At 32.4% G+C, this 144,179-nt stretch overlaps 1 protein-coding gene across 1 annotated transcript; it reads right to left on the minus strand.

The window, feature by feature from the left end:
• Positions 1-19,447: 19,447 nt before the first annotated feature.
• Positions 19,448-21,184, minus strand: LOC129218888 (uncharacterized). The gene has a single exon (XM_054853209.1). The coding sequence runs from the start codon at positions 21,182-21,184 to the stop codon at positions 19,448-19,450; it is 1,737 nt and encodes a 578-aa protein (XP_054709184.1).
• Positions 21,185-144,179: the final 122,995 nt, after the last annotated feature.

Here is a 144,179-nt window from a genome sequence, read left to right on the forward strand (position 1 = left end):
AATTAATAAAAATTAAAATTGACTCATTTTGATTTTGATATCTGGCAGTGGTAGGGGAAGCAAAGGGATGTAAGTTGACTTTTTGAGTTTCGAGAAAAACGCATTTGAAGTTCAGATCCTAGGTAGGCTTTTATTGAATTTTTTTTTTCTAAATCATGCGGTACATCAGAATCTATCAGTACTATCCCTAGCACCAACACAGAGAGATTATCCTACCATTTGTATTTTTTTTCTCGAAATATTTATTTTGGCACTTACATCTCTTGAAAAATCTCAGTGCCTCATGCGATAACTCTGATGATAATATATGTATCTGATAATTTGAGTTATGATTTCATTCTACTTTTTGCTTTCAAAGAAGAAAAAACAGCCCCCTCATTTCCTCTAGATATCCAAACATTTGACTGTAAGTTGTTAATAAAAGAGATACATAAAAGAAAAATGTCTGCATGAAGTGTTAAAATAAATACATATTTTATTCCTTGAATTTGTTTGTTTGATAAATAATAAAATTCAAAGAATGCGTGGGAAAAAAAGGCGAAATATTTTTTTTTTCATTGAATAGAATTCAATAGGGCAGCACTGAATGTCTGAAGAGAGGAATTTCTTGCTCTTTTGAAACAGGTAGTAAAAAATGAGAGGGATCAAGTGAAGTATATTGTGCAATGCGGAATGTTACAGGTTTTGAACTTTCGATGGTGATTTTCCTTAATGCTAGAAATATGGACGATTCACCTTTCGGCTCTTCATTAATTAATAGTTTGATATGAGAAAAATAAAACACATAGTTTTGTTTATTCATTTTTCAAGCATTTAAGGCAAACATGATATCCATGTGTATAACAGATAATAAATATCTCAAGAATAACCATTCATAACAATATTAACATATTAAAACTCCAAATTTCTTTTTTGTTTCATTTTCTAGGGTTTGTTTCGCAAACAAGTTAACTATTTTTATAAAGAGATGGCTTTTTTAAAGTTGGAAATGATGGACAACAAGAGGTATCACTGCATACTTTAATACAAATGCTAACACAAAAGTAAATGAATGTTCCAATTAACACTTCACTATTTAGAAGCAAAACTGTTGCGGAAAAAATTTGACTATAATTAATCAAGTCTATTTTCTCGTTTTCTAACATCCAATTTAATAGATATTCTTATACAGCTTCGGCTAGGTTTGTCAATATATTATTTTTCACCGCTTTAAAAATAGTAATATAAGAACAACACATCGTATATGGACGTTGATCTCTTTGATTCTCTTACTGCTTCATGAAACCAATTGTACAGGGATTGTAATTGTAATGGGGGTATGAGAGCATATTTCGTCGCATCTTAGCTTTTAGCTTAGGGATGCAACGAATAGTAATTTGGCCGAATACCGAATACCGAATATTCGGCCACAGTCAAGAACGAATATTCGGCTATTCGGCCGCCGAATAGTTAACTTTTTTTTGTTAAAAAACAAAACACAGCTTGCATTTAAATTTCCGTGCATTAAACAGCTTAAAATACTATATCACAATATAAAAAATGTTTCTGAGCAAAATAATTATTTTTTGAAAGCATTAGCATTAACTTAAAAAATATTCGGCCCTATTCGGCCGAATAATTACTAAGAGAAGGGGAAAAACATTTCTTGGAGCACTTTCTAAAGATAGAGCTTTATTTCTTAGCTCTTGAAAAAGCAATATCTTTCTACTAGAAACATCATTTCACTATGAATGCCTTTCTGATTAAAATAATGATGCATTTTGAGGTTTCGTAAAGTTCGACTGTTCTTTTCAATTGTATGACACTGAATATTTTAGTGCAGTATTTTTTAATTTTTATTCTCTTTTGTTCTAAAACATCTCTAGAGAAAAAAGTTCCACTTTTGCGATCATGAATTTTTCTATTTAGCTGTGTCCTTGTTGTAGCAATTTGAAATTTAATTTTTCATATGGTGTTTCTGAATCAGTGTACTTCTCTGTTTTTGTATTGATATTTTTTCCCAAAATATATCTTCCAAAATTTCTGAACCCTTTAGTTAATTATATTTTAAAACTTGAAAAGTCTTATTTCCTTTATTTTGTAAATATCACATTCACAATTGACCATTACACTTATTTTTGGTCCCTTGATTAAAATTTTTGTTTTATTTTAAATATCATGATTTTGTGCCTCTATAATACAATGCAAGGTCTGAAAAGCTGAAATGCTTCTTTTTCCTTTGTGAAGGCTTTGTAAAAATGTTCATCATTTGGTTAAACCAATTTAAACTAATTTTTAAACAATCAAATCCTATTTTAACATGAAACATTATTCATTATCTTTGAAAACAAAAACTTCATGAAGATTTATTGCGGTGTATGGATTATGAATATGCAATATTTACTGTGTACAATTGAAAAAATTGCTCTATGTTATTCAAAATAGCAATTTATTATTTACAATTTCTTTTTTTTTTCTTATTCATAATTTATTACTTAAAAATAGCATTGGCACACTGTTTATATATTTTTAATGTTTTAGTTGAATTATCATATAAATGTAGTGTAAAAGCCTTTTTTAATTTTTATGTATGAAGTATTAAGTGTAGCTATAACATAAAGTACTAGTAAATTTAGACTTCAGGTTCCTTTTTTCCCTCGCGGCAAATTAAAAATCTGATTGGATCCTGGTACATATCATATAACTGTTGAAAAAATGTTGTAAAAGGAATCCCAATAGTTATGTCTGGACAAAATTTTATATTTTAAAGTATAAGAAAAATAAAAGTTTTTTTGAGTCTTTTGATTTAAGTTATTCTTAAAGTATGATTTATGAGTGTATTATAATTACTTTAATAAGATAAAGTAAGCATCAACCCTTCTTAATATGTCAGGGGAAAACTCTTTTGTATGGTTTTTTCGGGGGTATAGATATCTCTTAGTAACCATTCTTTAATGTACACCATTAAAAATGACAATGCACTGCATAATGAACCTGCCAATGTGTTATAAGCTGACTTCATTAAAAATATTCAATAAACATGATGAATAGAAATTTAAAGATGTAAAACTTTCAACGCAAAGTGACAAACAAGCTTTTTTTTTCAAGTAATAGGCCAAATATTCGTTGCATCACTAATATATATATTTATATATATATATATATATATATATATATATATATATATATATATATATATATATATATATATATATATATATATATATATATATATATATATATATATATATATATATATATATATATATATATATATATATAACATGAGATATATTTTAAATATAAATTCAAAGACATTGAAAAAATGAAAGAATAAATACTAAAGTGTGCTTACTGTAATGCCAGCGCAAAACTGCTAGAAACAAAAACAGTACAAACATATTCATGAATAAACAATCTAGATAAAATTGAAGACGCAAAAAGCAGGAAAACCAAAATAAAAAAAGTGAATTAGGGACACACACTTTCTCAAGGGGAGGACCGGTCCCTAAGTTAACAAGGCCCTTTCTGTTTAGCAAGAGGGAAGGTCCCAATAACTTGCTACCCTCCCAGAGAGCCTTAGAGGAAAATTGAACAAGAATGCACTGCATGTTTGCCTGGCACGTGCATATCATTTTTTTTTTCAAGGTCTACTTTCTGATTGTTTCTTCCTTTTGATGGTCCACCTGAAAACGCTTTCGTTCATTATTTTTCAGGTATGTTTTCTTGTTCGATTTTCCTCCAAGGCTCTCGGGAAGGGTAGCAAGTTATTGGGACCTTCCCTCTTGCTAAACAGAAAGGGCCTTGTGAACTTAGGGACCGGTCCTCCCCTTGAGAAACTGTCGGTCCCTGGTTCACCTTTTTCATTTTGGTGTTCTTACTTTTTGCATCTTCAGTATGTTTTAGATAGTTTATTCATGAATATATATGAATATATATATATATATATATATATATATATATATATATATATATATATATATATATATATATATATATATATTCTTTGCCTTTGTTTTGGTTGGGAAATATACAAAAGCTTTCAACGTAAATATATATATTTCCAGTAATGAAATCGTGCGTTGAAGTAGCAACCAGAATATATATATATATTTTTTTTTAAATTTCTAAATCGTATCAAACACGTTTAAGATATTTAGGAAGAAACAATCACTGAGAATTCGAAAATTTCTGTATATTTTTTAAATAAGGAGTTTAGGCAGTAGCTAGCAGTATAATGTATGTGCAACATTTATCTGATCTTCCTCTTTCAGAGGTGAGACAAGGTGAAGCGACGTTTACAATGGTGAAAAAGTATTGGACATGGGTTTAGCAATGTTGAAGGTTGAATAGTGAAAACTAGATATTATTCTTTCTTTGCAGTCATATTTTAATTGAAATGAATATCAATACATTAGTAAATGTTTAAAAATTGCTCAATCTTTGCTTCTATTGGACTCTGATTTTCGGTTTCTGCCATCCGTTAATTAAAAGTAGAAAAGGGGGAAAAAAAACACTCTAAAGTAAATATTTGAAGCAAAATTTAATACGGTTTTTGCTACTGTGTTCTCTGATTTTCTCAAATTAATAAAAAAACTTACTCATCATGAAAAAAATATGAGAAACTATAGTTTGAAGATTACTCTAATTGGCTACATTTTGTGAAAGCAAATCTAAGATTGATATTTTTCATAGTGAATCTTGAGGTAGAATAGCAGAAAGATTATTTTACTGTATTATTTAAACATCAAAATTAAATATAATTAATTTCATAATGATATCATAGAACATTGATGTGCACAATGGTACTTTAATCTTTAAAATTTTAAACTGAATAAAACATATAAGTAGAGAGAAGCGAATGTTTTATCGCAACGAAACTTATTTAAGTACAACGTTCTCATTTTTGTTACCTTAGTATCAAGAAACTCAAAAAAAAGAAAAATTCTACATTCCAAAATTTTGAATAAGATTCATTTTCGTTCTCCGTATCTTTTATAATACATTTTCCTGATTTTATCCTTGGCAGTAATGGATGGTATTTCTCCAAAAATAAATAAATGAATAAATAAATAGTCACAATAAAACGAAATAAAAGTCCCACAAACCGGCCGAGCCCAGCAAAAAGCAGGCCATACGCCCCACATGCGTTTATTTTATTTCCTATGTGCACATGTGAGATTGAATTGCTGCAATCGGCTCTAATAGAGAAAAGGCTGACCCTAGGCCGCCTCGTCCACTCCGCAATAGCGGAGATGGAATGGTTCAATTCCGAACTTCCCGGAATGATGCAGAGAAGAAAAAAACAAAAACATGCTTTCCCAACGATTACATCGTATCCTCTTCGATCTCTGTCTTTTCCAGCCTCTCTGAGTCTCCTTTCTTGGCTCCCTCCCCCTCCCAGTGAACAATGCCTTAAGCCCTGTTATTTTCGTCTCTCTTTCTGGAGATCTGGAAGAAATTCCTGAATAACAATATAAACAGGGGAGTGTGGATGGCTTGGTCAGGGGCGCAAAAAGTTGGATTGAGAGGATTTTCTTTGCCTTTGTTTTGGTTCGGAAATATACAAAAGCTTTTTACGTACATTATCAAATTATATGCATCATTACTTAGCTATGGGAATATTTTTGCCTAAAACGTTCATAGATTCCTAATTAATATTTTTTCTTTTAATTTCTCCTGAAATTACAATAACAATGATAGCAATTTAAACGCTAATTAGAGAGGGGGAAAACATTCCAAGGAAGAAATGAAAATTCCATGTACTTATTCGATATTCATAATATTAAAATAGAAATAACTAGTGGGTTAAAACCGAGATATCAGACAAAAATAACCGATTAAATATGTTCAACTTGAATTTTTTTACATTAAACATTTAGTTTCACTTCTTCAAAATCAACGAGCGGTTTCAAGTTTCGAAAGATACGCATGAAAGCAGTTTTTGATGCAAATTTTTATGTTAAAACCATTATACTGATTTCTTAGAAGGACATAAATCTTTCAGCTTTAACTGAACTTTATGCATGTACTTTCAGTCAGAGAAAATCATCCACAAAATAGATTTTCTGACAAGATATTAAATTTCAAGTTGTTTTTATAAAGTACAAAATTTGCATAAATATTTGTTATATTCATTTTGCAGCAAAGAACTTTATAAAATAGTTTTTTCTTTCGTTTATCTGTAACTTCATTTATAACAACACAAGGCGCCTGTGGAAATCTTCAGTAGCTATGAAAAGTCTGAACGTCTTTCAGGTTTTGAACTGTACATATAAGTGAAAAAGTGCTTATCGGTTAACTGCGCACAACTCTGCTCCCGTAACTTCTTTGTATAAAATCCTGCTTCAGCCTTTGAGTCAAACACAATCTTCATGAATAGTCTTAATATTAAAGTATACACAAGGTGTCCAAAAAGTCCTTGATACATTTTTAAAATTCATAGAAAAGCAACAATTGTCGTATGAATGTGTGGTTTGCGTCATATTACTTTACAGGTTAAAGGAAGGGAAACTAGAAAAAGAAAAAAAGAGTAATTTTAAGTACTTTACATTGATGGCTGTATCGTCACAGTAAGAAATACAGACGTTATGTGTATTTTTGATCATTTTATTAAACAGAAAGCAATACCTTTCATTACCAGAGTTTCATACGTGCACCGTATGTTGCTCGAACCACATCCAAACATGACTCAAGTTCATCCCATGTCCATAAATGATGCACACATTGAACTCTGGTCATAAAAGGTATTGGTTTCTGTTTAATAAAATGATTAAACACGTCACGTTTATTTTTCTTACTGTGACGATACAATGCAAAATAACTTATAGTTGCACTTTTTTTTTCTTATTTACGGTTTCAAAAAAGAAAAAAAAATCTTAAATTTGTGAAGTTTTATAGCGCAAACCGTTTATTCATACGACATTTTCTCCCCTTTTCTATCAATTTTTAAAATGTGTCAATGACTTTCCGGACACCCTGTATTTTAAAATTAAAGGCTAGTCGGTTTTCTTTTCCTTTTATTTTTACTAAGAATGCACATGTCTTGAGGGATATGATCTTGATCCGATTTCAGTATTAAACTTCTTTTTTCTTAATTATATATTCTAATGCATAGGCAGAGTAAGTAAATTAAAGTGAGAAACCTTCTTTAACCCTTATCAAAGCACTTTGAAAGACAACTTTGTCCTGATTATGCTATTTCTTACATTTCATTTTTTAAATTGTATTAGAGTATATCAAATTAGCAAAAGAGAAAAGTGGTTAGCGAAGAGTAGTGATAGAGTAATATTTACAAATACTTCCGCTAAAATGTTAATCTTTGTTCAGTATTTTTGCTATATTTTTTCACACCATTCAATTGACAACAATCAAATATGTACAAAATGTCTCTGAAATTCAAGAAAAAGCTTACTTTTTTGCTAAGTATAGTACTATACTTCATGGTACGTAGCAATAATGCTTAATTGGAGCTATACTCTTATGAGACATGCTGTTAAATAAAGTGCATTGAAAGAAACTGAAATCCAAATGTCAAGAAGAAATTGTATAAAAAAATGATGAAACATGTGTGTTAATATGTTAAGAAATTTCATAATAAAATAAAATGAAGATCAAACTGTCAAATGTTCAGAGCAAGCAGCTGTTTCTAAGTAACAGTGAAATATCTTCTTCAGTGAAAAGGCTTTGAAACTTGCATCAACAGTTTTGAACATAAACGTGACCGTATCTGAAAAGATAATAACAGGTGCAATCGCTATTTGGAATTCATCAGTTAAATCAGCAACAGCGCTTGTCTTGTGAAAATGTCCTTTCAATGAAAGAAAAATCTCATGATTTCACTGGTAATTCAGAACAGTAATCAAGAATGAAAATAAAGGATTTTATCTACAAGACTGACGTACCAATTCTGTCAAGGTGCTTGGAATAATAACGAGAGAGCTCCTGTTGGCATGAGAAATTTTTCCCATAAAAGAAATTCTCGGTGTAGATCAAGTATACAGTGGTGGTCAGAAATATAAGGACAGCAAAAAAATTCAAAACAAAAACAAAAAATATTTCTGAAATAATTCAGTGAATTTATACACAAAATGCCTTTTTATGCTAGAAATCATTGGAATATAAAACAATTGAAAGTACGAAAGATAAATGTTTTGCCGTGATCAATAAAAAAAAATGTCGATGTTAAAACTAGACAAAATTATAAGGACAACGAGCATCTTAGTCTGAAAAACATTATTAATTCATAATATCCCCCTTTTCTTCAATCGCTTTTATCAGCCTTGGATGTCTTGGAAGTTGAAGATCGTTCTTGGAAACTTTTTTCTTGGGTTTTTCGACAGAGAAAATGATTTCTTGCTTATTTTAATATTGACTACCATTTTTTCATATTTTACGTTACAGAATGCCTCAAAAAGTTTGTCCTTTTGTCCGGCCAGTAGAGTAATTTCACGAAATAATCATCAAACAATGGTTTTGAGCAATTGGTCATTATTCTGCTGGAACAAACAGTTTAAACTCATAATGAACGATGATTATAGTTAAAAAAATATTGCTCAGTACATCAACATTGCTCTCAGAGTTAATACTGCCCTGCACAAAAAGTATTGGTATAGTTTCCGTCAGTTGCGAAACTTCCTCAGACCACCGCCTCCAAATGTACGCTTTGAGTTTTTTTTCCCTTCACAGAGATCGTACCAGAAGTAGCAAAAACTATCTAGTCCATCCTAGTAAAACTTTTACTCATCTGAAAACATTACATTTTCCCACTTTAGCCCTTTTTTTACCCATAACAACCAATTTTTGGTAAGCTCAATCCCTGGTCTCTAATGAACTTTTTTAAGAAACTGTCATGACATTAGTTTCACATAATGAAACTATTTCTCTTTTTGTAAAAGATGTTGAATATTTCGAGAACTGCATCGTAACTCGAACAGTTCGAAACCTGCATCGTAACTTGAATAGTTCGAGAACTGCATCGTAACTTGAATTCCCATCTACTATCTCTTGATGTTGGTTTTTTGGAGCAAGCTTGTCTTATCATCATTAGTTTCACACACACAGTTGCCGGAATTTTTGAGAAAGCTCTAAATGACCGATTTCTATCTATTCAAATGTGTTGCAAATTGACATTCAATATGCCGTGAAATTTTTCTAGCAACAACTTTCCTTTTCTAAAATTCTTTAAGCTTTGTACCTAACAAGATGACTAAAAATAGAATGTGACTTCCCAATCGCTTACAAGCATTTATATCACTATGTAGGGCAGTTTGCAGAACAAGAAACACGCAGATTTTGCTTTTTATAGCACACAATTCTAACCGTACTTATAATTTTGTCCATATCACACGGATGTCTGAACTCAAATTTCCTTCTACGAATAAAAAATTCCTTTGTATTTCCAATAAAAGTTACAAAAAAAAGTTTCATTTACTATTAGTTACTAGTCACAAAATTTGCATAACTTTCCGACTAAATACAGTGAATATTTGGTGTTTTTTCTTTTTGTCCTTATAATTTTGACCACCATTGTAGACGTTTTAGGCCTCTGGTTCTGACGCTCTCCAAGCCTCCATCTAATTTTAGTACACAGAGAAAAAAGATTCTCAACTATTGCAAAGAGAACATTACAAAACACGTAGAAGAAGTAATATACAGGCTTTCGCCAAACACAACACAAAGGGAAAAGCATCGTAAAAGAGTAGAAAACTCTTTTGAGAAAGAATATGGGAAATCTACAGATAAATGAAAATAAGATTAAAACCAATCTTTAAAAGGGTTGATTCTTCTTGTTCCTTGCTCTAAAGCATAAAAGCAAAGACGTACAAAAAATGTGTAATGTGGGAACAAAGAGATTGACTATCAGTACTAAACATTGTACAAGATAAATTAAAAAATGAGAGTAACTGTTGTTGAAAGCTAAATTATAGCCATGAAGTGGTTTACATCTACTGTGATTTGTTCTGAACTAACTTTTGCTCCAGGCGCTGCGCTAGTTTTAAATGCAGCATTTTATTAAGAAGAGAAAAAATAATTAAGATCTAAATTCTAAACATCCATATCCAAATTTCATTTCCTGGCACCATTCGCACATTGTATTATTTCACGCGGGCAGTCACATGAAAACAAGCAAAGTTTGATGCGCTCCGAAAGAAAACTGTTTCTTTATAATTTAGGTAAAATCGTTTAGTAAACAATACTGCTGTGCTAAGCATAAAAGTCGTATCTACACTAGGGTGGTTCAAAATACATGTTGAAAAAAAAAAGTTTCTCCTACATAACGGGACACTGCTCATTTTTTAGACTTGTGGATAGCAATATACTGACAGAATTTTAGCTTCCTATTTCAACTGAAAGAGGATGCTCAACCCCTTCCCCCAAATATGGGGAAGGGGGTTAAAAAATAAATTATTTACAAAAAAAGCTGGGGAAATTAAATGTTTCTAAATTTGTGACATTTTCTATGCTACGGTCTATGCAAAATTAAGGGGTTATTGAGCACCCTCTTAAAATTTGAGTAAGAAGCTAAAACTTTTACAGCCTAATACTGTTAGTAAATCTAAAAAAGTAGGGGGTGTCCTGGACTCTAGCTGAAAAAAAATGTTTTTTTGAACCACCCCAATATACACTTTTTGTCAAAATTGAGATTTTGTACCGATCAGGTTCTTTATAACATGTTTTACCTATATACAATGTTTAATTGTCATTCGTAAATAGGAAATGTTTTTCCAAAATTCTTTTAAAAAAATGGAATCTAAGTCAAATATATGGAGGCATAAAACTTTAAATAGCAGTTTCACATTTTGAGATTAGTTGCGATTAGGTACGACTTTTGCATTTAGCACGGCAGAATCCTTTTTATCGGCCAATAGAATGCGCAATTGCTTGCGATAATTGGAAATTTGCTTTTTTAATGTACATCTGTAGGAAATTGCGACACATATCACAACAGTTTAAATTCTTTGTCTGTCTTTACTAACCATGACAGATACACCCACAATGGCATGGCTGGACGGTTGATATGAGGCTCGTCGAACTCGCAGCACTTAAAAGTTATTTTCTTGTTCACTTTCGACCTCATGAACTTGAAAACGTATTCAGCATTAGATGATCTGCATTACATCGTATCCGTTACCGTAAACGCGAGTTACATTGGCCCACATTTTGGAACTCTTCTCATCCTTTCTCAATAATTTTGTAACTATTCATATTTCCTCGGTGTGGAAACCTTTTTTACACATTTAAAGTACACTTAATTTTATTTTTGAATACTGATCACTTTGTTTGAAAGTATTATTACCCTTTTTAAATGTTTTTTATTTGGGCCAATGTTACCTCTACGTTTGGGTTACTTTAGCAAAAAGTGGTTTTCCCTATTTAAAACCATTGTAGAACTAACGAGAACCATAGGAAAAACTATTTATTTGAAAGCAAAATATATTTTATAAGAAGTTTGATTCACACACATTTGTTTTGAGGAAAATTATTATTATTATTTTTTTTTAATTGTGTTTGCATACCTAGATCTCGTGTCAGAAATTACCGACGGAGAACAGTCATCTTTTCCTTAGTTTTGGAGTTTGAATAATTTCATTAAGATAACATCTATCGCAAAACAAAGGATCCTTAATTTTTGGTCACTTCCAAAACTGTTTGGTGCGTTCGATACTCTCAAAAGATTAGCTATTTCTTCTCTTATCCAGGGATAGCATGAACATCTATCCCTGGAAACCTAAGCTCATTCCTTTCTACAGTAAAGTGTGTCCCAAAAGTTTAGAGACAACAAGTTTTTCACGTTTTACAAGTTAAAAAGAGAAGTAACGAATTCAAAGCAATTTAGAATCATAAAAAATATCAGTAGAATATTAATACTTGCTAAAAAAAAAATACACAATCACTGACTTTGTGATAAAAATTTAAACTAAAATTTTACTGTCCCAAAAGTTTATAAACAAATCATTATTTACCTTTAATGTTCAAAATTTTATTTTTTCTAATAACTTCAAAAACTCGATCAGGCATACTTCAAACAAGAGATTGAAGAACTTCCGGCTTTAACAAAAACCAACTGCGCTCAATTTGCAGTCTAAGATCTTGAACTGTTGCAAACTGCCTCCCATCACGGGACGCAGGAGCGTCCCGGCCTCCAAGAAAACCAAATGCCTACCGCCAAGGAAACCAAACGTCAGCAGCCAACAAAAGCAAATCCGCCGCCAAGAAAGACGAAAGAAAATAAGCGCGACTAAGTACAATTTACACGACAGAACAAGCTGGGGTTTTCTGGGTTTTTCACCTCTCTGTGTCTCAGCCCCATGAAAACCCCTGGAGTTGATTTTTGGTATACTCAATCTTTAGTGGCCCCCTGACGACGTAAACCAAAGTACGATCCCCTGGACCATCGCGAGGAGGAGGAATTTAAGTTAGAAAATCGCTGTTCAAAAAAGTTTTCGCTTTCTTTGACAGGGCTACAGCCTAGACAAAAAAAGGAATCAAGTTGAAATTTCGCACATACATTCCTTGTGTCCTACTGATGTGCCTTTTGTGCCATTTGACTCCCCTTTCCCCCCCCCCTCGTTTTTACCCCCCAAATTGTACCTTCCCGGGGTTCTGACACCCCCCGGGGGGATATGGTAATGATTTTTTTGTATACATATTCTTGGGGGGGGGGGGGGACGGGCATTGAGTACATATACAAAAATTCAGCCCGCAGGGACACAATGGGCCGGAGTAATGAAAGTTTGAAAATCACTTATTTCCCCTAAATTTTTATGTACTTACTCTCAGCTCACAGGGATTGTTAATCTCTAACTGCAATTGCAAGGTTAGAACAGATCTAACAGTTATTCAAAAGTTGTCTTAGGAAAGGAAATTCAATCAAGACTAAAACAGATCCAACAGTGGCAACTAGACGTTAAATCGCGGATATCACAAATTTGCCACAGCGATTGCGCATGCGCGCGGACTTGCTCATTGGGCTTTCTGTTTTAAGATTACGTGTTGTTTGGGTTGAAAGTAGGGTTAAACCATTGGAATATTTTGCGTGACATATTATATGAAACTATACGCATATGAATATGATACATCTAACTTTATAATTGAAAACGGAAAATAGCCCTTTTATTATTGGTTTGCTTATTTTCTAAATTAATGCATTTTTCACAAACACAACACATTATGAATTGAAAATATATGAAATACGTGTGTGGATATCCGTGTTTTGCAGTAATTTGTTAACAGACAAAAGTTTTGCAATTAATTTAAGCAAGACTTTTAATGAGCTAAGTCCGTGTGCATCATGCGCAATCGCTGTGGCAAATTTGGGATATCGGCCATTTGACGTCGAGTACAGTGGTATCGATCTTCTGACACATTCAAATTTAAAATATTTAATGGCTAATTTTTTTTTTTTTTTTTTTTGCTTTTTAATAACATGCGTTATTTTGTCTTTTTAATGAACTTTTAAACAAAACTAGGCATTAAACAAGACTAAGACTTCCATCAAAAGAAAGATAAATCTCCAAACAATTAAAATTATCCTATAAAACGTAAAATAATCCACTATTTAAGAAAAAAACTCATTAAATAAAATGTGAAAAGCTAGATTAAAATAGCCCGCAAGCTGTAAAACATTAAAAAAAAAAAAAAAAACTTCATGAAAATGTTGAATAATCCATCGAATAAAGAAACTAATAGAATTTATTGCGAAGTTGTAAAATATTCGAAAAACGATTAATTTAAAATATAGTATTTTATTATCTAAGAAGTTTTCGTTGCAACAGAGAGGATACAAGAATTGCAATAAAGTTTAAACGGTCCAATTCTCGCAAGACGAACATAGAATCTAAATGGTCAGAAAATAACTTGACGTAAAATTAGACTTGCCATTATTGTTCCTTAAAAACACAAAACAGCGTAGTTTCAACTGAACATTTTCTGACTTGAAGTTCTCAATTCTAAAAATACAGACAAAGTAATAATATTAATGCAAAAAGATGTGATATCTCATCAAAAACAACCCTGTTGTAAATATTTCTCCGCCAAGAATCCTTTAACTTTTCCGCGCAAAAAAGGGCCTTCATCCCGAACTCAGAAACCCTCAGCCTTAAAAAGTTATGATAGCTAGTTTGCCAGACAAGTATCTGCCAAACTATCATCCTCCCTGTTCTCCTCTTTCATCAGACCTACTTCCGTTAGAACCTCCTCCCACCTTCAACTCCTCAGAAATATGGATAGATCCTTTAAATTGTTTATCCTGTTTGGCATGAAGCTTCTTGCTCACCAAGCACATTTTTGGCACATTTTTGCTTACCAAATGATAGTTGCTAATTAGGATCCGACTTCGTAGTGCTTCACAGTAGCTGTACGAAATTAAGAAGACTATTAATTATAGTAATAAAAGCCGTCCTTTCTATAAAGCACTAATTTTTCTATTTGACATAAAAATTTAATTTTTAGAAGAATGGGGGGAGGAGTCAATCCCTCGGGATTGGCTTCTTACAGTCCCAAAATCCCGCGGAACTGAATTCGGCGCGGGATTGGAAACCCTAGAACGACTACCATTTTGCTATGATCTTAGGGCAAACTATTTCTTTCCTCCCTCCAAAATTGAAGATTGGTGATGGGGTACGAGATGGAATGAATCATAACTTTCCTTATCAGATATTGAATTAATCAAGTACCCTTTTTGAAGTTAGGATCGAAAAACTTGGTTGGGAAAAAAACATATGGGGTTAAAAAAATCTTCAATTTAATTCCCAGGTGAGATGTGATACTAGTATAGTGTTAATCGTACGTTTGGGTGGGTGAGAGGGGGGATGTAGTTAGTATTGATTTAAAAAGAATATTTACCAACTTTTAATAAGTTGACTATTCATTTTGTTTTATTTTATTTGTTACATTTTGAAAACAGTTTTGAAAAAAATAAAATAAAATAAAAATGGCAGTGCGGGGGTGGGGGAGCAGGCTACCAATCTACAGGTTCATTCCAGCTCATTTCAAGCATAGCCATGTTTACTTGCAACTAACTAGAACATCACCAGTAAGGAAAACACCATATTTAACTTACTAGTAGAATCTGAAAAATATCATTATTTCTTAAGTCAAATTTTATTCAAAAATTCATAAAAATATGATCCCATTGAGATTCTAACTTGAAATTTTGCACAGACAAAGATGAATACACAAAAATTTTTGAGATGTTTTTAAAAAAATCAGTATACGTTTTCTGAGAAATTTAAATTTTAAATTTAATTTCAAAAAAATTAAACTTCTTATGATATTAGTCATGTTGTAAATCATAATTAACAGCAACCAACGTACTTTAAAAGGCGTTTTACGAAATCTTTCTACCTATATTTGGTGCTGAGTTATCGTTCATTTTATGTTCAAGCATCCATGAAAAAAAAAGAGGGTTTTTCTAAAATTGAAAGTCTCATAAATAAAAAAAAAATAAATAAAGGAGATAAAAATCTGAAAATTTGGACTTTTTATCACCTCGAAGGATGCAAGCGATGAGCCAAATTTCAAAGAAGTTCAAAAAGGTGAGGGAAAAAATTTCTCAAATTTTGGATCACACACACACTTGACCCATATGACGTTCTCACAAGGAGGAATTGTTCAGACTTGAACATGTTTTTAAAAAGTTTAACTTGAAATGTTTCATGAAATAACATAACGAGATCAGAATTGAAAATTATAGTTAAATTTCCTTTTTAAAAATCCTAACAGCTAGCATGATCATCTGGGAAAAGTTCTACCTTTATAACATACTAATTAACTATCTTAAAAAAAGTGATGGAGAAGAACGAGCATATAAAAAAAAAATAATTTCACTTACACACGAGATAAGTCCCTATACTCTAACCTAGCCCCCCCAGTGCATAAATACTGGATTCATACAGAGATCGCAGACTGCGGTCTGGTCGCAATACTAAGGTCACCAAGTAAGCTCGGACTCGCAGTAAGAATAAAATCCGATAAAAGAAAATAGGAATTGCAGAAGATAAAATACAGTTCTTAGAAATTTAACATTGGACCTCCAAATCGTAAGAAGAACAAACTTAGTTCTCGTCGAATAAAAATGAATCGCTTACTTTTTAGAACTTTTCAATAGCTTATCACAGGTGCAGTACCTTTGCATTGTTTAATTTGCGTGCAATTTCATCAGAACTAAGTGTACAGAAACAATAGACTTTTTATCAACTGCAAAAATATTTCAACTTCCTCATTTTTTCAATCTTTTTATAACTCTTTATGATAAAAAATAGATTGACTGTCCAAAATCGTGAGCCATCACACTGTAAAAAAATTCCGAAATGTTACTGGTTATTTTCGTGGAACATTTCGGGATTCCATAGGTTTTCACCCATTTCCCCGTAAAATCAAGTATCTTCGCAAAATGTTTCCTGAATTGCTAAACCATGCACGAATGCTGACTTCTCACTGGTGTGAAAGACATTTTTAGCTACCAGTTTAAAGATTGACTGAGTGTGTTTATTAAGTGCATCGGCTTTAATCTGATAACGGCCCGTCCAGAGTGACTAAACTCCCAATGGGAGGAAATATGTCACTGGATAGCTGCAGCTTTGCGAGGCAAGAATATAATTGGTTCTTGCCTGCATTTTTCGTGTAGCTTTGGCCGTGGTTGCTCTAATGCTTCCGTAGCTTTCTTAATAAATTATTAAGGTTCTAATCAAATACACATTAAATCTATTTAGTTTTTTTAGAAGATTCACCACTGGTTTTAACAGGGGAGATTTCCCAATACTTCAGAAAAGTTACTGACTTTTATCGGAAAACGTTTCTGGTTTTTGTAAGATATGTTACTTGATGAAATTGGGCACATCAGCTGCCTATTATTTTCCAGGAACGTTTCTGAATCGTTTTTACAGTGCAATTTTGTTTTGTTGGAAAACATTATTCTAAGTGTTCCAGGAGCCATACAGAGCTCAGACAAACTTCAACTGATGTCTTTTTCATGTGATTTCTAATGGATCTGGGGTTAAATTGATGTGGTATTTCCTCCGTATAAAAAATAAAAAACATTTTATTTTTCAATTTCCTGGTACAAGAATTAAAATTCAAACGGTTTGAAACATTTGAAACCTTTCTCTGACCATGTCTAAACACCAAAGTACTTCTTCACCAAATGTGATGAGGATTTAACGTGTATTGTGAATTTGTGCAAAGAATCCACAAACACACTTACGCACACTTTTGTTTATTTATAGATAACTTTCTTTCTCTGTCTCTTTTTCTCTCTCATATATACGAGGGTCGATCCAGAAAAAAGGTTCCCATCAATTTTACAAATAGAGAAAAAATTTTATTCTCATAGAAATTTACATCGTTGGAAAGATGATACTTTACTCTATTTTTCTACATAATCACCATCTTTTTCTACACATTTTTGTAGACGGTGCTCCAATTTCTGTATCCCAATATCATAGAACTCTGCCACCAAACCGTTGAGAAAACGTTTAACCTCTTCTTTCACTTCATCGTCGCTACGGAAGCGTTGCCCATTCAAGTGTTCTTTTAGCTTGAGGAACAAGTGATAGTCAGGGTGCCATTTCGAAAAGCTTGTTCCGAGGTATGAATAAAATGTTTTGACTGTTTTTGATAGCTTATGTTATGTGCATTTCAGATCCGATTGATGCCACTTTACCAGAGTTGAGCATTTTGAGTAATTCAAGATGGCGCCCAAAACATTGCAAATTTTGTTATGAAGCAACATTAACTTTTAATGTATTATTATGCGGTCGAACCCGCTATAGTGGACCGTCTGCGTACCCAAGGTTGTCCAAAAAAATGATTGTAAATGGGCGAATATTCTTCGACCCCCCCTCCCCCCGCCGAACACTTTTTTTACATTTTTACTGAGTTAGATGAACATTTAAAGGTCTTCTTTTTAAACCCCGAAAATCACGTCAACAAGCTGTTTAGGGGTAATCGTGTGATAGAAAAGTACCGAACGTTATCATAATTTAATTTTTAAACATAGTTGAGCAAATAATCTTAAATGTATGTGTATCTTACGAAAGCAAATCTAATGTTTGAGCAATTAAAAATTATTTTTTAATAAAAAAAATAATAATAATATTTTAGAAACTAAATTACAATGCATCAAAAATTTAGTTTACGACCTCTTCTCATATTTTAGTGCCCGGGGGCATCGCCCATCTCTTCCGACGGCCGTGTGTGCACCCTGACGGCCGTAAGTCCACTAAAAAACAGATGGTTTACCATAACCAAATCAGTATTTCCTTGCACAGTTTCCGACTGACTGCTGCCATCGTCAATATTTGATAATTCTAACCTTATCCTCAATGGAAAATGTTTTGCGTTTTACAGAATTCAAAATTTATACACATATTGTCTGAAATCGATTCTAAGATAATGAAAAGAGTTACTGTAAAAACGGGGAAATTCATAGACTGTTTTACTTTCCGATTTTCAAGGGTTGATTTGAGCGACAAAAGGGTTCTGATGAATTGCCTTTACACAAAGAAGAAAGTAACAGAAGAAGAGAAAACTGGAATTGTGTGTACATCCTCAAGGATTGGTAAGCATTATATCTGGAAAAATTGTAGCAGCTAAATCAGTTAAAGTGGACAAAGCTTATGAAATGGCTATAATAGCAGTACATAATTTTCAAGAAAGTCTCCGAAGTAGATTTCATGTCAGTCAAAAAAATATTTGTTGTACCCATGGATGAGGATAAAGAGAGTGGCAAAATTTTAACCCTGTTACAGATGGAAGCTTCTCTTTTATATTCCAAAATCATTGCTCTCCAAGCAAACATAGATATAAAATTACTGATGTTTTAAAATACGAACTTTCTTCTGTGCCTGCATCTATGTTTAAAGACGATGGAAACATGAGAGAGGTTGTTGGTATGTCTACTTTAATGAACATAATGAGTGTGTCGCAATCTAAAAGAAGAAGTAAGTCACAGGCACCAATAATCGTTGATGGTTGTGCTTTACTGTGGGTTGTTCATTGGCCTGTATGAGGGTCTGTGTATGTTTTAATGAAAAATTTCCTTGAAAAAATCACTGTCATGTTGAAAGATGCTCATGTCCACCTGGTATTTGACAGATACTATGACTACAGCATCAAAAGTGCAACAAGAACCAGTTATGGGAAGAAAGTATCAAGGAAATTTGTGCTAACTGAAACGCTGTCCAATTAAGACAACAAGCGCCAATTGATATAGGGTAAACCTACCCAATTTCGTGATACTAAGGATTCAAACAGTATAATCGATAATTTTTTCTGAATTTATTGACTTGATATTTTTTCCATAGACATAGTAAACTTTATTCTTAATTATTAAACCATCAAACAGAATTAATACATGATAATATAATGTAATTTAATTATTTTCCAAAAAAGTATCACATATACCTAAATTCGTGATAGTCTACCTTATTCCGTGAGTCAGTTTACCTAACTTCGTGGTAATGACTTAATCACTGTCACTGTCATTTTCTTCATTACGTGCACATACACTACACATGAACACTGTTGGTGGATTTTTTGAGTCAACTGCCTGGCAACTTTCATGATACCAATTTAAACAAAAACAACATTGGATCCATGGGCTCTTGTTATGTCCTTTGTAGTAACTTTCATTACAGTTGGGGCAGAACCATTCATCTTCAGCTTCACCTTTGCTCTTATTGGTGTTCTTTTTGGCTTTAACCAAACTGCTGGTACTGGCATTGACACAGGATTTGGTAGTGTCACTAGTACTGGAACTGGTACTGGCGGTGGAAGTATTACCACATGATTTCTCCCCTGGAAGATGAACTGCAGCTGATGGATCACGCCTCTTCCTTGCAGGTTTTGGAGCACGTGCTGTAAAATCAGGTAGTTTTAACACATCATCGATGCCTTCCTTTGTAGCAGGTGCATTGCTGACTGACAGGGAATTTTCATCCATACACCTGTTATCCACGTTTGTTGTCAGGGTTTCATCAGGAATTTTCATCTTGTTTAGTGGGAAAACACCAGCCTTGCAGAATGCAGAAATGATATTTTCTCTGCTGAATGCTTCCAGAAAAGCGGGACTGAACATCCCATGGAAATCGAATCTTCCTGGTCTTCTCAGCGGATTCCCTTCTTGAAACTGCCTCAGGTGTTTCTGCCAAGCCAATTTCAAAGGCCGGTATACTGCTACATCCAAAGGCTGTAGCAAATGACTTGTGTGGCTTGGAAATGTTACAATTATGATATCATTCTCTGAAGCCATTGCAATGACTTCAGGAGTTATGTGACTCGCATGTGAATCCATTAATAGCACCACAGGCCTTGCTGAGGAAATCCCCTGGACAAATTTTTGAAACCACATCAGAAATAACTCTGAGTTTATCCAGCCACTCTGAGACACTGCAACTGTTACATTTGAAAGCGCCCCAATTTTCAAACCATCAATCATTCTAGCGCCTTTGAAGATCAGTAGAGTAGGTCCAAATTCACCTGCGGCATTGATGCAAGGTAAAACGGTGTGAGTTTCAGCCTTGTCAGCAATTACTCGATTATAGACGAACCTCTTGCCTATTCTTGTAACAACTCGTCCAGACTTCACAACGTAGCACAGCCCCGTTTCGTCGCAGTTCCAAATTTGTTGAGGTTTGATGCCTTCTGGAAACTTTCCATAAACCTCAGAGAGTTTGTCGTAGAAATCATTGAGTAACACCCTATTAGAATTGTTTGCCCGATATTGGGACAAATTTTCGGGTGTTCTTAGGCCTAAATTGTATCTGCGACGAAACTCACGCCACCACTTCCAACTGGCACATTTTTTCTTGTCGCTGAATGGAAACGGTTTGTTGTTTGAAGCACACTCCTTCTCAGCAAGGGAGTATGCTATGTGCCTGATTCGACTGACCGTCAAACCAAACCCAAGCTCCTGCATATTAATGACAAATTTCACTAACGAAGTTTCAGTTGCTGGGCCTAGAGCAAACGGTCTCCCCACTTTTCTCACATCCACACTGTCACTGTCACCTTCACAGCGTGTTATGTAGTCTTTCAAGGTGCTCCATGGGATGAAAAAATTTTTTGCAGACTTGTACACTGACCAATTTTCATCCACTACCTTCCTCACTGCGAGTTGAAGTGTTTCCTTTGAGTATTTCTTCCGTTTGTTCCCACCTTTCTCTTTTTTCCCACCGGCTAGCTTGCTGTAAATAGGCGCCATCTGTCTGAATGTAGCAAAATTTCATAAGAAATAACTGTGTTTTTGTAAGCCTCCGTTACGATTATTACACACAAAAACAAGAAACTAATATAAATACCACATTCATTATAGTATTAATTTAAATATTAGTGTAAGAAATATTAATTTTCTTAAGAGATTACATATAAAAACTTACATTAATTATTGCAAGGAGTCACACCACGTGCACACTGTTCTCTTCTAACTGACAAAATGGCTACACAATAAACCAGTTGCCGGAGACCTCCAAAGCTTTGCCTGGGTTTGGACAACATCCTGCCATCTATAAGGAACATGTCAAATTAAGTGTACACAACCTACCTAACTCCGTGGTAAAATAAATGTTTCGTATCACAGAGTAAGGTATGTCACGAAATAAGGTAGGTTCACCTTACAGCTTTTATGTAACTTCATTTCTACAAATGTTTGTAATTTCCCATTTGAGAACCGTTTGGTTGTTACTGGACGAAATACTACGCCATTTCAAGTACATAAGGGCAACCTCAGTCAGAGAACCGATTTTAAAACAAAACACGAAGAAGCAGACTGCTATAATGATCCAGCAGCTAGCATCTGAAACTAAAATGAAAGAAAATCAAACTGTTCATCTTATATGTGACGACACTGATGTATTCGTGTTACTGTTATACTTCTACCATCGACTAGGTATGAAAAATGAAGTCTGTATGGCATTGTTAAAACCAGGAAGGGCATTAGTAGACATCAAAGAAACAGTTTCAAAATACAAGGATATAATTTCAAGTTTGCCGGCTATTCATGCCCTGCCTGACTGTGATTATGTTGCTCCATTCTATGGGATGGGAGAGAAAATAGTTCTAAAGTGTCTTCAGGCTGGTAAACAGTTATGAAAATTGGGCCATAAAGAGAGTTGTATGACAGAGGTAATTAAAGAATGCACAGCATTTATTTCTTCTTGTTATGGTGTTGAAGGTGCTACTGATATGACAGAAGTAAAAATTTCTCTTTGGGCAAAAAAAAAAAAAAAAAAAGGTCAAGCACAGCTACGAGCTCCTTCATTTGCTTCATTACCATCCACTAGGGACTGCTTTGCCGAAAATGTAAAACGGGCTCACTTTCAAACTATTTTGTGGCTATCTGCAAACAGTCCATTATTTCTTCACCCAGATCCAACATTATTTCGTTGGCAAAAAGATGAAACCAACAAAGAGTTTTTTCCCACTGCCATTCCGCAAAATACAGTCGGACCTCCATATATCGAAGTAGCAAATTGCCGGAAGAAAATTCGATATATAGAAATTTCGATATATAGAAACGATCTTATTCTATGATAAAAATCTCCTAAATCATTAAAATTAAAGCTAATTTTCGTGCATGAAACCCAGTTTCTAATTTATACGAGCATCGGGTTAAACGAAAGTTAATAACTGAAAAATTAACAGAAATTACATTTTTGTGCCTTCGTACATCTTCATTCTTCGGCAGTTCAACTTGATTCGCAACATGAGGGGATTTTCGCTTTGACAGTGTAATCCAGAGAAAGGTAAAAGAGCAACCTACTTAACTTGAATGATTTTTACTGAAGCTAAAAAGACTAGGAATGATAATCAACAGACAAAAAGGATAACGTGAAACTGATTTTACAGTGTTACTGGTTACCACTAAGATTTGAAATAAACCTGAGGGAATCTAAGAACTCCAGAATGGAACAACGACCTATCTACACACCCCTCAAATCCAGATTTCTTATGAGTTTCTTAGCAACCTTTAGTAAACATAATTTTCTCCCCTAACCTTTATTTTTCATGAGACAAACAGTCTAAAGTGGAAAAAAAAAATCTACGAATGTCGCAAAAAAATTTCGATATATAGAGATTTTTTCGATGTATAGAAACAATTTCTCTATGTAATTAACATTGAAATTTGCTGGAATTTCGATATATAGAAAATTTCGATATGTGGAAGTTCGATATATGGAGGCTCGACTGTACTTCAATTGCTTCAGACTACATTATAGTATGCCGATCTGAACAATCCTGCATAACTATGAGATGTAGCTGTAGGACAAATAATATTTCCTGCAGTATATTGTGTCAATGCTTACATGAAGGGGAAAGGTGCTGCAATCCAAATACCAATATAGCTCGCATTGTGAATAAAAGTGACTCTGAAGAAGAATTTTAGTTTGATTTGTACTTTACAACTATGTAACCTTGAGCTTAGGTAACAATATCATATATATCTTTTTCACATCAACTTCAGTACTATCTTTTAAACTGCAACTTTAAAAACTAATCCTTAATGTTAACATTTGAAACATAGTTTCTTGATTTCTTATTCAAAGCATTACAATATATTTTTGTCAACTTGATTCAATAAAGCTTTAAGTAAACACGCTTACATACATTTTTGACCAAAAATGACGTTGTATTCTGATTCTTCGACCTAAAAAACATATAAAAAGATATATCATATGATAAAATCGCTCCAAAACTAAATTTTCACCTTTTTGAGCGCCATATTGGATGCCATCTTGAATTACTCAAATTGCTCAAATCTGGCAGAGTGGCATCAACCGGATTTAGTATCTGCACAACATAAGTATTCAAAAACAGTGAAAAAATTTTATTCATACCTCAAAACAAGGTTACCCTATTTTTGGGCATTTGGCGCCCAGACTATGATACTCACTAGGCACAAGGACCTGTAAGGTGGGTGGGGCATGACAGTCCACCCTAAGTCTGTCAAAAGTTCCTGAGTTTCATGCGTTGTCGTGAAGCAGCGTTACAGCGGCTGTCAGTCGTCCTCGCCGGCGGTTCTGGATAGGTCGCCTCAGTTTTCTTAGTATTACACAATAATTGTTTGTGTTGATTGTTGGGGAAGTTCAGAAATATAATAATTTCACAAATTACTGGATACAAAAAAAACTGCAATAATAAAACAAATCTAAAGACAGCGATTCAAAATTTAACTGCCACCTTAACTGAAAACCAATATCCGGAGCATCTTACGGAAAATTTCATTTGCAAGCTTATGGAAGAGAAGCGGCAGGTCATTTTGTTTGTTCCACAGATTTGCTTGTTACATGTTTTTTCTCTTTCTATTGAGTTCAATTGTGATTTTTTCTCTTGTTTTTTTTTCTCTTGCAGTTCAAATTAGTTATGAAAGTGTTCTAATTTAATTTCTGTAACGCTTGTATTTTGGATTGTAAATGTTCAAATTAATTACTTTTTGTCATGCTTATATATTTTGAACTTTCGGTAACCCCTTGCTTGATTTGTGGGATATCGGGGTACTAGTGCTGCTTTTTTAGGCAATTTCGTCGAGCATTCACGAAGCATCTCATGGTTTTTCCCTACCCTTGGGGAGTAACCACATGATGAGGCCCGAGGGTATTTTCGGAATTTTTCAAATTTTCGTTTTTTCTTGTTCAATTTTATCTTGCTAATAAATTTATCGTCTACCAGTATCAAAGAGCACCCTATGGCGTCTATTGAACTGAGTTGTGATGTTCAATTTAATTGAATTGACCAGGTTACAAAAAGATGTTTATGATAATGTGTGTGTGTGTGTTTTGTGGGGAAGGGGGATTTCTGGTCAATATATTCAACTAGAATCCAATCTCTGACTGAATGCACTACAATAGAACAAGATTTTAGACGAGGTTGCTATTTTAAATAGATTTTCTTTCTTACTTTCCTTCTTTTATTCAGTTCTTTAAAGCAAAATTTGACTTAGGATTTGACTTTCGCTTTTATTTATTTATTTATTTATTTATTTATTTATTATTATTATTATCATTATTTTGCATCTTCAGATTTCACACAAGTTACCTCTGTAGATAAATACCTTGAAATCAGAAGACCTGAGTCTTGACATGTTAAAAATTTACCCGCTATAAATCCTCCTTTTTCTCTTCGTTTTTTAAGTTTACCATAGTATTCTGAGTTGAAAGCTTTAGGGAAAAACCATAGTTATGACTAAATGGTTCTATTCTTTATATGACCTAAACCAGAATTTTTTTCAGGCTAAAAATTGCTTGCAATGGCATTACAGTGATCTTTAAACAATGCTACTTATCTTAAAGCGCTCTGAATCATTTATCAGTGGCATCGAATTAGTAACACTGATAAAATAACCTAACCAATTTTCGCTTTGAAAACATACCTAAATCGAAACTGAACAATGTTACCCTTATAGAAATTAATAATATTCAGCAGTAGTTTCTCCAATGAATCTTTGAAATTTTTTGTATGTCTTAATATGTATCATTAACATCATGAAAGTAGTTCATTAGCTATCATTTCAAAAGTCACCATGAACGCAAATTTTGTATGTTTTTTTTTTGTAGTAATACTGTCATGAGAGGAATTTCTTCTTTAGGGGCCATACTTAGTCTGAAATCTTTTTATTTTCTTAACAAATGTGAAAAATCATTCGCTAACTACCTCCGCATCTTTAACCCTTCCAGGTCGTCTCTTGAGAAGGCATCAATCATCTCCAGAAATTATGCTTTGCAAATGACACAAAAGAACTTCCCAAGAATAAAAAAGAACATTATAAATATTCGTGAAACGCTCGAGAAAAGAGCTTCTTAATGAGCAAGAGTGTGAGGCAATTGTCGGTGGGTCGAAATCCTGTGGGATGATACAGCGACAGCAGAAATAGGAAGAGCTATGCTTGAAGAAAAGGTGACTGATGCTTGGTGGGAGGGACTTTAATGAATTAATGGAACCTAGATTTTCGTAATGATAGATTGCTGTGATAGAATTGAGAACAGAGACAGGAAGGGATGCAAGAAGTGATAAGATAGAATCATGAGAATAGAGCTTCTGCCTGACAACATGGTTGAAGAGGAACCACGAGATATACCCATTAGAGACACTTTCTTCCGTCTCTTATTCTCTTCAGGGCTCCCGTAATCTTTTGCTTTCTGAACATTAGAAATAATTGCAGAGGTTTAAGCTCCCTTCCATCGTGCTACGCATAAGCAGGCACTATTTTATTTGCTTTTGTCTTATAAAACTCTTTTCTGTAATGTGGCATCGGGATGGGAATGCAATTTCTTGATCGTGTCGTTTATTTATTTATGAACTTACAAGAAAGATGCCTTCGTGTTCTATTTTTTTTTTTTTTAGTTATTAACTTTGGAATGCACGAGAAAATTGTAGGTTTTGTTTACAAGTACAATGTTATCCAATTCATACCTTTGCATCAAGTCATCAAATAAACATAAAACTTTATTAGTAGTGTTGGCCTCATTCCCCCGCAGTCATTTGGTGCAAAAAAGAAAAAGCAAAGTATTGCGACAACGAAGAAACCTATCCAATTGGGACAAAATTTTTATCAAGCCCATCTAAAAACATAATAAACAAAAATGCCCTTGTAGAAAAAACAAATCCACAAGAAGGGTCCTACTAATTGCTTTTCATACTATCTAACGTTCATATTTATATATCTAAATAAAATATTGTATTTTTCACAATTGATTTTATTTAAGAGAACCTGAAATTGATTCAAAAAGTATTAAAAAATTTATAAACAGGAATAAGTAAGTACATTTTTTTTTTTTACATTTTTGCAATGTACGGGATTGGGACAGAACGATGTATGCATTGTAACTTTAGACCGGAGCGGTTTAGCCGTGAATATCAAGGAAAATATGAGGTGGTCTAAAGTTGTCACCACCATGTGCAAACTTTATACCACTAGACGAAAAATTTCCCCTCCCTTTGTGTGTAATTTAGAATTTTTTTCGAAGCGTCACTCTACAGCTGAGATGTATGGTAGTGTACGGTTAAATTCTTAACCTTTTTTGACAAAGAATAATGAAAATATGAAGAAAAATATACATAAAGTGGTTTAAAGTTGTACGGTTTTACGATAGTACTAAAAATTTGGATTTTTTCAACTTTAGGTTCAATTTTTCATTTTAAATGTATTATTTTTACTTCCTTTTACAAAAAAGGAAGTATTGTATTCGCGAAAAAAATTTCACTCAAAAATCGGCCTTAATTTCCATTTTTCTCACCCCCGAATGAATGTTGAGTTTTTTTTTCGACCCGACCACACGTGGATATGTGCCTAGGAACCTACAGACATTCGAAATATCCATTTTGACAACCCCCGACTTAATTACAACGAATTTTCTCGTGACGTCTGTATGTACGTATGTATGTGCGTATGTGCGTATGTGTGTATGTGTGTATGTATCTCGCATAACTCAAAAACGGTATGTTTAAGAAAGTTGAAATTTGGTACGTAGACTTCTAGTGGGACCTAGTTAGCACCTTCAATTTTGGTTGCATTCGGATGTTCCTAAGGGGGTCTTTTGCCCCTTTTTGGGAGGAAATCATTATTAATTTCGATGTAAACTCAAGTGGTGTTATAATTTGTCGAACACTTGGCGATACATCGCCAATCTTTTGGTCGCCAAGTTTTGTCGCCAACTTGGCGACAAATTTTGCGATTTCTTTTTATTTTTAATTTGGTTTCAATATGGCCACTGTTGGTGATATCTAGAGAGTAAACAACTGAATCACATTAAAAATGCCAATAATGAGGAAATGACATTAAATTGGAGTAAAAGGAAGTCATGTGATGCACACATCAGCTCGTTTTTATTATTCATTTGTGCAAATGCTGTTTCGAAGATGTGTTTGCTGATAATTTTTGAACTTAATATATTTTTTTAATGCAGATGTTATTTTTACTTCCTTTTACAAAAATGAAAGTATTGTATTCGCGAAAACATTTTCACTCAAAAATCGGCCTTAATATCCTTTTTGTTCATCCCCGAATAAATGTTGAGTTTTATTTCGATCCGACCACACGTGGATATATGCCTAGGAACGTACAGACACCCGAAATATCCATTTTGACGATCCCCGAACTAATTTCAACGAGTTTTCTCGTGATGTCCGTATGTACGTATGTATGTGCGTATGTGCGTGTGTATATGTGTAGGTACGTATGTGCGTATGTATCTCGCATAACTCAAAAACGGTATGTCCTAGAAAGTTGAAATTTGGTACATAGATTCCTAGTGGGATCCAGTTGTGCACCTTCCCTTTTGGTTGCATTCGGATGTTCCTAAAGGGGTCTTTTACATCTTTTTGCGGGGAAATCATTGTTAATTTCAATGCTAACTCATGTGGTGTTATAGTTTGTCAAACACTTGGCGATATATCGCCAAGCTTTTGGCCGCCAAGTTTTGTCACCAAAAATTTGGCGATTTATTTTTAATTTTTAAATCTGGTTTTAATTTGGCCAATGTTGGTGACATTTAAAGAGTTAACCACTGAATCACATTAAAATTGCCAATAATGGAGAAATAAATCTGTGTAAAACGTTTTTTTTGCTTCGGTTCGCAAGAAACTAGGGGTAAACATATTTAGTGTTTCCTTGTTTTTTAAAAGATAAAAATTTATTTTTTAATAGAAAAAAAAATTTCCCTTGAACATATATATATATATATATATATATATATATATATATATATATATATATATATATATATATATATATATATATATATATATATATATATTGGGCCTCCTGCTGGACACCTAAATATTTTTTAATATGGATAAATATTTTTGTGTTACTTGTGGGGCAACGTTTTATCAACATGAACTTTCGAACTTCCAAAAAAATTTTTTTTTTTGATTCAGCCTATTCCATAGGGCTGGTTCACACTTTCGGGCGCAATTCGGCACAGGTTGCCGTTGTTCAAATTATATGAATTTTATTTTACAATTGTTTTGACCTAAAAGTTAAAATATAAGAGGGTGTGCTACTTGAAAAATCGACTTTCGTTTTTTCGGGGACCCCTAATATACACAGTGTTTTGAAACTCGATAAGTCATTCAGGCTAATTCTGTATTATAAATTGAACTTCGGACACATCAATAAGTCATCTACAGCAGTTTTCCCTAACCGAAGTTCATTTGTTCGAGTAGTATGTGGAACGGACATATTTCTTTTATTTTACACGCAAAATAAAAGATTTAGTGAAAAGGAAAGAAGAGCTACTCCCTCGTAGACCAGGGAAGAGGGAAGAAATAAAAATCTTAGAAACGAATAGTAAAAACAAAAATGCTTCTGGCTCAGCTTTTTTACCAGATCTTCTGTGATCTTCACGGCAAAGCCCAGTTCCCAGGATTTTTACTCAAACATTACTATTCGAACGCTATTTAATGCAAATGCGCATTAAAAATTGCACATCTGGGCTTCAAGAATTATAAAGGTAGCGTCAGTTTTTTTGCATTTAACGTAAACATAAATGCTATTTCAAGTATTTCTTACTATTCCCGACATTTACACCTGTTCAGGAAATAGTACTTAAAGCGTAGTGCAGGAAATAGTTTTTGAATTATTACTATTTATTTCATATTTAAGACTGACATAAAATTCAAAGCAGATTCGCGAGTTGGCGATATGATCGTTGCTATTGGCGTCAATTGAATAACAGTAATATGATTAATTAGAAAAAATAACTCTAAATATATTGAGTTTTCACACGGATCACATTGTATAAGAACACTCAATCGGAAATCAATTTATAGATCCGAATATACAAAACATACAAATGTAAAAAGCATATTGCACAATTTATCGGGGGATGATGCCAAAATAGAAAGTATTTTACACAATCTATTTGAGAATGTTGCTCAAATCAAAAGTTCAAGAAAACTTTGATCTGAGCAAATGTTACATAATGATTTGCATTTTGAATGGCTACAAGCTTTTGGTTTACAGGATTTATAAGAAAAAATACACAAGAGTTGTATCCTGACGATTTTAGGTTATTGATAACTCAGTTATTTAAAGGAAAAATGGAGCTCTTTCATTTTCTCATAAAGTAATGGAACATTTATATCTTTGAAACCTTTTCCTCAATTCCATTTGGAGCAAAAAGGGACATGCACCCGATTCGACCCTCCCCCAACTTTAACTGTTTCGGTTTCATGCGGGGCTTTATTTTTTTTATTTTCCTTTTTTTCCCAATTCCCCCTCCTAATCTTTAGTTTGTTCTTTATTTATTTTGTTCCGCTTTGAAACTTTCTCTTCGTCTTTGTGTAGATGACATTATTTGGAGAGGAAATATATTGACGAAAATAAAAAAGGGCGAAAAAATGCATCAAAAGTAAAGATAGCGGCGACAGCAAGATGCTCCTTAGCCTTAGGCATCCTGTCCAAGGAAATCAAGCGGATCATCATTTTTCCACGCCATAGATTCCTTTCTCCGCTCGCCAAGAAAAATGTCTCCCTTTATATAATTCATTCTTCAGAGATCTTCCTTCGTTTCACAAATTTCTTACATCTCCCCTTTTTTTTGTTCAATTTTCCAATCTCAATTAAGCTCATTTAATTAATATTTTCTTCCCTCTCTGGACAAGAATTTTTTCCTTGGAATTTAAATAAGTTATCTTAGGAGCATAAAACAATTTTTATTTGTTTTTTTTTTATTATCTTTCAAAAAACTGAATAGAAAGTTGGAAGTTAATGTTTTAAGCTAGAAAATCTATGTATGCATATTTATAAATATTATTCCATCACAAACGAAAGTGCACAACATAAAGAGAGGCTGCATGAAGCAGAGATGTTAATTGGAACATTTCTTTATCTTAATGAAATGCTTTTGTCTAAGTTTTTGTTTTATCTAATTTTCGTCTTCCTCTTTTTTATCACACACATTCTATCTTACATAAAAATGAGCTATACTTAAGCGTAGGTTATATTTTTCTTCTCGTTTTTCAGAAAGATTTTTTTTTAACTTTAAAATACAAGGTTTGAAAAATCAGAAATGGTGTAGATGTGAAAAAATTGTCTATAAAATAAAAAATGAGGAATGTGAGTGCGGGCGACTTAAAATTAGCTGACAATGTATTAAATGGGAAAAAAGGTAAAACCATCTCATTGCTTTGTATCATTGGGAGTGATATCTTCACATAACCAGGGGCGTGAACAGAAATTTTGAGGCCCGTCACAAATGACTTTTCCGGGCTCCCCTCCATATTGTTTACCCCTATATTTCCCACTAGTTTTTAAAATATTTGGCTCCCTTCAGGCTCGGGTCCGGGCCAACAGGTTTTCCTTCTCCCCCACCCCAGTGCACGCCCCTGCACATAACCATCCATACGAATTACAAGTCCGAAGATTATTTGGTCACTACAAACAAGATTAACCGAAGACATCTGCAGTATTAATGGTAGTCTCTCAAAGTTTAAAATTGATGAAATGAAGTTTAAAACTCTCCACTCCCATGGTGAGTCTCGATTAGTTTGTATAAACATGAACCTGCTGAATGCATTTCGTAAGGAATATGTCATCATGTTGGACCATGTTTGATGGTGAAGACATGAAGGGGTAATGTATTCTTCCAGAAAAAGTTTCGTTCAATCGTCTATGTAGAAAACAAGCTCAGTTTCAACAACGCAGAATTTGGGGCTAAAAATATTTCTACTATTGAGGAAAGAAGTTTCTGAATTATACAGAGTGCAGTGTTTATGAGATGGTATCTTCATTATAGTTGCAACCACACCCAAACCTGATTTTATACGGTCTTTTTTTTATGCGATTTTTTTTGCGACTTTTTTGTGCGAATTATTTTTGTGCGGATTATTAAAATTTCAATCAGAATGGGATTCAATTGACGAAATTATTTTTATAACGAGTACGAGGTAGTATCTTCAAGTGACGACACAGGCACAATGATGGTAAGTCACTGTGACCTTCAAAAATTTCCTTATTCGGGAAATTTTGTCTGAGTACTCGGTAAAAATCATCCACTTGGTTTATTTTGATATCCTTTAAATATTACAATTTTGTAAGTTTTTGGGTCATTTTCTATGTGAGAATCTTTTTATGCGGCTGCTATCCATAACATAAAAGAAATATTTTTGAACTATGTTGCGAAAACAACATTTAAAGCTACTCGTGAAGTCTCAAACATTTTTTTTTTTTGCGCGATTTTTTTATGCGGTCCCTATCCACCGCATAAAAACAGTTTTGGGTGTACCTCTACGTCATTATAAACTGAGCTCTGACGGCACCAGTTAAGACGGAGAGATCGAGTTAGGTCAACGAGTGCCGAGACATAGCGACAAGATTTTACGCATTTTGTAGTCCCTTCTACTACAACTACCGAAGATAGTTACGCTAAACCGTAAAACTTCTTTACGATGAATAATAAATGACATGAATCGTGTTGTCAGAAGGCTCTCCTGAGTTTAACTTATTTTGAAACATATGAGGTCATATTTATCAGACTGCTTGCGCCCCCTCCCCTCTTCAACAAAAGCGCATTTTTACCTAGAAAGTGATCTACTGAATGTGTGGGACAAGGTACCACAGTCCCTCATAGATATCCTGACAGCCCCATGCCAAACAGATGATGAATATGCTTTTCTGGGAAAAACAAACCCCAATAAAAATAAATTTACATCAAGAAATAGAGCATATTTTAGAAATCTTTCATAGAAAATAGTCAATTTTTGGTGACATTTTCAGTCACATTCATCCTACTGACATAAAGATTAGAATTTGCTTTTTCTATCTATTTTTTGTAACAACGGTTTATTTTCTCTTCTTTTTTTTTCAAACTGAAAACACTTAAAAAAACGTTATTAAATTTAAAAGACTGGGATTCTTGTCAAACAGCAAATTTAAACTTCATTCAAAAACAAACCAATTCACCTCAACTAGATCTATCTCTGGGTAGTTAGAAATCATCATTGGGGTCCTCAGTGGCTCTGGGGTAGCTTCGCTTCGAATGCCGGAGGCAGAGGGTTCGATTTCCACCTTAGCCCCAGGTGTTTTTTCTTGTAGTTGTGCTGTAAATCCTTCTTGTGTTGTCTTATACGTTAATAAAAAAAGGTCAAAATTTAGTAGCAGTGCCCCTCCCCCTATCTTCATAGTGATTATTAATTATTTTAACAAGACAACAGCAACAACAAAAGTCATTGTTCCACTTTTAAATCGTTTAAGCGGCAGGTTCATTCCAATCGAGATTATAGCTTTCCTCCTCACTGAACTATCAAAAGCAATTAATACTAAGATAATAAATATTAAAAGCAATTATTGTAATTATCAAGAGAGAAATAAACCATGAATTTTACAAAAATTCAGTAAATACTGTTTCTCTTTTGTGAGTTTGAAATTCATAAACTAAGCGAATAAAATGAATCTTTCGATGAAACTCCTTTTCATTCATATTTCATAAAATTAAAACGCATTCATAAAACTTCCTCAATGTCCAGACAGATTTAATTAAAATTGAGAACGATTAATATTCTAAATAAAATTATATCTATTCTAACAACTGTAATCAGATTTGACAATTCGTCTCTGAATGTAGCAACTAAAGAAAAAAAAATGAGTAACGATGACCAATTATCGTTCTGATCCAATGAAGGAAGGTTTTCGATTTCGGAAGAATCAAATTTTTCTAAAAACCATCATTAATATTATTTTCAAGATGAAGATTTGTGTTTTGTTATGTGTGTGTTTTCAGTTTTGTGTGTTTAAGTTATTTATTTTTCTCACTGCATCTTTGAGCAATTATCCACAGTGTTAGCTCACTAAAACAAGCCTGTAAAATGCGTTATTTTAAATTCTAAGATAATTTCATTGAATGTTTTTAAACTCACATTAAAGTCGACTTTATTTTCAGATTCGGCTATTTTTCAGGAAGAAAAAACATAATTGCACATTTCACTCAAAACTTAAATTAAAATCTTTATTGAGCGCTAAAAATTGTGATAAGACTTTCTTTACTTGAAAGAGTGCTGTGCTTCATAAGTAAGTAAATACTTTTCTGACAAATCAGCTGTCAAAAGTGAAATAAAAATTTGCACATTTTTATGTTTTCGAGCTGATGAAACTTCTTGAAAACCGCATTGAAAAAAAGCGCCCTACAACATGTGCTGCTGTTTCACGTTTTACTCTTGACATTACATGACTGTTTGTCAGTTATCTTTCTTACTTTGCCAAGGCACGGTTTTTCTTTCTTTTTTTTTTTAACTGAAGGTACTTTCTACAAACTCTGAAGACCAATTAGTAGAACGTATATGTTTTTAAACGTTTTAAGACTAAATTTTCTTTCTTCCAAAGAACATCATAACCGAATTGTTTGTTTCTTTTTTTTTCTTTTTTTTATTTTAGAGGAGATTTGCTCTCACGTGAAAGTATATCATTAACGTTTTTCGAAAAATGTCAACAACTTAGTCGGACGTGGGACGCGAAAAAGATGCATTAATGTGAAAAAGTAATCTTCAAAAAGAGAACATTTGTTATGCTATTCGGAAATTTTTTATAGTGTAGACCGATCAATTAATGAACGCAATGCAATCAATTAACAACTGTTTTTTTTTCCTTATTATTTTCATTTTTTATTGACAAGGTTTCAAAAGTTTTTTCTTTGATGAATTGGCAACAGTAATTGCTTTTTGTACGATTCCAAGAAGTAAGCAACTACTATGTGTTATAAGTACTTATTTACAGTGTTGTACCTTTTCGCACCTACCTTCTCCCCCTCCCTCCAAAGAAAACCTAACACGGAATTGTAAAATGTGTCCCAATTTTTAAAAAAAAGATAATTACATATGTTAATTTAAAAAGTTTTAACTGCCATGTTCGAAATACTAATTTTTAACGATGTTACAAAATTCTGAAAATGTGTTGATTTACTGGTCAGTCAACCTCAATATACATTCATAAGTTTTAAGGCAAAATGTTGTATACTTGCCAAACTAGATAGTTGATGGTTACAGTTTTGATAGTTACTATTCTATCCGTCCGCAAGTTAGTTAACTTTCATACATTACGATCGTAAAGGCAGTTTTCAATAATTTCTCAATGAAGGGTAAAGAAGTTACATAATGTTTAATTAAAAAAAAAACAAATTAAAGGGGACAGGGGTACTTTATGATCCCAGATACGAAATAACCATTTTAGATGGTTACGTTTCGAATCAACTTAGATAATTCTTAAAGTATTTTTTCTTGAAGTCAGGCAGACGGAAATGTTTTCTTCAAGAATAAAATCTACAAAAAAAGAAAGAAAAGGGATGGGTCAATAGTGTTTAAAATGCGTAACCAGCAATAATCAACTTATCAATAATATCCACAGCATGTGAAAAATGTTTAAAAATTCATTGTTTCATTGCAAATAAATTGAATAATCAATGTGAGATAAAGAGAGAGAGAGATTTGATTGAACCTGCCCATTAACGGAATACACACACACACATTTTATATATAATGCATCCGCATGATGAAGATCTCGCGTATAAATCGAAAAATCATATGAAAGAAAACAATAAGAATTTAAAGTAGAACATTATAAGTCCTGAATAGGAGTCTCAAGCTTTGGGAACGATTATAAAGTCTTCAACGTTTCCTTCACTTTATGTCAACTTTTGTTTGTTGCCACTCGTGATGACCAAAAGCATTTAGCAAAAAGCTACTTTGAAAGAAACATATGAGGTAGTGAGAAGCAAAGGGATGCAAGTGGCAAAATTAAAAATTTGGAGATAACCGGTATAAATGGTAGGTGAACCTCTCCTCAGTCTTGGAGCAAGAGATTGTACTAGTAGCTCTGGTAGGTGCTGCTGTATAGCATGATTTAGAAAAAAAATTCAATGAAAACCTACCTAGGATCTGATTTTTAAACGCGTTTTACTCGAAACTTAAAATAGTCCACTTGCATCCCTTTGCTTCTCACTGCCTCATATGTTAATCAGGAGGGAAATAATTCATCTTTTTAAAACAGAAATTTGAACGAAAGGCAAAAGATACATGCATTCGTATGAAGCAACACAATTAAGCAAAATGTATATTTACAGAATAATTTATCGAACATGCTATTGTTGGATGTCTTTTCATCTATAAGCTCATTTCTTTTGCATTGAAAAAGGCATTCCTTGTAAGGCCGAAAAACGTGTCTGCAGTAATATGCAATTTGTGAGTTTTTGACGTTGTTATTTGTTACTTTACTTTTTATACCCAAAGTTAATTATAACTTATTGTCTCTACATTTTGTTCCGAAATAAAATTTGTATGATTTAAGTAAATAATTAATAATTCAACCGCGATTAAAAATAGAAAAAAAACATGGAATACTTGCTACGCAGATTACTAAATATGTCTAAGCACAATAAGAATTTTTATATTGCTCTAATACAATTCAATGCGATACCTCAAAATTTCCTCCGATGAAAAGTTTAAAATAAACTATGCCACTTAATAGTTTAATGATAATTATTCATAATAAAGGAATGCATCTTTACTAGTGAAGAATCTTACAATCTAATTATATATACTGTGATTGTATAAATGGATTCAAAAGAAAATTATTACATAAAATTTCTATAATACAGGGTTAGCATATAAGAATAATATAAGAATATCCCGGTTTTAAATATTTATATTTCATAAACCCTTATACTTACCACCATAAATGATACATAAAAAAAGAGCTGATGTGTGCATCACATGACTTCCTTTTACTCCAATTGAATGTCATTTTCCCATTATTGGTAATTTTAATGTGATTCAATAGTTTACTCTCTAAATATCACCAACAGTGGCCAAATTGAAATCAGATTTTTAAAATTTTTTTTCCAAATTTGTCGTCAAGTTGGTGACCAAAAGACTGGCGATATATCGTCAAGTGTCCGCCAAATAGTAACACCACTTGAGTTTACAACGAAATTAACAATGATTTCCCCACAAAAAGGGGAAAAAGACCCCCTTGAAAACACCTGAATGTAACCAAAAGGGGAGGTGCACAACTAGATCCCACTAGGAGTCTATTACCAAATTTCAACTTTCCAGGTCATACCGTTCTTGAGTATGCGACATACATCCGCACATACGCACATACGCACATACGCACATACAGACGTCACGAGAAAACTCGTTGTAACTAACTCAGGAATCGTCAAAATGGATATTTAGCGTGTCTATACGTTCTTAGGCACTTATCCACGTGTGGTCAAGTCGAAAGAAAAAATCAACATTCATTCGGGGGTGAGCAAAATTGAAATTAAGGTTTTTTCGCGAATACAATACTTCCTTTTTTGTAAAAGGAAGTAATAAAGATAAATTGTGAAAGTTTTTTTTTTTTTTTTCTTTAAGTGCGTAACTACTTAAAAGTACATATTCCGCATTAGCGTAGCCAGAAATTCCTTTTGGAAGGGTTTTTTTTGGACACAACAGTTCTTACACGTGTGTTAATTACTGTGTAAGGATTGGAAACAATGTTAAAACCCAGACCTCTGGATGGGGAGTTTACCCCCAAACCCGCCACTTCGCAGCGCTACTGACGTTCCGCAACGCTGGATGGGTTGTGCAGAAGATGCTGATTTACCCTTTACATGTTAGCCTACCAGATCCCGAAACCTAACCCCATGTGATTTTTTGATGAGGTTTCGTCAAAGACTGTTTATACACCACCATTGCTACAAAATTGCAAGAACTGAAGGATCGCATATGTGTAGCATCATGAAAAAATTGACGGTGAAACACTCCAAAATGTATGTTATAGATGTGTGTCGCGTTACGAAAGGCGCACACAACGAGCATTTGTGAGTGAAAAAAAAAACCCTCTCACACTTTATTTTTATATACCATTTATAGTGCTAAGTGCAATAGTTCATGAAATATAAATTTTTAGAACCAAAAAATCCCTTTATGCTAACCTGTTAAGTTTAAAAAAATCAGATCAATCCATCAAAGGCAATAATTTTTTCTTACGGTGCTTTTGTTTCAAAAGTTTAAAACATGAACTGAAATAATACCCCCCAAATTCCACTAAAACACACAAAGTAATAAAAAGATTACCGGATCTCCGTACTTTATCATCCAATACTGAAGAAAGCATTTTTGGAAGTATTTCATTTAAAATCAGGATTGATATTCTAACAATGCAAATCAGAAAAATTACTGCCATGTAGGTGAGAACATTCAAAAACTCAGCCTGGAATTCCAAGTTCTCCGTCTGAAATTCCCAAATAAGGAAAATTCTGCTACACCATTTGTAATCTGCGCAACATAAGCTACAGATAAACAAACTTTGTTTCGGAATGGGAATAACCAAAACTGAATCAACCGAATTAAACTGTTTTTAGTGTCCATAGAAAAGAAAAAGAAAAAAAAAAGCTATGGAATGGAACAATAGAATAAACATTTGAAAAAGACCAGGATTTATCCAGATCACAGGTGAAATCAAGATTGGAAAATTAATCAGTATCAACCGTTCATTATCGTAATGCGATTCAAGACGGTGAGGTAGGCTATCAATATCTGAGAATAATTCGGAAGGTATCTAGCGGCCAAATAAATAAAATGTTCCGACGAAAGATCAAAAAAGGGTCCCATCGTTCTTTTAAAGCATCGCAATGTAGGCCCCGAGATTTGAACGAGCCATTTATCTGACGACATTAATTTTTATATAATCTGGCGAAAAGTGACACCGTGGTCTTTATCTTATCTAGCGCAGGCGGGAATGAAAAATGAGTTCTGCATCATTTGCATCACACAGAATGGATTTAATTACCTCACTTCTTTGACATTTATTACTAAAGTAAGAGAGAAATAGCAGTTCTGGAAAATTTTTCATTTAGCTCTCTGCTTCATCAAAGTGTCCCGTGTTTACGGTACGGGGCTAGGGAGGGGAGGAAGCAGCTAGGAACAAGATTATGGAATGACACCTCACAAACGCCGGTGATTTTATTTTTGCTCTCCCAATGTTAATCAAAGAGATCTGGATCGCGGCATTTAAAATTATAACCACGATGCAACTGCTACGGGCTTAATGAAATTTAGCCGAGAACCTTCGAAAGTTTCCTGATCTAGGCATTTTTATTAAACACCCAGTGAGCTGCACCTGCAACACTTGACAAAGTGCGGCGCCTTCCCAAGTTTTAAATGAAACTCATTAGTAGGGATTGTCAATGTGACTTATAATCATTTACCGAAGTCTTTGGGGCCAGCTTGGATATTAACGCTCGAGATTGATTTTGAGAACGGCGCTTTTCCTCCGCCTCTCAGGCACAAAAAACGCCAGAATTAAAGCGATTAATTTCAACTGCATTAAATTAAAACTCGGAAATTTCACGCATTCGCTATTAGACGGCCCGAAATGGAGTTGTGAGGAACTCGCCTTAAAAGAAAATATTATTTTGTTATGGATTTTTCAAAAAGGAAGGAAATTAGATGCCAGAGTTATGCGAAGGAAGACCCGTTTTATGCATCAATGCTCCAACCTCACTAATTGGCACGAAATATACGCGATTTTTTTTAACTCCAGAAATAAATTGATCAAATTTCACTTTTTAGAGAAACCGAAGTATCTTAATAAATAAAATATTCTGAAGCTATGCTCAAATTGCTATTGATTTGAAATTTTCTTCTATCTCAAATTTACCAGGAAACAGTTATTTATTACTTTTATGTATTTCAGGAATAATTTTTACTTCGTAATTCAAATCAAAGTGCTGATTTATGTAGTGCGTTGTTTTTTCTCACTATTACTAGTTTACTGAAATTACTCTTGAGTATATTAATAATTTAATGTTTAATAATATTATGTTAAAGTGTAGCGACTTATTTCAATGTCTTCTAACATGCAGATTACAATGTCATTTTTAATTTTCTCATATTTGAAGTCTTGTGAAAAATAACAATGAACAAGACCTTACTCAGCCGGTTCCGATATTCGCTAATTCGAAACTTTCTGAATTGTTTGTCCTTTTTTTAAACTTTGTCGCCTATTTTTTTTAAAAAAAGTGATCAAAATGCGATAATTAGTTTGATTAATACAGTGTATTTTCTAGCGCAGCACAAAATGTTTATATTTAGTTTTATTTATAAACTAACTGCGTCGCCCGGTTTTGCACAGTCTACCTCGAAAATGAAATTTATGTCAAGAGACGTGTGTTCAACAATCAGGCTTGAATAAAAATAAAAAAAAAACTGTAAAATTTCCCGACAGATCGAGGAAAAATAGTCAAACAGGAAAATTTTTAAATCCCCGATTACAGGAAAAGCCTCAAAATAAAAGCAAGATATTTATTAGTATATATCGCTCATTTGGAAGAAGAGTGCTACAATACGAAAGAATCAAATTTAACAGGGGAAGCGTTTGTAATTTAACTCTTCAAGAAATTTACTGTAAGAAAAGTAAATGTTCTGTGCCCTCCAGTGGTTAATATTAGGACAAAAAAAATTGTCATTATTTTCCTAAGATCATTTGAAGCCATTTGAGCAGAAAAAAAAATAAAATTTTGTAGTGTGGTACTCTTTTCACAAACGAACGATATATATATATATATATATATATATATATATATATATATATATATATATATATATATATATATATATATATATATATATATATATATATATATATATATATATATATATATATATATATATATACATACATACATATATGCACAGATATTTTTTGTTTAATTTACATAGATATTACTTAAATTTGAAAGCTTTGACTAATTAAATCCACTTAAATAACTACAAGGTTGTCTTTTTTTTTCGAATACAAAATGTTAAAAACTTTTTTTTCTTTTCAAAGCAAAATATATTATTTAATATTTTTAAAAACAATGCGAACTACACCTAAGCAAGCATTAATCAAGTAAAGAAACCAACGCTACAGTACAGAATTAAAAAACAATTCTCAACATGTGTTTCGTCACTGAAAAAGCTTGTTTAGGGACTTAAGCTTTCTTTAGTTAGCTTTTGAAACTGATTTTTTTTCTGCTTTCGAAAAGTTCCTTGCAACTTAAAGACTGGTATGCAACAGTTTTGAAACTTCATGCTTTAATAACTGTAGTTTTATCCTTTATTTTGCCAGTGAGAAAGGTAAAGATTTTTATTACTTTAGCACACATTAATTGTCTTTAAGGGGGTCCGGGACACATTTTGAAAAATTTTTTATTATGTACTTTACAGTTTTGAAATTTTTTGAACTGATTCATCATTTATTTAATAAGCAAAATCATAACATAAATATGAAAAAAAAAATTTTTTTATTTAAATTTAATTAGTTTTTTTCAAAAAAATGGGGTTGCTTTAAATTGCTATAACTCAAAATATTGTTGGTCAATTTTCAATTTTTTTTCAAAAAAGTATGCACAAATATCTAAGCTTTAATTTTTATTCGGCGATTTTAAAAATATTGATTCAATAAGAAATAAAAAATATTTGAAGAAAAATTTCGAAAAATTCGAAGATACTTTTTTTTAAAAAAATCATAATTTTTGCAGTAAACGTTTTTTTCAAATTCGCCGAATAAAAATTAAAGTAAATTGCTTGAAAAAGATATGCTCCAAGTTTCATTACTTTATCTCTATCAGTTCCTGACTTATAAGAGTTTGAATGCAAGAAATCGGGAAAAATTGCATCATGGAGAAAAACGCGTTTAAAGTTTTAAAGTTATGTACACATTCGTTAGATGCATGCAACAAAAATAACTATAACTTTCGTTCTATTTAAGGTGGAAACAAGATTCAAACGTCCTCTTAAGCAGAAAAAAACGGAGCAATTTTTCAAATTATAAAAAAAAATTTCAAAATTTGAGGATTTTTGTGTCCCGGACCCCCTTAAGTAAGACGAATCTCTTCATAAGGACTGCATGCAAATGATATCACACTTTGAGGGAAGAGGGAGTTCATGAAATTGTGACAGTTAGTGATAAAGGGGAAGAAGGGGTTACAAAAAATGTGGTATCATTCTTTTTTTAAATGAGAATGTGTTAATGAGAAGTTGCGTGACATTTGACAAGAGGAGGGGGGGGGGAGGCGAAATATAGAAAAAAGTGAAACGTTATTGATGTACAGCCCCATATGTAAAATTTTGATTTTTCTAAAGAAATCAAACCTCCTTATGACAAAACTCTTAACAAAGCAGGCAGAAATTAATGCACATGTCATATAATCAACGATCGTTCCTTATTTTGCATACATGAATGAATTTTCTCTTTGAACAAAAATGAATAAGCATGACTTGATTTAACGAAGCACCAACTGAAAGAATTTACGTATTTCTTGAACTCACTTATTTTCATACCGGGAGCAAAATATTAACATTGTAGAAAAGCAATCAAGCGAGTTGATTTCCGAAATTGTTTTAGCAAGTGTGATATGAAAATTACACTTCACGAAAAAATTTTGCGTTCAATCAATAATTTATTCTTTTTTATCCACACAGCTCTAAAACTTTGAAAGTGGAGCTAATATTTCACTCCAATGAGCTTACTTTTCTTGAAAATTAGAAATTGGAACTTCGCTAAAGCGGACAAATTTTCTTTCTTCATGCAAAAGTTTTGCCGTTGGACAAACAAAATGCACGGCTCGCTGGGCATATGAGTATTCCATGTTTGCGAAATTCCCCTCTCCATCCTATTTCCCTTTTATTTCCGAGTCTTCGTTTTCAAATTTTAAGTTTTAATTTAAAAAGAGTCAAAGATAAAACAGAGCGACTGACGAGGTAATGACGGCCGAAATATTCATGCGAGCCCGAATTTTATTTTTCGAGTCGTGCATGGGTTCCCCAAGGTATATCTATAGATTAAAAACTTTAATTCTGTGTAAACGACAGTCTTTCTGATACGCAGGTCGCCTCGATGGAGCTCCCGATGTAAAATCCGTGTCGACTTGTTTCACCTCGACGGGTCTGTTTGCTCAAAGGACGGACAAAGTGCTTTGATTATTTGCTATAATATATGAGGAAAATGAGATGGAGTTTTCAAATGGAGCTGAGCAAATATCACACCCGTGATCTTCTGCCTCCCCCCCCCCCTTTTTCAGCAGCCAGAGGAATGGATTCAGTTTTGTTGTGTGAAAGTGAGAAAGCCTCCCCCCACAGAAAAATGGTGACAAAGACCTGAAAGGGAATTTTAAGAGATGCTACTAAGGTGAGAATAATTTCATATAAACTATGTTGTCATTGCAATTGATCAAAAACTTGTTCGGTAGTATTCTTCACGTGTTTTTTTTTTTTCAATTGTGTTACAATACAGCTATCGGAACACCAAAGCAATAGATAAGGGTATGTGTTTTCTTAAAACATAATATCATTTAAGAAGAAAAATATTCTGCTGCAGTGCTTTCCTTTTTTTTTCTTTTCTTTTTTCTCTCTCTTCTTTTTTTTTTTTTTTTTTTTTTTTTTTTTTTGTACCAGACCAACAAAGAACAGTAATCTTCACAAAGAAATGGAATCTTGTAATGTGCAATCATTCGGGGGAAATTTGCCCAATTTCATTTTATTTTTTTTACTTCAATAAACTCTACAGGGTCTAAAACTGCACTCTTACGGAAAGGTTACTAGAAGTTTCTTTAAATTTACTTCGAAAGAAAATCGGTACGAATCGATAGCAATTATGATTCGAGTAATATGAAAAATATTGTTCTTCAAGTCTATTATATTAAATTTAGAAAACAAATGTATTACGTCTACTTAAATTCATTTTTGGTAATACAGGTTTTGGTAGTTACCATGGGCGCCCATATGCAAAATTGTAAGGGGGGGCTCAGATATTTTAACTATGGTTTAGCAGGATATTTTCCACATGGAAACCGATTTCTGGACAGATTAGAGTCATTAAAATTTGACATTTTTAATAACTTATTTTTTTTGGCTGGAGAAGAAATGTTTTTACATTTTTGCAAAGAAAAAAGTACTAAAAACAAGGAAGTTCTAATTTCAAAGGAGGGCCCAAGCCCCCCCCCCCCCCCCCTTGCCCCCCTATATGGGCGTCCTTGGTAGTTACGCAGCATGGATGCCCCCGATATAACAGGATGAAATAATCTTTAATACATATACAATTTCATGAAACAGAAAACTACTTAATGATAAGAGACCACGTAGCATGTGGTGCGTCAAACTTTTGTGGGGCCTTGCCACTGCCGGTAAAAGAAGTTAAAAAAATATTCCATTTTGATGAGTGTTTTATTTTAATAACTAATACAAGCACATTTTTTCATCCATTTCAAATTTGATTGGCCCAAGGAAAGAGGTTTATTAAGTGGTTTCAGCAGCATTATTAAAGAACGATCGTATGTAGGAAAAATACTGTTGGGTATGGTTTGTTTAGGTCTTTATTGTTTGATCTTCTCTTCTGATGGACACATTGCATACAAGGGCTAGGTGTTTAATAAAAATGAATTGCTCTAAGTGATGTTCTGTACAAGAAGCATGAAAAACTCTTATGATATTTTAATTAATTATCAATAAAATGATATACCATGAAATTTTCAAGAGTGCAAAAAATATAGCACTCTTTGCGGCAATCATGGAAAATTAATAATATTTTCTTAAAATACCAATTAAAAAGGAGGTATCAAAAGTTTCATGAGAATAAAAAATTAGTGTTTCTCCTCTGAATGAATAAGTCGGACTGAAAAATGTAGCTATTTTAAAACTAAATTATTTTTGAGTTCGTTAATAAGTCTGAAAACGAAATATGATTTTATAAATTAGTAATTTCAATGGAAAATTTAATAAAACATAAATGAATATTTTGCTTTTTTTTCACCTTTTAAAAATTTAGTAAATGAATACCGTCGGTTCCAACATATTATATTCGATTAAATGGGGTATATGATTATACGAGAAAACTTTCTTTATGCTACCAAACTAATAACACTAGTATAAAAATGTAATAAAGTGTTAGTAGCTATTTTAAAGAAATAATTAATGATAGAAGTAAAAGGTTTTGTAATAAACTTAATATACAACAAAATAATGTAACAATTAAATATTTATGATTATAAATACAAACTTGGAATTTAAATTATTTTTTTTAGTACCACTTTCCTGCATTATTTTTGTAAAATTATATAACAAGGGACAGTTTGCGCAAAGTTCTTTTGGGGACAGTTCTATTTCTTCTTTTCAAAACCATAAGGAAATTTATGATTTGCGCTTACATCATTTCTCTGGTTAAGGGACTTCATTTTGGTTGTTGTGTTTCCTGGGAGAAATATGTAATTTACATTCGAAAACAAAATGGAATCCTCCACTATTTGCTATTAACATCTTCCAAAAACATCTATCAGTTTTTTCCATTTTATGTTGTTTACTTTCTTTTTTAAATTATTGAAAAAACATCTTAGCATAAATATTTTCAGAAGCAGGCCATTCATTTCCGGGGAAATTATTCGATTAAACGGGGATCTTTAACATTTCGTTATGGGGAAAGATTTGGCTCCGTAAGGCTTTATTATTTTCAACTAGGTATTTGGTTATCCGTTACTCGGTTAAGCGGAGCTGACAGTACCTCGAAAATACAATTCCAGTTGTATTTAGGTGAAGTTAATTTGAAACAATGAGCTACAGAAAATTTATTTATTTCTATGCGTAATTTTTAAAAATTCAACTGTCAGCGTTAAAAGTAAAAACGAGAGTGCCACAGTTTTAGAAAATTGAAATTTTGGTACATAATTAAGAGGTGTAATCACTAAGACGTTGAATACAAAACTGCATGTACTCTGTTGTAGAAATGCCATTTTTTGTTTTTAGGTATAGAGTGTTGACATGTTTTCATCAAAATGTTTTACAGTTAATAGCATTTTAAACAGTTTAGAGTTCAAAAATCAAGACTAGATCAACTAAAAGTACTTGTAAACTCAAAGCAATACGTTCTATTGATGATTTGTTACTATTATTCAAATCTTCAATAGGCAGCTATATGGATGTCCTCGGATGAAAATAAAACTAGAAAAGAGGTCTAACTGGTACTTCAGTGTCTAGGTTCGTTACTTTAAGCTTTTTAGAAAATAAATTGAATATAATTTGTTAGATTTTTACAGCAAATAATGCAAGAAGTTTTTTCTTTTAGTGTGTAGAAAGGAATGGAAAAGTGCAATTATAACACTTGAAACAGCCGAAAAAGGAGCATTTTCGTAAATATTTGCAAAAATACAAGCATCCTTCTTGGGAAATATCTTCGCTCCCTTAAGCAGAACAGCCACCAAGAAAAACATAATCCTTGTCAGTACTTCCAAAAATGAGTTTATCACTGCAACGGCAGAAACAGATTACTGCATAAAATCTGACCGAATCAGGTTCCCGAAAATTCCAAACTGTATGGAAATGAGGCTTCGTTTTCTATATTTCATTCGAGCCCTTTCCATGAGCCTCGAAAGGGAGACAAATATTCTATATGCAGATTGACGTTCGGAAGCTGTCCATCAGAAGCCACAAATCGCACGACTTCTAAGACAGAGATCCAATTTCGGACTCTTCTCATCCTTCAAGCTATCACAGATTGATGCAGGCTTTCCAAAATGTCCCAAATCTTATTGGATTTCTCTCTCTCTCATTCTTCCCCGCCGCCCCCTTCTCCTTCTAACCGCCTCCTCACTTCCTTTCGTTTCTTTACCTTACCACCGCTCGTCAAGAAATATGAATGATACATAAAGGGAGTGTAAGCAACCAATTTCGAATTCCAAAGTCGGAGCTCACTTTAGTTTAACTGGGAGGTCCGGGTTTTTTTTTGGGGGGGGAAGGACTTTTTTAGGTCGCTACTTTTGCGATCTATCTATCCCCGCTTTTGACAGACCCAGTTGACGTTCAAAATGCTAAAATAAAGATGAGAATTTCCCCCCTAGGATAGTTTTTATTCCAGTTCGGAGAATTTTTTCGCCATGTTAAGCTCCATTTGTAGAGTGCATGAGAATTTCCATCGATGTTTCAAATTGCTTAAAGGGAAAATCTTATAACTAAGAATCAATTCTTTTTCTTGATTTTTGTCATTAGTTACACAAAAATTAGTAAAAATTTGCTTTTTATGCCGCTTGAACGATGTGAGGATTTTGTGAAAAATGTTTTTGCTCCTGATGAGCAAGCAAATTGGTTTAAATGACTGCAAGTATAAATGTTCAAAACTAGAAATAATGAAAAGATCTCCGAATGAGAATTCAAACGAATAAAAATTTAAGAAATCTGTTACGCATGCAATGTGAAAACGAGCTTATTTTTAAAAAATGATAGAAATAATAATGCCCATCACGGTGCATTATATTTATTATCAAAATCTACTCATATTTTCAAAAAAGGGAAAGTAAGTTAACCACGTTGATAACTCATCAGGAGAAAGAAGAACTAGCAACAATGTCCTGATTACTACATGCAGGTAGCTATTAAATTAAAGACAAAAAAGTTTCACTTTTATTTTTTGTTCGAAAGAAGAAAAATACTTTAAACATAAAAAAATTTAGAAATGATAGTTTAGTCACATTTAAATCAAGTCTTCTCATTCCCCCAAAAAATCCTCAAAGAAGCATTAACTTGATGAATTTCCCCTGAAACAGTAAAGAAAAAAATAAATTGTTATAACCTACTATTTGAATTCCCTCTACGATATTAAAATCTCATGCATACCTGGGAAAGACTTTACTGTTAAAGCTTCATAAACAATTTATATTATTCATAAGTAATTCTCTGAAGAAAGTAAAGGGCCATACATTTCAAAACAAATACTGTTCGTCTTCACGGGTACTACTATTCTCCTACTTAATGAAAACACTAAATTAAAAATTACTTGTAAAACTTAAAAGAAAAATAAAAGAAGAAACACGAATTTGTTTCTGACAAATTCAGTTTTCCGTTAACAAATGTTGCACTTAGGTTTTGAAAAAAAATTTTAAACTTTTTTTTGTTTTTTTTTTTTAATTTCTACGCTCTGTACTTGAGCGATCCGTGTTTGTAAAAGTAATATCTTTACATAAATATCATCCTTTCTCTTCATATTTTTTATTCTTATTATATCTTACGAAATGATAGCCGATAAACTAATATGTAAAAAGTAATACCTAAATATATAAGTCACTCATCAAAAAAAAATAAATAAATAAATAAATAAATAAACAAATAAATATGCAACAGACAATGTGCGTATTTGTAATAATACTAAATAAAATGCAATGTTAAGAAATTAAAAAATTTTGAAAGAAAACTATTTATTTTAAAACAGAAAACCTAAAATTACAAAATAGTATATTAAAGGAATTATGAAGTATTGTATAGTTGGGTCATTCCATAGTGACGAACGTAACTTTCAGAGATTCTGTTTCGTTGCATATCATGAGTTTAAAGCGTCGAATAATCATTTACTTGTGGTTTTTTGGAATTTTGGGAAATAATAAAACTTATGTGTAATATTCATGCAATAAAACACAGTATAAACCACATGAATTGGTTTTTGAAACTAAATTACTATAGTGTGACGAACGTAACATTTTTGCAACCTTGAATTTGAAAAATGAAATTCAGTTCTTAATTTCTCTGAAGTTAAGGTAGATATTATTGTAAAAACAATGCAATACGTTATTTTTATTCCTTATCTTTATTTTTCATGCAGAATAATGCTCATTTTTCTTATAATGTAACAGAAATGAATATTTCTTCAAAATATGACGTGTGACGACGTTGAAGAGCGTAACTCTGAAGTTATGTTCGTCACGGTGATGACTCGTGTAGTTTTTTAGACCGTTACGTGTCTAAATATTAATTAATAAGTAAGCACTGATACTTTGTCTTAAAAGTAATACTTACATCAACAATTTTTCAACATGGATTAAATAAATACTTTCTTATTGACTTTAAGCAAAATTTATTTTCTCCTCTGTTTTGAAGTGAAACTTTTTATGCGAGAGCTTTGCTTTTCTGAGCCGCAACATTTCTGTGTGACGGAGTTGTTTTTTAATTGTTTCCAGAAAAAATAAAAATTGATAGAGTTTAAATTTATTTTTGTTAATAAAATTTGCAGTTTAATTTCAAGCTTTAGTAAGCTTTTATTTGTAGATTTTATTCAATTTATTGTTCTAAATAATGCAGGTTTTCGAGGATTTCTTTGATTCAAGTTCAAGAGCGTAATCCACATTACAGCTAAAAGGCGGATTTCGAGTAATTTTTAGTTTCTCACTGTTTATAATTTATTTTCTTTATTAGAATATACAATCATGTTGTGAATATGCCTAAATCAGACGAAGAAGGAACAAGAGCTTGGCGTGAGAGAAAACGTGCGGGCGAAAGGACAGTTTAGAATGTAATAAAGAAGAAAAGATAAAAGTTTTTCTTTTGTCTTGGGTCTTTACAACACACTTTTTTTTTAATCACACACAAGCGGAACTTTTTTATCCAGAAATCTATCAAGAAATGTAATTTTCTTTACGAAAACAATATCCATTGTAAGGATTGTTTTTTCAAGAAAGTTTCTTTCAGGAGCTTTTTGACTTTCAATTCTGCCACAGTAATTCCAATATTATCATTATTATTTAGCAAGATAACATATAAAAGACTAATTTTTCATGAGACTACGTGGAAGAGCGTGCTTTTTGAATCTTTGTAAACTTAGCATGTTGAGAAACACGAAGTTGCATTGGTTTACAACTCTATTCAATGCTAACTTACTAGCTTCTCTACAATTGATTCTCATCTCCTGACTTCTCATTTTTGATTAATCAGTCTTCTTAATTTTTTTTATCGTGGTGTGTGTGTGTGTGTTTGCTGTAATATTCGCATACGCTCTGCTGCTTTTTTTCTTGTCATTTTCCTTTTCTTTATCTGCCATTCCTGCTCTTTGCGCTTTGACTATCTCTCTCTCTCTCTCTTTTTTTTTTTTGAGCTGCCGATTTTTGTATAAAATGCAACCCAAGAAAATTTCCGAAATATGCGTTGAAAATCGAGTTAATTGTTGATAAAATTACAAAATATTACGCAGTAACATTGAAAAAACAATTATTTCAAAATATACATTTAATTCATTTTTTATTGAACTAAACGTTCGAAAGATGTAGTATTTGTTTCAAGCGATTACGTTCGTCACAATCAATATGTTACATTCGTCTTGCTGATAGCTAATTGTGCAAATAATTTTATAAAATTTCAACATTTTGAATGCATTTTAGGAAGCTTTTGGAAAGAGAATAAAGCAAAAATTTTCTTTTTATAGTCCTATAAAAAGTGAGGAATGGAAAATACGACGTTTTGTAACGAACGTAACAGGCCGTTTAACACAGAATTCAAATTAGGCTCAACGAGAAAAAATATTAAAATTCAATGAAAGAAATTAAAGAAACAGAAATCTCAAAATGTAATCAATAACTGGAAAAAAAATTATTTACATTAAATGTATGTTTAAAAAATTACAGGTCGCGTTTCTTGAATGCTTTATAGTTAAAATTTACGTGTTGTTGTTGAAGATCTTCGAGCGGTAATTATTCTACTCACGGCATCCACCTTGAAAAACCTTTTACAAAATTCGAAAATTAAGAATGTTATCACTAAAATGATGTATAGCACATTAATATTGATTGAGATTGAAATTTTGGCCTGCACGTTGACATTTTTGTGGAATGACCCAGTTGGTTTAATGTTATCCTGCCATTGAGAGTAGGGTAGACCTGGGCACGTTTACGCATTGGGTACGTTTACGCAGTGCTCTTTTTTTAAAACGAGTTATAAATGGAGAGCCGACAGTCATACCAAATTGATGCTACTCCCTAGCAAATATTCTCATGAGTTTTTGAGCATCAGTCGAGCTTCAGTTTAGCACACAGATAGGAAAATCTGTTTTCAACCGAGCTGAGTAAATTTTGTGTTGAACGTTTTGAAGCTTATTGTGAATAAATTATGCTTTGTTAAAAACAAATGTATAAAAATTAGCAGAATTTTATCATTTTTTTGAGAATTGTATTTATATGGACAGAAAAGTTATTAAATTTTGTTGCACGTTAAAAATAAATCCAAGCTTGCCGACGGGGCACGTTTACGCATTTTCATCGGGGCACATTTACGCACGTTCTTACTGTGTCTTACCACTCTGTCTTACTTCTAAACGGGCCCCGGACGCTTTTTTCGCTTTGCACTGTCTCAAATCTTTAGTATTTTCAGGTTATTTAGTTTTGAAAATCACCATTAATTTTTAATTAAGTAACAGATTCGTATCTTCTAGCTTAAAATCATGTAGTGTTGTCTTCATGCCTGTTCAGCTTTAACTTTATACACTATTCATCATGTAATACATTTCCCTTATTTTATAGATGGTAAGACATTACGTTCATAACACTAACAGAACCACGTTAGATATCTAAATAATGAAAAGGTTTATCATTATTTTGACATCAAACATGACATCCTAATGGGGATAATCCAAGTATTTCTCCCACTAGGCCTTCCACATTGTCACATATGGACTACTCCAACTGAGACCATTTGAAAAAGTAGGACCACAAGCTTAGGAATCAGGAAGGGATTGTGAGCATCCTCTTTTTTTCCCTAACTGATACTCCAAATAAAGAAGCCCTCAGACAAAAGCAGTTACAAAATACTAAGAAAAAACCAAAATGGGTAGAACAAAAAAAAAAAAAAAGAGAAATTGATTTCAAATTTACAAGTTTCTATTGAAGCAGAAATAGAAGTAATTAAAGAAAAAAGTATGAAACCAAAACCTGCGACAGAGAAACAGTTACCGCACTCTGTATGAAGGAGATTAATGAACAATTCTGTTAACGAAGTAGAAAATTCTGCTTGCATCTATTGTTTGAAAGCACACAACCAATCGAAAAAAGGAAAAGACAGGGTTCAATGTCTTAGATCTTAAAACGCAGTCCCATGACAAGTATGCGAAAAGGAAAACTTTATTTTTGTTTGTTAAATCTAACAGTGATGAAGAAGATGACTAAATAGTATCTGTTTTTAATTAGCAATAAGCCCTATGATTTTAGTTTAGCCTATAAAATATTCTTTAATTTATTATTTGTGATTTTCTTATTTTCAAAGTGTTTTAAGAGAAATAAAACAATTAAATTTGGTTAAATATCTATATCACTTGGTATCATTTTTATTATGCGCAAACGTGCCTTACTCGATGCGTAAACTTGCCCCATGTTCGGGGCAAGCTTACGCAACCGACTTGGAATCAAAAAACATTTTTTTACGGTTAAAAACACAAGCTGAGCAACAACTGAATGTACAAATTTTGACTTCATTAACTGCTTTATAAAACTACAATGTCTAAAATTTCCTAAGTTCAAACATAAAAATTAGAAAATTCATTGAAAACATCCTCGTAAATGTGCCCCGGTCTACCCTACCTTTGAGTCACGTCAGAAATAAAACACAAAAGTAAATAAATAAATAAAATTAAAATATACCACTAAAATTATAAAAAAACTAGTCTAATCAAAGCATAAAAATGCAATTTCTGTTTAAAAACTCGTCCTTGGAACTTCTCAATATCACATTACTTCTATCGTTTATAATTCTGCATAGAAGATCACAATGTAGGGTGAGTAATTGCAACAACTTCCAATATAGCTTGTAAACAGTATCTTCAGAATTATTAAATGTTGCAATGAAACGTGAACAACATCACAATTTTTGTCTTTTTCTTTTCTTTTTTTGATAAAATAAAAAGTAGAAAACTATTTCATAAATTTTCCAGGAGAGTGGGTAAAAAAAAAAACAATTAAAACATTTCAAGTGGCACTTAGTTAACCCACATGGCCCGAAGTTTTCCCAAATGAATGCAACATCCTTAACGATTATGTTGTGATGCTTTAAATTATAAAATATCCCATGAGTACTACTCTGCATTTACGAAAAGAACTGCATTATGATGACTGTAAGTAATTATGATAAGCATATTGTTTTACTAGAAAATGCAGAATTCATTTTAAAATAAAGCATCTGTTGCAACAGCAATCTGCAAAAACACAGCAATCATGCTTCTAAATTTCTAGAAGCAGTATTTTTAAATAGATCTTGTCTGCGTCTTTCTTGTTGAATCATTTTTTCTATGGTAGAAATGTAAGCACTTCGATTCGACTATCTTTTTCCAAAACTGCTGCAGACTCCAAAACACAACTAAATTTATATCTTTATTTTTGCATAACCTAGCACAAAACGTCAATGTTTAAAGACAAAATATCAAACAAGATTAAGCTTGGAACGTCAGCATTCCAGAGTGCATCCTCAGAGACAGCTCTTTCGTTTGAGGAAACACAAAAAATTTTTTACTGTTCCTATATCAACGTTTTGAAATGTTTCTTTGCTGAGATAAACAACACTGAATATTGAAAAGAGTGCGCCCAGAAAGAGTTTTTATTGAAATAGGTTTCAGCCACAGTTTCGATATTCTCCATAGGCTAAAAATATATCCATCCCAAATGGAAAACAAAATAAGCTTCGCAGTTGGCTCCAAAAAGCACCCAAAATATGAAAACAAAGGTCAGAATATCTTTTGTTCTCGTCTCTTAAAATAATTCTTTTTTCTGGAAAAGATTGCTTAAACCCCGGAAACTTACTTCTACATAAATTTATAATGCACTCAAAACTTTAGTGTTTCTCTATCCAGTTGTATGTTTTCCCATTGTTTTCTATAGGCTAATGCAATCGAATGTAATCTTCTCTCTCGAAATACTTTGGTATAAATATTTTAAAATGATGCTTCTTCAGCTTTTAAGTACAGTAAAAATGAGACCCATACAAGCAAGGCTTCCTTCTGAAAAAGCAGGCAACTCAAGTTCTATAAGTCTTTTCAATTTATTCAATATATGCTTACAATTCTTCTTTTACCAATAGCTCAGATTCAAAAATACATCAGTACAGTATTCCAAGAAGTTCCAAAGAAGAAGTATATTCAAGATAAAATTTATTTGATAAATTTTTTTTCTTTGTTTGTTTTAACTAGGCACTAAACAAATACTGTTTCGCTAATAGAGACAAATTTTAAGAAATAACAGTTTAGAGCGTGTGAAATGTCTAGTAAAACTTGGAATGTGCTAATATAAAAATTTCTAATTCATCAGTTTTTTTTAGCATGCTTATTTGAGTTTTACTATATGTATATTGAAGCGAATGTCCAACCCTTAATTTTTTTTAATGTAAGCACTGCTTTTGTCTTACGGAGAGTAAAATCATTAAGTGATTAAATGAAAATTTTCAGTCATCCAGTCATTTTCTGTTATTTTCATCAAAACTTAACACAAAAAGACTACGTTGGCAATTGAACCTTTTAAGAACCATGGGACATATGTGTTCTCTAAGACCTAAATCCCTAATGGAATAGAAATAGTTTATAAATTAATGTTTGTCTATGTTATTGAAATACAAGTATCTTAATGTTTGCAAAAAAAAGGAATTGACTAAAACATTTACTGTTACCCCCCCCCCCCCCCCAAAGCATTGCAAATTTTCATACTTTAACACAAAAATCTTATGGTTCTCAAAAGGTTAACTCAAAATCAGATCAAATATTTTTTCACTGTATTCCATAATATATCAGTTAAAGATAAATTCAGTGTTTGCTAAAACAAAATGCAAAATCTATCTCCTTAATTTTTTGATCACATTTACTTCTATTATAAACAGTTGGTTTAAAACTATTTTATATTAAAAAAAAGTCATTAAAAATATCATTCAACGTATGATAATAAGAAAAAATCATTTCTTGATCAGTTCATTAAAACATCGAGAACAGAAACATTTTAAGATTTTGAAAGTGCAATAAATAATAGCTAACCTAAATGTCAGAAGTTATTAAACTTAAATTCATGGAATCTATAACAAAAAAAAGTAGAGGAATTTGAGGCAAATGAAGATGACTGAGTTTCTTCAAAATTAAGAAATCGGAAGTTTATTTTGAAAATTACAGTACATAAAGAAAGAACATTCTATTTTATTATAAAACTTGCGTTGAAGCAGTATTTTTTATTTTTGGCAGTAAATTTAAATCTTCAAAAAAAGTGGAAATTTTTCATTTTTTTTTCCATGGGGCAAAGTGAAAAATAAACTATGAAATATATAATGAAATATTTTTTATTCGATTATAAAACATATTTCTGATCAAAAGAATCAGTAAAAAAAAAGGTTGAATGAATAAATGTATTAATATATGAAGAAAAATGAATGTGCGAGTAAAAGAATGAATGAATAAAAAAATAAGTGAATGACTGAATAATTAAGTGAATTACTAAATGAAGGAATGCAAGTAATTAATTAATAAATGAAAACATAAGTGATTTGTATTAAATGATTAAGTGAGTAAATGAAGCCAACTATTTCACTTTGCCCCCTTTACTTTTCCTCGTATGTTACTTGACTAATTGTAGAATTTATCTTTAATACAAATAAGCTTAATATTATCTAAATTAATACTGCATTGAACATAAGGAGGTTTCAAATAACATTTTAAATGTTAACAACAAGAACTTGATCATTTTATAGTACCAAAAATAATTTTTGACTTAGAACAAACTATTACAAAAAAAAAGTATCATTTTTTAAAAAAATTCCTGTGTTACCAAATGCTTTTATCTTCAGCGATCTGGCGGTGTATTTTATGTATTATTTTAATGAATGAGTATCAGACTTTATCAAGTTCAGCAGGCATTATAAAGAATTAAATTTTCTTCCTTGAGCTTCAACTTATAGCTTTTTTTATATTGCTCAGTGTTTGATACAAATATTTTCTACAATGCATCCCTTGGCAGCCTTTGATTAAAACTCCTACGAATGTGCTTAACGTTAGGAGTCGTAATTTTAGTTTCTTTTTATATTGCTCTTTAAAACGCTTTTTACTTGTTTTTTTTTCCAGCATTATTTTTCAGTATATAATTATCTATACGGAGCGCCACAATGATCCTTAATCCTGTGTGACTAACGACCGTATTCATCAGACTATTTGATCATGGGCAGGTATCTCAGCTGCAGATTGATGCCATCTAAAACTGCAAGCAATATACCAACTGCCCGGTTACGACATCCATAGACCCCGTTTAGTTCTGGCTATGAACTTATCAGTTTAAAATTGTCAATAATTGAGCTAGAGACCGATGTCCTGTTGTTGAAGTTGAAGTCACCTTCAAACTCTTAAATAAAATTATTTAAGAAACTAGCGAGCGTACGCTAACATCTGTGCAGTTCAAGTTAAAAAATGAGGGCAAAAGCTTAGGTAATATACGGTAAGTTACCGCCCATTAGCCAGTGCAAAAGGAGTGCTGCAAGTAATATTCCAAAAGTCCGGTTATGACATCAAGAGACTGCAGTTTCTTTCTTGTTATGAACTCAGCAATCTGGAATAATCAGTTACCGAAACACATATGCCTCCATCTTTGTTATTGACTACTCCAAACTAATGAGACCTTTGCCATGGATTATGAGCGGTAACTTACTGCATATTGCCTACTTACATTGGTTAAAGAAGGCTTCGATTGGTGGTTTGGCTGTCTGACTGAGGGTCGTATCATCTGACAATTATGGACGTAATTCATCTGAGGATGTTTGAAATTAATAGCTATGATAACAAAGAACAGTGCAAAAATATAAGATTGAAATTGGATATGTTATAAACCATATCAATATGCAAGTGTGTGAAATGGTGATTGAAAATCTCTTTCGGGGAGTACGCACTGCCAAGAAAGTCAAGCGGGTCATCAACGAAAGTTTTATTTCATGCCTGAATCGAAAGATTTACCAATTAAAAAAGTGTTAAAATTTAAAATAATGATTTTAAATCTTAAATATGTACTTCCAACTTTTGGTACTCAAAATGTACATTAGGTGTTTCGCCGATGTTTGCATTCGTTCAAACTGTACCATAACGACATTTAAAAAACAATTGCAACTCAATCAAAGCAGAAGAAAAGACTTTCCTTCATTCATTCTACAGCAAACGAATCAGTTACACATTAAAATAACATTTTTTTTGCACAAGTGACTATTTTATGTTTGAAAGAACTTCAGCTTCGAGAGGGGTTTCGTGGCTCAAAAGCCTTGCAAATTTTTAAATAACACTTTTAGAAACTAAGCAAACTGTTCTATTGCGTGAAGAGTGAATTAAAAAAAAATCTAATCAAGTGGATAGTGATTCATGAAAATTATTACAAAATTCTTCAATGATTTTAGCAGCAGAACAACCAAAAAAGTTCATATTTCTGAAACCGCTTTTAAAATATCGAATATCTGGAAATTAAGTAGTACAAAACGTATTTCAAGCATTTTGTCCCAAAACTGAAAACTCCAATATTTCTCCATCACTGGTTTTAGAAAATCACCACACAAAGACATAATTTTTATTCACATGCATCCAACTGCTCACTTCTTTGAAATTATTTTTAAAATGCTGATCCAAAACTCATGTATACGCCTTGCTTAAACTTCAATTCATATGAAGAAAATAACTTTGAAATTTACTGTTAGTCCAGTCAATAGATACATTTTACCTTGCAAAAAATGGGGTCAAAGATTTTATTCTTTTAATTTGTACATATTGGTGCCGACATGGAAAAACCAAGTTATCCAACACGAAAGACCCCGGGAGAACTTTTAAGGGCCGAAAAACCACAAAAATTTATGACTTTTTTTGTTTTTTCCAAAATATCTCCGAAATGGTTCAACTTAGAAAAAAGTTTTAAATGTAAAGTTTAAAGAACGTAAAATTTCCTACAACTTTTGTATTTACAACTTTTTTGTAGCACAAATAACAAGCTTGCTATAGCTCTTTGAAAATAGGCAGTTTTCGTCCACTCCGAAAAAAAAGCTTTCACACTGAAAGCAAGGCGTCATAATTATTAGAACTTGAATAGAAACTTTAGTTTCAGAGAGTTTATCGACAGAGTAGTTTGAGTTTCTTGCTCCCCCCTCCCCCCCCCCCCCCCCCGCTGGACACAGTAGCAATTCTGGCTGACAGATTAGTCCCCACTAGACTCCAAAAACAAACGATGTATTATGAAACTGAAATACATATATACGCATTCATTTAAAACACATACGACGATGCAATAATAATAAAAAAAAACCTTCCCCACTGCTCACGAACTAACTTTTCTGATCTGACAGAGGTAGTCTTCATCAGACTCCAATAATAGATGATATATTGTTGTTTGTAACTGGATTACACAATATATACATTCATTTGAGGGATATAATTCGTACATTCTAGTCTAATTATTGCAAACAAAGATGCGATTTTTAAATATCAATGTGAAGAAATGAATATTAGGCAGCTAATAAGCAAACAATCAACACAGTCATGCATCCTATGCTCTGATACAATAATAATAATAAACCCTCCCCCACCGCTCGCGAACTAATATTTCTAGTCTGACAGAGGTAGTCTTCAGTCGGACTCCAATCACATATGATTTATATTGCAGTTTGTAATTGAATTACATAATCTTCTCATTCATTTAAAGCACATAATTCGTACGATCTATTCTATTACAAGCGAAAATGCAATATTCGAATATAAATGTGAATGAATAAATATTAGGGTGATAATAAGCAAACAATAGACATAATAATGAATAAATAAAGATACAATAGTAATACGTAATGAACACTTTGAAAAAATTCTGCAGAAACTGACTTTTTGAGGCATGGAAAACCCAAAAGAATTACCTTACAAAATGAAAATCCAACTGTAGAAGATTAATACATATATCTAAATTACAGAGAGATTCATTCGACCTTAAAGCAAATAGAGAAATGACAACAAAATACGCTGTTTATCTTCTTCGAAGCCGTTTTGAAGGTCCAGGTTCTCCCGGTTCAGAATCTGTAGGGGGTAGAAAGAAGCTGTGGCCATTTAATTGTTCATCTTCTTCTTGTGGTGATTCTTAAAGCTCCTGGAACAAATCATCTTTTTCGGCAATCTCATCCAAAGATGAAATTTCTGCAACATTTTCACAATTTGTGCCACTGCAGTGTTTGCATGTGCTGGAGCATTTTAAACCTGCCTTGCGACAAGAACAGGCTCCAGTACAATTTTTCTTGCAGGTACAAGGTACAATCTTCAAAAGAGTCTGAGGAACTGAATCCCTTTTCGTGTCAACAGGCATTAGACCTTGCGTTCTGCGTTCCCAACCCCATTTCTCTGGATCAATTATGTTGCTCAACCAACTTTGAATTTGGTTGTAGCACCGATATGAGTGATAATTTCCAGCATCCCCAACTGCCCTCGAAAGTTGGCGGTAGCCCTGCAAGATTTATTTTGGCCCTGTATACTAGTTTTATAAAAAGATTAAATCGCAAAGTATCCAAAGATAGGTTCAAATACTTTAAGTCACCTGTGTATAATATTTTCAAAATGCTTTCTCCAGCTGCAGCTACGACATCATGATGACTGATTGGGTTCATAAATGCTTCAATAGCTTCCTTAATTTCAGGAGTTTTTTTAACTATGTTGTACAACTTAATTTTCCCTTGGCCAAAGATTGCCGAAATCGTATCACACCGACTAAATGCATGGATGAAAAGAATATTGCTGGGGTCAAACTTAAAGGATTTAGTGGGGAAAAAAAAACAAATCACAAGCATTCTCTCTTCCAGGTTTTAAAAAGAACAAGTTGCTGAAAAGCTGTCCTAAAGCTGTCATCAGCACCAACAGATTTATATCCTCTCGTCCACTATAACATCCTTTTCAATTTCCTTCGCCTTTGAAAGAACAGTAAGTAAGTCGGCATCTTCTTGAGTCTGCCTGACTTTAATGCCACACTCTTCGAAATACATATGTTTCAAGAAGTTGAATAAGACGATTCTTGTTATAATTTGCCAGAAATCTTTCTTGAGGAATTTAGTTAACATGTTAGATTTAACCATTAGTTCAAGGGAAGAGATTGATTGCTCATTGATATAGCATTTGTGACAGGCAGTGTGAATTGTCACTTCTTTTAAGTCCTACAAAAAACGCTGATGTTCTTCATTTTGACGTTTTGCGCTGCATCTTTGAAGATTTTCTATTCCCTTCTCCTTGACAATCTTTATTTCGCGTTCATTCAAACTGATTTCGCAAATTAAAAAAAAAAAAAAAAAAAAAACCTTGGTCAGGCGTAATCATTTCTGGAAAAAAATTGTAATACAGAACACACAGATTGATAAAACATACTCTTGCTCGAACTCTGAAGTAATCAACATGAGTAGCTATTGAGTCGATACATCGCATTTGGGAAAAAAAAGGGGGGGGGGATAGAATGAAGGTGTTTTGTTTAAGTTAAAGGGAACAGAGGCATTGACCCTCAGCTGCGAAAGACAAATGATTTCCAAGATCAGATTGCCGGTGTTTCTCCTTTTTTCCTCCGTTATCCGATGCGCTTTCATGCACTTCGCTAAGGGGTTCAGAAAAAGTGTGACTTTCAAGAAGCTGTAACTCGCTTGCTTTTCATGCTACAAAAATGTTGTAATGACAAAAGTTGAAGGAAATTTACTCCTCTTTAACATTTGTATTGGAAGTTTTTTTTGTAATTTTAACCATTTTTGAGATATTTTGAAAATAATACAAAAAGTCACAAATTTTATGGGCTTTTCGGCCCCCAAAACTTCTCCCGAGGTCTTTCGTGTTGGATAACTTGGTTTTTTCATATTGGCATTAGTATATACAAATTTAAAAAAAAATCTTTGACCCCATTTTTTGTAAGGCAAGCCCGTTTTTTTTATACCTATTGACTGGATTATGTTGCATATTGACAAATTTCTGCGTTTTTTCCTCACGCTTCAGAGCAGATGAAAACGTGAACAATAAAGTATTAAATCTCATTCCACAAATAACTAAACATTTCTGAAAGCACATTTATATCAACAAAAAAAAAAAAAAAGAGGAGAACTAAATGTGCTTGCTGCTTTTTTAAGATCGGTAATTCTACATTGGAGCGATCGATAATTCTCACTCATAAACACTTTTCAAAGAGACTTTAAAAATTACTGTATGTACAATAATTTAGAGACAAAAAAAGAGGAAAAAAAACCAACTCGAGTAATTTTAGTGTTTCTGACTCGCTCAATTCAACCAAGCATTAATTTTTCCCCCCGTGCCTGTTCTTCGGATAATTTATAACGGGATTTTCAGACAATACAACTAAAGACTCTAGCGCATGGATGTGTATGGGCAGATTTCTGCACAGCGGTCTTCTCGTAAAGTGAAATGGAAGGCCATTTATGTGTAAGGGGCGGGGGCGTGCTATGATAGGGCGCGGAGAGGCGTTGCAAAATGGCCATCTCAGGTGGTACTGATAGAGTGAGTGTTAATATTTCAAGTTTAATAATACGCTCACAGGAGGATGCAAAAGATGCGTCCGAACAATAATTAAATGTGTTTCAGGAAAATATGTTTCTTTGTATTGTTACCGAACAATAGCAGCTGTTGTGCAAAAATATTTCTTGATGGTTTATGGTAAGAAGAGTTTGCTTCCCCGAACGGAAAAAGGAAGATAGTTTGTTTTTGAGTTTTTTTTTTTTTTTTTCCTTTTGATGATGAACATTTCCTGAAATAATAAAAACCACGCAAAAAAAGAAGAGAAAAACAGCATCAAAAACGTGATTGAGGCTGTTAAAAAAAGAAAAAAAAAAGAAAAAGAGAGGAGAGAAGGCAAAACAAAAACCTCTTACCACGTTACAAAGCGCACTTTGATATGTACATCTGATTTTCAAGCGTACCGGGAAAACATTCATAACAGCAATCTAAACATTTCAGTTCGATGTGCACGGCGCACACAGCGCAAATGTATAAACGCTTTGTCCTTTTCTTTCATCGGATTTTAAAATGTCAATTAACGATTGAATGTATGAAACGAATTTTATAAGTAGAATAGCTCTCCAGATCAGGGTTTATTCCTGAATCCGTCAGGAGTGGGAAGAAAGATGAGCGCATCTTCTTGCCCCTCCCTCCCCATCTCCCCTCTAAGAGATAATCCTCGAAGAATAAACTTCCATCCTAACTCTATGGAAATGATACATCGGGTTCCATCCCCATTGATGCTGTAAAAGCACTAAAAACATTTTAGTGTCTAAAATATGAGCCATTTGAGTAAAAACTGACACTATTCTATCAAATAAGCTTTACTTTTGTTAAATAAGAAATTTACTGCTCTAATTGCGAATTATTTAATCATTTTGTTGTGTATAGAAATCAGTGAAGACAATTTAATTTTCAAAAAGTTATAACAACAACGAAAAGTGACATTTGAAACGTGACATTAAAAATGTTTTAATTTTATTTTACAGATTTGGAAAGTTTTTACCCTCTGAGTTAGGTATTTTGGGGAGTTAAAATGGAAAAAACTGTACCAACTCAATGAATGCATACTCCCAACCCGTGAACAAACACATCATTTTCTAGTCGTTTACGTTTTGGAAATGAGCAGAAAAGTTACAACAGCCAATTCATCTGAGACACTAGCGCAGCCAGAAACACCTTCCGGAGGTTTATTTTTATCAAAAATACCTCCTGGCGGCTTTTTGATCAAAAAACATCTTGGAGGGAGTGTGTTGATCAAAAATACCTCTGGAAGGGTTTATTTGGATCAAAAATACCTTCTGAAGGTTTTTTTTTTTTTTTTTGAGATCAAAACAGTCCTCTCAAATGAATAAATTACTGTATTAGGATTTACATTTATGTTAAAAACAATGACTCTGGGGGGAGTTTTTACCCCCAAAGCCCCCTCCCCCCGCCCCTTCGCTGCGCCACTGATCTTAAAAAATGTTCTTGAAACGTTGTTTAAAAGGGGAAAAAAGCGATCGAGCTGTTCATCTATTGGGGTATGTTCATTCACTGGTCGGTCAACATTACAATGATTTTCTAGAAAGCTCGATGAACGATAATACAGCATAAGTGAAGCTTTGAATAAGAAGCGTCGGTTTTCTGCGGCCCTTCACATGTATTTATTATCAGTTGAAACAAAGTATGAAACATTTGCTTTAGATGAATTAATGGATACGTATTTGTGATAGAGTGTTGAATCTTGCAAGCTGAAGATGTTTATATTAAATCTTAATGATGTGAAATTTAAAAATAATGACATTAAAATAACAATAAACGCCAAACATAAGAGATTAGCATGAAAAAAAATTTCATTGAAAATGATGCTGTTCGTTTTTTTTTTTTTCTTTTAAACACTTAAACTTCAAAACTTTTCTTTGCATTTTCTCCAACTTTAAAAATACATGTGCTATTTCTCTTGGGTTGTTACTTCATAGCTCAGAATATTCTTTTCTCTTTTTTTAAGGTACAAAAATTTTAAACTTTCTAAAAATCTTATTAGTTTAAAAATTTTGTTCAAGTAAATAAAATTACCTCTTTTGTTTCAAAAAAATCTATAAGGAATTTCACCGGAGGCAACAATGTTAAAAATTTTTAAACTGAAAAGGAGGCACTGTATGTGTCAAATTAATATATATATATATATATATATATATATATATATATATATATATATATATATATATATATATATATATATATATATATATATATATATATATATATATATATATATATATATATATATATGCATCAAAAGATGTTTCTGACAGTGCTAGCGTAGTTATCCATTTATTTATTTATTTATTTATTTATTTATTTTTTTTTTTGACGTTTCAAGACTAAATTTACTATTAAAGATAAACATACAGAGACTAACCAACTCGTAGTTTCATAAGAATAAGACAGGAATGGTACTCATAAAAGTTCCTTAGCTTGGAATATTTGCTGGAAAAATCTATCATATTAGGAAAACTAAAAGAATTATTTATCTCATGTATAACAAGCTGTTTTACTGAACGTGAAGTGAAGGATCATCTTGTTTTTGGCATCGTACTCAATCGTAAAAACAATTTCCATACTGTAGTATGTAGAGAGGGCCTGTTGAAATCTCCCATCCTCCACACAATCACTTTTGCCATCCTTTAAGGGTCAATCCATATAGGTTCGACGGATGGGTGTGCTCGATCATTTTTAATTTTTTTGAAACTCATATCCCTAAAACTATATTTTTAAAACCGCTTTTATTTTTTCTCTAAACTGGATCTTTGATTTTTTAGAGGTCATCGAAAGTGATTTTCGCAGTAAAAAATGGGACTTCTAGAACTTTGCATATTGGCCAAAATCTAATTGAATTACATTTATGGCAGTTGATTTTGCGCTTTGATGTTAAAGTGCATAAGATGATAGTCTTTCATGTTGAGTTACGTGGCTGTAACTTAATAATTAAACTAATGGCGACAGGTTAAAGTTTTTTATTATACAGGTTAAAGTTCAAGGTCAAATGTAAAAATTTTACTCATTTCAAAGGAAAATAACTCGCGCAGGGGGCGGAAACACAAAATGAAATACGACAAAAACTAATCACTGGAACCATGCTAATAAGAATATGTAACTGTTGCTGTGTGTTTTTTTACCCTTTATAGATTACAGTTCCTCGAAAATCGAAAAAATGACATTTTTAGACCCCTGCAAACCAAATGGGGATGGAATTAAAAGTAAAATTTCTTGGCCAATCGAATATTCCATTCAAGTACTATACATATATATATTGTTTTGTGTATTTGGTTTGTAAAAAAGATACAGGTCTTTGATATTGAGCAATTTTGCTGTAGTTAATTCACACACTAAAACAGAAATAAAGAGTGAAAACTTCATTACACCTTCTTAAATTACGGTTATTGTGCTCTGTATTATATAATATACTGAAAAAACGTACTGTAAGTGCAAAAAAAAATTTTTTAATTAGATAACTTAGAAATATTTGTACATGAATGTCTAGTAGTTCATATTTGATTGACAGCTTAAAAAGTTAATTTATAGACTAGACTCATAATCTACACACACAAATTTTCAATACGTACAAATATTCGCTCTGTGCATTAACATATCTAAATTGCCTTAAACATATGCAAAAAAAAATTATATATACAAAATTTAAATTTTAAAAAGTACGTTGTTTATTTCTTGTTTGAGTTTAGTTTTGAAAAAATGAACTCATCTAGTAGTCCTATAGTTGTAATGGTGATTCAAGTATGTGACGTTTTGGAATGCTTTACCAAGGCACATTCATAATTTGATACTTTGAAACAGTACCAGGACCAAGACAATGACAGGGGTTCTAAATTTAGTGATCAATACAAGCTATGTAATAACCTTTCCGACAATAATAGGAATTTTCTTTTGATAGTCTTTTTAGTAACACTATTCTTCATACCTACTGCTAGGGAACAATAATTTTACTGTGATAATACTTAAGTAGTGTGGCATAAAGCAGTGATTAGATGTTGTATTGGGAATTTTATTTGCAGAGTTAAACCTTTCTTGCAGCATTTTTTCAGCTATAGTTTAATATACTGAGTGCTCACAAGGATACATGCAGTGTTTAGTAGCAAAAATGCAGAAGGTATACATATCTGTAGGGATTAAAATGTAACTTCTAGTAGTTCTTTGCAAGCTAGTCTTAGTAGTATCAATTCTTTTCAAGGTTCCTCTGATTCCGTTACATTGTCCATTACCATGTGATATTGCCTTTCAGCTTTCAGGTTGACATCCGTTTCGTGATTGCATAAATTAACAAAGTTCTTTCTATTTTTGTTGTGTATTTGAGTAAAGTATTTCAGTACGCCACATACTATGTCACCACTAGAACTATAGCACTACTGTGAGACTTCATTTTCTTAAAACTACACTGAAGCAAGAAATGAAAAACGCACTTTTTTTTCTTTCAACTATGTAGATAATATTTTTGCATGTGTTTAGGCAAGTTACACAAGTTAATGTACAGAGAGTATGTTTTTATGTATTGAAGATTTGTGTGTGTAGATCATCAGTATAGTCTATAAATTAACTGCTTAAGCTGTCAATCAAGTAGAAACTATTCATTCATGTCCAAATATTTCTAAGTTATCAAATTAAAATAATTATTTTTATACTTACAATATGTTTTTTCAGTATAATATATTATATAGAGCACAATATACGTAATTTAAGAAGGCGCAATGACGTTTTCAAGATTTTTTTTTTTAAATTCAATCCTCATTTGGTTTACAGGGGTCTAAAAATGTCATTTTTTTCGATTTTCGAGGAGCTCTAATCTATAAAGGGTAAAACAACACACAGCAACGGTTACATATTCTTATTAGCATGGTTCCAGTGATTAGTTTTTGTCATATTTCATTTTGTATTTCCGTCCCCTACTCGAGTTATTCCCCTTTGAAATGAGTAAAATTTTTACATTTGACCTTGAACTTCAACACTGTTGCCATTATTTTAATTATTAAGTTACAGCCACGTAACTCAACATGTAAGACTATCATCTTACGCACTTTAACATCAAAGCGTAAAATCAACTGCCATAAATGTAATTCAAATAGATTCTGGCCAAAATGCGAATCTCTAAAAGTCCGATTTTTGACCAAGAAAATCATTTCTGATGACATCTAAAAAATCAAAGGTTTAGTTTAGAGAAAAATAAAAAAGATTTCAAACATCTTTCATATGCAGCTTTTAGGGATATGAGTTTCAAAAAAATTAAAAATGGTCGAGCGCACCCATCCATCCAACCTGTATGGATTGACCCTTAAAAGAGCCCCTGAAACAAAAGTACGTCGCCTTTAACTTTTATGTATACAGCCTTAAAGATTTACTTCGGATCAAATTACCTTTTATCTTAACTAAAGCGTCTCAGTCAGAGCGGTGGCTATTGACATAGGCTGCCTACCCTCTCGAATTGATTATCTTTATCATAAATTTTCTAGGCGTACTAATAGCCGAACGGAAACTTCAAGCTGGTTTTAAAAATGATTTTAATATTTTACTTTCTTTTTTTGTGTGTAAACGGGGACTTAATAAAATTTCAAAATGGTTCTATTTCTTAGTTTTTTTTTTTTTTTTTTTTTAGCAAACCACGAGTTACTAATTATTTTTACTTGACCGTTAAGTGACGTCCATCCTGTGATTTTACTTTTCTATGCTTATAATGCAGGCGTCTATGTGCCTCGGAATTGATTTTTTTTTATATAAACGACCCTTCTCCACTTTACAAAATCCTTTTTGATTAAAAACAGTGTGCAGTACACAACTTCCAGCGTCCAGCTTTTAACATCCAGCCCTGGCATTCATTTGAATTTTGACGTCTTGAACTCAATCATTGCGATAAAAGTCACTATTAGAAACAAGAAATCGAACGAGTAGTGTTCTATCGCAATTTGTGATTGCAGAAAACCTAATTTTAATACAAAATCACAAACATTAAAGTTTTTTTTCATGCATCAAAAGATGTTTCTCAAGCAATAAATGCTCTACTGAAGACATTTGTCATAGAGGATTGCGAAGGATTAATTTTCAGCGTGGTATTACTTGTATCACATGAAATAAACCTTTAAAATAGTCTAAATAAAGATAAAAATTTCATAAAGAAACAAGAATCATTAAGACACACCTCATCATATTTAGAAGTCTAATCACGGATTCAAATTTCTTTCCGCTAAAGTCTTAAAAAAAGGTTCATCTGTTCATAATTTCTCATTTAGAAAAATCTTCCTCAACTAGCCAACTATTACAGTTTACACCTTTTTATTGTTAAGACTGGGATGCTTTTCTAGAACGTTACGCAGATCCTCACCATTCTCGTCACGATCATCTCAGTGGGTGACCCAGACGTGCTTGCTAATTTGTGTGTTTTTTTCTGATTGGATAATTTAGCTCTCCTCTTTTCGTTTTCATTGGATAGTTTAGAATCAACTTATTTTCTTAAGTACTTGTACCCATATTTCAATTTGCTCTTTTATCTTTCTCGCTATGCGAGACCATCACTGAACAATTGTTGTTGAAATCGTGAAGCAGCTATTTGTTTTTATGCAATATATTTTCTGTCCGTAATAAATTAACGTTTCTAGCATAGCCATTCCGGATAACTTAAATCCATTCTGCATAACCTTGCGACACACATTTTTTTTAGTATATTAGACTTTAAAAGAAATTTAGAACATTTAGAGATTTCATTTTACTGCAATACATTTGCAACACTTTTATTAAACTATTTTATGTTGTATCCTATTTCTGATGTGCGTTTTGAGGTTTTACTTTTTTATACACTATATTGCTTCCGGTTCAACTCCAACGAAAAGAAATTCCGTTTCTTAACCAATTTTAAACACAATCTTAGAATTAATATAACCTATTTAAGCATTATTATTCAAGGTAACTATGAATGTACTACTTCAAGTTTTTACTGTATTTTTAAAAAAATAAAACTTGAAAAAAACTAAACAGCGACCCAGTGTTCTGTTCACCCCGCAAGGTTATGAAATATTTTTTCTAGTCTTGGTTTTACGAAGAAAAAAAAACGTAATATCGAACTTAACTAATTTCATCATTTGACAGTACTGAAGTTGGTTTGGGAGCTATTGCTGAAGTTATTGAAAGTCATCTTCGTACGTTGTGATATTACATGCAAATATTAAAAAGGATAGAAATCTTGTGATGGTGAGAACTACAAAAAGTTTTTAACCACATAGAAATTGTATTTTTCTATATTAAATTGCACGACTTTTATTCAAATAATTTATTTTACATAACATTTCTCAAAGTTCCCCAAAATGGCAGGAAAACTTTGAACCAAGCTAAGAATTTACTTTAAATGGATTTGATAGTTATTATTTCTTAATTTTGGATAGCTATGCTATATTTGAATAGTACTCCTTCCGCTGTACACCAAAAAATACAATAAAACTATTAAAATATGAGTGGGACAGTTTAAAAAGGAGAGATATTGTGGTTAAAAGTTACACTGAATGCCTCGTCTGTTATAAAAAATGTATTTCGTACACCAAGAACCAAAATTTTAAAATTATTATTCTTATGCAACATGGGGTCGAATGAGCTCGACATAATTTCACAATTAGTTCGTTGGTTACCACACATGTTGTTGTAATGCAACGATATCATACGCTCTAAAATGGAATGTTTGCACCTAATGTGCAATAAGAGTGCATTGTTATGTCATCGTCAATTCAACTCAGAAAATTCCTCCTTCCTTAAATTGTCTTCTCAAATTTCAGTTGTTCTTTTCGGGTACCGCCCAGAGTGATCAAAGGAAAACATCAAATAGTTGACCCCCGTAAACAAAAGACTATTTTCTCGATGGACAATTTTTACTTGCTTTTTTTTCAAATTTAATGACGCAAGTGCATTACAATGCAATGTTATACTTACTATACGAATTGAAAGCATAAAGGACAAAATAAAAAATAAAAACAAAAATTGATCAGGAATTTCAAAAAAAAAAAAATTGGTTTTAAAGGCTTTCAAAAAGTGAACAAAACACTTAATAATTCTTTCAAACTTCTTTTGAAGTAGTTATGCATTTTTTCAAAAACATATTTTAATAAAAAATAGTATAATAACAATTAACTCAATGATTAATTCTTATGTTTCGATTTAAATAAATTAGTCTATTGAACTAATTTCAAAACAACTGAAATATATTTTTTCAAATTAAACCAGAAAACAATACAAACAAAGTACTTTAGTGGAATTTTCAATAGACGCATTTTTTTTAATCTCCTCTCTTTTTAGTTTGGGATACTTAAAATGTCATTCTTTTCATTTTTCAGAAATTTCAAGTGGCTGTGAAGTGTAAAAGGCTAAAAGAACCACAAATTGCTGTGTTTTGTATGGATTTGAATCTAGCATATATGTAAAATACTTTAAATGTAAACTGAATATAAATTACATATTCGTTCCAAAGCATTTTTGCTTTCGTCATCAAGTTGAAACCATGATTTTTATATTTAAATTAATATTTTCAGTTTATATATTCTATTGTATATAAAATAAATAAAATAGGAATGTGCAATAATATTTTCATGCTTTTTTTCTGTTGGAGTGTGTAATAACTAACCAAGCTACACAATTTAAACAACTGTATTTTTTTACAAATGCAAGCTACAAAAAACGCACACAAGAAAGTATCAAATAATTCAACGAAATAGCAGACTATCAATGACTATTTTTGTTAGTTAAATCCCCATTGGGGATAAGGGGATACATTTCAGACCTTTCTATAATGTTTCAAAAGTATTTTATATAAGTTGTAAAGTTAAAAAAAAAAACTACCTAATTACAATAAAATTTTCGCAAAAATGTGTTTCATGTGATTACTTTTTGTGAAAATTCATTTTGTGGTCTTCCACCATAGCAGAGTTATCAACCATAGAAACTAGGAAAATTTAGTAATTGAGCTAGACTTTTGGGCTTTTGTTTTAATTTTAGTTATTACGTTTAAGCAGTTTAGCTCAGCATGTAAGGCCATTACCTTATTTAAAACTAAAATGTAAAATTAGCTGTTATAAATGTTATTCAACTAGACATGGGCTAAACTGTGAAGACCAAATAACCATAGTTTTGACTACGGAATGACTTTTTATGACCTCTTTAATCATAAAGGTGAATAGCGGAGAAAAAAAAATAGTTTTAAACATCTTTCCTATGAGTTCATAAGGAATACAAATATCGAAAGAAATAACAAATGACTGAGCAACACATTTCTAAAATATTTCACATAAAAAATACTTACACATTAAATATGAAAGTATATGTATTGACCCTATTTTTTTGTTAGTATTAAAAATATAACATACATTTTTATGCGAACACTTAATGTACTTCGAAAAGATCAATTGTTCAGTCATTATGAATTTCGAGTTAGTATTGAAAATTTAAAATAATAATAAAAATTTTATGCTGGAAATAAGTTTAAATAAAACAACGATAAAGTGCTTCACATTGAAAGTTGATATTTTCTAGAATAACAAGTAAAAGAGAAAAGTGGCTATTTATTACATTAATAATACCTCACTCAGTTGCTTAAGTGACAGAGATAAATATGGTGAAAATTCAATTTATCACGAGTGTTGGGAAAAAAAGTGAGAAAATGGATCCTATAAAAATGTTAGGAGAATGATAAATGGCTGATAAAGCCAAAAATTTCATTTTGTCGGCAATATATTTTCCTGTTTGATACTTAATAACTTCTTTGACAAAGTATTTTTGTCATTTACATATGCGAGCAATCAGTTAAAAAGTCAGGTAGAGCTTTACATATTTTAGAAAAAGGATAAAATGATATGTATCATGAAAGGATATACTTTTCTCCGAGAGCGATAAGATTGCATGGCGTAGATAATGTATATTTTACTTATTATCGTATCAAAAAGGCTCGTACGGCAAAGTCACAACGATATTTGGTTATATTTTTTAGCATGAAAAAAAATGTGAGTAAATAATGGATAAATGTATCTTAAAACTTGTATTAATTCTTTTTGATGAATGACAAACTAATAATTTCTAAAAATTATACGATTCATCATCAAAATGATGTCGTACAACATGAAAATTTTTCAGAAACCGCAGTCATTTAACATTTAAATGTACTTGCATGAATTGTGTCCCGTTATTAACTTCAACTACAGTATACAAATGCACATACGTTATACAAATAAATCAGTACGAATTTCTTAAACTACATTGCAGTGTAAATTTAATTTTATTGCGCATCATTTCTTCTCTTTTACAGTAGTTAAGTGATGTACGCATCAAAAAGCTGCGTATGGCAATGTCGCACCGATATTTGATACATACTATTATAAATTTGAAAGAAATGTGAGTAATTAATTTACGAATGCATCTTTAAATTAAGCTTTATGGTGAATGTAAAACTAATAATTTCTGCAAATTATAGGTTTTGAATGCTATAAGGTTAATCATGAAAGATCTCTTACAGCATGGAAACTAGTCAAATCTTACTGAACTCTCCTTTCTTATATGATCATCAGCAGCTACAGTCATCTAACATGTAAAATGTACTTGCGTGATTTTTGTTCCGTTATTGACTTCAACAAGTTACAAATACACACCAATAATGCAATACACCTTTCTTCAACTACATTGCAGTGTAAATTTAATTTTACTATTTATCATCTCTTCTTATACAATTAAGGTAATTAACTGATATAACACTTAAAATTGACTTACAGGGCATTGTAGTGTTATAGTAAAGTTACGTCGTCGTGTTATCTTATTCAACTACATTCTAACCACGTCCAAGCTAGTTCGCATCGGACGCTGATGACTCATACGTCCTCGACAAGGAATGCACTAAGAAACTAAACAAAAATGAAAAAGAAAGAAAAGAAGGAGAGAATTATGAAAAAGATGGAAAAAACTACCCTCACTTTCTATGACATTATAATTAATAATTAGGAACGATGCTAACTAATACGACATAATTGAAGAAGATGATGGATGCTTTAGGTCATCTTCTCTCTATATTATTTTGAAACACAAAACAATATGAAAACCGTTCACTCGCTTTTATTTGAGCTGTAAAGTTCCCCAGAGCTTTGCACTACGTAGATAATGTTTTTAATGAAGGCATAAATCAAATGAATGTACCAAAATAGTCTTTCGTGAAGTTTTTAATAATCTGAATAAGAAAACAAATTTATCTCTTAGCATTTTTGAAGATTAAATAAATATACTTTGAAAAAAATTATCACTTTTGTAAAATTGGACTTCATTTGCTATGCATAGATACGTGTAATTAACTAATGATGAAACTAATGTTGATAAATTAAAACGCTTCTTGCTAAAAATGAAACTTAAAGCATATGCTAAACGCAAAATGCAGAACTGTCTGTAGATGTCCGACTTCAACTTACTTTTGTATATACTCTAATTGATAATATACTGCAATTATTGCAATAAACAATATTGTATTAATCAGGAGTTCAACGGGTAGGAGATAGAAATATCAGCAAAAAGGGTTGAACGACCTTCTTTCAATCTCAAAAAAAAAAAAAAAAAAAAAAAAATCTTCTGTGATCTAGTCCTACTTCTTAACAAAAGAAATATTTCTGATGCAGAATAACTTTTTGGAATGTATCGAGTCAATCACATAAGGGACATCTTGACATGTTTCACAAAAATCCCTGAAGTCGAAACTTGGAACCAATGAAAATTACCATTGGGAGTAAGGTGGCTACTGTTATGACGATACTTCTTGGAAGAATTGGGGTGAAAAGTGTTGGAGACTAATTGGTGTTTTCATGACGCTTGTGAACAAAACAATAGGGGTGAAATGTATTACTGTATTAAAAGTGTGCGTTTAGTCCGTTAACACTTTGCTTCTCCTAATGCATTGGTCATATTTCTTACAAAATTCAATATTCTGAACTTCACGTCCACGTACCTGTAGAGATTTCTCACAATGAATGGAGGAGTGGACATTTCGTGTCTATGTTTTGACTGTACTTATATGAGTTATTGTTATTAAGTCAAATCAAGTGTTTAATAGGATACTAATATACGAAGAAACAGATTTTGGAAAAGATAAATGATTTAAGTCCTCAAATACTGACTTTTTATTCATCGATTTCCTATAAGATTCTGAGAGTTCTCAGAATGACCCTAACACCAAAAAGTCTAAAAATATCTTATAGTTCTTGCCGGATGGTTTGAAACGGACTTCCGTTGAATGATAAAGTTGCAGCTTTCAAAATAAAAAATCTAAGTGTAATAATTATAATATCAATCGAATAAGAATATAAGTTATGCTACATATCGTCGCTAAAAAGACGAATGGGCGTACCTCAAAAAAAAAAAAAAAATCGAAAAATGTGTTATGACCACCAGAGAAATGTCCTAAGTCAAATTTATAATATGACCAATGGGCGTATCTCCACATTAAATAGTAAAAAAAGTTAGTCTCTCACACTGGTGGCGGCTCTCAAGCGATACAGTAAACTGGAAATCTTTAAATCGGTTATATGCAAAATGCTTAAAAGTGAGATACGCCCATTCGTCTTTTTAGCGACGATATTTTCCCCAAAAGATACCACTTAATTGTAAGAGATAGCTTTGGGAAACGAAATTGAACTTGCGAAACGACAAAAAAGTTCCAGTCATTCATGAAATACATTGCCAGCTCAGTCATTTCCAGCCGAGGACTGCAGTTTCGTGCTTATTAGCACTTATCAGCCTGGCAAAGGAATATTTTTTTTTTTTGATATGCTATGGAACTTGCAGTTTTTTCCAAATATATACTCAAAGTTTAAGAGTCCTAAAGTATTTAAATGTCACACAGGTGTCCTTGACACAAATAACACATATGTCCTCCAAATTGCAAATGATTTTAGCAACAGTGACCAAAGCAGAGCATTACGTCATTCACTGCTATTGGAGGAATGGATGCAATCGTAATTGATGAGCCTAAGATATTAAGTCTCATACCGTAGTTGTCAGCAAGGGGCGAAACACTCATCTTCCTAATCATTGGGATTGAACTCGATGTCTTACAACTCAAAAGGAATGTTGATATGTAGCCAATCTGGAATTGTTTTCATCGGGACAGCACTGCAATGTACGAGACAAAATGCATCAATCTTCTTGGCTTTTTTTTTATGTTCACTCAGTTTTGCAATAGATATACCTACAGTGATACCTATTGTTCATCATTCAGAAATCTGCCAGCCAGATATTTTCATATTCTATGTAATCTTTAAAAGTACCTTTCATGCTCCTTCCTTTTATTCTTGAAGGCTGGAGCAGTGTAGTAAAGCTTCAGAAGTATCCTTTACACACACGAAAAATTTATCGCATTTTCTGGTAATAATTTTCTGGCACTAAATTAAAGACACACACACAAGGAAAAGACATATTACAAATTCAATGAAAGATCAGAATTTCTGACAAGAATTATTTCCTGCTTAAATGACTATAAATATATAAAATAAGCTTTGACAAAATCATACATGTATTCAAAAACTGCTTAAAAAATTAAAAATACTTTTGAAAATCGGTTTCAAACTTTTCTCATTTTCTGACAGTTCGTCGTGTTGTAAACTTTTATGAATTTTACAGATTAAGTCTATAATTATTTACATCTGATGAATTTCTGAACGTTTCAATCTTAATTTAAAATTTAGTTTTTAACCTACAACACAAAATTTTAGCATTTGTGTAGATAAGTATTAATAACTTTTTCACATAATTTATACTGTAAACGCGTAGCAAAAATCGGTAAAAAACAATAATTTACTACAACATATAATGTTACACTCCAATATAAAAAAAAAGTTCTCCCCCCCCCCCTTCCTTTCTCTCTCTATCACACACCCACACAGAGAACAAAATATAATTCCCGGAAGAAAACAAAAAATCCTGGGTAAAAATCCTGTTCTTGAGTAGCAAAGCAAAAATATTTTCTTAAACGATTCCTTTTACTTCAATCCAAAAGTTGCAGTACAACATGGTTTTCAAAGTTCATCGTAAAAAATGGCAGTAGCAGTAAAATAAATAGTTTATATGAATGATAGGGATAAACTTAAAAAAAAAAATGCATGGCAAAAGCACTTTTTTTTCGTATAGAAAGGAGCAGGTGTAATGTGTGAGAGAAAATATCCATTCTCAAAATGTTGTGGATTTTCAACTGTTGATTGGTTGCGATTTTGATCAAAATCGTCAGTAAAATAGGGCAATATCTAGGAAATGCCGTTTGCTCAATTCGGTAAGTGAGCAAGCAGCCGAATAGATGGAAGTGGTTTAGTCAAAAACTGACGCTGGGGGTGGGGGGGAGGCTACATTGCAAATAAACCTGCACAATTTGGAACACTTTGTTTCAGAAAAAGTGATCCTAATATGTGAATGTGCACTATGACGTGTTCAGAATATGCTGCGTCAGAAGGAAAATGTTTCAAAAGAGTTCCGAATGTGTTCTGGATACTGTGCCAACACACGAGTCCAGACAACAGATGGTTCGTCAACACATTTGAAAGCATATTTGGTCACATTTCGGAACACTTGTGAAATCATTGCTTTCTTTGCTGCAGCGAGTTTGGCTGGATTAAGATTGGTTGGTTGTACTATATACTGTATGTATACACTATTAAAAAAAATGTTGTTATTTTTACTGCAAAATTTGTTACATTTTTTTCAATCCCCTCACTCATAAACTTATCTGAAAGAAATTTGTGCTACGAAATTGTAACGTATTTCATCACGTGTGCCAAATTCTGTGAAACTATGCAGACAGTATTAGCAAACATTGATATCGATTTTAGAATTTTCATCTGCAACGGTTTTGACCTGAAATTATTTTTTATCACAGGAGAAACATAAAAACACCTCAGGACTCCCACAAAACAACTCTTTTCACCACACCTCGCTCACCACTTGATATTTTATAGCATGCGACTTAACTCTTCTAAGCTAAAATTTCATGGGGCCTCTTTTGAACAAATGGAAGTCCTGTTTCGTCCAAGTTCAAAAATTTTGATACATCAAAATTTTACTTGGCGACAAAGATTATGCTATAGCACGTTGCATGACCTCAGTTATCCACTCAATATACTTCACTTATTTTGGTATTTTTCTCGAACAACAAACGTACTTAAAACTGTATAAAATTTACTGTAACAAATACTGAATCGATAATAAAAGTTTTTCAGTTGAAAAAAAAAAAAAAAAAACTGGGGGGAGTTTCAAAAACTTATTTTTAAAATGTTTTTTTCATCATTATCGCACATATTTAAAAAGATTGATCAATTTTTAAAGATAATTGAGCTGAAACTTTAATAATATTTGAAAAATTCCATAATATTTGTAAAATTCCATGAATGAACCAGTTTGTTAGCTGGTTCATTCATAGAAACAGTTATCAGTACAACGATAGCAACTGCTTCATTTTGAATGTTCTTATAGTTCTTACTGCTGTGACGATTCATGATGAAACTTTAAGTATGGGAAAATTGCACTTGAAAATGCACTCTTTCAAGTCAATATTCCCATTTAGTTGTTCAGTAATATTCAAAGCATATTATAACAAAATGAAAATGTCAATCATTAGTAAGTGAACAGTAGAAATCTTATTTTGACGTTTAACAACATTATGCAGTAATTCAAACTTCTGGACGATTCTGCATTGGACTGTTTTGAGACAAAAGAAGACACTAAAACTGATTTCGTGTCCGAGAAAACTCTGCTGGGGAAAATATCTTCGCGGTCCAGTCATGGAACTGGTCCATTGACAGCAACTTTCCCCTATATATATAACTCGACATTGAATCCTACTCTACCATGTGCAGGTAAACGGCAGTATCTGCAGAAATGAGTTTAAGAGATATTTGAAGAAATGTATGTCGGATTCAATATTAACCATAGGGAAATCTTGAAAATAGACGGGTTTTTTCGCACCTTTTTTCAGCGGAAACCTGATAAGCAAGCTTGTACAATAAAGCTAACGTACAATAGATGACAAATGAAAAAAAAAATGAAAAATGAAAAATTTGCATTTACTGCCCTTTACCTGCACACGGCAGTACTATTCTCAGAGAATATCTTTTTTCGCAGCAATTTTTGAACTTGTCCTTACAAGCACACATCAAATTGATGTCATAACTATAACTTAAACAGTAATTTTGAATTACCACCAATTTAAACTTCCGCCTTCGAATTGAGTAAAGCAAAAATACCTTAAGAATCTAGCATTAAAATGATCTCCATTCCTCACCTAACGTGCAATATTAATTTGTGCATTATAATGCGACAGAAACTATTGATTCCAGGATGCAATCCAGGAATCAATGATAGTGTAAATGGATTCCGTCTGCAATAATAATAAGATCTAATGCCGTGTCACTCGAAGTTGCTTGAGTCATCCCCAAATTATAAACGATCAATCATGGCAGACGTAATTGGCAAGAAGGGGTTTCGACCATCAAGAATGTTGTGCTCAACATTACAGTGGAATGCGAGGAGAAGCACTTGGATGAGGAAAAGGGCTAGATTCAAGCTCATGCGTAATTGCTCCGAATAAAGGAATATGATACTGACGTAAGGATTTAACTCCCGGTGAAAAATAGCAACCAGACGTTAGAAAAAAAAAAAAAGGTTTCATCGAATATAGTGGCTCTTAAATAAATGGGAAATTTAGTAAACAACGTTTGCGTTATAACAGCTGATTTCAATGCACAAACAAATATTATTCTATGTAATAGGTAATCTTTATGAAATAATTATGTACTGTTTCTTGAATTAGACTTAATGAAGTAACTCTATGAGATAATGAACAATACATTTTTCCACTTCGTAATTAAAAAGGAGATTATGGAAAAATAATTATACTAACATTAATGTTTAATTACTGGCTTTATACGCTCTTAGAAATAAAATCCGAATCTATGAAAGCAGTAGATTCCTTACTTTTAATATTTACCTTCCAACATTATTCAAACAGTCTATTAAGGTCTTGTAAAAACTCTCTTAAAAAATTCTCAATATTATAAGAATTAAAAAAAAAATCTTTGAATGATGCCCGCTATCAATACCTTTCACAGTAGTTCATTATATCACTCAAATAATAAAGCCCTTCAGAAACTCATTACAGGCTCAAATAACATGAAAAAGGAAAGAAAAACCGTTCCAACAGAGATAAGTCTTACCTACATAACTAAAATGACACTACAAATTAACTTTATTTAACTTTTTAAGCATAATGCTGCAGAATATTGCATTAGAAAATAGTTTTCAGAGATATGATTATGTAGTTAAAAAAACAAAACCTTCTTTTTCACAAAAAATAAAGAGAACGATTAGAATATCTGAGCGATTTTAGTAGGTTGAATGTGATTCTACAGTCGAACACGTTTAATGAAATAGCCATTTTGTAATGAAAAAATATTCTAATAAGCGGGATATTCTATTAACCGGGATCCAAATAACACATTACATTGGTTTGGTGCATTGAAAATGTATTGTATTAAGTGGGATATTCTTTTAACCGATATTCTAATAAGCGGGCTCGACTGTTTTTAGCTCAGATTAATTCGAAAATCAGTTAAAACAATTATTCTGTTAAAACTGTTTTCACTATTCTACCATTCACTTTTCTCTAGTTTATGCACGTTATTAATGTCTGAAAAAACATTCTCTGAACATGCAATTTGAAAATTTGGGTATTAGAACGTGTTAAACTGCAAAGTAGAAGCTCTGCAGGAAATGTAGTACCCAATAACACCAACGAGCAGTAAAGATATCGAAGTTTTTGAAATTTGTGTTTTTGAAAAAAAAAAATCTAAAATTAATTTAAAAACGCTTTTTTTTTCTCTCAAAATGTTGCAGCAAGAAAAATTAAAACACAAGTATCCAAATGGTGCAAAAAGTTTGAAAGTAAAATCTACTATTTAAAAAAAATCGTAACAAAATATCGTGAACCTTTCCGGAGATAAAGCAATACAAAAATTTTGACTAAAATCACAAGTGAAAAATTGCACCCACGTGTCCATTTATAGCAGGCTGTATTGCAAACCAGGAATTTTGTGGGACGAAACAAATATATGCCTGTAAATTACTTATTTTATAAATTTTAACATATGATGAATTCGAAAACTTCTCATTGCTTTCTCCTCAAAGATGGACATGTTTTTGGAATTATTTTAAGGTTTTAGGACTTTAAAGAAAAAAAAAATTACGGGTTTGATGGTAAAAGCTCATGAATTCGTAAATCAGCAAAATTATTTATCACGTTCATTATTTTATCTTTCCATTGTAGAAAATAATTATTCTTTCTTACCGCTCGCGTCAGTTGCATCTGTTTAGGGAGACTGTTTTATAAGTGCACGTATTAACAAAATTCTACAAATTCTGATAGAACCAACATTTTTAATGGTGTGAAAAATATGTATTGTATTTTAAGAACATCATGATGATATTTTATTTTGCAAAAATACAGTCATCGTAGTTGGAATTGAGCTGTCAAGGTTGATTTATATACAACATTCAAATATTTTACAATATAAAAAAACTGTATTTTAGCAAAGCAACTCTAATGTGTAATATGTAATTAGCAACCTAAAAATAGAGTTATTGGGTCATTCCATAGAAATGTAAACTTCAGCACAGAATTTTCTTTTTTCACAAAGCCTAATTGTGACCTATCATTTCATTCAGCATACTTTCTAGTATTTAATTCCAGTAACAGTTCGTAAACATTCCATTCGGTGCTTTTCGTCTGGCTCTAAACGTGCAAAGTTGTAGAAAAGGCTCAGCATATGCTAAAAACATACCTCTAAGTTTTCTTGCGTAATGTAAAAACTTTTGCAAAAAAATAATTAAAAAAAATGTTTATTCTAAAAAGTTATATGTATATACATATATATATATATATATATATATATATATGTGTATATATATATATATATATCTATATATATATATGTATATATATATATATATATATATATATATATATATATATATATATATATATATATATATATATATATATATATATATATATATATATATATATATATATATATATATATATATATATATATATATATATATATACATATATATATATATATATATATATATATATATATATATATATATATATATATATATATATATATATATATATATATATATATATATATATATATATATATATATATATATATATATATATATATATATATATATAGAGAGAGAGAGAGAGAGAGAGAGAGAGAGAGATCATAAGATAAGTTATTTTAATTAGTTTGGTCATTCCACTGAAAATATTTGCATATTTGCGTTATTGTTAGTCACGAAAATGTACTATTTTCTGTTTAAATACTAAACCAGATAATTGTACCAGTCAACAATTTTTCTTTTTTTACATCTGTATCATATTTACTTAAAAACTGCAAAATATTTATTTTAGATACAGAAGATATAAAATAATTGGCGTGACTTACGTAACATTTGAACTGTGTGATTTGAACGTTACAGTTAGATGTGGCTAACATTTTAAAAATGATTGCTATTACTTAAAACTTATTTAATTTAATGTACATTTTCATTAACAATTTTGATTAGGTAGGGTAGACCGACCAGTGAATGAACAGTTAAGCACAATTTCATTTTTAAAAAATCCTAGTAATTTAAAATTCTATACTATACAAATCGTGATAGTTAAGACATTTTAATTGATCTATGAAAATATCTCAAAAAAATCCCGGGAACCTAAATGGTACCGCTTCCGACTTTTTTAGGTGTTTAAAGAAAAAATGGCACAATGACCCAGTGAATGAACACCTCCAACCAGTAAATGAACACATTTCGGTCCAGTGAATGAACAAGATAAATTTTGATTCAAAAAGAAGCTAATTTTCTTTGAGATCTATCTATCTATATAACTATCTATACCTATTTATCTATCTATCTATTTATATAACTATCTATATCTATCTATCTATCTATTTATATCTATCTTTCTATATCTCTATCCATCTATCTATATATCTTTCTATTTTTCTATCTACTAATCTATTTACGTATTTTTCGATATATATATCTACGTCTCCATCTGTCTATCTATATATCTATCGCTTAATCTAAAAACATATTTTTCTATCTACACATCTATCGGTCTATCTCTTTGTCTATTTACCCATTTATCTATGCACTTATCTATTTTTCTATCTATCTATCTATCTATCTCACTACTTATTTATATCTAGATATCCATCTATTTATCTATCCATATATCTATCTAGTTATCTCTCCATCTATCTGTCTACTTATCTATCTATCTATCTATCTACTTATCTATCAATCCATATATCTACTTATCTATCTATCTGTCTATCTACCTAACTATCTAACTATTTATCTGTCTGTACATCTAAATATCTACCAATATATTGTCCTAATCTATCTATCTATCTACCTATCTATCTATATCTTTATCAGTCTATCTACCTATCTATCTATCTTTTTATCAGTTTATCTACCTATCTATATTTATCTATCCACTTATATATATATATATCGGTCTATCTACCGGTCAATATATCTACCTACCTATCTATCTCTAGTTCAGTCTCTCTACCTAGCTATCCATCTCTATATCAGTCTCTCTATCTACCTATCTATCTATTTACCAGTACCTATCTATTTATATATCAATAAATCTATCTACCTACCTATTCTATCTCTATATGTATCTACATATATATCTATTTACCTCTTACTTTTAATATATCTATCTCTATATCTTCCTCTATCTATTTATCTATCTATCTATATACAAGCATACATACATATCTACCTATCTATTCTCTCTCTCTTTGTATATATATATTTCTATTTCTCTATCTCTCTATCTACTTGCCTATATCTATCAAGGGAGATAAAGATATATATAGATAGATGTAGATAGGTAGATATATAATTAGATTGATAGATAAGTAGATAGGTACATGAAGATAGGTAGAAATCTAGACAGACAGAGACAGGTAGATAGATAGATAGATAGGTAGATAGATATATAGATAAATAGATATGTAGGTGGGTGTAGGGTAATATACAGATTGAGATATAAATAGATAAAAGATAAAACTCAGTAAAAAGTGCATTGTTTGCGAAAACAAAAATAAAGAAATTACAAAATATATAATGAAATACATAAATAAATAAGCACATAAAACTATCTGCATTACAAAAAAGTACGAAGATGAAAATACCTCAAAGAAACTTCAAATTTATTTTTAAATCAAAAGAAATTTTGCCAGTGTTCATTCACTGGGTTTTCGTAATTTTTCGTACCCAGTGACTGAACACCCCTCTACGTGAAAATCTACGCATTCTGCATTGACTGAAACAATTTAAATCCATAGCCTAAACATGTATACTTCATTTTTCTTTCGTAAAGTTGAAAAATTAAAATTTATTAATAAAAATAATATTTATGAAAATAACTGATAGCACGAAACCAGCCTTATTATTTTGAAAGAGAAAAGAACGATTCACGGCAGTAAAAAACTTAAATTTTTTTCAGGAAAAAAATGCGTATCCAAATTAACCAATCAGGTGTCAGATAGCTTAGAATATCAATAAAGAATGATTTTGTAGTGAATTTGTTTAGAAAAAAAAATTGGAAGTTTCTTTTTTTTTTTTTTAATTACGCGCTGTTCATTCACTGGGTGGTGTTCACTCACTGGTCGGTCTTAGGCATTCTACTTTGATTAAAAATATTTAGGATGAAAACTATTGCTAGAAATGTTACAATGATGACCTTCTGTCAACTTAAAAAAGGCTTTTTTAAAGGTCTTCTTTAAAAAGAAATACTTCTAATTTAAAGATGAATTATTATTTTTTTAAATGAAGGGTGGTGAAGCAAAATGAGTACTCTGCTGAAAATGAATTCAACACAAGACTCCATGCTAAAGAATTAAGAAAACAAAAAGAAAATCTTAACGAAGGATATTTGTTAGAAAATATCTCCACTAATTATTAAAATGAAGAAATGGCAGCTTGTTAGAAACATACACTAAAAATAAACGCTGCTGTAACATATTACAGAAAATGCATAAATGATGATTTAAAAATTTAAAAATTTGTGGTGATATCTGAAATTAAAATGCATTCTGCAAAAATGTTTGAATATTTTTTTCAACATTGCATTTTAAATCAAGGTATGGGCCATTCTTCAAAAAGTGAAACTTTTCTGTCACACGCCCTTTACAGAAAAAACTTTAAGGAACAATTCATTTCACAATGCTTTTTAATTTCATCAAAAATATGTCTATTTAAACTTGCCAACATTTTTTTAATAATAACTTTTAATGAAGTATATTTTTGGTTCACAATATGTGAATTATCACCTCCGTGGCATGTCACACACCTTGCGGGACTGTTTATGTTGCTTAATAACTTGTTTAATTAAAAGTATATATTTATTTATTTATTATTCTTTCCACAAGTGTCTCAAATACTAATTGGTTAAGTATATTTAATCTTTTAATATTGTGTTTTAGTTCGTTTTTTTTAGGATACGTAGTCATGTCATAGAAAAAATTCTCACCTCAGATACCTAAACACAAAATGCCATTCCTCATTAACACGTGGCAATAAAGACATCAAATTTTATTTTCCATGATACAACGTGTTTTTTTTTTTTTTTTTTTTCAGCCATAGTTGAAGTTGTGAGATTTTTGTCGAAAAACAGGGATATAGATTTTGCTGTAAAAACTTAGTGTGGTTATTCTGACGTCTCGACTCTGTGAACTCGAATTTCAGGGATATAAATTAATGTAAAAAAAGAAGTGAACATGTTTTCATATGCTTGACATGTGCAGATTGTAGTAATGAAGAAAAAACATATTTCCCTGAAAAATTTATCCATTAGGCCTATATTAATGGAAAATTCCTCACCTCCGTGAATCTTACCTCCGTGACAGACCATATCAATGTCATTATTTGTGAGGTGAAAATAAATGGAGGGGAAATACATTAATCTTAGGCATTCTACCACAATAATATATTGCCAGTATATTCTCAAATTTACTAAATACTATTTTTAACACACATTTGAACTAAAACGATAACTACCAATTAAACCGTACTTTAATTAAGAGAGCTTAATATTAAATTCCCACTAATCATTAAAATAGCTCATTGTTTGCACAATTAACAAAATTATTACTTTGATATTAAATTGGCCTCAATTTTTAAACATAAAAAAAAATTCCTTTTTTTTATTTCCGTGAACAGGGCATTTTTTAATTTTTTTTATTTATGAGTAAAATAATTGGAAATTAGCTGGGCCATTGTTTGTGGTTACTTCTAGTAGCCACATTACATTTTTCATGTAAGAAGGAAAGAAAAAAGAAAACAAAAGGTTTCGAAATTGAAAAATATTGACGTTCAAAAGTTACGTGTTCTGGAGAACGACCCATATACAACACTATTCGTACGACGAATCAGTAAACCTTGAAGAATAATCTGTCATATGTCGTTGAAAAGTACTACGGAGTATCTTATGACGATAATTAGTGTTGGCAGAACACTAGAATTTGGTGAAATTATCAACGTGTTCAAATTTGACTTTTTAAATGAGATATATTTAGGATTGAATTAGCCCAAAAATGATGTTATTCAGTTAGTAGAAACGTTTTTTTTTTTCTTTTTCTTTTTTTATGCACATTCAAATTGAGTTAATTAAACTGAATCCTTCCATTCAATTTCTCAGAGTAATATAGAAATAAGAAAGAAAGAATCATAATGTTACATAGAAAAAGTTCCTAAATAAGTGTATAAGTAATGTAAGTGCTAGAGATTAACTAAAAAACAGTTTTTTATATGTACGCATTGTTACTTATTCGATGGTTACGTTAGTAGCACACCGTATTTCGTAAAAGTACCACTAAGGACTAAAGGGCCAAAAAAAAAAAAAAAAAAAAAAAAACAGCTGTAAAAATATGCATATTTTTTAAAATGTACTGTTTACATTTTTACAAATACATCAGCCAATTTTAAATACCTGCGTAACTTTCTGAAAAAATTGCCTTGTAACATAAGCATTGTTTCTAAGGGTTGCAAAAATGTTACGTTAGTCACAATGCCTTTTCCGCTGAAAAAAATACCTTTCAGCGATTATTCTGCTGCAAATTATTGGTAGAAATGAAAAATAGTTACCTAGTAGATTTTAAATCTCCATATTAAAAATAAGAAAAATTTATTTTTTACTTCAGGTTTTAAGTAAAAAAGAGTTAGAAAATCAGTTGTGTGTGCGTGTGTCTGTGAATGTTACGTTTGTCGGTATGGAATGATTCAATTTACTAATTTGGGTTACTTTTATGAATTTGAAGTTATACTAGAATATAAATGAGAAACTACTGTTAGTAATAAATTACCATTTTTGCTAAATGCTTGTATGCTATTTTGTATGTTATGTATATTTTTGCAGCATAGTTCAAATTTACTTGGTATATGATGCTTTTTTTTGCATAATTTCCATTGTATATTATTTTTTCATCTACTTGAATTTTACCTTCATTTTATTTCGGACAAACTAGGTAGCTTTAAAATTTACGACAGTATTTTCGACTTGCTCCGAACATTTTTTCGTATCTCGTACAGCTATGCAAACATTTTAATCAATTTTAAAACCCACCCGTTATCAATACTTTGAAGGAAATTTAACCACAACTACAGCAGTTGGAGATACTGGTTTCAGTGTGCAGTATTGTTTTAAACGTGAATTTAAACTACATCTGAGTTGTTTATTTCCTATTTTTTATTTAAATGTACATTTAACAACAAATTATCTGATTAATCTTTGAGTAATAATGATATTCTGAAAAACGCAACCAGAGTTAAAAGCAAAAATTTCAAACTCATTCTCTTTACAGGACACGAAATAATTTTCAGAGAACGGATAAAAAAAATCACTTATAAAATCAAATCAGTTTTCATGCGTTTCGCCTGATTTATGTTTAATTTTACTTATTCCTAAAAACAATCAATTTTGAAAAAAAAAAAGCTACAACAAAAAGAAAAAGGTTAATAGGTCGGGGTAATATAACGAAAATGAATAATGGTCATGCATTTAATATCGGATATTCTTTCATAAAAATAATCATTTGTGACAAGAATGCTCTCCACAAGTGAATCAAATTATTGTCTCGAGTGGAAGTTGATGTCGACTAATGGGCGGAGGGGATGGACTAGTGACAAGTGGGTGTCAGGGAATAGCATTAATCTTCGTAATGCTCCCGCATTCATAACTATAAAGTCATCAATCCACCCTTCCCATTTGATCCACTTAAATCCCAGCTAGGGAGGAGCGCTTTTTTTATGAACCTCTCTCCAAGTGCTACTGAAGATCCCGCAAGTATCTCTCCACTCAAGAACTATAGATGTGTTTTTTAATGTGATAAGCGGCGGAGAAGGCTCGACCTGATTTAAACAATGATAGCAAAGTGGGAGAAATTGAGATTACAAGGACTTTAAAAATAGGCTGTGGGTGATTTAAATGGTTCTGGAAAAAAAAACTGCAATGCTTTTTTTAATGGAGAAACTATTTTCCTTTGTAAACTATTACGATATATTATTTTTAGTATATTTAGTTTTATTTGGTTTATGATGATTTTCCAGCATACTTTTAATGTTGTGTCTATTTCATTTATTTTCATGTCACCTGCAATATATTTCAAACAAAACATCAAGCAACCTACCGTTTTTTTTTTTCCTTCATTTCTTTTATTGAGAAACGTTTTTTATTTTATTTCTTACTTTCTAATTCTTCTGCTTTTGTTTACAAGATGTGCGCAAAAGGGACTAAACAATTCAACGGAATTGATAAATGTCTTCTTTAAGTAAGTACGAAGCAGTAAAATTGATAGACAATTTGTGAACTAAAATAATTAGTTGTATAGTTATTTGTTTTGTGTTTCAAAATTATTCACCGTTCCAATCTAAGAGAGAAATGTCTCTAAGATATCTCATTGAAACTAATGTAAGAAATTGTGATAGTTTCAGAACAGAAGAGCGGTTCGCTCTTCGAATTGTATCAAAGTTAGGCAATTTATTTTCGCATCATTTAAAAAACAGTAAAGGCTCCAGAAACTAACCTAGAATTTTGGAGTAAGTGAGGGAGCTTCATGATAACGAGTTTTGTCCTATGAGATCCTGCATTGCAGAGGCACAACTACATAGCGCATGACCCAGTAACGCGGGGGGTCCGTAGTCAGAAGGGGCCCTAAATTTTTTTAGCTGCAATTTTATCACTTTTTTACTCAAATTACTTATTTGAAACTTTGATTTAAAATATTCCGGAAAGGGGATTTTTGAGACTTCCTCTAACAATCTACCGTCATCAAAGGTGGACAAAGTTAGTTAGTTCTCCAGGCCTCAGAAACCTTCTTTTAGCATGATCAAAGATCTTCTAATACTGCGTTTTGGAAGTTCGATGTGCCATTCAACCTTTCTCTTCTTCACAAAAGCCAAAGATAGTCTAAAAACTGCTTTTTTAGAACTACAATTTTGGAGTTTTCAGGGGTATACCCCCAGACCTCCCAATTTCTGTACAAATGTTGAATTTACAAGTAATTTCATATTGTTAATTTTTTTCTCCACATATGTAAGCGGACACGTCATTTAGCGTGATCAGGGGGATCAATTGTAACCCCAAGATTTCAAAATTTAACGCGCCGCCCACTCATGGGAAAGTCTTGCCGACTATTTCTTAGAAGGGGCGAAATAAAAAAAGTTTTTTAACTAAAAATAATTTAACATTTCAGCCAGCGAATATTTTTACTTATATTCTGTCATATAATGCACTGTTAGCATGTTATAGTGGCTCTTAACTGTACATCTTATTTTTAAGCATTGTTCGGAGCTGAATTAGATTTTACAATTAATCTAATGTCGGTTCATTTTGCAGACTATTTTTGAGTTTTTTAATATACGTCGTAGACTGCTGAAAGAATTTCTGCTGCGGGTTTTATCCATTCATTTCCGGCTGACGATCGCCCCCCAAACCTTTCCTTATTTTAATCCGTAGTTCCCCTCCCTCCCCCATATCTCTTAAGCAGTTCAAGGCCACGCCAAGGAAACACGCAATCAACTTAGATGTTAGGTATGCATTTTTTTTTTCCAGTTCTTCTATCATACCTCAAAAAGCTAGCAAAATCAACGGTTGCAAAACCAAAGAGTAAACAGTTACTTTCGGGAAGGAGTTTTTATGTTTTCAGCTGCTTCAGTAGTTGCTCAGGTATTTACATTCAAAGTTGATGAGTTTCTGAGAAAATAACAATTTCCCTTCACCCCCATTTATTTTCTAGAATTCCAGGAAAAGTCGTCGACACTTTTTTTTGATAAAGAATAAAATAACCGTCATTAGAATGATTTGATTTTGATTTCTTGGAACTAGAGAACAGGATAATGTTTGCGGAGAATAAACCACTAACGTTCTTTTGACATTGTGCTGCTGAAACATCCGAAAGCCGAAGTGCTATTCCCCCTCCCCTTCCTTTTTTTCCCACGACCAGTAAAGATTTGAAACCATATTTCGCCGACCAGAAATCAGTGAGTGGAATCTTATAATTATGAGACGCCGAGCGGTGGATTTTATTTTTATCGTATCTACAAGCGTATTTCACGTCCCCGACCCTCCAATGAAAATCAGAAAAAAACGACTCAAAAATTTAGTCAATCGTACTTTCTTCCTTGTATTTACAACAAACATTCAGCATTGTGTTAAATGGAATACAAAAGAAAATCTACCAAGCATTTTCACGTCTTGAAAAAGAAAATACAACCTTCAGTTTTTGATAAAGCTTTTGAATGTTACACATTTTAGGTAAATGCCATTTTTTTTCCTGCACATGAGCTCGTGTATTTTAAGGCTAAGCAAATTATTTTCAAACATTTCTCGGTGCTCGTTTAGATTTAACGATTAAACTAATATCGGCTTATGTTGCAGACTATTTTTGGGATTTTAAATTTGCTTTGCAAACTGCTGAAAGAAGTTCTGCTGGCGGATTTTACATAAAAGTGGGGGTGTTTTTCTGTTTAACGATTTAAAAAAATATAAGCCCTTTGTTCCCCCCCTCCCTCCAGAAAAAATTGAAATGACCACCCCTATGTAATGAATTCTCTTGATTTCGTTTATGGTTCTTCACTCAAATTCATGTAATGATCTCTTTGTAAACCGGATACTGAACCCACTTTTCTCTCTCTCTCTCTCTCTCTCTCTCTCTCTCTCTCTATATATATATATATATATATATATATATATATATATATATATATATATGCACATAAGATTGAATGAAATTCTTAGTCCGCAAACTCGCGACCCCCCCCCCCCGCCCCCCCCCCCCTTCCCCAGTGTTTTGACCTCGCGATGACAAAATGGACTTCGCGGTCGTACTAAAAGTATAGATTAATACAATTTCTAGGAGGAAGCCCAAAATCCTATTTTGCTGGGGAGCCGAAAACTTGAAGTAACGCTACTGCGGCATTGAATACTTTTTACTAAAGAGAAATCTATTCTTGTGTTTCTCAACTTTCTTTCTTTCTTGAATACACAATTTTCTTACCTTTCTTTACTATATCAGTTACTAGCGGCATTTCCCCGCCTTTGCACGATCTACCTCGAAAATAAAAGTTGTGTCAAGTAAAACATTTTCAACAATCAGGATTGCATTAAAAAAAAAAATAGTGTAAAAATTCCCCTTCAACGTGTAGAAAAGAGAAATTTCATGACTCACAAAATTTAAATTTAAACCTATTTGGATGTTTTCAAAATTCAGAAAATTCAGTCACTGCAGGTGCAAATATTTATTTTCTGGCAAAAGCACCTACAGGATTAGACTTCCACCCCCCCTCATTGGGGTAAAAAAAACATGTGAATTTCTGAGCATCAAAGAATTGCATAAGGAATCCCCCCCCCCGTGAAGTGTTTTCGCCCCTTCCTCTCATAGGGAAAGAACTGATTTTGTGGTAAACCTAGAACTACTTGTTAAACAAGAGTAAAGTTTAGCTTTCAAAACACTGAAGTGGTTTTTACAATTGTTTGACAGCAACTTTTGAACAGTTTTTTACTTCTATTGATATGAGCAGTTTGACAAATTTGTACCGCTTGAACGAGGTAAAACTTCACCTGAATTTTGGAAATTATCTATAGAACTTCGACAAAAGTGACTAGGTAGGTTGGTTTTAGAACTCAAACTAGAGTTGTGTTGTAATAATAAACAATGATTATTTATCTTAGTTACGCAACAGTTCCTTCAAGTCAGTAGCTGTACCTCATGGTCCTGTTTCGAAGATTTAATGCAATTTTGCCTACCTGTAAAATATTCTCTGCATTGACGTAGGTTAGTTCACTTTTTTGAGGCACTGTAGAGCTTACAGAGTGGTAGCGATTAGAGTCTGTCATGTATTTCGCGTTTCTTTAAAAAACCTTTCTACGATGCAGCAGTCATATGTCATATAATGTGTTGTAATTTTTGCTCAATCTTAACGACACTAAAAGTTCGTATTATTTGATGTCTCTGTAAGTTTTATTTTACGAAAATATCGATTGTAGTAAATATTCCTTGAGTTGCTGCTAATATTCATCATTTAGATAATAGGAATATGTAAAAAATGTCGGTTATGGTGTATATCCTTTTTTATAATATACATAGTGTGTGCGCTTAGAGAGAGAAAGAGATAGATATAAATTATCTCCTATATGCATATAGAGACTCGCACAGAACAAAGGAATTTCAAAGCAACACAATGTCTGTAATCAATACAGTTTAATCATGACATCAGCTTATTTAAAAGTTTTGTTTCTTTTTTCTTTTCTTTTCCTTTTTTTTTTTAATATCTTCTTCCAAAACTAGCTCTTTGTTAAAGTCAGCAATGAGGAAACTGATATAAGTACATGATTAAAATTTAGAATATCCACAATTCGATTTTTACTTTTATTTTCATAAAAACAATTTTATGCAATATTTTTTTTTAATGCAAACACAGTCATTCGCGATGTTTCACAATGTAAGCGTAGTTTTTCCTCTTTTATTGCAGGTGTAAAATAAGGTTTTTTTGCGTTATCATCTAATTAATAACTTCAGGAGAGAAACAGGATACAGTTATCATGTGATGTAGGAAATTTGGGGTACTGTTTTAAGTTGGTAAGTATTGGGGAATAAATTAATGATTAATTTATGTTGAGGAATTTATGAATTTAAAATCAGTATATTTGAGAGTAGATTTTCATATTTATTTGTACAAAACATACACGCATTTTAGATTCTTGATCATTTCATGTGAACTTTATTACCTTTAGACTTCAGTAAAATAATTCTCTTGTTCTGTTTTCCCACTTATTATTTTCATAAGCAGCACTTAGAGTTCTAATCATAGCTAAGGAAACAAACATCGATAAAACATTGAAATTTGAAGGCACGCTTTATCTCCAGCGAAAGTCAAATGAGCATGCTTACTTGTTTACTCGGCAATAATGCACTATATTTCGCACGTTTCACAATACCAGCAAAATTACTCTGAGAATGATATTTGTTGGAGAATAATAGAGGAAAGATCTTTCATACACTGCTTACATCGAAGACCGGACACCAACCTGGTGTGATCAGCTGCAACCATTTGGCAGCTAATGGCCGTCCCCTCCCAAGCATCCCTCCTCTTTCTGGATGCGGGAAAAAGAGTGACAGTTGCATGGAGGAGTGAAGAAAACCCCCGGCTGGGAGCATCCCCACACAAAAAGAGAGCTAAGCACGGGGAGAGGGTTCGTACAGGCACGTGCGGATCCTGTCGTCACAGGTAATTAGGCAATTACAGCGGGGCGCGACCCCAATAAACCCCAATCAAGATATTATTCATATTTGTAAAGGGTCGCTGATTCTCGAGGGACGAGTGACTCAAGCGCGGGGATTTTAGCGTAACTTTCAAATCATGATTAAACTGCTCGCTTTATATTCAGAACTTTGAGGAGTGTCGAAATTTAATTAGCCCCCTTGTAATCTCTCCATAAAACTCCGTTATTCCCACCTTAGTCCTTCTTAATAATTCGATTCCAATCTACTGAGCAGTTTTATGGCGTTTTATGTGTTGGATTTTGATGGGAGGTAATATTTTATGGCGCAGTTGCTGCTGTGAGGATTTGTTTGTTCGTTGCTTTTAGATTCGACTTCATGATTTACACCCAGTCTAAACGAAACTCTTTTCAAGGTTTGCTTGAACCCGAAAAAGCTTTAGACTACGCGCTGAGAGCATACAAATTGCTTCATAATATTTATTGTAGGAATAACCGGAAAAAGGGCATGGCAATAATAGCCGCCTCGTCAGAATACATATGATATGTTCTGATATTTATTAAGTTGTACATTATTAAGCACATCATTTTAAACTTGTTCAAGGTTCAGTTCATGAATAAATTATTTCCAAAACACCTAAGTAATAAATTGTTAAGGAGTCATGTTTTTGGTCATAATTCAGAAGAATAAATAAACTCAATACTTAGCATTAGTCGTCATTATTTTTATATTTATTAAAACAAGCATGAAATTTGGTTAAATACGACCATTTACAAAACTTTCACGTTGCGCGATAGTTAAAATCACAGCTCTTACATTATTTTATTTCTTTTACTAAATAATGCAGTTAAAATAAGAGTCCTCCCCCCTCCCCTATCAACATTCAATTTATTTAAGATAATTTATTCAGTTTTTTACTTTTTTGGTTGCTAGAAAAAACGTCTGGGGAGGATCATTAATGCACCTGAAGAATATCAAAAATAGTATTAAAGTGTGATTTCCCGAATCGTTATGTTTTACAATTGCATGCTTTGAAAATGTAGCTTAAAAAAAACAGCTGTTCATATAAATAATGTTTATAATTGTAGAAAATTCACGAAGAAAAACAGATAAGTCAACCTGTTGAACCTATGAGTAGAGTAGAAGCCTGTGTGATTAAGTTCATTTTTGATACTTTCTGATTTTTTCAAATTTTAAAGTAATGATTAATTTTCTTTTTAGTTATTAAAACGTAATGGAAACAATTGAATTAAACTGTAATTTTTTCAATCTAATTAGTAAACGTTAATTTTAAAAGCTGATGTATTAATAAACAGTTGTTTTTTTTTTTTTTTTCTTCTTAGCCTCATGTAACTCAAGCTTCTGAGCAACTCACGTTTACCTGAAAGCGACTATTTACGATACACATTTTGTTTCTTTTTAAAATTATATTGAACAAAATCCTTCATTAAAATTATTTATTATGAAATGTTGCACTTTTTCCGTTATTTTACCCATTTTAAGACTGAAATAAATACTAGCAAGATGACATTCAAGATTCGTATGGGGGATGGAGCGGTTCTGTTTTTAAGGTTCCAAATATTTTTCAGTAAAATGTAAGTGTAGCCTACTTCCTTGAAACGAGAAATTAATAATGTTACTTGAAAACCTTTATTTTCGATACTTATCCAGCATAACAATGATTACAAACTCCTACTTTCCGAACTGGAAAATTACATTGCGCGGGGAAAAAAAAGCTTCAAAAAATGATCATGACCCCATTCTTGCAGATTCTTTTGTAAAATTACCGTCTGAATCCACTTTTTTCATAGTGACACCTTCAGACAATGATGACGCATACGCAATTGTTTAAAAACACGCGGAACTCTTTTTCAGAATATCTTTTTTGTGTTGCCTAGTCTTCACTCACCAGTGGCGCAGTTTCAAAAATCCTCATACATGTGTCAATAGAGTTTGTTTAAATTTACTACAGCTGACCCTACGTAATTAAATTTAGTGTACGTAGTTTCAAAAATCCTCACAAGTGTGATGATAGAGCGTATTTGAATTTACCCCACCTGACCCTACCTAATTAGAATCTGGAACGTTTATTTAATTTTTGTCCAAATTTAGCGAAATGAAAGTAAAAAACTTTTGAGACTTAAAGTGTCGGAAAAAACAAAAGACATTAAACTCTGACTTTACAATATGCGCTGAACGCTGACGTAATCAAATAATATTGCTTTTTTTTCACCCTCTTGAAAAACTGCGATTAACCCCTCCCCATATGAAGCTTGGAGGTTAATATCCCCTCATAAAATTTTAAAACTAGCCTCCTATACAAATTAATTTGCAAGTTTTTAACTTAAATTCAAATGTTGTTTCTGTTTTTAATACTTGGATGTTACACTAAAATATACAAGGATTTCATTTAGCTATGGTTGAGACTTTCTTTTTTTCTTCTTTTATTTCAGGTGAATAACTCCCCCCCCCCCCCCTCCTTTCTCCGTTTTTTTTTTTTTTTTTTTTTTTGTGCATGATATAATGAGTGTAAATAAACAGTACCGTCGATTGTTATAACTTTAAAGGTTTTCATAAGAGCTCTTTTAAATAAATTTGAAAAATGTTTAAACATTACTCATAAACGCTTTAATTTTTATGTTTATGTTCACTGCTTCCCCTGAAATAGCACGGTCTACGTCGAAAATACAAGTTATGTCAAGTGATGCATCTTCGGCAATCAGGCTTAAATAAAAGAAAAGAGAAATAATGTACGATTTCCCGTCAAAAAAAGGACAATAGTCCCAAAATCTCCCCATTAAAATTTTGACATTAGTTCTAAAAATTCGCAAATAAAATAAACATATGTTGGGAGCAGCGTGAGATACCTTGAACGTTGCAACGATCTCTGCAGAGAAAAAATGAGGACACGTGAGCCGTGAGGTGTGTCTAACATTTCTCCTGAATAAATAAGGAAAAATAAAACTAATAGTATCATTTGAATAAAGGCAAGAGTAACAAAATTGGGTCAAATGACCATTTAAATTCTCATCAGAATTAGGGCAACAGTCATAAAAATCCCCTGTATAATTTTGAGATTAGTCTCTTAAAATATTTACTTGGATGAGGAGAGCAGTCCTTAAAAATTTACGTCAGAGGAAGAACAATAGTACGTATGTAACGTCAACGGTCACAGAAAAAAATAACATCAGATTAAAGTCACCAGTCCCTAAAAATATGCATTAGAATGAAGATAATAGTTTACAAACTCTAAGAAAATGAAAAACATTCCCTGAAATTTCCAGTTTGCTCATTTTGAAAAAGCTGAGTCACCTTAGCCATTTCACTTTGCTCCACATTCCACTACAACTGTTTTATATTTTTTAAATGATGGCTGGAAGCTAGTCAACTATTTTAATCATTTATAACTTCATATTTGATAGGCAAATGTACCAAATCACAATTAGTTAAACTTACCCGCTTTGGGCTCCCTGGTAGGGCAAAGCGGGTTTTTCAAATGTTTGTAAAATTTGAAAATAAATAAATATTGGGTTTGAAGTAATACAACAATCATTTTTTTATTTTGAAGTTCAAGATCCCTGCTAGGAAATAAAACCGAGATTGTTGCGATAAAAGTCCAAAAATTACAATTTTCGAGCGTTCTTCGAAAACCTACCCGCTTTGGGTCACCCTCCCCTATTTAATATGATATGTAATACAATATGTGCAAGTAATTTTTCACCTCCATCATAGGTTTTTTTTTTTTTTTTTTGAAAATTTTGAGTGAAATCGGAGTTACTCCACAATGATCCGTATAGACTCCCCAAACCGGATAATGTGTAGTTTCATCTTATACAAGTGGGAATTACTTAACACGAATTTAGCATTCAGTGACATTTTTAACACCATAATCTTTATAATTTCCTTTAGTGATACATACTGACGTGTGTTGGTCAGCGGCAATATCTACAGAAAAGCGTTTTCGAGATATTTGAAGAAAAGCGTTTTGGATTCAGTACTATAAATAGGGAAAAGTTTGAACTAGATGTTGTTTTTTGCAAATTTTTTCAAACGAAATCAAATGAGCAAGCTTGTACAAGAAAGCTAGAGTACAATAGGTGAAAAAATGTAAAAAAAAAAAAATGATAAATGGAAAATTTGCAGTTACTGCAATTTACCTGCCTACGGCAGCATATAACACTGCAACCATCTTGCAGTGACCTAACTGTTCAAAAGCAAACTACCATCCAATATTTTAAACATTTCTAGACTCTAGGTTTCCCGCGATGACCATGATGAAGAAAATTTAGTACTCCAACAGTACGGGAAATTCAGAAGGTTTATTCAATTAGTAGTAGTAGGAGTACGAATGCACGCTCGCAAGCATCAATGCCCACCTGACGCATCCCTCGGAATAGTCCGTATATCTGTAAGCAGTTGGTAATGCAATTGCATCGCTTTTACGAGGTGTTGTAAAACGCAACTTGAACCAATTAACGTCCGAAAAGGAACACCGTTACGACGTTTCGCTAGCTTTAGCGCTTGTTGTACACCATCCGAGAACGAAAAAAGATCTGAATAATAAAGGCAAATCCCTCTATGAGTTGAATTTCAAGCTGTTGCTGATGGCTGCGATGAGACATTAGCTATTTTACTACCTGTTCAATGTTTCATTAAGGAAACAAAAAGGCGAGATCTAGATGGAAAAGCAACCTGCATGATAATCACTTGATATGGAATAATTCATTGAAACAAATTTTCGGAAAGAGACATTGGATTAGATAAAGTGCTTCAAAAAACACTAAATTAGAAAGTGTGCGCTGACGAGACATTATAATGAGTAATTCAAAATGCATAAACTACAATAAGAGGAACGTAAAAACAAGCAAGCATCTCTTATTTTTACGCTATAAAAAGTATTAAAGTAGTTTTTAATCACTGCAGCGTTTTTTTTTTTTATTTATTTTTTTTTTTTGTATAATGTAATGCACAAGATTTATGAAAATATATTTTTAACTTTAAAAAACAATCAGAAACTTTTTAAAAAAACTTCCAATATTTTCCCGTTCCGGACTTGTAAAAAATGTGGTTTGAATAGTGTTTGTTAGTAAAAAAAATTATAAATCTTGACTCAGCGAACGTAGTTAGTTTTGAAAATTCATTAATTAATTTCCCTACTTTCTTCATAAATTTTGGTGTTTTTTATCAAACCTGTTGTTGAAAGAAGTGTTTCCTTTTTTTTTCCTTTTTCACTAAATGCAACAATTTTCTTTTAAAGGTAAAAACAATTTTATATACTAGACATTGCTCAAAATCTAAACTGCAAATTTTTATTTACTTATGCGCTGTCTCTTTTATGTGTCTCTCAGATGCACGTCAATTTTCAAAAGCATAGAAAGTTGATGTAACTGTACTTTCGATACCACGTCACTGATTTAAAGGTATCTTTACCGTTAGATAAGACATATTATAGGCGTTGGTAATATTTTTACACTGCATTTTTTTTTCTGTTCTTTTAAAACTACAACTCAAAAAAAAAAAAAAGACCTGTGACCCTCTTCCTCCAATCAACTCTAATTTAAATTCTGAAACTTTGAATTCAAAATATGTTTTTTGCAATCACGAGTTTCGACAAGACCCTACTCATTAGAGTTATTGTTTCTAGAAACGGCTCCCCCCCTCCTAAGGATGTCCCTCCTCCTGGGTGGTTACTTGTGTGTAGTTGAGTGTGTGTGTGTGTAGGCATGTGTGAACGTAGGGGTGTGTATGTGTGTAAAGGCGCGCGCGCGTGTGTGAGTGTGTATGTGTATAATAGTGCATGCGTTTGTAGGACATGGACCACCACCCAGCAGAAGTGGATTCCGGGTTACAGCGCTCAGGACCAGAGGAACCGCGCCGGTGGACGGTGGTGCTGCAGAGGCCCTTGGTCCAAGCTGAAAAAGGAACCACAACATCAAGAACGGTCAAGTGCGAACAAAAAGCAATCGTGATTGCTCAAAAAAAAAAAAGGAAATGTTCGTTTCTGCCGTGATTTCGTATTAACCGTGATCTTGTGTGTGTGTGTGTGTGTGCACGCGTGTATGCATCTAATTTGAATTCTGACATTTTGAATTCAAATTATGTTTTTCGCAATCACGAGTTGCGACAGAACCCTACTCATTGGGGGCTATTATTTCTAGAAACGGCTGCTGCCCCTCCTCCTGAGCGGTTACGTGTGTGTGTGTGTGTGTGTGTATGTGTGTGTGTAAGGACGTGTATGTATGTAGACGTGTATGTGAGAGATAGGAGTGTGTGTATGTGTGTGTGTGTGTGTGCATGTAGGACATGGATGCCACCGCCCAGGAGGAGGGGATTCCGGTGGACAGTGCTGCTTGTGGAGGCCCAGGACCAGAGCAGCAGCTCCTGCATGGGCTGCTGCGGTGGACGGTGGTGCTGCAGAGGCCCCTGGTCCATTAAGAAAAAGGAACCGGACATCAAGGACGGTCAAATGAAAGCAATAAGCAATCGCGATTGCTCAAAAAAAAAAAAAAAACATTTAAACTTGTCTGAAAATAAAATGATAAATATGATTCAAATAACTATACTATGCGAAAACACCAAATGCAAAAACTTCGAACATCCCGGAAACCAGTAGGGTAGACCGGGGCACGTTTTCGCGGATGTTTTGCAATGAATTTTCAAAATTTTATTTTTTAACTGAGGAAATTTTAGACATTGCGGTTTTAAGAAGCAGTTATTGGAGTCAAAATTGGTATATTCAGTTAATGTTCAGTTTGTGGTTATAACCGTTAAAAAAAATTTTTTTTGAGTCCAAGTCGGTTACGTAAACTTGCTCCGGACACGGGGCACGTTTTCGCATATTTATTTTGACACCTAACGTGGTTCTGTTTGTGTTTTGAGTATAATGTCTTACTTCGTTACCATAAAAACATATTTATAACAGACTGAATCGTGTATAAAGTAGAAGCAGAACGGGCATTACATGATTATAAGCTATAAGATACGAATTTGTTACTCAATTAAAAATTAAGTGGTCATTTTCAAAACTAAATAGCCTAAAAATACTAAATTGTTTTGAAACAGTTCGAAGCGAAAAAAGCGTCAGGGCATGTAAAGAAGTAAGACACAGTAAGAACGTGCGTAAATGTACTCAGACGTCAACGCGTAAACTTCGCCCTTCACCAAGTTTGAATTTATTTTTAACGTGCAAAAAATTTAATAACATTTCAGTTCATACAAATACAATTCTCAAAAAAGGATTTAATTCTGCTATTTTTTATATATTTGTTCTTTCTTAACTAAGTATTATTTATTATAACATTTTACCCATCGAGTTGTTTGTAATTTTAATGTTTTACTTCGTATTCTAATAAAAATTCATAGGTTGACTAAATGAAAAACGTAATTTCAATTAAGGGTAGTAATTATTTTATTTGCACAAAGGGTCAAAAACTCATCAGAAGAATCAGCATTTCAGTATATGATTTTTTTTCTGAGCAAAAATTACTCTATTGTGGTCTGAAATCTTAAACCTGATACTTATATTTTCGCTTTTAGTTTTTTGATCGGAGCCCTAAGTTTCTAAAACAGAAGAGAAAAAAAATCCTTACAATTAAGAAACAATTTAGCGACAGGTTGCATCAAGTTTTTGTAACAGCAAGGAGCATTCCAATCTCATTTATTTTGCTGCCAGACTTGTGTTATTTATTGTATTTTAAGTGTTCATGTAATGCGTGATTAGTCTGGTTTTTCGATACAGATAGTCCGGGTGTGTTCCTCATTCTTTTTGTTACCAATCGAACGCTTTGCCGATCGAGCCATTCAGCTCTCTCAGTTACGGTGCAAGTTAAACCGAAAATCTCACTCCGGTGCTTTAAAATGGGTTTCAAAAAATGGAACGTGGGTGTATTTTTCGTTATTAGCCTGCACAATGATTTTTAAAATGAGGGGTAAATTAAAGAAATCGATCAAGAAATAAGGAATATCTCACGTAGGAACAAAAAACAGGCTTCAGAAATAATATATTAGGATTATTGGTAAATTTATAAGAAAAATATGACAATGATACGTATATATATATAATTTTTAGCAACGTTTTAGATTTTCTCCGAAAAATACCCTCGAGATTTGCCTCACGGCTGACTCGACCCTACGCCCACTTGTTCGCGATGCAGATCGCGATGCCCGCGTCTTCAGGTCGAGCCACCGTGGTTACGCATATCCTGCGTTTCTAGCATTCTATATTATAATTAAATTTACCCCGTTACGCGCGTTATGTCACAAATCGATTTACCCTCCTATAAGATGTTATCACTTCAAAAATGTCCGGCAAAAGTGATAAAGTTTATTTTGGGAAAACTGTCGTTACGTATTTATGGTGTTCACTGCACGGTTTGAAGCAACCCAAGACGTCATGAGATTGTTTTTTAAATATTTATTAAAACAAATGTTAAACAGCATCGGCGACAGACTGCAAACAGTTTTATAAAATTTATAAACGTATTGAATGTCTCTTCAAATAATTTAAACATAGCTTCTTATTACGTATTGCATGTATGCTTTAGTCAAAAAAGAAATACTTCCCAAAATCTCTAGGTTGTGTCATCTTCCTTCAAAGCGTCGAATAATAACAAAAAAATTCGACAAAAACGATAAAGTCTATTTTGGGAAAACTGTTGTTACGTAGTTATTGTGCTCTCATGAAATTGTATTTTAAATATTTATTAAAACGAATGTTAAACAGCATCGGCGACAAACTGCAAACAGTTTTATAAAATTTATAAACGTGTTGAATGACTGTTCAAATAATTTAAACATAGCTTCTTATTACGTATTGCTTGTATGCTTTAGTCAAAAAGGTAATACTTCCCCAAAATATCTATATTATGTCATTTTCCTTCAAAGCGCCGAATAATAACAAATATTTGCCTTTGAATACAAAATACCAAGCATAAAATAAGAAATACAACCGAAATCAATTTTAAGCTTTCAATAAGCTTCAGATAAGTGGCGTAGCGTGTATCGAAATCTTTTGATCGAGTCACTTTGGAAAGATTGGATAAAAATATCGTTTTTGATATCATTTATCTTGTTCAAGTCTGGAGAATGGAAAATAAGATATTCTCGAGAACCCTGAAGCGTCAAATGGAATATTTTGATCCGGAGTATTTTCACTCACCTCTTTAGAGGCTTTCTCCGAATGAAAGCGAGATTGTAAACGAATGTCTGTCGAAGATCTGCTTTTAGGAGCGACATTCTTCGCTTTGCTACTTAAAGTTTTATGTCGTGAACTGCGAGAGAGAGAGAGAGTCAATTTGATTCTTATGTAAATCGAGCATTATTAATTTTAAGTAAAAGGGCATAATTAAGGAAACAGTGATGGAACAATTATCGAGTTATTGTGTAATGTTCGTTTCTTTTATTTGCATGCGCTTTTGGAAATGGATGCATTAGCAAAAGCCTGGAAATGTATTTGCAAGAAGGTAATGTGATGATGTGTTGCTGAAAGAGTGAAAATTAAATCCTTGCATTAATATTTTGTTTTGAAATTCATTAGATTGCTATTAACTTAGATAAAGGTTGTAAACATGAGCATATTTATTTTATTTCATCAATGAATGTCTTATGTAAACTTAATTTCTCAGCTTGGGATGTTAGGGTATTTAATCTTGTGACACGGTGATTTAAGTACAAATTTTGTGATTATTCTCATGTATTATATTCCAATCATTTTTATTTATTTTTAAAGGAAAGGTTAGGGGAGAGCGTGGCTAATAGTTCCGAGGGTAAGTTGTTCCCTCTAAAATAGTTCAATAAAGAAAAAAGGATAAATTTATTTTGTAAATACCTGGAAAATGGAATGTTGCAGCTCACCGATGGCAGCCATATTAGATAGGCCAGTGGCGTCTGGTATATTAAAAGCTGAGCACGTGCATAACCCATCTACTTTTTTAATATTTTCGTTTTTGAACCTTTTGATCTTTTTCTCAAGCTTTAATTGATTTAGTTCTTAGGTGTTTTTATGCAAATAAAGATTGTACATCCTAAAATGCTACGCTGAAACGATTGACGTTTCGTTATCTAACCTATAATTTAATTTTTTAAAGATATGCGCTTGTGGGGCTAGTTGTTTCTTCATTTAAGTCAAAGATGTTTTTCTGTTATGATTGCAGACTGATAGTTATCATAGCTTATTAGCTACAGAAGCTGTTAAATATTTTATTTAATTTGACTATATTATTCTATTCCTACTATATTTTACTATGTTAATGTATTATAATGTTACTATACTTATTAACTGTGCCTTAATATACGTATTTGTACTTAAAGGGTACTAATTCAACCTTTAAATAAAAATTATCAATGTTAAAATGATTCTGATTATTCGGACGTTATTGCTGATTAATCTTTAAATAAATATTTGTTTTTAATCAACAATTATTTTTTATCACAAATTATACCTTTAAAAAACTACTCGTCTCAAAACGATGTTCATTTCGAAATCATCATCGTTAAACATTGTCGTGCTATCCTTTTCGACTATCGGTAATATAAAAATTAATTATAAAAAAAATCTTACAAAATGCTACTCAAAAAACAGTCGTTACATCATAGGAGCAAATATTACTCTATTTTAATCTCAGAATAATAATTATAGAACTAAGTTTCCAAACAAATTTTAAGCTTGTTTGTAAAATGGAACTTCTAGCCCCGCGCTCCCCTACTCGTATACATTTTTTTATTGTTAAAAAAATGTATGAGTGTAAATGTTATGTTAGTTTCTTTTATTTGTATGCGTTTTCAGGAATGAATGCATTAGCAACAGGCTGGTAATGTATATAGAAAACTTAGTTGGGCACAGTAGGCCTTGGTCCTAATGGGCTGTCGTGCCACAGGGTTTAGGTTAGGTTTGGTAATGTATATGCAGGGAAGTAATGTGATGATGTGTCCTTGATAGAGAAAAAAAATTAATTCATAAATTAATATTATGATGTAAAGTTGAGCAAATGAAAACTTGTGCATATCATCGCCTCAGAGCAACAGTAAGATGTTTTAGTGTTATTCCTGGGATTAAATGTCTTAGTGTTGCTCTGAAGCGACGATATACAGGGTGTTCCGTTTTAACCTGCAAGACCTTCATTTTCGCAACCGTTATTCCTTGATGTATACTTCCAATTGCAAAAATGTTCAAAATTAGATGTGAAGTTAAGATATTGAAAGTTTGAGAAAAAATAAAAGTGAGTCAAAAAATACAAAATTTAACTTTTAATACAGGATCCAACTCCTCTAACTTATATTTAGGGAAATAATCTCTATTGAAAAATAATATCAACACAAAAAGTTTGAACTTAGTGCAACCAATGTTCATCGAGATATGAAACGCAGTGTTTTGTGACTTACACCACATTTCACTCGACGTTTTGGGGGGAAATATAGTGGTTAACAAGTGTTTAAAATTATATGTATGCATAGGGTGTGGTTTTTCAAATTGATCGAGGTTTCCTCGTGTGTTTTTGCATATCACTGCATAACATTTGGATTTATTTTTGAATAGCAATGAAACATATAAATACCTTGTTTTTCTTAGTTTGACGACCTGTCATTCTTCTGATAGGGCGGTAAGTTACAATTTCATCATCTGTATGGTCCCTTAAAACTTTGAACTGGAATATCTCCTTAAGTTTTGGCGGAACGAATGCCAAGTTTTTTTTGTGTCAGTAGTAGCTTTCAATGGAGATTATTTCTCTAAATATTAATTAGGTGACCTAGGGCCCGTATAAAAAGTTAAATTTTGTATTTTTTGACTCATTTTTATTTTTGCTTCAAACTTTCAATAAATTAACTCTGCATCTGATTTTGAACATTTTTTCAATTGGAAGTATACATATAGGACTAACGGTTGCGAAAAAAAAGGTCTTGCAGGTTAAAACGGAACATCCTGTATATTACTTTATTTCATTAAATTTACTGTTTCTTTACTGAAGATCTGTGATGCGACTCTGACTATGCAAAATACGATGCTTGAAATATTTTTATCTTATTTTCTTTTATGACGTCTCACAGCAGTGATTTCTATTCTCTAGTTTTATGCCGAAATTCATGTGAAAAAAAATTGTAAAACAAATCACTAGAAAAAAATATGTTTTATTGATTTTTTTAATATTTAAGGGGGGAATACCCCCATGAGTCTCCTAATTTACTTCAAATGTTCATGCTTTTGAAGTCTGGCCCTTAGAAGAGTGTTAATAGTTAATTGAATGCTCCATTCTTCTCCAATTAAAAATAATGGCTTTGAAACAGTCGGAAACTGAAAATAATTGGGGGCACCATTGCCAAAAAGGGGAGCGTGATGAGGAAAAGCGGTGATCATATTTGGATTCAGGGGGTCATTTTACATTAGATTCAGCAATAATTATGTCAAAAGCATTTTAAAGTTTTTTTTTTTTTTTTTTTTTTTTTTTTTTTTTTTTTTGCCGCAGAGTGCCGTAAAATATATTGTCCGAAAAAATGCATTTTATTTTTAACATTACTTCGTTTTATTTAGGTTGTTTTATAAAGCAATGTATAAAAATATTTCTTGTTTACTTGATTTTTTTTATCCACTCAGATTCAAAATTTTACAATGGAAGAATTTTTATTGCAATTTATTTGTATATTTTTTTACTCCGATTTCTATCCACGTAAGAAAAAAGAAAATACTGAATTGAAACAAATTTGTTTTAAATAGTGTTTAACAGTTTGGGAGAATAAATTTAAAATCGTTTTTATATCCGTTTATAATCTTTAACTCCCTATAAGTATTATTTTGCTTTCTAAAATCGTTTCAACATTCGAAAAGGTATATCTGAAATAGTTCAGAGCCAATCGCGGTTGATGGTAAAAAATTGATGTTGACATAAGGGTGAATATGCTTGTTGTAGTTCCGCACAACTTTCTTTTCTTACTTTAAAAACCTTTATGACCCTTTAACCTTATAATAAATTTTTTCTATTAAAATACTGATCATATTACTTTCTTCTTCCTCATCTTTGGTACTTAAATATTCATATTTCTAAATTTTGAAAAATACGGAAAGTTTTTTTTACTGCGGTACGATTCGTATGCAATATTTCGCATGCGATGTTTCCAAGGTTTTATTTTTTTAATTCTTTACACGTTGAATTTTTTTCAGGTGTGGGAGTTTCTTTAAGAATAGAGGAAAAACAGCAGAATATTTCTTTCAGAAATAATTAAAGAAAATAACTATTAGAAATCAAACAACGCGTTTAAAATGTTCTCTGTAACATAAAATTTCCAAAAAATAAAATATTATATCTCTTTACCTGACCCATAACGATTTCTTCCGCGAGAAAGCTTTGCCCTGCGTCATTTTAAATGATTAATATAACTGTCTACTCTACCCGAAATTCTGGGGGCACACAATGCCAAGTTTAGATTTTTCCCACCCAGTTCACGTGGCTGTTTCGATATCCATCACTTAAAGTCCGAAACCTCTTCATCTTGGATGTCAAAATGAGAAGAGATGAAAAGATCGATTTATAGAAGGAGCGCCCTCTTTTCATGACCGTTTCAAATTCCTTGGCTCGAAGTCCATTTAGATAACGCTAAAAGCCATCGGCAAACTTTTTTTAACAGAAAAGGTCGTTTGATACGTACACCATACATATATACATTTGGGTCCATCTATCTTCAGTCGGTCATACTTTTTGTTTGAATACTTCTTTTTGAATTTTTAAGTGCAATGCGTTGTGAATATTTGCATTGTTTTCTTCATGAAAACAAAGAAGTTTCGTCCAAAGCAGGTTCTATTTTATGGTTTTTCAAATTTCATGCATCGTTTGATAAATGTATCGTATGTGTGGTGCCTTCTCGAACTGGAAAAAGACCACCCAAAGATTCCCGCTTTGCTTATCACGTGAAAGATGGAGAAACGTCGCGAAACTAATTGCTATATTTTGAGTTATTATACTTGGGTAATAATTTTGAAATCATTTTCCATTTCACACATTGATGAAACGTGGGGTTAAAAGACGAATAAAACATTGCTTTATACGAAAAAAAATGTTTTGCATTGATATCCCAAGTTCAAATGATGAGTTTTGTGCAAGAGCATGCTTTGTGACAGTTAAAAACATGAATCTGAGAAAATCGTCTTTAAAGTTTTGACTGAATATTTCTCTTGCTTTTAAGAAAACGGAGTTTCTGTTACCAAGTGGGTGTAGTAATGATATAAAGAAGTTATTATTGTATATTTTGAATATTATTCATCTGATATTTTTAATCCGGCTTTTGTGGCCTCTTTGAACTCGACTTTAGTTTGGGGAGATTATGTTTCATTGCAAAAACAATGGCTGCATTTGAAGGACTAGTTAAAAAAAGAGTATTGTAAAATGAAAAGGGATGAAAAATCACTCGGTTTTAGAATTTCCATTTCTCCAAAAATTTCCATTAACATGCTCTGACTGTTAAAAATCTGCAATTCTGTTTTATACGTTATGTTTCTTGAATATTCAATAATTTATCTACACATGTTTTCAGTAAAATTTGACGCCGTTTTCTAAAAACTTCTATTAATACCTTCTAGTCCTCTTACGGTTTTAAATCTATGATAATAATTTTAAATATAATACTAACTATTGCTATTAATATTATGTTTCTACTTGATTAAAATTTATTTATAATCTTTACTTAATTTATCGAATTTAACTTCCAGCATTTCTGCTCTTTATTAACAACCTTTCTTACAGGAGCAGATGTTCCTCGTAATGTGGGCATAGAAAATTTGTTGTGGGTGCAAGAAAAAAAAAAAAAAAAAAAATGACGCTATTCTTGATGATTTTTATGTAAAATGCTTCCCAGAACCCAAACATGATAACCGTTTTCTTCAATCACTATCACTTTTTTAAGATACCTCCCCTATATTTTTTGTCGGTTATCGACACGTTCTTAGCCATTATTTCGATTTAGAGGGGGATGACGCATTATATTTTTCGTTAACACTTTTCTGAGGGACTAGAGAGTTCAAAATTTTTTTAACATGATTATTTGTAGTTAGGAAGGCACTTAATGGTTATTATTCCCTGAAATATTTTCTGAATCATTTAAAACGATTTTTTCCCCCTAAGGGTTTGTTGCACATTTTTTTCAATTTTTTTCTGTGCAAAACCAGAGTATCAAACTCACTTCTGTGGGCCACAAATCTGGAAAAATATCACGTTGAAAAGAATATAAAACAAAAACCTTGGAAACATCAAATGTTGCAATCGAATTGTACCGCAAATCTTCAGCAAAAAAGAAAACTTCCGTATTTTTTAACTTTCATTCAAATTACTTTCACGCATAAAATTAACATTTAAAATGAAATTAAGTGTGAGTATAATGTAGCATTTATGTATATTTTTAATTCTGGGAATGCACAGCCCCTATATTTTTAGCTCATCTCGATATAGTGATTGGTATACAATCATATTGACAATGATTTCCCGCAAATAATATGGTTTCTTTTGTATGTTCAAAAAAAAAAGATCTCGAACGGCTACGCTTCAACATTATATTACAGGGATTTTTGACAAAGTTATATAATCTTATTGACATAATATCGGGAGGGAGGAGTGTCCCCATGAATCCGTATGATATCCGTGCTAGAAATGTCACTGCATTTATTTTATATCTACCGTCAAACCCGCTTAATGGAATAGCCATTTTGCCGAATGAAAAAAGATTCCAATAAGCGGGATATCCCGTTAACCGGGATCAAAATAACACATAACATTGGTTTGGTACATTGAAAATTAATTCTATTAAGCGGGATATTCTTTCAACCGATATTCTAATAAGCGGGTTGGACTGTATATATATATATATACATATATATATATATTAGGGTGTCCCAAAAAAATGAAAGTCATTTTTTTTAAACGCATACCCTCTTATTTTTTTCCTTTTACATCAAAACCGTTGTAAAAAAAGTTTCATGCAATTTGAAGCACGGTAACCCGTGCCGACTTGCGCCTAAAGGCCTAAACGTGCAAATAGCACGTGTATGCATAAGCAAGCGAACGCTGGCGACGCGATACTTTGCGAAGCTCAAAACAGCTGTAAATAGTACACAGAAAACAAATGAAAACAGAAAAAACATATGTTGGGGAGGGGGGGGGGCTTATCCGTGGCAATTTTCAAACCGTCAAACGTGTCAGTACGAATACATTCCGGTCAGCGAGCGCAATATAGTCGTTCCACAGGGAACGAAACATGGCACTGGAGTTGCGAAGTTCGAAAAAAGAGATATTTTTAATAGGAGTCGTAAAACACAAAATTACAGGTTTGAAACTTCCCTCTAACGGACAAGTTCTGTCTGTTTTGTTTTATAACATTCGTGAAGTAAATTTAACCATCAGTGAAAGTGCAAATCTCGCTATTCCGAAATGCATCATCTTTTGGGAAAAGGCACGCATTCCCACCAAATCGTTGCCAAATTGTGTGAATAACCTTAAAAATCTGTATCAAATTTAGAGAGACTTACAAAAAAATACAAAACAAAAAACTGCAAGAAGTATTCAGGCAGAGCTGTCAAAGAAGAAAACAGGCGCATGAAATACGATTCCGCTTCAATATTCTCGGAATTGTATGAACCTGTACAAGAAAATTCCTCTTCGAGCTCTAGTAAAAATATTAATTCAGAAGATTTCCCTGAAACATATAAAGCAGTACCTGGAACAAGTTTATCAGAACCTGGAACTAGTATATTAGAACCTGGAACTAGTATATTAGAACCTGGAACAAGTATATCAGAACCTGGAACAAGTATTCCAGAACCTGGAACAAGAATTATCAGAACCTGGAACAAGTAAATATGTAATGAGGAACGATTTTATTACTCCGAAGTCAGTTGATGCATTGGACAGGTGTCAAAGTATACGAGATTATGTGTTTATTCTTGAAGCTACTAGTGACGCACTTGGGTGTAACATTGATGAATTTCCCATAGGTATCTTCAATTCAAGATATTCGAATCGAAAAGCGGAAGGAGCACGAGGAAAGAATAAAATTGGTTTTTAGTACGAGGTACCACATGTAGTGAATTTACCTTGGGATATGAAAATGTTGCCTGCTTTGAGCGCTCAAAAATCAAATGAATATCGGTTATCTATGGTTATTTCATAAGGATGTGATAAAAACAACTCATTGCTGAGTCTAAACTGGATAATTCTACAAGAAAAGAACAAAAACAGGCTGTTTGAAAGGCAGTTTTATATTGGAATCTTGAAGACAAAGTTCAAAACTCTTTTGTTGTGATACTGCAGCTTCCAAAACAGGTCCTTTCAGTAGTTCTTGCGCTATTCTTGAGCAAATATTTGATAGAGAAATGCTTTCCCTTGCTTGCCGCTATCATATATATGAACTGATCTATTTCTATTTCTATTTAAGAGTCACAACTGACTACAACTGTATTTATGTCGAGGACTGCATACTAGTGCCTTGCCTCCATTATTTTATATACCGATAGATGGCAGCACCATCACCGGATCGAACAGTTATTGAGAATTTAGAACTAGTCCAAGAGCTAATAGCTACCTGGTACTAGCACCCCCAGAGGTATCGTTTCACTTGGAGGACATTGAGACCACGAGCATATTTAACGTCGCCCAGTCCCCTTTAATGACGACGGTGGGTCTTCGACCAGCGGGGATCGAACCCGAGTCCCTCCGGCCCCGAGTCCAATGCCCTACCGATCAGGCTACCACGGCCCATGAACTGATCTATCCCACTAAAATACAGTGCTATGGAGGAGCTGCGGAGTTGTTCCGAATTGTACGTTAACTTGGCAAATTTATTTGACTTTTACCGTGCTGAACTCGCTAATATTACGGTCAGGGATGGCTATAAAGAGTTGATAGAACTGCCTATCATATATTTAGGTGGAGATACAGAAAATGAATTTAAAATAAGACCACCGGGAGCCATGCTCCAAGCTCGATGGACGGCTCGAGTGATTCACTCCCTTCAACTATTACTATTTAGTTCACAACTAAAATTAGACATGAAGGAAAATGAAACATTGTTATGTGTCCTTTTTTTGTAGTAACAATATACGTGAAACCATGGCTTCAATGCATTTTGGCACTAAAAGCACCCAACAAAGATTTGTGCTGTTTGAAAAAGTGTACGAAAATGTGGACCCAATTATTTCAAAAGCTGCTCTACAAAAATTCATCCAGCTTTTATGGTATGGTCAATAATATTTCATGCTTTGATGTGATAAAGACTGTCTCAATGTTAAGAGCAGTAAGCGATGCAGCTGAAAAAGAGGTAAAAATGATGCAGGACTTTCATGGTTTGCTTACAGCTGATAAGGAACAAAAACAATGTGTGTTACGTTGCGTTTAAGAGCACCAGAAGCTCTATCCTGACTGCAAAAAGCAAACATTGAAATAAAAATATGTACAGTAATGTTTCTTGTAGTCTAATATTGTTGTAAATATCTGCTTTAAATAAATTGATGTCACGTGTAGTAAAGAATTATACAGTTAGCAGTATTTTCACTGTAGTCGCTGTACAGCATTTCAGGTTCAACTTTGACCTCAAGTCGGCACGGGTTCCCGTTATTTTACTGCAATAAAACTTTTTTCTCATGTTTCTGAGGTGAAAAGGAAAAAATTTGGAGGGTATGCGTATTCGGTTTCATAAATTTTTTTTTCACCATTATATCTTGGGACACCCTAATATATATATATATATATATTTATATATATATATATATATATATATATATATGTATATATATATATATAGGGGAACACGGGAGACATCGTCTCTCCAAACTATGTGTTTTTTATGGCAAAAATTATGCAAAATTGCTTTTACAATTAAACTACCTTTTTGGTTGGTGAGTCCTCCACAGCCCAAGGTAATTATTACTCAAATATTGTTCCTCAACTACAGCATTGGTTATATGTGTAGTTTGTTCAAAGTATCAAATGATGAAGTTATAAATAATCAAACACTTTTTGCACACGTACACTTGTCTCTTTTTTTTTTTGAGAACACTGTTTTGCAATAGTTATTAGAACCGTTTTGAGAACACATGTCATAATGCTTTTTTAACACGGACACTTGTTTCTTTTTTAGAACACTTTTTTCGGTCAGTTTTCAAAACACTTCTAGAAAAGCTGTTCGGAATATGTATTTCTTTTTTAGCGCACGTTTTAGACACTTCATGGATAGTGTAAAAGAATGGTTTTTGAACATTTGCACTAAGCATTTTGTGGCACACGTTTTCGGACAGTTATTAGGATATGTTTCGGAAAATTTAGGGATCACTACTATCCTCCCGGAATGCCTGCTACACAAGTATAAAAGAAGCTTATAAAAAGAAAGAATACGAACTAAATTCACTTTTGTTGAGACTGCAGGCTTGATGATGGTTTTTAATTTTGACTAAATATGGTTATTAATCTGCATTATTAATATGATTATTAATCCGCTGCATAATGCAGGTAAAAATTAAAACGCGTATTTAATTTATGTTTTAAACTGTCGCACTTAGAACTTCTGAACTCCTATTTTGCAGTTTATAAAACACATCTTGTCAAAAAACAAAATATTTTTTTAATTAACTTATTTGGCACAAAGGCACATTTTAAAATTTTCATCACATTTCTGAAAGTACTGTTGCGGAATCCTAATCATCTTTGGGCAAAAGTTTAATTAATTTTGTGTTGGTCAACTTAGACTTATTTTGTTTCGGTCGAACGTCTAATTTATTTTAGTGTGGAGGGTTCATTGTTTTCAGGTTTACAAAAAAGAGAAAAAAATAAATTTCGGTTTCAAATGTCTGGAAATTTAAATACAAACATCATCAGGAAAAAGTCTTACATAACTCGAGCTTGAACAGAAATATGTTCATTTCTTTTCAATAAAAGGAAATCTTGAAACGCATTTGCAGAAATCGTTTAGTTTTACTTTTAAACAGTCATTAAACTCAATATTTTTTAAACGTCGATTAAAAAATATTGAGATATACGATAAAAATTACATCACATTGCTGGACAGTAACCTCACATTGCTGGGTATTGCAGAATCTTTGTTTTTACATGCAAGTCGTTTCTATTGCAAAATTCCATAAAAATCTAATTTATAAGAGCTATTTTTTACGTTTATAAACTTTATTAGTTGAACACAAATAATAAATGTCACCTTTATATACACCAAATTATCTTGGATAATATTTTCCTAGAATGAGACCCTCCCCCCTCCCCTCTTCCTTTCCCTTTTATCATCAAATATAGCTGAAAGGTTTTTAAGTTATCAGTTTCTTCCTTTTTTTTTAATTTGCGGCGAGATCCTACGAGTCTCCTTCTTCTAACGTCTTCAAATACAGCTTAAAACTGTAGTTTTAAAATTAAATTTTAAACCATTGAGGTTGGATATCCCCTTAAGTCCCCTAAAGATGTTCCGAATTCTTCACCTCTGAGTCGTTTTCGGAGGGGATCATTCATGGAACCTCTTACCCTTATATTATACTAAAGACGGTCTAAAATTGAAATTTTAAAACTCAAAGTTTAATTCATTTTTCTAGAACCCCCCCCCCTCCATTTTCTCACCTTTACATCATCAAAGATAGCTTAAACGTTATTTTCAAAACATCAGCTTCAACAAATAACTCGGGAAGGTATCCCTACAATTTTGTCCGAACATTAAAAAAATGGCCTAAAATTGCGTTATTAAAGCTAAAATCGGAGTTTTTTTTAATCAAAGGCTTTGAAAATTCTGAGTATCCCAGTCTGTGGCCCCGTAAGCCTCTCTTTTATATTCTTAAATAGATTGCATGAAATATATGTATATGATTAAAATATTTCTTTAATAACTGCAACAGAATGCACTTTTTATTTATCCAATAATTACACATTTTTCGTCAAAATTTTCATCATGTGTTTTTTAAATTTTAGTTCATCAAGTTGTAAATTTTTTTATACATAGGACATGGTCATTTTTTATATTATATATATATTTTTTTTAACATGTCGAGCTGCAAGTTGAAAAATTGATTTAAATAAGACAAAAAAAAATGTAAATTTCTCAGAATTATTTTCTAAACCAATGGTTTTAAACCTTTTGCTTCGCATTCCTATTTTTGAACAATTCCAGGCCTGATATATATACTGAAACACACACATACATTTATACAAGCCAATATAAGCTTTAGTAGTTTCTAAAATCAGACCAAAATAGCTGATATTACTTTTTGCATATATTTCGAGCTCAGATTAGAAATTCTTACATCACTTTTTTGCTTTACTATGCATTTTTGTTAAATTTAAATTGTGAGACTCAAATTTCATAAATTTATAAAGAGTAACAAATAATAATAAAGGTTAGGAATCCTTGTCCCAAGCATAGTCGATGGTCAAACATCATCATTACAATTGTATAATTTAGTTATTAAAAATTCTTCTACAACTTAAACAGTATCATGAATGAAAGTTTTTTAAAACAAAATGTGAATGCTCAGAGATGTACACTGTATTTTAAAATTCCCTCAAAAAACGGAAAATGTACTGGCAGCAGAGTTGCCGACAATTTTCCGTTTTTTTACAGAAGTGGTGTTTTCCGTTTTTATCACGGATGCTTTCCGTTTTTCCATATTGACACTTTCCGTTTTTATCACGAACACTTTCCGTTTTAAAACTGCTATTTTCCGTTCTCAATCGGAATATTTTCCGTTTTATGAACTGATGTTTTCAGTTTCTAATATAGATATTTTCCGTTTCATGAACTGAAGTTTTCAGTTTATAATATAAATATTTTCCGTTTTATGAACTGATGTTTTCAGTTTATAATATAAATATTTTCCGTTTTATGCACGCATATTTTCAGTTTAAAAAACTTATTTTGAAAATATAGCTGGGCAATCAAAGCATAATGAATTAACATTTGCAGATTTTAAAAGCCCATATATTTTTTCTTTCTTTTTGAAAAACAGCAAAAAAAAAAAAAAAAAGAAAAGCAGTTTTATTAGAGCATTTGCACGAATTTCTTCATTAACTTCCAAAAATTTGTGAAACTTCCCAAAAGTGAGGAAACACATTTTTACTATGCAGAAACTATCTTTCTCTTTTAAAGGTATAGATGGAAGATATAACAGCCATCTGGGAAGGTATTTCTTTGCATTTTATTGCATTAAAATCTTTTATCAACAAACAATTGCAAAACATATGAAATAAACGCAAATCATATCAACTGTTTTTTTTTCTTTTTTAAATCAGTCTTCACAAAAATACCCTCCTCCCCCCCCCCCCCGGCAAAAAAAAAAGTTCCTGTAATTAACTGTGCGATGTTTTATTTAACAATAACTGCCATAAAATTTAACTTTATCGAAATTATTGAAACTCATCAATTGTGCATAGTTAACATTGTTTTCAATAAAACAAAACATTTATTACAAGTACAAAATCATTTATTGCAGATCTTGTGCTACACAATTTTTAACATTATTTACTTGTGCCAATGTCGAATTAATAGTTTGCTTTGCTGTCATCATCAGTACCATTGTTATTTCTGCACTCATATATAGAGATCAAATAAGATTCATAGGTACAACTGGGCCATCTTTCGACGATTCCAATTTTTCACAATTAATGTCACAAACCTAAATTACAAGAATAAAAGTATCAATGCATTATATCAAAAATATTCAACACATGGACTTTTTATTGAATAAATTACCAAGTGTCATGTCATAAACATGCAGATGAAAACATCAATTACCTACGGTAAGATATATGACTACAATTTTTCTTGACAACGAGGTAATACGCTGATGGCAAGCGAAAAAAGTAGTCAACAGCACTGTCGAAATTTGGAGAGAAATTAGGCATCTTACTTCAGAAGCAGTTAATTTGTAAAAATCCATGCATATTTTTTTTTTTTTTTTGCAACAATATTTAAATTAATATTTTCAATTTTAAAGGCAGTGTGGAGAAGTAGATATGTTAAAATTGAACGTGCCAGCCAATAGCTCAAAAACAATTCTCGATCTCTTCTAATTATTGGCAAGCTATAGTTTGGGGTGAACCTAACCTGGCAGCCAAGTAATGCTGAGCTTCGGATATGCTTAGCTTTCACAATGCTTCCAGGTTAGGTTTGCCCTAACTATAGTAAGTGTAACATTTTATTTGCTAACTCAATTTTTGTTCCGAACCTCATTACTTGACTCTCCAGAAACAAAACAAAACTTATCCATGAAAAAATAATATTTTAGCAGGTTATAAGAATTATTTCGAGCATATTATTCAATAACTACAAAACAACTGTCATGAAAGGAATCATGAATTTGTGAATCACAATAAATATCACGGAGTTATACCTGGATGTTTTTCTACTATATTCTCCCCCCCCCCACAAAAAAAAAATCATTATTTTTTTATGTTTATAATTTGTCCTTGTACTGTGCTTTCAATCTCCTTTTGCATTTATGTGGAAGGATGCAATAATGCACAATTCCACAAAATCGTATAAAATTGCAGCTGGTGTGGAAATAATTTTAACTACGAGAAGACAATTTTTTCAATGTATATGTTATAGTTGAACTCAGGTCAACAAGAGCCAACGTTAGTCCTTCTTAGTTTGGTCGCCTTAACCCCTCCCCACATAAAAGTAAAAATTATATTATTCCGATTCTGACTTAATATACACCTGAAAAACTTTTCAAGGAAACTTTTTTTTTCATAAAAAATTTATTTTTAAAATAGTAAAATATTGTTAGGCTTTATTTCTCAGGGCCAATTGGGTTTTTAAACTTAAAGTATATCCTTCCGCAAGTGGAAAGACTTCTGTTTAACATCAGTTACTCTTTAAATTATCATTGAATTCGGTTTACAGACATTCTGCATTTTAGAACAAATTGTGAAGTGTGTTGGGTTAGGATAGGCTGTCTGCTTTATTAGTTTTATTTGCTAAGGCAGCTATGTCGTTAAAATTAGATTACACTGCAATAATTAAAAATTACTTTTGTTAGACTTAAAGCAGAAAATTTTCATGTGTGTAAATTTTGTCGTCATAATTCATAGTAATCTAGTAACTGATAAACAGCCAGCCATTTGTGCTGAGTAGGGCAATGTGGAGTAAAGTGAAATAGTTAAGATAACTGAGCTTTTTCAAAATGAAAAAAATTAGAAATTTATTTTGAAAATTATAGTAAGTAAAGAAAGAACATTCTATTTAAAATAAAAGTAACATTGAAACTGTATTTTTTTAATTTTGGCAGTAAATTTGCAGTTTCAAAAAAAAAGTGGAAATTTTCAACTTTTTTTTTTCATGGAGCAAAGTGAAAAATGAGATATTTTATTCAATTACTACTGGTACTCGCACGACTTTCCCCGTAATAGAAAAATTAAAAGGTCTTTTGGTTCGCCTGTTACATTTACAAATAATGTATAATGAATTTTCTTGCTAATTGGCTTATACCCATGTTACGGTTCCACGTTATGATAATTTCGTATCTCGCCAATTGTAGAGTGATTATCTGATCAACTTTGTTCATCAATATATTTTTTGCAAAAGGGTTTTTAAAAGCAATTGCATTTACTACAAGTTTTGGGAAAAGTGAAAGTTGTTCGTTCGCTTATGATACTTCTTTACAGACAACCCCACTTTTAAATGTTCGGGAAGAGATGATTTTTTAATTTGCCGAACAATACTCTGAATTTTACCGAATGATAAAATACGAGCATGAGCACAAACGTGCATCTAATGAGAAGATACATTAAACATCACTATTTAAAATTTTCAAACAGTTTTGCAGTGAAGTGTCCAAATTTACAGAATCATCAGAAAAAATTGTCGACGTAGAACACTGTTGGTAGTTCACAGTGACCTAACATCAGGGTGCCGCTTCCAGTGGCGCTTTGAAACAATAAAGATATTATAACGGCAATGATCGTAGACCGGTGTGCGTACATTGGCACTTCGATTTGCAGTCAGTGCGGAACCAATGCATTGGTTAAGAGAAAAATTAGAAACCGATTTAACAATGCAGGATTTACACTGGGTTTTGGCGATGTATCAATCCAACGCCCAGCCCAAATGCATATGTAAAACAACATGTTTTATACTTACAATTTGCATATTCGCGGCGAACTTCCCTTTTCTGTTCAAGGAGTTCTGATCACTCAGTTGCACAGTTGAATCCGCATTCCATCAATAAATTCTCCGGCTCACTTTGGAAGGTTCCAGTGCTGAGAGGATTCAAAGTGGACAGCATCTGGAATGTTAAATAAAGTGCTTAGAATAATATGATTCAAATTTCTCAAAATAATGCTTTTTTTTAATGATTGATACATATTTTTTATATTCATTTCCTTAAAAAATTATGTATTATATTCATTAATGTAGATAACAAGCATTTAAAAGTTTGAAAGAGAGGGGGGGATCAATATTTAAAATTGTTTTCTTGAAAATCCAAGTAGTTAACTAAAACTAGATGCTTCAACTTGTTAATTGAAATCTAATCAATTGCAAGAAGCAAGTTTATACAGACGTAGTTGTTATTCATAGAAATTAAAATAAATTAATAAAAAAAACAGTAGTATTTTAAGTAATAAGCAATATCTTTACATTAACCTTACATATAGGCAGAAAATATTCTTCATTAAAAATAAAACAACCAAGACTCAATGGTGTCCCATCTAACAATTACTTAGTTATTCGAGACAATTTTGTAAAATATCCCCTTAGCAAACAAAAGTTTTTAATATTATTAGAAGTTTTTTAATTTTAAAAAGTTGTCACGATGTTTTAAAGTTTAAACAAAGGTCTATGGGAAATTAAATGTTCAAACTAGATAAAAATTTAATTTTAAGCAGCAATCATCGTTACAGAATTCAAAAAGTAATTATTTGTAGTAAAAATGTAAACACTCACCAGCAATCAATCCCGGATGAGAAGATACCAAAAACTTCGTCTTCGGCGATAATGATTTCTGACCGCTACGGCATCCGCCATTGCTGCAAGATAAAAAAAACCGTAGCCTACGAGCAAACGCTCTAAGCGTTTCAGTTAAAATCAGTAATCACTACTTTTGTACAAAACAATTAGATGTTGATGGAGAAGAGGAAAAAATTCGAAAAATGTTCAGTATACAGCTATCTCCATGCACGAAATAAACAACGTGCTTCGCCGCCATTACCCATTTGTTGTCATTACTCAATACTAAAAAAAATCTTCGACGCTGGAGATATTCCGTTTTTTCACGGATAAAGGCTCCCTCTAACGATCACATACGGACATGTTCTGTTAGTGCGCTAAAGTAAAAGAAAATTTCCAGTAATTCCATGAAAAGTTCCGTTTTCAATCCAGAACGGAGCTTTTCTATTTATAAGGGGAAATTGTACAGTAAATTTACGGAAAAGCATTAGTAAATTAAATGAAGCAATTTTACAGTGTACAAGTGCTAAATGTACAAATGCTAACGCATAATGTACACAAAATATGGAGCTCAAAGATCTGCAAGTGCTAATTTAATTTTCAAATGCTTAAGCATACTGTAATAAATAGTAATGGAAATAATAACTTGCATTAAAAATATTCCAAACCGGACCAAAACAGTTACAGATGAAAATTCTGAAATCGACATCAATGATTACTAATACTTTCAGCGTAGCTTCGCAGAATTTGGCACACGTGATAAAATGCGTTACAATTTCGTAGCACAAAGTTCTTTCAGATAAGTTTATGAGTGAGGGGATTGAAAAAAAATGTAACAAAATTTGCAGTAAAAATAACGGCATTTTTTTTAATAGTGTATGCATACACTCTTAATTCAAAAGAGCGAAAAAATAACTCTTAAAAAGAGTGAAATCTATTGCGGGTGCATTCATTCTTTCTGAGCGCTAGCTTTATCGAAAAAAGACGCTTTACGAAAAAACCAAGACTAAAACTTTTCTTTATTCGCGTGAAATTCGAAAACACTCCGTTGATGAGTGAAATATAAAAACATTCTTTAAAAGAAGGACTCAAAAACATTTTCATTGGTTCGATTCTGTCACGTGATTTTGTTTAGGGAGAATCTTCTATACCCTCCACGTTAGGCTTACCCAACGTTGGTCGCGAGTAACAAGTGGATGTCGCATTCTAAATGTCTTCATTTAATGAATTTAAACAATATTTGGTGCCGAATGAGGTTTCTGAAGGAAGTGCACAAAAACTGCATGGTAAGTGCGAAGAATTTTCTTTTTTATTAAAACTTGTAACTGTTAATATTTCTTGAACTGCTCGTATATCATTACAAATCATCCACGTGCAATGTTACGGCGAACTTTTTGTAACTTTTTCTTCCAAATGAATGAAACTTTCATCAACAATTTTATTTCGATCATCGAATCAAAAATATGACATTTTAAGCAGTCGTTACCATCTTTGGTGAGTGTGTTACAGACCCGACCATGCGCAAATCTATAGGTCGGATACCGAATCCGCTCCCGATGGTCGGAGCTCCAACCACTGCGTATATTTTAAATTAATCAAACATTGTTTTTGTGTATATTAAACTTTAAAGAGTATCATAAACTTTGTATAATACACTCATTCATATGTGTAACGGGCCATTCATTAATTCAGGGTCATGAGGGGGAGGGGGTGGAAAATTCTCTACATACCCTTGCTTGGAGAGGGGGAGGGGGGCGTAGATCCATTCTTACGTAATATTTTCCAAGCCGATATTTTATATTAGAAATCCGTGGTCAAGTGGTTTGGCAAATATTATATTTCATTTGCTTCAGGAAGGTAAAAGTAGGTATTATAGGATGAGCTGTTTTTTACTTTTGTTTCAAAGAATGAAACGTGTAAAATATAATAAAAGAATCGCACTGTGTTTTGCATGTCTTATTTTTAATTATTATCGCATCATATACAAAAATTATTTGTCAAAAAACATTCGGTCTAGATTCCTTAAAAAAAATTTAAAAAAAATGATAGTTAATTTAAGAACGATCCCAGTGATGTAATATTTGTTATTTTATTATTGTGAAGAAAAAAAGAATCTTACCTAAGATGGGGGGGGGAGTCTTACATACCCTTACATAGGGGGAAGGGAAGGTCAAAAATTGCCAAAATTGTCCTTACGTAATTAATGAATGGCCTCGAAGAAACAAAATTGAATTCAAACGTATCTTGTCACAATTTATGAGTGACTTTTTAAATTAATTTGAACTGATGTAACTTTTAAAACATTATTAATGTTAAAAGGCACACCGAGAATATCAATATAGAGTTTCAAAATTTTAAATCTATTTATTTGGAACTGTGTGGGTTTTTTAGTTTTATTTCAATCTTTAGATTCGGAAATGTACGTAATATTGCACGTGGGTGATTTGTAACGATGTACCAGTAGTTCAAGAAATATTACCAGTTAAAGTTTTAATAAAAAAGAAAATTCTTCGTATTTGCCATACAGTTCTTGTGCATCCTCTTCGGAAACACTAAAAACATTTTTTTTTCATTTTTTAATTTAAAAAACTATTTTTTTTTCAAATGAAATAAGTTTTAAAAACAGTTTTAAATTCAAATACACAGCATAAGCACATGAAAACACGTTTAAAAAACAATTTCACCAAAGGAGAGTGAAGTGATTTTACCTATTTTATTCTAAAAAAAGAGTGAAATAGCGGCTTTCCAAAACAGAAAGCAACCACTCATTTAGGATATTAATTTAGTCTTAAAAAGAGTGAAAAACACTTATCAAAAGGGAGTGAAATAAGCTTATCCAAAAGGAGTGAAAATAACCGCTCCGCAAAAGGAATGAAATTCACTCCTATAAGGAAAGTGCGTTTTCGACACTGGAAAGGAGTGAAAATTTACTCAGTCTGAGTTAAAATCGCTGGAATTTTTTAAGAGAGTACAGTATACAACCAACTTGTCTCTATCTAGCCATCCTCGTTGCAGCAAAGAAAGCAATGATTTCACAAGTGTGCCCAAATGTGACCAAATATGCTTTAAAATGTGTTGACGAACCATCTGTTGTCTGGACTTGTGTGTTGGCACACGAGATTCAGTATCCAGAACACATTCGGAACACTTTTGAAACATTTTCTTTCTGACGGAGCATATTCAGAACACGTCCTAGTGCACATTCACATATTAGGATCACTTTTTCTGAAAAAAAGTGTTCCAAATTGTGCAGCTTTAAATACAGTGTTGCCTTAATACATTTTCAGTTTAAAACAATTCATGTTACTGACGCAAAACGGAACAGGCCGTAAAAACATCTCCGTCTGCATTTAGCATTTAACCAATTCGACACTAACAAAAATTCTGTAAAAGCAAAATGAATAAAACTCCTCCAAAGGGATTCGTTTCCAGTACTAAAACTCACTTGATAGTCATCAAATAACATCATCTTACTAGTGTCTTAAGATCTGAAAATGCGAGCAAAGGATCACTTTTCCTCGAACTTGGAATTCTCAAGAAACTAGAAATGTCAATTTTTCGATACACTAAAAAACTTAGAGGCTGCTTTCTTTCTTAAATAAGAAATCAAACTTTAGTTGAAGTTCAATTTTCAAAGAAAATATGATTTTTTCTCGGAGCTCTGTGAAAAGGGGAAATCCATTAAAAAAGGAAATTAAGGTTTTTGAGAATTGTAGGCGTAGGAAATTCGAAACAAGAGGAGCAATCATTTAATCTTGTTCAACTGTAACAGGGGAAACATGGGTAGCGAAGGGCATTGAAGTATTTCCTGACAGAAATTGAGAAAGAGATAAGATGATGATAAAGAAATAAAGGGAACGGACTAAAGAACTGCAACAAAGTTTACTTAAACTGCAGGTACTCAATTTTTTTAGAACAGAAATGATCGCAAGATATATCATGTGACGTCATTGTGTACAGGGCGACCATATTTAAACGACCCTACTTTAACGTCGTCTAGCGATGAAGCTATTGCTCAGACATTCACCAAAATTCGTGCACTGCATAACAAAGGGATGATAATTTGTTTGACGGATACAAAAATAGTTCAATTTTTTTTGTAATAAATAATTTTACATTCATTAAACAATTACGAAAAAAAAATATTGCAACAAATCATGTTCAACAGGACGACCATCCTTTTCTTTACCTTCTGTAACCGTAATATGGCGTGTTCTGCTGTAGATAGAAGTCCCTTAGAAATGCTATGCACATAACATGAAATGCTGTTTTTAAGATTATGTTAAGTTTTAGAATTATCAGGATTTTTGAGCTGTTTGTAAATCGCCAAAAATAAAAGTCACGGGGATTAAAATCTGGTAATCGTGTAGACCAGAGATTTTGATGGCCGCTGATGACACGTTGTTCTTTAAAATGATTTTTGAGGACAGTCTTAACTAGAAGGCAAGTGTGTATCATAATATGAAGTATAAAACTTAAAAAATAGTGACTTTTTCGTGTTGAGGGCGTGACCGTACAGTCCCAACACGCACAAATCATTATTTTTGAAGTAGTAAAAATTATTTTTAGAAAGGTTAAACTTTTAATTATGACACATAATGGTTCCTTATCTACAAATATATCACAGTTAAAAGTCAAAGTCTAAAATTCCGGGAATAAAGAGCAATAATATGAGTAAAAATGTCACAACCGTGCAAAACGGACGGAACAATATGTAGCACATATGAGTCGAGTAAATAAAAACGAGCTGTGAAAATAAACATTATTCATTTATAATGGAAATGATTTTGACGAAAGGTAAAATGAACCTAGAAACATTCTAGATTCATGCAGATAAAGCTTTACTATTATAATATAGGATAAACTTTGAATCTGTACATAACAAATGGTTGCGTTTAGCATAAAGCTCTTGGGAAAGAAAAATATTTTACGGAAGTTTTCCTTGATATGTTCACCACTTTACAAATGATCCAATTGTGTTTTGAAATACTAGACCTGAATTCGGACACTTTGAAAATCAATAGAAATACAAGGGTCACTCTGAAATTTTTGATATACACCTAGATTTTTAAAGCTGTATTTGCAAAATTTTAGGAATGTTCAATGTAGCCTCCTTCAGCAATAATGTTCTTTTATAGACGAATTTTCAACAGATTAAATTCCTGAAACCATTCATTTCTTGGAATCTATTTTTTAAAAATGCATTTATAGCAAGATCAATGTCTCCTTCTGAATGAAAACGTCTACATAAATTCTTTTTAGATTAAAAAATAACAAAAAGTCACACATAGCTAGATCCAGAGAATAAAGTGGATGCTATATCCCTTTAATAAGATTTTGAGCAAGAAACTCAACTGTTAATCCAGATGAATTGGAAGATGCATTGTCCTAGCAAACACGAGGCTATACTGCCGTGTGTAGGTAAAGGGCAGTAACTGCAAATTTTTATTTTTCTATGCTTTGCATTTTTGTCATCTATTGTTCATTATCTTTATTGTACAAGCTCGCAATTTGGTTTCCGCTGAAAAAAAGGCTCGAAAAAGTCGTCTAATTCCAACATTTCTCTATTGTTAGTATTGAATCCAAAACGCGTTTCTTCAAATGTCTCGAAAACTCATTTCTGCAGATACTGCCGTTTACCTGCACACGGCAGAATGCATTGGTTATGGGGCGGGGTCCAAGATTGCAAAGTTCAAAAGAAGATTAATACTAAATCAAAAATATAACATTACATTAGTTAAGGTTAATGCAATTAAAACTAATTACAAAAATATAATTAGCTTAAAATTTAATTAAACAATTAAAATTGATAACCATTCATTAAAATTAGTTAACAAAAATTTTATTTAAAGTAGTCAAATAATTACTGTCAGTTTTTAAAACTAACAAAACACCAATAACAGTTATCACAAGCAAAGGTTCCAGATATGGAAAAAAATATTCTTGACACAAGCCTCCTCTAGAATATTATGTTCTGTAGCTTCGAAGACAAGTGTTATATACATAATTCTTATGAATAAAAAGTTCACACCAAATGAAAATAAGGTAACATTAACTGTTCTAGAAATTACTTGAAAAGTGTAGAGAATACTTTAATAAAATTTTAAAAATGCGTAATATATTTCAACAAAATATGAGTATAATTATGATTATCAGGAAAAAAATAACTATCCTTTGTACAAAATATTGGCAAGGTTTCGTTTTAAAAGCTTAAAAATATTCTTCGTTTATTTACTCTTAAAAAAATTCCTATTGATAATATGAAATAGAATAAAATTTCTTATCTTATCCATTTTCTAATCATCAATTCTAAATATTATTTAAATGCTTGAGCAAACATTTTATTTAAAAAAATCATTTAAAAACCAATTTGTTTGTTTGTTTATTTATTTATTATTTCAGTCAACTGACACCAGTTGACCAGTTTTTCCTCCATTTGAGAAATGGAGGAAAAAAATAAAGAGGAAAATAATTTCCACAAACGGGGGGGGGGGGAGCATGCGTGCTTGAAACGGCTAAAGTTGTTTGAAAAACTTTAATTGAAACGGCTTTATTGCCGTTTTTCTTTGTATTGCATTATTAAACTAGATATTTAAGGATCAGTTATGGTCTTTATGATGAGTTTAACTAAGCATCTATGCATTTTTCACATCATTTTAGAAAAAAAATTCAAATGAATGCTTTTTATAAATAAGATCGTGAACGATATAAGCATTGTTGGCGATTTTCTCTCATAATTTCGATTTGATGACTCATTTACGGGCTCATCTAAGGGATCAGGAGGAGGCATTGCTCCTACCTGCCTCACCACCAATAACGAAATCGCTTTATTCTGTTGATACAAAACGACTTCTGCACAAATTAGTCTTTTTTGAATGTAAAATACAGTTTTAACGCACTACCGGGAAAATAGCGATAGGCACAGTTACGAATTATCGTGACAAAACTTGATTCTATACCTGGTTACTAACAATATGCAAGTGTCGAATTAAAATTTTAAAATTAGGCGTCAAACGTCAAATTTTGATCATTGATGTAGTTTTCGCACTGATTCTGATAATATAGCAGCCTCAAAATACATACATTTTTAACTATATACAATTAAAAAGTTGGTTGAAAAACTTTTTTAAACAAACACAAAAATTTTAGCTTGTAACCTAAGAGAGATTGCTTCCATTCTAGGAGCAATTTTGTAACCATCTTTTATTCTCAAGAGCGTTTCATTTTTTATAGCGCAGGTAAGGATTTCTTTTTTTTCCTTTTTTTGATGCAATGTTAATAAAACCCACTGTATAGCAAGAAATAGCAAATAATTTTAATTTGAACCAAGATCAAGGAAATAAGAGCTTAAAAAATTAATGTAGATGTAAAAAAAATGTAAAAAAATGTTCCTCTTTCACTTTTTTTTAATTCTTTGTTTGTAGAGCTTAAAGCAGTTAACAGCGGACAATTTCACTTAGTAGTGCACAGAAAAATGTAATACATACTTGTTTTTGTAACGTTTAATGCCGTCTTCGTAATTTACTAACGATATATGCTTATTAAATTATTTCTCAGTGCAAAACGTGTAGTAAATAACTGACAGAAAATTTATTTGGATGAACTAAATAAAAATCTATTTCACTTGAAAAACGGAACCAGATAGAAGACATTTTATTTTTTTCAATTAAGACTGATTAGCAGTTTTTGTCTTGCAACCACAGAATCACAATTCAGTAAGATTTAAAGGTAATTATTAAAATGAATTTCTTTAAAATTACACGTGTTAATAATGCCAAACTTGCAACGTAAAAATATGATCACTGAATTTTTTAAATAGTTTTCAACCGATTCGTCGCTTTCAAAATTTTAATACAGTAAGAAAGAATTTCGTTACATCAATTTACACTTTTATTTTTTACTAGCTGCATTACCCGGTTTTGCATGGTTTACCTCGCAAATAAAAGTTGCGTCAAGTGACGCATGTTCAACAATCTGGCTTCAATTAGAGAAAAAAAAATACTGTAAAATTCTCAGTCAAAATAATCATTCTTAAAGAAAGATAACGGCAAATCAAAAATTCCCGAATAAATAAAACGCAACCTCCCTAGTCATCTTCTGCTTGCAGTACAAAAAGAAAGAGGACAAATGATTAGAAAGTGACTTTACATAAGCTAAATAAGCTAATTTAAGTAAGCATTTGCATGACTTGAAAAGTCATTTAAGTAATTATTACACATATTACTATTCAAGAGTTTTGTATCTTTTATTCTGTTGGATTGATGTTGACTTACAAGTATCTAAACGAAATTTATAATTGAGACGAATTATTTTTTATGCGAAGCATACAAACGAGCGAGTTAAAAGCTATCATAACTGTGCAACCTCAGATTACTTAAACTTTATATATCTACATTAGGGTGGTTCAAAAAAAACTTTTTTTTTCAGCTAGAGTCCAGGAAACCCCCTATTTTTTAGACTTACTAATAGTATTATGCTGTAAAAGGTTTAGCTCCTTAATCCAATTTTAAGAGGGTGCTCAATGACCCCTCCATTTAACATTAGCTATAGCATAGAAAATGTCACAAATTTAGAAACAGAATTTCCCCAGCTATTTTTTTTTTTTTGTAAATAATTATTTTATTGCAATGTATATGCATATTAACTGTGTATATTATAATATGTAGTATTGTTTTTTCAGTTCAATGTATTTCTAATCCCCCTCCCCATACTGATGAAGCTTGGGGAGGGGGTTGAACACCCTCTTTCAGTTGAAATATGAAGCTAAAATTCTTCCAGTATGTTGCTATCCACCAGTCTAAAAATATTGAGGAGTGTCCTGGTATCGAGGAGAAACTTTTTTTTTTACCTGTATTTTTGAATCACCCTAATATACATATTACATAAACTAATGAAGCGCTTAGTAAAAAGCAGTATTATTCTGCCAACTATTTACGCGTTAAGTACTAAATACATTTTTTAAGATAAAATGTTTCAATGCAATGAAATTCATTTCAAAGCGGCAATTTAAGGTGTTTTTTATTTTATTTTTTTTTTTAATTTCAGGAAACCTTGAATTTCAGCATCAGTAACGATGTTCATAAGTTCAAAAAGGATATAATGTAGTTAGATCAGTTTTATGTGACTTACGAGTTGCACAATTAAATGAAACCGCAGCTGTTTTTCACGTATTTATCATGTGAAAAAAGAAATTATGCTATTGGAAGTAATGCAAATTAAGGAATATTGAGAGTGATGCAATATTAAGGAAAAGGAAAGTAGTGGAATATCTGGCAAAGTGAAATAGAGGGGCCCGAACAAATCTCCTGGACCTGATAATATTGCGAATGAAATGATCAGAAGTTTTCATGAATGTTGCCCTACGATACTGTTTCTTCTGTTTAATGCTTGTTTTAGACTTTCCGCTTTTCCTTCTCGCTGGAAATTTGCAAAAATTGTGACGATTCCTAAGAATCTTCACTTTGGTCGTCCTCATCTTAATAACATTAGATGTATTAGCCTTCTGCCTTGTCTTGGTAAAGTTCTAGAATTTCTTCTCACCCGGAGACTCTCATGGCACTTGGCTAAGAACAATATTCTATGCTCTGACCAATACGGTTTTACACCAAATAAATCTGCTTAAGGTGCCCTCTCTCGCTTATGCGAGATTGTTGCATATGGCAAAAGAAAAAACCTTTTTACTGTCTTGGTATTTATGGATATCAAGGGAGCATTTGATAACGCGTGGTGGCCTGCTGTTATTGATCTACTTAAAAAAGCTCGAGTTCCTGCAAATATCTTATATCTTTACAAAAATTTCTTACACAATCGATTTGCTGAGCTTACTCTTGGGGATGTCAAGAAAGTGTGCCAATTGGAGAAAGGCTGTCCTCAAGGTTCAGTATCTGGTCCCAGTTTGTGGAATTTAGGTATGAATGATCTATTACAAAAACTTTCGTCATTTGTTGGATGTTTTAAAATTGCCTTTGCGGATGATTTACTACTTATTTTTCAAGGAAAAGATTTCCATAATGTTTGTACTCTTGCACAAGATGTACTTGATTTTACTGTGAAGTGGTCAAGGCTTTTCAAGCTTGAGTTTCATCCAATTAAAACAAAAGCTATGATTGTACATAAGAGGACACTTAACAACGAACTTTTGAATCTAAAACTTGGTAATTTCCCAATAGAAAGCGTGGAGGAAATGAAATATCTTGGAGTTATCATTGATTTTAAATTCCAATGGAAAAAGCACATTTCTTTTCTTTCGAGTAAGATTGAGAAGCCTTTTTGTGGATTTTATTGCATTTGTCGAAACAACTATGGAATTACCATGGATACTGCGAAACTCATTTATAATCAAGGGCTACTGCCGGTTATCTCTTATGCCTCATGCATCTGGGGGCACAGCTTAAAAAAGAAAATAAATCGCAAAGAAATCAAAACTGCAGAGAAGAGTCCTTTTGAGAATCGTCAAAGCTTACCGAACGGTGAGTTACGAAGCCATTTTTGCTCTGGCCGGTGCGCCTCCTTTGGACATAGTCATTTGCAACACGATGCTTGCTCGAGATGCTTATCTCCGCTCCGTTCGGGATGTTCACTTAAATAGTACTCTCTCTCCCTCCGATCTTCCTCATCCCTCTAAAAGAGTTCCTATTTCACTTGTAGATTTCAATGCCACTAATTTGAACAACTATGATTTTGTTTGCTTCACAGACGGCAGTAAGATCAATGAGAGAGTCGGACTAGCATTTGTTTTGTATCAGCATGAGATTGAGTTCTCCATTCATCAGTTCCGTATCAGTGACAACTGTTCCGTTTTCCAAGCCGAGCTCTTGTGCTTAAATCTCGCAGTGAAACACGTCTCGAATTTTCTTGGAGCTAAAGTACTGATTTGCAGTGACTCTCTTTCCTCTCTTTTTTCTCTTTTGAATGTCAGAAGTTTTTAAAAGCTCATTGTGGAAGTTCAAAGCATTATAAGCAATATTAATTCACACGATATTTGTGTCGATTTTACCCATGTGCGAGGCCACTCAGGAATTCGAGGAAATGAAAGAGCTGATGCTTTAGCAAAAGAGGGTACTCGTTTACCTTTTTCCTTAGATGTAGCTAATCCTCCCTCGTTCTGGAAACTGTTCTACTCTAAGAAAGCTACTAAGGATTGGAATTCAGAGTATCTGTCTTCAAATAAGGGAAAATGGACCAAGCGCTTCCTTCCCACTATTTTCTTTAGATTGAAACGGCAACATCTCAAAACTGATTTTTTTGTCACTCAGTTTCTTACTGGGCATGGTAATTTCAAAGAGTACTTGTATAAATTTAATATTTCTGCTAGTAACGTGTGTGATTGTGGACAGGATATTGAAAATCCAGAACACTTGTTGTTTCGTTGCAATCGTTTTAACCCCCAGAGAGAAATTCTTATGCGTGAGCTGAGGAAGTTGTCCGTTTCTTGGCCTCCTGTTCCTTCTGCTCTGGTTCAGAGTGTCGAGACTTTTTCTCTTTTTAAACGTGTTATTTATTCAGTTGATTGACCTTTTTGTATGTGTGTGTGTGTGTGTTTTTTTTTTCTTCTCTATTCGTTGTTAATTGTTTGTATGTTGTGCTCATTTTATTTTGTGTATTTTGTACTGTTGTGCCTCTTACCTTCGGGCCCTATGTGATACTATGTGGTGCATAGGGAGTTTCTTTTTGTGTCTAATAAAAAAAAGTGAAATGGTGAACTATTTACTATGCTTTTAGTGCCACTTATCTGGTAATTTTTAACTGGGTAGTTACACAGATAGTCTATTCCAGTCAAGAAAAAGTTACCACAGAAAATCAAAGAATATGATAATAAAAGCAATTTTCAAGTTCACATATAAAAATTATTTTTGTAATTATTGAATCATAAAGTTCTTGTTATTAATGTTATAAATATTTATTGAGGTCTACTAATATACGGTGCAGTATTTATTTCTTTAATGTTAAGCTTATTTGAATTTTAAATTCTTTGTGCAGTTAGTAAAATGCATGAGAGGCAAAGGGAAATAGTTCATTTCATTTACTCATTCAATCTTTCATCAAACCAATTGCGCATTTATTTATTTATTATTTCACTTATATTGCTTCATTTCATAATTAACTTATGACTATTGTTCATTTATTCATTTATGAGCAATTTCATGTCTTATCAATTAAAAAAAGGAACTTTTGACCTCACCTATTTTTTGATTTTTATAAAATTTGACAGAAAGGACTCATACGCCAAGGTAAGTAATCCTGCCAGTTTTCAGATATCTATCTTGAAAATTGTTCAAAATATTGACCTGTAAAAAACTCTAAATGTGCGAAGAAAAAAAAAGAAAAGTGTTCTTTCAAATAAATAACTTGTTTCCTAACTATAGCAAAATACAAGTTTAATGGGGTGAGTGTGGGTGCTTCTGATGAAGTCTTGGAAGGAAGCTTTGTTTCTGTAAATGAGGATGTGAAAAGAAAAATTTTGTCTATCTCCCAAGATTTAATGTATTTATCTTCTAGTGGAAAACGTGCAACACCTAAACATTTAGCACTGGGTATGACAATCCGACATTTGACTGGGTCAGCTGCTTTGATAGGTCTCTTAAATGGTCTAGGGCATTGTGTATCTCACACAGTTGTTCTACAACATGACACAGCTTTAGCTTTGCAGCAATTAAACAACAATAATTTAGTACCCAAAGGCTTTAGAAAAGGGGCATTTACAACCCTAGTGTGGGATAACAATGATTTTGGCGAAGAAACTCTTAGTAGCTCTGGGACTACTCACAATACCAATGGTATTATTCTTCAATGGCCTGATCATATATCACCACCGTTAACTGAAACCCTTCAAGAAAATGAAACAATTTCACAAATGAAAAAAGGCAGGAAACGGACTTTAGATGTTAATATTCTCCCAATTGAAATTTTCACTGGACGGAAAAAGCATTGTCCTCCTCGCTATGATACCCTTCCTACGACAGATATTGCTGAATATATGGTTGTTCAAAATGTACCACGTATGACGGATCATTTATTTTATTTATGCAAATTTTTTTGTGTTGATGGCCAAAGTCTTCTTGGTTGGACTGGATTCAATACTCTGGTTAAAAACACAGAAAATCAAGAATTCTCAAAAACCAAAGTAGGATATTTACCTGTTTTAGATGCTAATCCCACAGACATGTCAACAGACAATTGTATCTTAAAACAAAGCGTACAAGTTGCAAATGATCTAAACATTGACAGCATAGTTCTTGTCATGGATCAAGCAATTTACTCAAAAGCTCAGCAAATCAGATGGCAAAATGACCAGTTTCTGCAAAGATTAGTTATTAGACTAGGAGAATTTCACACCGCTATGGCCTTTTTAGCTGTAATAGGAAAAAGATTTTGTGATGCTGGGCTACGAGACCTATTAATTGAGTCTGGTATTGTTGCTGAAGGCTCAATCCAAGGAGTACTTAATGGGCATCACTACAACAGAAGCATTCGTGCCCATAAATTATTGTGTGAAGCATTTCATAGACTGTGTTTTCAATCATTCCTTCATGAAATTGAAAGAGAAGAATATATGACTGTAAAAGAGTTGATTATAAAGTTTCAGTCCACACTGTCATCTGAGTCCTTAAAAACATGTATTTTTGAAAAAAATGTCTCAGCTATACTAGAAAAATATTCAGATTTTATTGCTAAAAAATCAATAACTCATCCAACATTTGCATTTTGGAGTAGTTATTTTGAAATGATGGAAATTTTGCTTATTTTCATTCGTGCTACTAGAGAGGGAAATTGGGAGCTACATTTATCTGCCATTCACTCTATGCTTCCATGGTTCTTTGCTTATGATAGGACAAACTATTCACGATACTTATCTATATACTGGTGTGAAATGCAGAAGCTAGAAGAAACACATCCTGATATTAAACAAGAATTTCTGGCAGGAAACTTCTCAGTTCAGCAGCAGGAAAAATATGGATTTAGCAAAACTCCCTGTGATCAAGTGATAGAGCAAACTTGCAATCGTGACTCAAAGACAAAAGGAGGTTTGACTGGTATCACGCGCAATAAAGGAGCTGTTAATAGGTGGATACTTTCACACCATTCCAGAGCCATAATCTCTCATTATTGCAAAGTCATGGCAGGCAAAGACGAATATGCTCGCAATAGAAAAGAACTTGATTCTTCACGAATCAAAAGAGATGAAGAAGATGTTCATAAAATTATTGAAGTAATTCATTCAATGTGTAATCCATTTGAATTAGATTGTAAAGAGCTGATTAATATTATAACCGGACACACAGCTCGTGACAATATCCGTTCTGATTTAGAAAGTGCATATAAAATTGGGAATGAATGTTTTAAGAGCTTTGTGAATGAAAGGCTAACTAGCACAGGCAGCCTTGATTTTTTTCACTCCGATAAAAAGTTTAAAATTGAAAACATTTTCAGATATTGGCAAAACTGTGCAAGTAAAAATAAAAGAAGAAATACTGGCATTAAAAGCTAACAAAAATTTGCTAACACGTTTGCTCGTAATTGCTAAAGTACAAAATTTAAATTTGAAAGAAATAATGGAATACAGCTTGAGCCCCATTCCTCCAGTTTTGGGCAACTATGATGGCAGCAAAACAAAAACAAATAAAGCAACTCTTATGCATTATTTAAAGCAAATTTCAAAACCAAATGTGTCACATGATCTTAAATTCAATTCTGATACAGTGTTAATTGTTGATGGAATGGCTTTGATCCATCAACTGAATCATCAATCTCATACATTTGGAGATTTAGCACTGCATTTACTAAATTATATATTGAAGTTGGCCGAAACATTATGTTGTAAACGTGTAGATTTTGTAACAGATACCTACCCCAAAATTAGTATAAAAGATACGGAACGTGAAAGAAGAGCTATAAGTGGCATTGAAGTAATTAAAATTACAAGTTCTCATCAAAAGCTACTAAAGCAAATGAAAAAATTCTTAGGATCTGGTGAAAATAAAACAGCATTAATTGAGTTCATTTTTGAAATGTGGAAAACATGTATCAATGCATTGGAAAACATTACTCTAGTTGTCGCCCATGATAATTTGTGTCATAGTATTCACAGGGTTAGTGAAACAGAAGTAGAAGTGCAACTTGTGTCAGCTCTAGAGTGTGATCACGAAGAAGCAGACACTCGAATGATTTTGCATGCTGCACATGCTTCTTATAATCATAAAAACATCATCATAAAAAGTCCTGATACAGATGTACTCATTCTTGCTGTAGCCTTTGCAGAAGATATTAAAGCCTCCCTTTTTGTTATGCAAGAATCAAAGGATTTTGAAATTCTGAATGCAAATGCAATTTCAACTGATCTTGGACCTGAGGTTCCCAAGGCATTAATTGGGCTTCATGTTTTTACTGGATGTGATTCAGTAAGTTGCTTTAAAGGAAAAGGAAAAGTCAAAGCTCTTAAAAACATGTGCAAGTCGCAAGACTGTATTATGTCCTTTAAACAACTTGGGGATTCTTGGAATTTACCTCCTCAGCTAAAAACTGATTTAGAGAGATTCACGTGCCAATTATATGGACAGAATGCTTGTTCAAATATTAACACTTGTAGGTATAATTGGCTTCGACTAGGTTGCAAAACTGACGTTATGCTTCCACCAAATAAAGACTGCTTGGAAAAGCATATATTGCGCGCCAACTACCAAGCAGCAATCTATAAACGGAGCCTTTTGTCTAAAATGTGTGTGCCATCCCCAACAAACCATGGTTGGAAAATAATGAACAACAAACTTGAAATCGACTGGCAGTCTTCTGATCCGGTCCCAGAACATTTGATGCAACGAGTTCACTGCAAATGTAAAAAGACTGGATGCATTAATACATCCTGCTTCTGCCTTTCTGCTGCAATACCTTGTACCGAACTGTGTGCATGTCTAAACTGCCAAAATTATGGCTTTGCAGACAATGAAATCGATAGTGGAAGTGATATTGAAATAAATGAAATAGAAGAAACAGAGTTACATTATTAGTAATTTTTGTAACACAGTTTTAATTACACAGTTAATTGCCTTAGGCAAGTAAAATATTTCTATTTTTCATGAATTATGTTTTGATAAAGAAATCATTTTGTACTTTTATAAACTAAAGTTCTACTATAATGTTCTACTTCAGAGGTATGGATGAATATCAATGTTAGAAAATCGGTCAATCTAAGAGAGAAAACTACAAGTACATAAAATTATATCCAGACTGATTGTATTACTGGAATATCCAGGTCTTTGTCTTTATTTGCACTTTCTTTATGTATATATATTTTTTGGAAAATAATCCAAAAAAATTTTATGTGTAATTTAATGTAAATATTCTCATGATTTGATGAAAAAAGTTAGCATCATATTTATCAAAATTGTAAAATAATCCAGTTGAGCATCATATTTATCAAAATTGTGAAATAATCCAGTTGAATGTAACTGTCTGAAAATAGCTGTTTATCTGTTGTCAAAATTTAAATAACACTTGTCTGAATGATCCGGCAAACAGTTATTCTAATTTGTTCTACTTACAATTTTTAATGTTGTTTTAACCCAAAGCAAATAATGTTTTACTTCAGACCTATGGATGAATGTCAATGTTAGAAAATCGGTTGATCTGAAAATTATGAGTGCATAAAATTATGCCCAGACTTGATTGTATTACCTGAATATCTAGTTGTCTCTGTCTTTATTTTCACGTTATGTATGTATATTCTTCTGAAAATGGTCCAAAAAATTTTCATGTGTAATTTAATGTAAATATTCTAAAAATTTGATGAAAAAAGTTAGCAGCATATTTATCAAAATTGTAAAATAATCCAGTTGAGCATCATCTTTATCAAAATTGTGAAATAATCCAGTTGAATGTAACTGTCTGAAAAAAACTGTTTATCTGTTGTCAAAATTTAAATAACACTTGTCTGAATGATCCGGCAAACAGTTATTCTAATTTGTTCTACTTACAATTTTTAATGTTGTTTTAACCCAAAGCAAATAATGTTTTACTTCAGACCTATGGATGAATGTCAATGTTAGAAAATCGGTTGATCTGAAAATTATGAGTGCATAAAATTATGCCCAGACTGAAAATGGTCCAAAAAATTTTCATTTGTAATTTAATGTAAATATTATCATGATTTGATGATCAAAATTGTAAAATAATACAGTTGAGCATCATATTTATTAAAATTGTGAAATAATCCAGTTGAATGTTTCTGTCTTAAAATAACTGTTTATCTGTTGTCAAAATTTAAATAACACTTCTCTGAATGATCCGAAAAAGTTATTCTAATTTGTTCTATTTACAATTTTTAATGTTGTTTCAACCCAAAGCGAATAATGTTCCACTTCAGACTATGGACGAATGTCAATGTTAGAAAATCGGTTGATCTGAAAATTACGAGTGCATAAAATTATACCCAGACTTGATTGTATTACCTGAATATCCAGGTCTTTCTGTCTTTATTTTCAAGATTTTTATGTATGTATATTTTTTTGAAAATTGTACAAAAAATTTTCATGTGTAATTTAATGTAAATATTCTCATGATTTGATGAAAAAAGTTAGCATCATATTTATCAAAATTGTAAAATAATCCAGTTGAATGTAACTGGTTATCTGAAAATAACTATTTATATGTTATCAAAATTTAAATAACACTTGTCTGAATTATCTGACAAACAGTTATTCCAATTTGTTCTACTTAGTTTATTTAATGTTGTTTTATGTGAAAACAATGTTCTACTTCAGACGTATGGATGAATATCAATGTTAGAAAATTGGTTAATGTGAGAGAGAAAAGTATGTATATAACAAATTATTTTGAAATGTTAGTGAAACTGGGGACAAACCAATTTTTGTTAACTTTTTCACATCTGCCTGTGTTGACTATTAACCTGAATCAATGAAAATAATCTATATTAACGTCAGCGAAGCCGCGTGTAAAAGCTAGTTTAATATAAATATAGTCATGATTTGATGAAAATATTTTTTACAAAATTTAAACTAATTTTGAAAGCATAACACTATTCCATTCTAAAACAAGATACTTTCAGCATCAGATTCTGTATGGCAATTAAGGTAATGTTTAATGTACACAAATTATGAAATAATGCAAGCAGTGATTTTGCAATAATATTTTTAAATACTCGTGGTTATAAATACTGGTTTATGCAATTGATTATACACAAGAAAACGTTTTGAAATGTATATTGATGTGAATTTTAAGTTTTGACTAACCATAAGAAAAGTAGATTATTGAAGTGTTTTGATTTGTTAAAATCTCAATCCTTACTTGTAAAAAAAAAAACTGCGTGTGTATTCTCACAAAAGTGCCTTGAATTTCTGAAAATCTTCATGAAACTTTTTTCTAAATCAATACTCTACGCAGATTTGTTTTGACGTTTGGACTTCCGAGTCCGAGCCAAGTTACGGTCGCCGCGATTGGTTCATCGAAGTAAAGGAAGTGTTGTCACGCGTCTCATGATTGGTGCGCAAAGATTTCGAGTAGGAAATAGTGCGATTTTTTTTTACTATTTATTCATCAATGTGCAGGTTATTCATCCAGAACATTTCATATTTTCATCAATTTTGTAATAAATATCAATGTAAAAGCAATTCTACATTGCCCCCAAACATGTGCAAAGAAAATCTTTTTCTAAGCTCATTTGCGAACATGGCCCACGGTCTATTGGTAAGAAAGTTGAAAAGGATTTATTTCATTAATTGCTGGAAATAGATTTTAATCTTCATTATTCTAGTCCATTGCTCCGGACTTATTTCTTTGAAGTTAAAAATATTTAAATGCATGATCTGGAAAACTTTGAAGTTACTTAGAAATTTTAAGTACTTATTGCATTCATTATGATCCGTTAGATATTCTTAAATTTTCAAGGTCAATATTAGTGTAAACTGGAGTACTTACAGTGCGGGGAGATAAATTATTACAGTAAACTACACCAAGAAAATAAGCAATCAGTGTTATTTGGCTTCTGCTTTAGTTTTGTCCTACCAATAAAATTTTACAATGAAATAGGATTTTACAGTGAAAAGAATTGGCAAGATGGATTACAACACATTTTATCGTAAATTTTCAGGATTTTGTTTCTTACTGAGAAGAGTTTTGCTCTTTCTATTCGTGCTTAAAATCATTTCCTGGTAAATTAAACCATCAACGGAAAAAAACAGTTTTGTTCATAAGTTTGCTGGATGTGAATCAAAATATAGCTTGCTTCAAATCAGAAACCCTTCGTACAGATTTTGGAAAAACGTTATGGAAGTCTTCCAAAAGTTACATTTCTATCCCTCTTTTATCTATCTTTCAAAGTGTGTGAAATGTTTCTGACAAATTTTGTGTAATTTGTTAGACTAAACAGAAGGTATGAGTTATTTTTAATCAAAATTTTTCGTTTTTCAGTTAAATATATTTTTTTGATTATCCACTACCGTAAACGTTGGCTACTTTGGCTCTATGGTCCTTCTTTGCCCCGAATTGAGAAAAAAATACAATGTTCGTTGTAAACCTTCAGGAAGCAATTTTTAAACATATTTTGACAGATTCCTTAGAGAGCAGGCTCAAGCACTCAGTAAGGCATACCAAGTAGTCTAAAGCTCTCCACAAGGAACAACTAGTGGTTTTGCGCTCCTTGTCCAAACATGTGTCTTTATACCTTCTCAGACTTTTACATGTAGAAGCAGTTCTATATCTGCTAAGAGTTTGTTAAGTACCTTTTTATAAATACTATTCAATATCTTCTGTACACTGTTAAAACTACAGGTTGCATTCGGCACCTTTCAGGGGTGAAACGCTTGTTCACCAGCGGCACCCAATACGGAGCCGAAATTTCACCTCTAACTAGGGTGAAAAACAGGCACCTTTCAAAAAGTAGGCAGCCGGGGTGAAAAGAATGAACCTTCGGAGAGAGAAATGGCACCCTTACTGTATGTCCTCCCCCCCCCCTCCCCCGTATTGTGTGCGTTTTTGAATACAGTTGTGTATTTTTCTTTTTTTAATAGTTTTGTTTTGATTCATGATAGTCTACGTTTTGCACACTTTTCACATTGCATGAATTCAGTACTGGAAATGATTAAAACTTGTAATTACAGCATTTGACCATATTTCAGAGTTTTCAAGATAGTTAAGAAGTGCTTATTGCTTTAATTCATCTGATCGTTCTCTACATCAGTGTTTCTCAACCTCTTTTGACCTACGGGTCGGTAAAAACAAATGAAAAACATTGCGAACCTGTGAAATTTTTATCCTTTTCTTAAAAATAAATAAAATAAATAATAATAATTATAATAACTCTCGGGGCGGTAAAAAACTTGTGAAAAAATTCTGCGTACTGATGAGTTTTTTTTTTTTTTTTTTTTTTTTTTTTTTGTTTTACAAAGTAATATTAAAGATGAATAAAACAATAAATATCTTAAGACTTTATTTGGTATCAAAGAGTTGTCACAAATATATTTAAAGTTAAAGACGAGTAATTATTTGAATAATCATAGTTAAGTTAATGATCATTTGTGAGAAATAACCGCACCGAAAGTAAAGTGTAGATGTACTTATGAATTATTTACATGAACAGCCAAAAATATTCTGGGATATTAAAGTTACGATAAAACAAAATCGTTTCTCAAACGTTCAACATTTCAATCAAAATAACAATAAAATAAAATGCGCATAAAATTTTTCGACAGTTAAAAATTTAAAGAAACTCCTAACACTATCGAATAACCGCTAACAGGAAATGATTCAAACACTTGAACGAAAAAGCAAAAGAAAAAGATAGACGGATAGAGATTTCTTTTTTATTTTTTGCGCTCGCTACACGAAACACAAGAATCATTTTTATTTCGGTTCTCACTTGTTGGTTATTGAAAATATCATTGCGGTTACTATTTCGGTGATTAAATGTTGCTTATCGAGTACTCAAGAAAATAATGATACATACATTTAGTAGCGTTTTGTGTGAATGATGGAATTTTCACGATAGTAACGGTAACCTGAAAATAAACAACTAACGGTACTACGGTATCGTAACGGACTAACGGTAACTGAAAAGCATTAAACGTACTTTTAACTATGTTTGAAAGCCCTAAAAGCTACAAAGTGATCAAAAGCTGTACTTACTTGTTATTTTAAAGAATTATCCTACAAAAGTTGAGATTTAATCCAATAGTGTACTTCATTCAATGTGAAAGACGTAGAAGCCACGCGTAGTGCAACCTATCATTCGTCCGCCATATTGAAGTGGTTGAATGGTGAATGTATGCCGGAAGCGCATGCGCCAGCAAGTCATTTAGCGATTGCTCGCTCTTTTGGCACCCCTGTCTACGACTGTCTGCTACTTTCGCACCTCTGCTTTACTTCCTGGCCAGTACGGCACCCTTGGTCACCATGCTTTCACCTTAGGGGGAATATATTCACTCGTCTGGAACCTCTGGTTATAACAGTGTAGTAGTATAGTTGTACTTCTCATTTCTGTTAAGGTTTTTATCTAAAAATTTCACAAAAACAACATATCTCCTAACCTAAAAATTACGACCAACTTTGGCCCAGCATAAAAACATTAAAAATCCATCAGAGAGATTCGGAAAAGATAAGAAAAGCTAAAAGTAAAACTCTCAACAGGAAAAACACAAGAAAAAACCTGGAGTGTTCAGCAACAGAAGAAGAAAGCGATTTCAGATTCAAATTCTCATTGCTCATTTACAAGGGTTTTACTATGGAAGATGACGAGGAACTAAAAGTTGCACGAGGTTTCGAAAAACTTGATCCAGTTGCATCTACTTTTTACAAATTTTGTTAAATTTGTTGGAAAGTGTACGGATTTTTCTTAGTGTAGAATGGAATGAGCTCAGGTTTCCAGGAATAACTTCATATGAGTAAAGAAGGAGCTAATGTTGAGATCATGGAATGCACCAAAAAATTTTCGAAGTAATTGACAATTTAGGATCCTTCGTTTTACGAATGGTGTTATCTTGAAAACAATATTCAACCTCAAAACTAATGAAAAGATGATTGTTCTCCGTTGAAAATTTTTGAGGGTATGTATGGAATATACTGAAGGCTAGTATACGCACTCATTTTAAACAAATTTTAACTTTCCTTGACACAAATATGTGTAACTCAAACTTCTTGTAAAATGTATTTTTCTTTTAAATGAATAGTTTTTCCTATGAACACGTGTCTTTCTTTGGCTCTAGTTAGTTCTACAATGATTGTAAATCAGAAAAACCACTTTGGGCCTAAGTAACCCAAACCTAAGCGTAAAATTGGTCCAAATACAAAACAATTAAAAAGGGTAATAATACTTTGAAACAAAGTGATTCAAAAATTAAATTAAGAAAACTCTTGATGTGTAAAAAAGGTTTCTACATCTTGAAAATATGAATAGTTACAAAACTATTGAGAAAAGATGAGAAAATTACCAAAATGTGAGCCAAAGTATCTAGTTTTCGATACTAAATAAAAGTCATACTCAATTTTTCACGATAGACTTATATCATACATGTGTAGTTTTCTCAGAGACTTCTGACTTTCGTTTGAAATAAAAGCTTCTAAGCTGAAGTATTTTTTAAAATTATTTAATACTTTTGTTTATTATATTAGTTTACAAAACGTATATTTGTAGAATTTACTACAGGAAATGAACATGCATTTTTTTCTATGAGTCAAAAAAGGGAGTATACCTTCTTTACTAAAGCAGTCTTTAATCCTTACGCAAGTACACCGAGTGAAAGAATATGCAGTATTTATAGTTGACATTAAACTTTATGTTTAAAAGAAAAATACCGACATTTCATTACTTAGTCCAGAACTCCATTATTAGGCTGCAATCGCGTAATTTAAATATTGCACTTAAGCGTAAGCGATCACTTCAGTATCAAAATCACTTAATCTAGAAAATGATTAGTCATCGATCTTACGGAAAAAGAAATCTTTAATGCTTTTCCATATCAGTTCGGGGCTTAAAAGAGGAAAAAAAGAAATAATAATTATTCTAAATCTTCTGGGAGCGTTAAAACACAATTTCGACGAATAAAACGTTTGAATATTTTCATCCCGATAAAAATTCAAACCATAAAACTGGAATGAAGAAGTAGCGTTTCATTATAGTATTCGTGCGTTTCAGTCGCTTTTTCCCCGTGCAACCAAGCCACACGTATCCATAGGAGGTAATAGGCCGTTTAAATGCAGCTCGTCTCCAACTTAAATACGCTCCATAATTGCCATTCGCTCCTCAATCCATAAATTTCGCTTCTATCTGCGGAAGACACCGGTGCCTAGAGCCTACTTCTACTGGCCGTGTCAACAAAGCTATTGGCATCTAGCCGACTATGGCTGCCTTGACACGGAAAAGGAGGAGCTCTTTTCTTTGGAGGAAACCAAGAAAGCTCCTTTCCCGATGACCCGCCAGATCCCCGAGTTTCTTTCCAGAATGTCTCTTTGGCTAGCATCACGGCTTTGACGGAGTTTCATCAATATTGCAGTTTCATTCTTTTTGAGGACAGTGGTTTAAGTTGCGAGACGGATTGCTCCTGATTTTTTAGGATAACTCTTTTACGCCTGTCACACTCACAGAAGCAAGTCAATGCTCTGTGAAGAGACAGGCGTCAAATTTGGCAGGTGACTTGATGACGAAAAAGATACGTTTCCATTACATTGTGTGGCTTACTGAAAAAAATGAGAAAAACTCAGGTAGTCAAATAATGCTTTTAGGAAGAACAGTTGGGCCTCCGTGGCTCTATGGTAGAAGCTTCGCTTCATATGCCGGAGGTTTCGGGTTCGATTCCCGCGGTGCCCTAGATGTTATTTCCTCTCCATGTGCTGTAAATCTTTCTTGTGCTGACTTATCTGTTAATAAACAAGTCCAATCTTTCGAAGCAATAGCACCAATCTTTCCGTCGTAATTTATTACAGACACGCCAACAACAACAACAAGGAAGAACAGTTTCAGTACACCAAAGTTGGCATGAGAGTTTGCCAAATTTGTACAATTCCCTTCCAGCAAGAAAGGAATATTTTTAATTTCAACAACCACTACTTAATGTATGGCAGCTCTTTTTTTTTTTTAATTTGGGAGCTAACATCAATAGCAACAAATGTGAGAAAACTCTCTAATCAGAGCGCTAATTAAATTTGACAAAGTATGTTCAGCGGCAGGGGTGGACTGGCTCACTTTGGCCCACTCGGCAAAACAATATTTTGTGTGGCCCACCTCTGCAAATTAGAAAAGTTAAATTAAACAATGCCGGATCTCGATTCTTCCGAGTCGAGCAAGACATTACTAACTACTGCCGCTAGTTTCTATTTTCCATTAAGTGTCTAAATCAAGTTTTAAAGTTCCAAAAAAAAGAAAATTGTGAAACGTAAAATAAAGCTAACACTGACACATTTTTTATGGGACTTGAAAGAAGGAAACTAATGGTTGTGAGTCTGAAAAGGCACACCTTTAGGCTTCTATTTTGACAACATAGGAAGAACACGAGGAAAGGGAGGGATCAGGTAAATCTCCCCGGAAATTTTTCGAAGTTGGTTGATCTACATAGGCCCAAGGAGAAAAAAATAGCGAGAAGGGTTCTAGAGTTCTCTTCCAGGCGATAATTTCAAAGTTGATGTCAAATACTACAATTTTTAGTTACGTTAGAGGAAAGCAAAAAATGGGTTCCCCCACGATTTTGTTTTTTAACCTTTCTTTTCTTTCCAAATTTGAAGTCTATATTATTCTTTGTCTACAATAGAATGACTGGGGCTCTTCCCAGAAATTCTACGAAATGGTAAGTTTTAGAAAAGCAATTTTAGTCTACCTTTTCTAAAATAAATGTTACAGGGAAGCATTAGGAGCTCTCTACGAAAACATTTTGACTTTGAAATATTAAAAAACGCAAAACTATCTTTGGTTACATTTGAGAAAGTAGGAGGCTCAGTGATCTTATTTGGAAGCATTTAAATCCTGAAGTATTTTCGACCCAATTTTAAACTACATTTAGTTACTATAGGGAATTTGGCGACTCTCCTTCGGAATTTTTCGATATAGAAATTTTAAAAACATAAACTTATAATATTTTAGGAAACATTAAAAATAAAGGGGACAGTTTTCCCGAGTGTTTCCCTTAAGATTTTTCGGAGGGCGCCGTGCCCTTCCGCTTTTAAACTAACCTTTGTCCCTCAACTTAATCCACCCTCCTTGCCCCTTAAAAATTTCAACAAAACTTCATAAAAGCGAAACTTTTTTCAAAAGGTAAATATTCACACAAGCCTGTCCTTGAAATGTCACTCCCTCGTTTCAATCACTTATCCACAAGAATCTGATTCAAATATATTCGAATGTTTTTTGCACTACCTTTAAAACTGAACATCAAGAAGATATTTAATATTTTAAGAATAATTAATATCGAAAACACTTGAACTTTATCTGTACCTAGCATACCAAAAAGTAAAAGACTCCTTTTTAAATACTGCTCTGAAAAAGTACCCTTTTATCTGAAGGCTCCTTTTTTGGTTTGGGGGAAACACTAGTTCCCTCTGGGCATTTTTTTCTGAAACTGAAATCAATTTTAGGCTATAGTGCAGATAAAAGGGTTGCGGAGTTCTCCCACGGAAAATTCTACAACTGAAATTTTAAGGGAACGGCGAAGGTTCGAAGACTTTGGCAATTTTTCGATACTTAAATCTGAAAAACACAATTGAGGGCATTCATCCAAAAACCAGGAAAGTCCCGACTCACTCATTTTGGTAAGACCAACAAATAGCATCAGTGTCCGATAGAAAGACTAATATCTTTCCCACATTATTTACCACAAAGCAGAAGTCTGATCTTACATCTGTGTCTCGTTGTTGCACAAATCGGAACACAGGGGAGACACATCGAAACACAGCCTGCGGCATTGGAATTTTTAGGGGGGGGGGTCTTCGCGATATTTAGGGGGGGGTGCGCCCTTGCTCTAAGGAAAGGGCACCCTTGCGGAACATCTATATTCTTCACACGCAAAAATGAATTTTAAAAAAATACAGGAAACGCTTGAATTAAACTGGTTTTTGCGCTAAAGTCCTCAATTGTAGACTGAAGACTATCGTTGGCGACTTTAGGACTACAAAGGGACCTTATACCAGAAATACCTTAGGGACTCCGTTAAGTCTAA

This window comes from Uloborus diversus, chromosome 3, assembly GCF_026930045.1.
Source record: "Uloborus diversus isolate 005 chromosome 3, Udiv.v.3.1, whole genome shotgun sequence".
NCBI lineage: Eukaryota > Metazoa > Arthropoda > Arachnida > Araneae > Uloboridae > Uloborus > Uloborus diversus.

Excerpts from the sequence above, each read along its gene's own strand:
- LOC129218888 (XM_054853209.1), bottom strand. The coding sequence starts at position 21,184 with ATGGCGCCTATTTACAGCAAGCTAGCCGGTGGGAAAAAAGAGAAAGGT.